Source organism: Carassius gibelio, chromosome A4, assembly GCF_023724105.1.
Source record: "Carassius gibelio isolate Cgi1373 ecotype wild population from Czech Republic chromosome A4, carGib1.2-hapl.c, whole genome shotgun sequence".
Lineage (NCBI taxonomy): Eukaryota > Metazoa > Chordata > Actinopteri > Cypriniformes > Cyprinidae > Carassius > Carassius gibelio.
In genome coordinates, this window is record NC_068374.1 from 1,616,139 (window position 1) to 1,734,196 (window position 118,058).

The 118,058-nt window shown below is 39.4% G+C and overlaps 1 protein-coding gene across 32 annotated transcripts; it reads left to right on the top strand.

Moving 5' to 3' along the window:
• The first annotated feature begins 1,658 nt into the window (after window positions 1-1,658).
• LOC127966783 (NACHT, LRR and PYD domains-containing protein 12-like) lies at window positions 1,659-112,338 on the top strand. Of its 32 annotated transcripts, XM_052568030.1 has the most exons (22): window positions 1,659-1,932; window positions 4,474-4,565; window positions 4,652-4,765; window positions 18,209-18,322; window positions 18,514-18,627; window positions 18,806-18,919; window positions 24,045-24,158; window positions 29,281-29,394; window positions 29,586-29,699; window positions 31,419-31,502; window positions 65,252-65,365; window positions 65,570-65,683; window positions 69,708-69,821; window positions 75,988-76,101; window positions 76,770-78,548; window positions 88,278-88,451; window positions 88,553-88,726; window positions 88,828-89,001; window positions 89,099-89,272; window positions 98,519-98,692; window positions 111,518-111,564; window positions 111,653-112,338. In XM_052568030.1, exons 2-22 carry the CDS (start codon window positions 4,516-4,518, stop codon window positions 112,183-112,185), a joined length of 4,617 nt encoding a protein of 1,538 aa, XP_052423990.1. In that variant the 5' UTR covers window positions 1,659-1,932; window positions 4,474-4,515; the 3' UTR covers window positions 112,186-112,338. The 32 variants fall into 32 exon arrangements, with proteins under 32 accessions (XP_052423990.1, XP_052424053.1, XP_052423998.1 ...); XM_052568093.1 differs by lacking the exon at window positions 89,099-89,272; XM_052568038.1 differs by lacking the exon at window positions 75,988-76,101.
• The last annotated feature ends 5,720 nt before the right edge of the window (window positions 112,339-118,058 follow it).

The following is a 118,058-nucleotide window of genomic DNA, read 5'->3' on the forward strand; positions in this document are numbered from 1 at the left end:
GTACAGTGACAATAAAGTTGAATCTAATCCAATCTAAAAAAACAACATGACATAGGCATGTGCTTGTACTTACATTAATGACAGATAAATAACGTTACAAGTTAGACTAACAGTTACCCTTCTGTCTGTCATGTACGAGCATACATCTTTACGATTATACTGTCACGTACGAGTATAAGTCTTTACCATTATACTGTCACATACGAGTATAAATCTTTACCATTATACTGTCACATACGAGCATAAATCTTTACCATTATACTGTCACATACAAGCATAAATCTTTACGATTATACTGTCACATACGAGAATAAATCTCTACCATTATACTGTCACATACGAGCATAAATCTTTACGATTATATTTAACTAATGACAATTAGTACATTTTTTAAATACACAATTACTTATACGAGCATAAATCTTTATGATTATATTTAACTAATGACAATTAGTGCATTTTTAAAAAACATAATTACTTAGCAAAATATCTCTCATGAAGCATAAACATAATTAACAGAAAAAAAAAACTTACTGTGTACGTCTGTTCTTCACTTGACATTGGAAGCACATTGAAGCAGCCTACGTTTCTGCTGAATCCTGCAGCTCATCTGGCAACCTTGAGTCAGGGGGTAGGGGGAGGGGATACACCGCTCTACAGTATTTTTACAGTGATTGCAGTACCAGTTTAGGCCACAATCCTACATACGGCTCCTTTAAAAGAGATGACCGCATTTCCTTTTAGAGGGGAGGTCATTTTGTGAACCGTGCTCTTTGTGCTGTTCGTGTGTTGAGTTACCCCATTTGTACATATATTAGATAGAGATTGTTTGGATATTTGTTGATTTGTAATATCCTCTGGCTTACTTGAACCTTTGCCCGTTGTACGATTTTGATTTTGGATATTCCTCTGAACCTTATGTTTCTTTGTAAAAATGTATTGTGATTATTGTAAAAAGTTTTGGGAAAGTAAGTAATCAGTCGCCATCTTTCTGTTTTTGGATCAGGTTAGAGAATAGTGTTTTTTGTTTGTTTCTTTATTTTGGATAGGTAATTTAGAGGGTTTAATATTTAGAACATTTTGTTTATTATTTTGGCACTGTCAGCTCCTGAAAGTGGACTCCCAAATAAAGATTCAAAAGAAGTTGATTGTTCACACTTGTTTTTTCCATGTTACACTCTACCCCTAGACGCGGCGTATCACATGAATTTCCCCAAGAAATCAATCAACCAGTCCTAATTTTACATTTTATCATTAAAAATGCTAAAAGTTAAAATGAAAGGAAGGGTAAAAGAAAAGACAAAAAAATTATAATCTATATAATAAACTAATGAAATACTCAATAACTTCTCAGTAACACACTGTAACGTCACCAATTTCAGTTCACACATCCTGCTGAATTTGTTGAAAGTACAGAGTTGTTACAGTAAAGTTATTTACTATTTTTCATAATAAATAAAAAATCATACAAATTGAGCAAAAGCAACTATTTTCAATATGAGAGTGAACTGAATTTGGTGACACTACTGTGTGTTACTTTGAAGCTGTTTAGTATTTTATTAGTAGCCTAAGCTTTTTCTCGTTTCGCACTTTGCAGACGGTCCCTTGGGACTAGACTCTCAGACAAGTATAGGTCTCTCTCTTCTCAGACGCCAGCGCATTGAAATCAGCGTATTTGTACAGAGCGGAGGAAAGCTTGTTTTTAGGCAAGAGCTCGTTTACTACATCAATGCGAGTAATTCGTATACTAAAAAAGTTTTGCTCGCGAGTTCATCCGCAAGAGTCGAATCTGTGAATTTCCTGCCAACTTTACCGAACTGCGTTAAGTTCTGATGTTGTTATTAATAGTGCAAGACGGACCAGGAGATAATAATGTGATTTCATCTGCGATACTTTGAGTAATCGCACGTGTGTGTGAAGCTACACCAAAGAGTAAGTTCATTTATTTCGTTATACTCTGTGTGTTTCGTGAATGTGTCTTTGTATGCTGTAAAACACTCACTGTATAAACATATTTCGCCGTTTGTTACTGACATCCGAAATGCATTGCCTATTAATGTCATAATACTGTTATAATATCTCATCTGTTCTGATTGATTACAGGCACACATCAGAGCAAACAAGTGAATAACCTGCACTAACCCAGACTAACAGAGCTCTTATTTTATTTCATGTGTGAGACTATTTTTGGGTCGAGTACTGCAGTGTTGAAATAAACCTCGAGGTCTACACCAACCTTTGGCCTGATTAAATGTATTCAAGTTAGTCTGTTGGAGTATCCTATTATAATGTTCTGTATAGCCAGTGTTTCTGTTATATATATATATATATATATATATATATATATATATATATATATATATATATATATATATATATATATATATATATATATATATATAAGATACATACCTACTGAGAAGAACATGTTTTCTTGGAGTTAAAATGTTAATCATTTTGCATTGTTTTGAAAGTTGTCTTTTCAGTTTGAGTTATTCATAAAGAAATTACTTATGTACTTGTCATAGTAATGTTTAATGAATGTAACTAATATTTATATAATCTACAATTGAATTTTTATGTTTTTAATTTGTTCAGAAGTGTCAAAATAAAAGACTAGAAGTTATTGACCTGGATTTCATGTTACTATTAACCGCGTCAGAGAACTGGGAACATGAAAGTGTGTTCTTAAATTACTGAAATATTAATCTCAGGAGGAGTCGGGAGAACTGGGTTTAGCCAAACCAAAGTGTTTGGGAATCGCAGTCCAACAATGTTGAAGATCAGAAATGGACTCAATTGTACAGTATGTATTCTTGTAAAATAAGAAAAACACGTTCGAAAAAGATTTTCAAATGTTAAACATGAGTAACACAACACTGTGGATCATGACATTTTGGATGCTTTCACACACCATTCTTAAAGGGATAGTTCACCCAAATATAAAAATTATGTCATTAATAACTCACCCTCATGTCGTTCCAAACCAGTAAGACCTCAGTTTATCTTCTGAACACAGTTTAAGATATTTTAGATTTAGTCCGAGAGCTCTCAGTGCCTCCACTGAAGCTGTGTGTACGGTCTACTGTCCATGTCCAGAAAGGGAAGAAAAACCTTTAAGCCCAATAAAGAGAAGACAATGCTAAGTAAAGTCGTAGTTTTTGCTTTTTTTGGACCAAGATGTATTTTTGATGCTTCAACAAATTCTAACTGACCCTCTGATGTCACATGGAATACTTTGATGATGTTTTTCTTACCTTTTATCTTTACTTAGCATTGTCTTCACTTTATTGGGCTTAAAGGTTTTTCTTACCTTTCTGGACATGGACAGTAGACCATACACACATCTTCAGTGGAGGGACTGAGAGCTCTCGGACTAAATCTAAAATATCTTAAACTGTGTTCTGAAGATAAACAGAGGTCTTACTGGTTTGGAATGACATGAGGGAGAGTTATTAATGACATCATAATAATTTTTTGGTGAACCAACCCTTTAACCAAATGCATGCATAAAATAAACACAATATTACAATGTATAGTTGCACAAAAGGCTTCAAATGCAGAAGCGAACTTAACTGTGCTGGTCGTGAAGGTGCAGCTCCGTTGTGAATGCACTCTTCCGGTAACAAGGCGCTGAAACACGGAACACAAAGATTCCATACCATTATTTAACAGTAATGTTCTTGATATATCATGACAGAATTGCCCTGCTCATGTTGCATTTCACTGTATTTAAAATTTTCAAAAAGATTCCAAATAAAATTTCAAGCAATTAGAAACTATCTTGGCAAACGTGTCTCTGTAGGAAATACTGCATTATTTATTGGCTTTAATATATCAACAACATTTTATAATCACTTCAATAGCGATAATATTAAAATTAACATTTATCGGCTGATTACCAATATGGTGGCTGATCTATTATGCATCCCTACAGAATATCTTTAAATCTTTTAATAGAATCACTTATAAATGCTAAAGCAGGAGTTTGTGTGTAGTTGTCTGATGGGAAAGTGATTCGGTACATATTAGATATTTTTTCTTCTGACAACAATTGAACAAAGTTTCTTGTGTGTTTAATGCTGACTGTGATACTTCACAACTCTAAACAGCGTTTGTGTTAACGTGACTAACTTTATGTTTTTGAGTGAAGACAGCTTGTGATCTTTTTCTTCAATTATTACTCATTCGAAAATATTGTGCCTTATTATTTAATGCAATAATGCACAAAGCTTGTCAGTTGCTTTCAGTTATTTAGCTGAACAAAAACACTACGTAATGCTGCTTGATATCTGTTATCTACTTAATTCATTATTGTAAGCACAAACATGTTTTCCTGTCTACTGTTATTTTTCTAGTTATGTATCTGCTGATTAATCTAAAGTCTCACTCATTCACAGATATTGACTAACTTCCAAAATAAGCTTCCAAGTATAATGTCTGTTTGATTATCTCAGTTTTTGTGATTGTCAGTTTCATCTAGAGTCAGTGGACATCAAACTGTTCATATCCATCATGGATCAAACTCAGACATCTGGAGATAAAGATTTGTTTCCAGGAATCAGGTACTATGAGTAACACATTTAATGCTATAGAAAAACGTATGTTAAAATTATTCTCATAATGAAGAATTAAATATATCCTGTTTTAGTTCAGTTTATCAGAAGAGATCAGAACCAGTGTCCAGCTGTGTGTCTATGAAGAGTGACGCATCTATGATTGAGCCAATGAAGTTTAACAGTGGAGATTCACAACCTAAACTCAGGTGAAGCATCTGTATAAATATATGGTTATAGCATGGTATTTTATATTAGCATACAGTATTGTTCAAAATAATAGCAGTACAATGTGACTAACCAGAATAATCAAGGTTTTTCGTATATTTTTTTATTTTCTACGTGGCAAACAAGTTACCAGTAGGTTCAGTAGATTCTCAGAAAACAAATGAGACCCAGCATTCATGATATGCACGCTCTTAAGGCTGTGCAATTGGGCAATTAGTTGAATTAGTTGAAAGGGGTGTGTTCAAAAAAATAGCAGTGTGGCATTCAATCACTGAGGTCTTCAATTTTGTGAAGAAACAGGTGTGAATCAGGTGGCCCCTATTTAAGGATGAAGCCAACACTTGTTGAACATGCATTTGAAAGCTGAGGAAAATGGGTCGTTCAAGACATTGTTCAGAAGAACAGCGTACTTTGATTAAAAAGTTGATTAGAGAGGGGAAAACCTATAAAGAGGTGCAAAAAATGATAGGCTGTTCAGCTAAAATGATCTCCAATGCCTTAAAATGGAGAGCAAAACCAGAGAGACGTGGAAGAAAACGGAAGACAACCATCAAAATGGATAGAAGAATAACCAGAATGGCAAAGGCTCAGCCAATGATCACCTCCAGGATGATCAAAGACATTCTGGAGTTACCTGTAAGTACTGTGACAGTTAGAAGACGTCTGTGTGAAGCTAATCTATTTTCAAGAATCCCCCGCAAAGTCCCTCTGTTAAAAAAAAGGCATGTGCAGAAGAGGTTACAATTTGCCAAAGAACACATCAACTGGCCTAAAGAGAAATGGAGGAACATTTTGTGGACTGATGAGAGTAAAATTGTTCTTTTTGGGTCCAAGGGCCACAGGCAGTTTGTGAGACGACCCCCAAACTCTGAATTCAAGCCACAGTACACAGTGAAGACAGTGAAGCATAGAGGTGCAAGCATCATGATATGGGCATGTTTCTCCTACTATGGTGTTGGGCCTATTTATCGCATACCAGGGATCATGGATCAGTTTGCATATGTTAAAATACTTGAAGAGGTCATGTTGCCCTATGCTGAAGAGGACATGCCCTTGAAATGGTTGTTTCAACAAGACAATGACCCAAAACACACTAGTAAACGGGCAAAGTCTTGGTTCCAAACCAACAAAATTAATGTTATGGAGTGGCCAGCCCAATCTCCAGACCTTAATCCAATTGAGAACTTGTGGGGTGATATCAAAAATGCTGTTTCTGAAGCAAAACCAAGAAATGTGAATGAATTGTGGAATGTTGTTAAAGAATCATGGAGTGGAATAACAGCTGAGAGGTGCCACAAGTTGGTTGACTCCATGCCACACAGATGTCAAGCAGTTTTAAAAAACTGTGGTCATACAACTAAATATTAGTTTAGTGATTCACAGGATTGCTAAATCCCAGAAAAAAAATGTTTGTACAAAATAGTTTTGAGTTTGTACAGTCAAAGGTAGACACTGCTATTTTTTTGAACACACCCCTTTCAACTAATTGCCCAATTGCACAGCCTTAAGAGCGTGCATATCATGAATGCTGGGTCTTGTTTGTTTTCTGACAATCTACTGAACCTACTGGTAACTTGTTTGCCACGTAGCAATAAAAAATATACTAAAAACCTTGATTATTCTGGTTAGTCACATTGTACTGCTATTATTTTGAACAATACTGTATATTATCACAGTTAATTTCACTATTTTTGTATGAACACAGTGTATGACTTGATTCTAAAATCTTATTTAAAGTGAATTTAAAATAATTAATAATGATAGACGAATATATTTACATTTAATCATTTGGCAGATGCTTTTATCCAAAGTGACTTACAAAGGAGAACAATAGAAGCAATCAGAATCAGAATCAGAATGAGCTTTATTGCCAGGTATGTTTACACATACAAGGAATTTGTTTTCGTGACAGAAGCTCCGCAGTACAACAGAATGACAGCGACAGAACATAAAACACATAATAAAAGAATAAAAAATACAAATATGTAGACAGTGAATGACAATATACAAATGACAATTGTAGGCAGGTATATTACAAAGTGAAGTTATGTATGTACATATATATTGTGTGCAAAATTTAAGTGTATACTAAGTATGTGTGTTAGATAAATAAAGTGTGTGTGTATATAAATATAAAGTGTAGTGTGTTCGCCATTATTGTCAGCTGTTCATAAGATGAATTGCCTGAGGGAAGAAACTGGTCCTGTGTCTGGTCGTTCTAGTGCTCAGTGCTCTGTAGCGTCGACCAGATGGACACAGTTCAGAGAGGGAGTGTGCTGGATGTGAGGGGTCCAGAGTGATTTTGACAGCCCTTTTTCTCACTCTGGATAAGTACAGTTCTTGAATAGATGGGAGAGTTGAACCGATGATTCGCTCAGCAGTCCGGACTACCCTCTGTAGTCTTCTGAGGTCAGATTTAGAAGCTGAGCTGAACCAGACAGTTACTGAAGTGCAGAGGATGGATTCAATGATGGTGGAGTAGAACTGTTTCAGCAGCTCCTGTGGCAGGTTAAACTTCCTCAGCTGGCGGAGAAAGTACAACCTCTGCTGGGCCTTTTTTACGATGGAGTCAATGTGAATGTCCCACTTCAGGTCCTGAGAGATGGTGGTTCCCAGGAACCTGAATGACTCCACTGCGGTCACAGGGCTGTTCATGATGGTGAGTGGGGGGAGTGCAGAGGGGTTTCTCCTGAAGTCCACGATCATCTCCACTGTTTTGAGCGTGTTCAGCTCCAGGTTGTTGAGACTGCACCAGACAGCCAGCTCTTTTACCTCCTGTCTGTAAGCAGACTCGTCACCGTCCTGAATGAGGCCGATGAGTGTGGTGTCGTCTGCAAACTTCAGGAGCTTGGCAGAGGGGTCCTTAGATGTGCAATCGTTGGTGTACAGGGAGAAGAGCAGTGGGGAGAGAACGCAGCCCTGGGGAGCTCTGGTGCTGATTGTACGGGTGCTGGATGTGTATTTTCCCAGCCTCACTAGCTGCTGCCTGTCTGTCAGGAAGCTGTTGATCCACTGACAGATGGAGGTGGGCACGGAGAGCTGAGTTAGTTTGGGCAGGAGGAGGTTTGGGATGATCGTGTTGAAGGCCGAGCTGAAGTCCACAAACAGGATCCTCACATAAGTCCCCGGTCTGTCTAGGTGTTGCAGAACATAATGCAGTCCAATGTTTACTGCATCGTCCACAGACCTGTTTGCTCTGTAGGCAAACTGAAGAGGATCCAGCAAGGGCCCAGTGATGTCCTTCAAGTGGGCCAGCACCAGTTTTTCAAATGACTTCATGACTACAGACGTTAGAGCCACAGGCCTGTAGTCATTTAGTCCTGTAATTTTGGGTTTCTTAGGGATGGGGATGATGGTGGAACGTTTGAGGCATGAAGGGACTTCGCACAGCTCCAGCGATCTGTTGAAGATCTGTGTGAATATGGGGGCCAGCTGGTCAGCACAGGATTTCAGACAGGCTGGTGTAACACAATCTGGGCCTGGTGCTTTTTTCCTTTTCTGCTTCCGGAAGACCTGGCGCACCGCATCCTCGCTGATCTGAATTGCAGGTGTGGGGGAGAGGGGGGATGCAGGAGGTGAGAATGGTGAGAGTGCTTGATTGGAGAGGTGTTCAGGATGGGTTGCAGGAGCTGTTAATGGTGTGAACGGTTGTTTGGAGAGGCATTTGGGGCTGGTTGCAGGAGTTGTGAAGGGTGTGAATGGTTGTGTGGGGAGGCGTTCAGGGCTGGTGATGGGTGTTCTTTCAAACCTGCAGTAAAACTCGTTCAGATCGTCTGCCAGTCGTTGATTCTCTACAGTGCTGGGGGGTGGTGTCTTGTAATTGGTGATCTTCTTTAGACTTTTCCACACTGATGCGGAGTCGTTGGAAGTGAACTGAGTCCTTATCTTTTCAGAATAATTCTTCTTTGCCACTTTGATCTCCTTTTCCAATGTGTATTTAGCCTGTTTATACAAGACATTGTCCCCCTTCACGTAAGCATCTTCTTTAGCCTGACGGAGCTGTCTGAGTTTTGCAGTGAACCACGGTTTGTCATTATTGTAAATTAGTTGAGTCTTTGTAGGAATACACATATCCTCACAGAAACTGATATATGATGTACGGTCTCTGTGAGTTCATCCAGATCGGTGGCAGCAGCTTCAAAAACACTCCAATCAGTGAGGTCAAAACAAGATTGTAAATCCTGCTCTGCTTCATTAGTCCATCTTTTTACAGTCCTTGATACAGGTTTAGCTGATTTTAGTTTCTGCCTGTAGGACGGTATAAGATGAACCAGAAGGTGATCAGAACCAATAAGAGAACAACAACAGTATACAACTGCCATGACAAGTCTCAGTTAGTCTAGTACAGAACACCTAGCCTGAGTTTTTTTATTTAAGAATATGATAAGAAAAGGTAAGTACTAGTATTAGTTGGTTAAGTGTTGGTGAAATAGATTCTATTCACAGAATTTAGATGTTTTTTTGAAAATTATTAAACACTCAGTTGTTCAAATTGAGTTCGGGAGGTCATTCCACCAGCTGGGCAGAGTCCAGGAAATGGTCTGTGAGAGTGATTTTGAACATCTTTGGGATGGCACCCTAAGGCGTCGTTCACTTGCAGAGCGCAAACTTCTGGAGGGCACATAAACTAGTGAGTTTATGTATGTTGGTGCCATGTTAGTGGTCGTCGTGTAGGCAAGCATCAGTACCTTGAATTTGATTCAAGCGTCTACTGGTAGCAACTGTAACCATGATGAGGAGAGTAGTAACGTGAGCTTCTTTTGGCTCATATAAGACAACCCTCGCTGCTGCATTCTGGATCAGTTGCAGAGGCTTAAGTTGGGTGGCTTGTTCTGACAGGGTCTAAAAGGGTCTGGAAGGGTCTAATCTTCCTAATGTTGTATAAGGCAAATCTGCAGGACCGGGTCGTTGTAGCAATGTGGTCAGTGAAGCTTAACTGATGATCCATCACAACTCCTAGAATTCTGGCTGTCCTGGAAGGAGTTATGGTGGACGAGCCCAGCTGTATAGAGAAGTTGTGATGAAACAAAGGGTTAGCTGGAACCACCAGCAGTTCTGTCTTAGTAAGGTTGAGCTGAAGGTGGTGGTCATTCATCCAGCTAAAAATGTCACTCAGACAGGCTGAAATGCAAGCAATTACCTTCGGGTCATTTGGTTGGAATGAGAAGTAGAGTTGAATGTCCTCAGCGTAGCAGTGATAAGAAAAGCCATTCTTCTGAATGACAGATCCTAATGAAGTCACGTAGATGAAGAAGAGAAGTGGTCCCAGTATGGAGCCTTGAGGAACCCCAGTAGCAAGTTGTTGTGACTTAGACACTTCACCCCTCCAAGACACCCTGTAGGATCTATCAGAAAGTTAGTAAAACCACAGGAGTGTGGTTCCAGAGATTCCATTCTTTCTGAGGGTGGACAGGAGAATCTGGTGATTAACGATGTCTAAAGCAGCAGACAGGTCCAGTGAGATGAGTACTGGGGATTTTGAAGCTGCTCTTGCCAGTCGCAGGGCTTCAGTAACCGAGAGCAGGGCCAGTGTGACAGTTAGAAGACGTCTGTGTGAAGCTAATCTATTTTCAAGAATCCCCCGCAAAGTCCCTCTGTTAAAAAAAAGGCATGTGCAGAAGAGGTTACAATTTGCCAAAGAACACATCAACTGGCCTAAAGAGAAATGGAGGAACATTTTGTGGACTGATGAGAGTAAAATTGTTCTTTTTGGGTCCAAGGGCCACAGGCAGTTTGTGAGACGACCCCCAAACTCTGAATTCAAGCCACAGTACACAGTGAAGACAGTGAAGCATAGAGGTGCAAGCATCATGATATGGGCATGTTTCTCCTACTATGGTGTTGGGCCTATTTATCGCATACCAGGGATCATGGATCAGTTTGCATATGTTAAAATACTTGAAGAGGTCATGTTGCCCTATGCTGAAGAGGACATGCCCTTGAAATGGTTGTTTCAACAAGACAATGACCCAAAACACACTAGTAAACGGGCAAAGTCTTGGTTCCAAACCAACAAAATTAATGTTATGGAGTGGCCAGCCCAATCTCCAGACCTTAATCCAATTGAGAACTTGTGGGGTGATATCAAAAATGCTGTTTCTGAAGCAAAACCAAGAAATGTGAATGAATTGTGGAATGTTGTTAAAGAATCATGGAGTGGAATAACAGCTGAGAGGTGCCACAAGTTGGTTGACTCCATGCCACACAGATGTCAAGCAGTTTTAAAAAACTGTGGTCATACAACTAAATATTAGTTTAGTGATTCACAGGATTGCTAAATCCCAGAAAAAAAATGTTTGTACAAAATAGTTTTGAGTTTGTACAGTCAAAGGTAGACACTGCTATTTTTTTGAACACACCCCTTTCAACTAATTGCCCAATTGCACAGCCTTAAGAGCGTGCATATCATGAATGCTGGGTCTTGTTTGTTTTCTGACAATCTACTGAACCTACTGGTAACTTGTTTGCCACGTAGCAATAAAAAATATACTAAAAACCTTGATTATTCTGGTTAGTCACATTGTACTGCTATTATTTTGAACAATACTGTATATTATCACAGTTAATTTCACTATTTTTGTATGAACACAGTGTATGACTTGATTCTAAAATCTTATTTAAAGTGAATTTAAAATAATTAATAATGATAGACGAATATATTTACATTTAATCATTTGGCAGATGCTTTTATCCAAAGTGACTTACAAAGGAGAACAATAGAAGCAATCAGAATCAGAATCAGAATGAGCTTTATTGCCAGGTATGTTTACACATACAAGGAATTTGTTTTCGTGACAGAAGCTCCGCAGTACAACAGAATGACAGCGACAGAACATAAAACACATAATAAAAGAATAAAAAATACAAATATGTAGACAGTGAATGACAATATACAAATGACAATTGTAGGCAGGTATATTACAAAGTGAAGTTATGTATGTACATATATATTGTGTGCAAAATTTAAGTGTATACTAAGTATGTGTGTTAGATAAATAAAGTGTGTGTGTATATAAATATAAAGTGTAGTGTGTTCGCCATTATTGTCAGCTGTTCATAAGATGAATTGCCTGAGGGAAGAAACTGGTCCTGTGTCTGGTCGTTCTAGTGCTCAGTGCTCTGTAGCGTCGACCAGATGGACACAGTTCAGAGAGGGAGTGTGCTGGATGTGAGGGGTCCAGAGTGATTTTGACAGCCCTTTTTCTCACTCTGGATAAGTACAGTTCTTGAATAGATGGGAGAGTTGAACCGATGATTCGCTCAGCAGTCCGGACTACCCTCTGTAGTCTTCTGAGGTCAGATTTAGAAGCTGAGCTGAACCAGACAGTTACTGAAGTGCAGAGGATGGATTCAATGATGGTGGAGTAGAACTGTTTCAGCAGCTCCTGTGGCAGGTTAAACTTCCTCAGCTGGCGGAGAAAGTACAACCTCTGCTGGGCCTTTTTTACGATGGAGTCAATGTGAATGTCCCACTTCAGGTCCTGAGAGATGGTGGTTCCCAGGAACCTGAATGACTCCACTGCGGTCACAGGGCTGTTCATGATGGTGAGTGGGGGGAGTGCAGAGGGGTTTCTCCTGAAGTCCACGATCATCTCCACTGTTTTGAGCGTGTTCAGCTCCAGGTTGTTGAGACTGCACCAGACAGCCAGCTCTTTTACCTCCTGTCTGTAAGCAGACTCGTCACCGTCCTGAATGAGGCCGATGAGTGTGGTGTCGTCTGCAAACTTCAGGAGCTTGGCAGAGGGGTCCTTAGATGTGCAATCGTTGGTGTACAGGGAGAAGAGCAGTGGGGAGAGAACGCAGCCCTGGGGAGCTCCGGTGCTGATTGTACGGGTGCTGGATGTGTATTTTCCCAGCCTCACTAGCTGCTGCCTGTCTGTCAGGAAGCTGTTGATCCACTGACAGATGGAGGTGGGCACGGAGAGCTGAGTTAGTTTGGGCAGGAGGAGGTTTGGGATGATCGTGTTGAAGGCCGAGCTGAAGTCCACAAACAGGATCCTCACATAAGTCCCCGGTCTGTCTAGGTGTTGCAGAACATAATGCAGTCCAATGTTTACTGCATCGTCCACAGACCTGTTTGCTCTGTAGGCAAACTGAAGAGGATCCAGCAAGGGCCCAGTGATGTCCTTCAAGTGGGCCAGCACCAGTTTTTCAAATGACTTCATGACTACAGACGTTAGAGCCACAGGCCTGTAGTCATTTAGTCCTGTAATTTTGGGTTTCTTAGGGATGGGGATGATGGTGGAACGTTTGAGGCATGAAGGGACTTCGCACAGCTCCAGCGATCTGTTGAAGATCTGTGTGAATATGGGGGCCAGCTGGTCAGCACAGGATTTCAGACAGGCTGGTGTAACACAATCTGGGCCTGGTGCTTTTTTCCTTTTCTGCTTCCGGAAGACCTGGCGCACCGCATCCTCGCTGATCTGAATTGCAGGTGTGGGGGAGAGGGGGGATGCAGGAGGTGAGAATGGTGAGAGTGCTTGATTGGAGAGGTGTTCAGGATGGGTTGCAGGAGCTGTTAATGGTGTGAACGGTTGTTTGGAGAGGCATTTGGGGCTGGTTGCAGGAGTTGTGAAGGGTGTGAATGGTTGTGTGGGGAGGCGTTCAGGGCTGGTGATGGGTGTTCTTTCAAACCTGCAGTAAAACTCGTTCAGATCGTCTGCCAGTCGTTGATTCTCTACAGTGCTGGGGGGTGGTGTCTTGTAATTGGTGATCTTCTTTAGACTTTTCCACACTGATGCGGAGTCGTTGGAAGTGAACTGAGTCCTTATCTTTTCAGAATAATTCTTCTTTGCCACTTTGATCTCCTTTTCCAATGTGTATTTAGCCTGTTTATACAAGACATTGTCCCCCTTCACGTAAGCATCTTCTTTAGCCTGACGGAGCTGTCTGAGTTTTGCAGTGAACCACGGTTTGTCATTATTGTAAATTAGTTGAGTCTTTGTAGGAATACACATATCCTCACAGAAACTGATATATGATGTACGGTCTCTGTGAGTTCATCCAGATCGGTGGCAGCAGCTTCAAAAACACTCCAATCAGTGAGGTCAAAACAAGATTGTAAATCCTGCTCTGCTTCATTAGTCCATCTTTTTACAGTCCTTGATACAGGTTTAGCTGATTTTAGTTTCTGCCTGTAGGACGGTATAAGATGAACCAGAAGGTGATCAGAACCAATAAGAGAACAACAACAGTATACAACTGCCATGACAAGTCTCAGTTAGTCTAGTACAGAACACCTAGCCTGAGTTTTTTTATTTAAGAATATGATAAGAAAAGGTAAGTACTAGTATTAGTTGGTTAAGTGTTGGTGAAATAGATTCTATTCACAGAATTTAGATGTTTTTTTGAAAATTATTAAACACTCAGTTGTTCAAATTGAGTTCGGGAGGTCATTCCACCAGCTGGGCAGAGTCCAGGAAATGGTCTGTGAGAGTGATTTTGAACATCTTTGGGATGGCACCCTAAGGCGTCGTTCACTTGCAGAGCGCAAACTTCTGGAGGGCACATAAACTAGTGAGTTTATGTATGTTGGTGCCATGTTAGTGGTCGTCGTGTAGGCAAGCATCAGTACCTTGAATTTGATTCAAGCGTCTACTGGTAGCAACTGTAACCATGATGAGGAGAGTAGTAACGTGAGCTTCTTTTGGCTCATATAAGACAACCCTCGCTGCTGCATTCTGGATCAGTTGCAGAGGCTTAAGTTGGGTGGCTTGTTCTGACAGGGTCTAAAAGGGTCTGGAAGGGTCTAATCTTCCTAATGTTGTATAAGGCAAATCTGCAGGACCGGGTCGTTGTAGCAATGTGGTCAGTGAAGCTTAACTGATGATCCATCACAACTCCTAGAATTCTGGCTGTCCTGGAAGGAGTTATGGTGGACGAGCCCAGCTGTATAGAGAAGTTGTGATGAAACAAAGGGTTAGCTGGAACCACCAGCAGTTCTGTCTTAGTAAGGTTGAGCTGAAGGTGGTGGTCATTCATCCAGCTAAAAATGTCACTCAGACAGGCTGAAATGCAAGCAATTACCTTCGGGTCATTTGGTTGGAATGAGAAGTAGAGTTGAATGTCCTCAGCGTAGCAGTGATAAGAAAAGCCATTCTTCTGAATGACAGATCCTAATGAAGTCACGTAGATGAAGAAGAGAAGTGGTCCCAGTATGGAGCCTTGAGGAACCCCAGTAGCAAGTTGTTGTGACTTAGACACTTCACCCCTCCAAGACACCCTGTAGGATCTATCAGAAAGTTAGTAAAACCACAGGAGTGTGGTTCCAGAGATTCCATTCTTTCTGAGGGTGGACAGGAGAATCTGGTGATTAACGATGTCTAAAGCAGCAGACAGGTCCAGTGAGATGAGTACTGGGGATTTTGAAGCTGCTCTTGCCAGTCGCAGGGCTTCAGTAACCGAGAGCAGGGCCATCTCAGTTGAGTGGCCACTTTTGAAGCCAGATTGGTTGCTGTCCAGGAGGTTGTTCTGTACAAGGAACATAGAGAACTGGTTGAACACAACTCACTCAAGCGTCTTTGCAATGAATTTAAGAAGGGATATTGGTCTGTAGTTTTCTAGGAGTGCTGGATTTAGAGATGGTTTCTTAAGCAGTGGGCTTAACTGAGCCTGCTTAAATGCTGAGAGAAATGTTCCAGAGTGAAGAGAGAAGTTGATAATGTGAGTAAGTGAAGGTATGACTGAACAAGAAATCGCTTGAAGGAGATGAGTGGGGATCGAATCAAGTGGACAAGTAGTAGGATGACTGGACAGGATGAGTTTAGAAACTTCCATCAACTGAAGAGTTGTCTATGGAGCAACAGCATGTGTAGATGAGGTCCATTTGGTTGCCTGATTTGTGAGTCCCTGTAGTAGACACTCACTTGAGATCAAGAGGCGTGCAGAGTTTTGTAGTCAGCAGCTTAGGGTTTATCTAGGTGGATGTTGAAGTCACCAAGCAGTACCAGAGGAGTATCATCTTCAGGAAATTTTGATAGCAGCACATCCAACTCCTCCAAGACGTTTCCCAGTTGACCATGGGGACGATAAATGACCACAAACTGGATTTTAACAGGATGGGTTACAGTAATTGCATGTGATTCAAATGAACCGTTACCTGTAGGTGATGGCTGAAGATCAAATTTCCATTTTTTTGATATAAGGAGATCAGTACCTAATTTTTTACCTCATTTTTTTAGTCTCCAACAGACTAACTCTCACAGTCGTAAGAGGTGTTTGGGAACAAGTGAACTTAGTGGAGAGGGCTGTGGAAGTGGCAGTGTCTTCAGGTTTGATCCAAGTCTCAGTTAGTTCCATGAGGTTAAGTCCGGCAGGAGTGGCAATAGAAAAAACTAAATCTGCTTTGTTAACAGCAGACTGGCAGTTCCATCGACCAACTGAAATAGAGACTGTAATAGTAGAGGTCAAAGGGACAGGCCGTACATTTGTCGGTTAGGCCTTCCTTCGACATACATAGCGTGCTCTCAGAGTGTTAGTAGTGCTAGTAAAGGTCTGAAAGCACATAGTGACTACAAGTGACCTAAATAAGTACTTAATAACAAGCTATACAAAAATTTAAGAAAGTAGTGTAATGAGAAAACAAGGTAAAACGCTTACTAACTAATGTCCTTATCTGTTCTTTATCTTCTGACAAGGGCTTCCAAAACAGCTAATTAACCCTCTATGGTACGCAATATGATATCAGTGAGGAAAAAAATATTTGTTATGTTTTTCCTGCTTAAAATTGGACACTATAACAGTATCAATAAACGTAATAATTCTTTTAAAATTAATTTATTAATTAAAAGTTTGTTGCCTCAAGGCAACATTGTACCACAATGGACAAATTGAAACAATTGACATTTTCATGAAGAAATATATATATTTACTGAAATCATAATTTTCTTAAACTAAACACTTGAACAAACAGATTTATCAAGTTTTTAATGAATTACAGATTTCATATTTAATAAAAAGTAACATTTATAATCCAGCTCTTATCCTCAGGCAACATTGTACCATCTGGGACACAAAACCATCATATCATCAAATTATGATATCAAAACATTACAATGGGTGTTGTTTCAAGTTAAAACATTAACAATCACCATAACATTATCCTAATATGAGCCTTATCCTAACAAGCATGCACATGTACACACACAAGGACCTACATGTACACAAGCACATACACACAAAATCTCCTTCCTCACTAATGGCACCTCACTGCTTGTGAAAGCTGAGGAAACAATTCCTCTCAACACATTTTGAGCACTGCACTTTTACAATGCCTGAACAACCTGGGTATTTGCATCTCCCCTTTCTTTCAACCCAAACAGGCCAATGACCAGTCTGAACAATGCGAACCAGCGTTGATGGTCGTGGTTCTACAGGGGTTTTTGGATGCTTTTCAGGCGGTTCTTCCTCAGTGTGCTGTGATGGTCTCCCTCTTCTCTTCAAGGTCTTCTTCTCCATACAGAGACATCCTGCAACTTCAGCTTTGAATTTTGCAAGGCTGCTCACATCCTTTGGGGGGATGCCACGGTCTCTGCTGTCTCTCCGGTAGAGGAGCCACTAAGAGTACTCCCTAAGAGTAACCCCATTATAAATGGTCTCCTTTTCCTAAAAAGCCCCCCTTCCTTTCCTTTTCCTGTCCTATGTTACCACTAGCGCCTATGTCAGGCTGCATATTGCAAGGAGAGATACACCCAGTGTACACCTCAAAGTTGTAGACCATGCCACTGCTATCAGCAAGAACAAAGACTTTATATCCCCAGGGTTTTGGTTACTGTTTCATGGCGTGTTTCCCCATGAATGGGACAATTTGTTCATCCACACAAAGATTTTCATCAATTGGGATCCCTTGGAACTTCTCCAAGAGGGATGTCAGCAGTGGGTGCACCTTATACAGCTTGTCATAAGCTGGTTCTCCAATATACTTGTATTCAAACCTAGTATGCCTGGTATGGCCTTATGTGATTCCATTATGGTACAATGTTGCCTCAAGGCAACATGCAGTTTTATGTAATTTCCTTTGATATATTTGATGATATATAATGTAAAGTTTTTGAAAATACTTCTTTACTTACAAATGAAGGTGATTCAGATTTTTTGTAGCTGATTATCTGGACAGAATTTAGTGAAAAATGCCTTTTTCTTTGGAGAAAATATGGAGCCATGTGACGTGCACGTGTGCTGAAAGAGGGAACAAAATGGACCCATGTGGGTCATGTGACTACTCTTTTGCATTTTCAGTGGTTAAATACGAGTTCCCCTCCCCTTAGAGAGCACTGACCATTAACATTTTATTAAGTTTTTATATGAAAAAAGCTAAAATAGACTTTGTTGCCTGGAGGCAACACCGTACCATAGAGGGTGAAGTATATGTATATTTTTTAATATCCAGCAATTTAATGGATTATCTTTAATCTGCTCATTTTTAGTTCAGTTTATCAGAAGAGATCAGAACCAGTGTCCAGCTGTGTGTCTATGAAGAGTGACGCATCTATGATTGAGCCAATGAAGTTTAACAGTGGAGATTCACAACCTGAACTCAGGTGAAGCATCTGTATAAATATATGATTATAGCATGGTATTTTATATCATCATATATTATCACAGTTCATTTCACTATTTTTGTATGAACACAGTGTATGAACTAATTATAAAATCAAATAATTATCATAAAACTAATAGTTTTGTTATATGCAGTAATTTAATGGATTATCTTTAATCTGCTCTGTTTTAGTTCAGTTTATCAGAAGAGATCAGAACCAGTGTCCAGCTGTGTGTCTATGAAGAGTGACGCATCTATGATTGAGCCAATGAAGTTTAACAGTGGAGATTCACAACCTAAACTGAGGTGAAGCATCTGTATAAATATATGATTATAGCATGGTATTTTATATCATCATATATTATCACAGTTCATTTCACTATTTTTGTATGAACACATTATAAAATCAAATAATTATCATAAAACTAATAGTTTTGTTATATGCAGCAATTTAATGGATTATCTTTAATCTGCTCTGTTTTAGCTCAGTTTGTCAGAAGAGATCAGAAGTAGAGTCCAGCTGTGTGTCTATGAAGAGTGACGCGTCTATGATTGAGCCAATGAAGTTTAACAGTGGAGATTCACAACCTAAACTCAGGTGAAGCATCTGTATAAATATATGGTTATAGCATGGTATTTTATATTAGCATATATTATCACAGTTAAGTTCACTATTTTTGTATGAACACAGTGTATGACTTGATTCTAAATTCTTATTTAAAGTGAATTTAAAATAATTAATAATGATAGACGAATATATTTACATTTAATCATTTGGCAGATGCTTTTATCCAAAGTGACTTACAAAGGAGAACAATAGAAGCAATCAGACCAATAAGAGAACAACAACAGTATACAACTGCCATGACAAGTCTCAGTTAGTCTAGTACAGAACACCTAGCCTGAGTTTTTTTATTTAAGAATATGATAAGAAAATGTAAGTACTAGTATTAGTTGGTTAAGTGCTGGTGAAATAGATTCTATTCACAGAATTTAGATGTTTTTTGAAAATTATTAAACACTCAGTTGTTCAAATTGAGTTCGGGAGGTCATTCCACCAGCTGGGCAGAGTCCAGGAAATGGTCTGTGAGAGTGATTTTGAACATCTTTGGGATGGCACCCTAAGGCGTCGTTCACTTGCAGAGCGCAAACTTCTGGAGGGCACATAAACTAGTGAGTTTATGTATGTTGGTGCCATGTTAGTGGTCGTCGTGTAGGCAAGCATCAGTACCTTGAATTTGATTCAAGCGTCTACTGGTAGCAACTGTAACCATGATGAGGAGAGTAGTAACGTGAGCTTCTTTTGGCTCATATAAGACAACCCTCGCTGCTGCATTCTGGATCAGTTGCAGAGGCTTAAGTTGGGTGGCTTGTTCTGACAGGGTCTAAAAGGGTCTGGAAGGGTCTAATCTTCCTAATGTTGTATAAGGCAAATCTGCAGGACCGGGTCGTTGTAGCAATGTGGTCAGTGAAGCTTAACTGATGATCCATCACAAGTCCTAGAATTCTGTCTGTCCTGGAAGGAGTTATGGTGGACGAACCCAGCTGTATAGAGAAGTTGTGATGAAACAAAGGGTTAGCTGGAACCACCAGCAGTTCTGTCTTAGTAAGGTTGAGCTGAAGGTGGTGGTCATTCATCCAGCTAAAAATGTCACTCAGACAGGCTGAAATGCAAGCAATTACCTTCGGGTCATTTGGTTGGAATGAGAAGTAGAGTTGAATGTCCTCAGCGTAGCAGTGATAAGAAAAGCCATTCTTCTGAATGACAGATCCTAATGAAGTCATGTAGATAAAGAAGAGAAGTGGTCCCAGTATGGAGCCTTGAGGAACCCCAGTAGCAAGTTGTTGTGACTTAGACACTTCACCCCTCCAAGACACCCTGTAGGATCTATCAGAAAGTTAGGACGTAAACCACAGGAGTGTGGTTCCAGAAATTCCATTCTTTCTGAGGGTGGACAGGAGAATCTGGTGATTAACGATGTCTAAAGCAGCAGACAGGTCCAGTGAGATGAGTACTGGGGATTTTGAAGCTGCTCTTGCCAGTCGCAGGGCTTCAGTAACCGAGAGCAGGGCAGTCTCAGTTGAGTGGCCACTTTTGAAGCCAGATTGGTTGCTGTCCAGGAGGTTGTTCTGTACAAGGAACATAGAGAACTGGTTGAACACAACTCACTCAAGCGTCTTTGCAATGAATTTAAGAAGGGATATTTGTCTGTAGTTTTCTAGAAGTGCTGGATTTAGAGATGGTTTCTTAAGCAGTGGGCTTAACTGAGCCTGCTTAAATGCTGAGAGAAATGTTCCAGAGTGAAGAGAGAAGTTGATAATGTGAGTAAGTGAAGGTATGACTGAACAAGAAATCGCTTGAAGGAGATGAGTGGGGATCGAATCAAGTGGACAAGTAGAAGGATGACTGGACAGGATAAGTTTAGAAACTTCCATCTCTGAGAGTGGAGAGAGGGAGGAGAGAGGGTGTGCATTAGTCGTTGTAAAGTTATCCTCCGTCTGTAGTGTGTAGAACTGGTCACTGATGGTTTTTGTCTTATTTGTGTAGAAAACTGCAAAGTTGCCAGCTGAGTCGATGGAGGAGGTGGTGGAGGAGGATTAAAAAGAGAAGAGAAAGCTTTGAAGAGTGTCCAATCATCACAACAGTTGATAAATTAATTGTGGTTGTATGATGTTTTTGCACTGAAGACATTTGCAGAGAAGAAAAAGAGGAGAGACTGATACACATTGAGGTGCCATTTTCTCTCTGCAGCCCTGAGTTTAGAGCCATGTTCATGGAGAACATCGGACAGCGAGGGGGCAGATGGGGTGGTGCATGCTGGTCTACACAACAGTGGGCAAAAGTTGTCCAAGCAAGAGTTTAGAGTGGATCAAAGAGTGTCTGTAGCACTGCTCCATGTCCAGAGATGAAAAATGAGAGAGTGAAGGAAGTGAGGATGAAACCAAAGAAGATAGGCGAGATGGAGAGGGTGAGCATAGGTTCCATCGAAAGGTGACCTGCGTTGGAGTGTGTGCCGCTTCAGGAGTAAGTGTTAGGTTAGCAGTAATGAGGAAGTGGTCTCAGGTTTGCAGTGGAGCAACTGAAGAGTTGTCTATGGAGCAACAGCATGTGTAGATGAGGTCCAGTTGGTTGCCTGATTTGTGAGTCCCTGTAGTAGACACTCACTTGAGATCAAGAGGCGAGCAGAGTTTTGTAGTCAGCAGCTTAGGGTTTATCTAGGTGGATGTTGAAGTCACCAAGCAATACCAGAGGAGTATCATCTTCAGGAAATTTTGATAGCAGCACATCCAACTCCTCCAAGACGTTTCCCAGTTGACCATGGGGACGATAAATGACCACAAACTGGATTTTAACAGGATGGGTTACAGTAATTGCATGTGATTCAAATGAACCTTTACCTGTAGGTGATGGTTGAAGATCAAATTTCCATTTTTTTGATATAAGGAGATCAGTACCTAATTTTTTACCTCATTTTTTTAGTCTCCAACAGACTAACTCTCACAGTCGTAAGAGGTGTTTGGGAACAAGTGAACTTAGTGGAGAGGGCTGTGGAAGTGGCAGTGTCTTCAGGTTTGATCCAAGTCTCAGTTAGTTCCATGAGGTTAAGTCCGGCAGGAGTGGCAATAGAAAAAACTAAATCTGCTTTGTTAACAGCAGACTGGCAGTTCCATCGACCAACTGAAATAGAGACTGTAATAGTAGAGGTCAAAGGGACAGGCCGTACATTTGTCGGTTAGGCCTTCCTTCGACATACATAGCGTGCTCTCAGAGTGTTAGTAGTGCTAGTAAAGGTCTGAAAGCACATAGTGACTACAAGTGACCTAAATAAGTACTTAATAACAAGCTATACAAAAATGTAAGAAAGTAGTGTAATGAGAAAACAAGGTAAAACGCTTACTAACTAATGTCCTTATCTGTTCTTTATCTTCTGACAAGGGCTTCCAAAACAGCTAATTAACCCTCTATGGTACGCAATATGATATCAGTGAGGAAAAAAATATTTGTTATGTTTTTCCTGCTTAAAATTGGACACTATAACAGTATCAATAAACATAATAATTATTTTTAAATTAATTTATTAATTAAAAGTTTGTTGCCTCAAGGCAACATTGTACCACAATGGACAAATTGAAACAATTGACATTCTCATGAAGAAATATATATATTTACTGAAATCATAATTTTCTTAAACTAAACACTTGAACAAACAGATTTATCAAGTTTTTAATGAATTACAGATTTCATATTTAATAAAAAGTAACATTTATAATCCAGCTATTATCCTCAGGCAACATTGTACCATCTGGGACACAAAACCATCATATCATCAAATTATGATATCAAAACATTACAATGGGTGTTGTTTCAAGTTAAAACATTAACAATCACCACAACATTATCCTAATATGAGCCTTATCCTAACAAGCATGCACATGTACACACACAAGGACCTACATGTACACAAGCACATACACACAAAATCTCCTTCCTCACTAATGGCACCTCACTGCTTGTGAAAGCTGAGGAAACAATTCCTCTCAACACATTTTGAGCACTGCACTTTTACAATGCCTGAACAACCTGGGTATTTGCATCTCCCCTTTCTTTCAACCCAAACAGGCCAATGACCAGTCTGAACAATGCGAACCAGCGTTGATGGTCGTGGTTCTACAGGGGTTTTTGGATGCTTTTCAGGCGGTTCTTCCTCAGTGTGCTGTGATGGTCTCCCTCTTCTCTTCAAGGTCTTCTTCTCCATACAGAGACATTCTGCAACTTCAGCTTTGAATTTTGCAAGGCTGCTCACATCCTTTGGGGGGATGCCACGGTCTCTGCTGTCTCTCCAGGAGGGGCCACTAAGAGTACTCCCTAAGAGTAACCCCACTATAAATGGTCTCCTTTTCCTAAAAAGCCCCCCTTCCTTTCCTTTTCCTGTCCTATGTTACCACTAGCGCCTATGTCAGGCTGCATATTGCAAGGAGAGATACACCCAGTGTACACCTCAAAGTTGTAGACCATGCCACTGCTATCAGCAAGAACAAAGACTTTATATCCCCAGGGTTTTGGTTACTGTTTCATGGCGTGTTTCCCCATGAATGGGACAATTTGTTCATCCACACAAAGATTTTCATCAATTGGGATCCCTTGGAACTTCTCCAAGAGGGATGTCAGCAGTGGGTGCACCTTATACAGCTTGTCATAAGCTGGTTCTCCAATATACTTGTATTCAAACCTAGTATGCCTGGTATGGCCTTATGTGATTCCATTATGGTACAATGTTGCCTCAAGGCAACATGCAGTTTTATGTAATTTCCTTTGATATATTTGATGATATATAATGTAAAGTTTTTGAAAATACTTCTTTACTTACAAATGAAGGTGATTCAGATTTTTTGTAGCTGATTATCTGGACAGAATTTAGTGAAAAATGCCTTTTTCTTTGGAGAAAATATGGAGCCATGTGACGTGCACGTGTGCTGAAAGAGGGAACAAAATGGACCCATGTGGGTCATGTGACTATTCTTTTGCATTTTCAGTGGTTAAATACGAGTTCCCCTCCCCTTAGAGAGCACTGACCATTAACATTTTATTAAGTTTTTATATGAAAAGAGCTAAAATAGACTTCGTTGCCTGGAGGCAACACCGTACCATAGAGGGTTAAGTATATGTATATTTTTTAATATCCAGCAATTTAATGGATTATCTTTAATCTGCTCATTTTTAGTTCAGTTTATCAGAAGAGATCAGAACCAGTGTCCAGCTGTGTGTCTATGAAGAGTGACGCATCTATGATTGAGCCAATGAAGTTTAACAGTGGAGATTCACAACCTAAACTCAGGTGAAGCATCTGTATAAATATATGGTTATAGCATGGTATTTTATATTAGCATATATTATCACAGTTAATTTCACTATTTTTGTATGAACACAGTGTATGACTTGATTCTAAATTCTTATTTAAAGTGAATTTAAAATAAGTAATAATGATAGACGAATATATTTACATTTAATCATTTGGCAGATGCTTTTATCCAAAGTGACTTACAAAGGAGAACAATAGAAGCAATCAGACCAATAAGAGAACAACAACAGTATACAACTGCCATGACAAGTCTCAGTTAGTCTAGTACAGAACACCTAGCCTGAGTTTTTTTATTTAAGAATATGATAAGAAAATGTAAGTACTAGTATTAGTTGGTTAAGTGCTGGTGAAATAGATTCTATTCACAGAATTTAGATGTTTTTTGAAAATTATTAAACACTCAGTTGTTCAAATTGAGTTTGGGAGGTCATTCCACCAGCTGGGCAGAGTCCAGGAAATGGTCTGTGAGAGTGATTTTGAACATCTTTGGGATGGCACCCTAAGGCGTCGTTCACTTGCAGAGCGCAAACTTCTGGAGGGCACATAAACTAGTGAGTTTATGTATGTTGGTGCCATGTTAGTGGTCGTCGTGTAGGCAAGCATCAGTACCTTGAATTTGATTCAAGCGTCTACTGGTAGCAACTGTAACCATGATGAGGAGAGTAGTAACGTGAGCTTCTTTTGGCTCATATAAGACAACCCTCGCTGCTGCATTCTGGATCAGTTGCAGAGGCTTAAGTTGGGTGGCTTGTTCTGACAGGGTCTTAAAGGGTCTGGAAGGGTCTAATCTTCCTAATGTTGTATAAGGCAAATCTGCAGGACCGGGTCGTTGTAGCAATGTGGTCAGTGAAGCTTAACTGATGATCCATCACAAGTCCTAGAATTCTGTCTGTCCTGGAAGGAGTTATGGTGGACGAACCCAGCTGTATAGAGAAGTTGTGATGAAACAAAGGGTTAGCTGGAACCACCAGCAGTTCTGTCTTAGTAAGGTTGAGCTGAAGGTGGTGGTCATTCATCCAGCTAAAAATGTCACTCAGACAGGCTGAAATGCAAGCAATTACCTTCGGGTCATTTGGTTGGAATGAGAAGTAGAGTTGAATGTCCTCAGCGTAGCAGTGATAAGAAAAGCCATTCTTCTGAATGACAGATCCTAATGAAGTCATGTAGATGGAGAAGAGAAGTGGTCCCAGTATGGAGCCTTGAGGAACCCCAGTAGCAAGTTGTTGTGACTTAGACACTTCACCCCTCCAAGACACCCCGTAGGATCTATCAGAAAGTTAGTAAAACCACAGGAGTGTGGTTCCAGAGATTCCATTCTTTCTGAGTGTGGACAGGAGAATCTGGTGATTAACGATGTCTAAAGCAGCAGACAGGTCCAGTGAGATGAGTACTGGGGATTTTGAAGCTGCTCTTGCCAGTCGCAGGGCTTCAGTAACCGAGAGCAGGGCAGTCTCAGTTGAGTGGCCACTTTTGAAGCCAGATTGGTTGCTGTCCAGGAGGTTGTTCTGTACAAGGAACATAGAGAACTGGTTGAACACAACTCACTCAAGCGTCTTTGCAATGAATTTAAGAAGGGATATTTGTCTGTAGTTTTCTAGGAGTGCTGGATTTAGAGATGGTTTCTTAAGCAGTGGGCTTAACTGAGCCTGCTTAAATGCTGAGAGAAATGTTCCAGAGTGAAGAGAGAAGTTGATAATGTGAGTAAGTGAAGGTATGACTGAACAAGAAATCGCTTGAAGGAGATGAGTGGGGATCGAATCAAGTGGACAAGTAGAAGGATGACTGGACAGGATAAGTTTAGAAACTTCCATCTCTGAGAGTGGAGAGAGGGAGGAGAGAGGGTGTGCATTAGTCATTGTAAAGTTATCCTCCGTCTGTAGTGTGTAGAACTGGTCACTGATGGTTTTTGTCTTATTTGTGTAGAAAACTGCAAAGTTGCCAGCTGAGTCGATGGAGGAGGTGGTGGAGGAGGATTAAAAAGAGAAGAGAAAGCTTTGAAGAATGTCCAAGCATCACAACAGTTGATAAATTAATTGTGGTTGTATGATGTTTTTGCACTGAAGACATTTGCAGAGAAGAAAAAGAGGAGAAACTGATACACATTGAGGTGCCATTTTCTCTCTGCAGCCCTGAGTTTAGAGCCATGTTCATGGAGAACATCGGACAGCGAGGGGGCAGATGGGGTGGTGCATGCTGGTCTACACAACAGTGGGCAAAAGTTGTCCAAGCAAGAGGTTAGAGTGGATCAAAGAGTGTCCGTAGCACCGTTCATGTCCAGAGATGAAAATGAGAGAGTGAAGGAAGTGAGGATGAAACCAAAGAAGATAGGCGAGATGGAGAGGGTGAGCATAGGTTCCATCGAAAGGTGACCTGCGTTGGAGTGTGTGCCGCTTCAGGAGTAAGTGTTAGGTTAGCAATAATGAGGAAGTGGTCTCAGGTTTGCAGTGGAGCAACTGAAGAGTTGTCTATGGAGCAACAGCATGTGTAGATGAGGTCCAGTTGGTTGCCTGATTTGTGAGTCCCTGTAGTAGACACTCACTTGAGATCAAGAGGCGAGCAGAGTTTTGTAGTCAGCAGCTTAGGGTTTATCTAGGTGGATGTTGAAGTCACCAAGCAATACCAGAGGAGTATCATCTTCAGGAAATTTTGATAGCAGCACATCCAACTCCTCCAAGACGTTTCCCAGTTGACCATGGGGACGATAAATGACCACAAACTGGATTTTAACAGGATGGGTTACAGTAATTGCATGTGATTCAAATGAACCGTTACCTGTAGGTGATGGTTGAAGATCAAATTTCCATTTTTTTGATATAAGGAGATCAGTACCTAATTTTTTACCTCATTTTTTTAGTCTCCAACAGACTAACTCTCACAGTCGTAAGAGGTGTTTGGGAACAAGTGAACTTAGTGGAGAGGGCTGTGGAAGTGGCAGTGTCTTCAGGTTTGATCCAAGTCTCAGTTAGTTCCATGAGGTTAAGTCCGGCAGGAGTGGCAATAGAAAAAACTAAATCTGCTTTGTTAACAGCAGACTGGCAGTTCCATCGACCAACTGAAATAGAGACTGTAATAGTAGAGGTCAAAGGGACAGGCCGTACATTTGTCGGTTAGGCCTTCCTTCGACATACATAGCGTGCTCTCCAAATGTTAGTAGTGCTAGTAGAGGTCTGAAAGCACATAGTGACTACAAGTGACCTAAATAAGTACTTAATAACAAGCTATACAAAAATTTAAGAAAGTAGTGTAATGAGAAAACAAGGTAAAACGCTTACTAACTAATGTCCTTATCTGTTCTTTATCTTCTGACAAGGGCTTCCAAAACAGCTAATTAACCCTCTATGGTACGCAATATGATATCAGTGAGGAAAAAAAAATATTTGTTATGTTTTTCCTGCTTAAAATTGGACACTATAACAGTATCAATAAACATCATAATTATTTTTAAATTAATTTATTAATTAAAAGTTTGTTGCCTCAAGGCAACATTGTACCACAATGGACAAATTGAAACAATTGACATTCTCATGAAGAAATATATATATTTACTGAAATCATAATTTTCTTAAACTAAACACTTGAACAAACAGATTTATCAAGTTTTTAATGAATTACAGATTTCATATTTAATAAAAAGTAACATTTATAATCCAGCTATTATCCTCAGGCAACATTGTACCATCTGGGACACAAAACCATCATATCATCAAATTATGATATCAAAACATTACAATGGGTGTTGTTTCAAGTTAAAACATTAACAATCACCACAACATTATCCTAATATGAGCCTTATCCTAACAAGCATGCACATGTACACACACAAGGACCTACATGTACACAAGCACATACACACAAAATCTCCTTCCTCACTAATGGCACCTCACTGCTTGTGAAAGCTGAGGAAACAATTCCTCTCAACACATTTTGAGCATTGCACTTTTACAATGCCTGAACAACCTGGGTATTTGCATCTCCCCTTTCTTTCAACCCAAACAGGCCAATGACCAGTCTGAACAATGCGAACCAGCGTTGATGGTCGTGGTTCTACAGGGGTTTTTGGATGCTTTTCAGGCGGTTCTTCCTCAGTGTGCTGTGATGGTCTCCCTCTTCTCTTCAAGGTCTTCTTCTCCATACAGAGACATCCTGCAACTTCAGCTTTGAATTTTGCAAGGCTGCTCACATCCTTTGGGGGGATGCCACGGTCTCTGCTGTCTCTCCAGGAGGGGCCACTAAGAGTACTCCCTAAGAGTAACCCCACTATAAATGGTCTCCTTTTCCTAAAAAGCCCCCCTTCCTTTCCTTTTCCTGTCCTATGTTACCACTAGCGCCTATGTCAGGCTGCATATTGCAAGGAGAGATACACCCAGTGTACACCTCAAAGTTGTAGACCATGCCACTGCTATCAGCAAGAACAAAGACTTTATATCCCCAGGGTTTTGGTTACTGTTTCATGGCGTGTTTCCCCATGAATGGGACAATTTGTTCATCCACACAAAGATTTTCATCAATTGGGATCCCTTGGAACTTCTCCAAGAGGGATGTCAGCAGTGGGTGCACCTTATACAGCTTGTCATAAGCTGGTTCTCCAATATACTTGTATTCAAACCTAGTATGCCTGGTATGGCCTTATGTGATTCCATTATGGTACAATGTTGCCTCAAGGCAACATGCAGTTTTATGTAATTTCCTTTGATATATTTGATGATATATAATGTAAAGTTTTTGAAAATACTTCTTTACTTACAAATGAAGGTGATTCAGATTTTTTGTAGCTGATTATCTGGACAGAATTTAGTGAAAAATGCCTTTTTCTTTGGAGAAAATATGGAGCCATGTGACGTGCACGTGTGCTGAAAGAGGGAACAAAATGGACCCATGTGGGTCATGTGACTATTCTTTTGCATTTTCAGTGGTTAAATACGAGTTCCCCTCCCCTTAGAGAGCACTGACCATTAACATTTTATTAAGTTTTTATATGAAAAGAGCTAAAATAGACTTCGTTGCCTGGAGGCAACACCGTACCATAGAGGGTTAAGTATATGTATATTTTTTAATATCCAGCAATTTAATGGATTATCTTTAATCTGCTCATTTTTAGTTCAGTTTATCAGAAGAGATCAGAACCAGTGTCCAGCTGTGTGTCTATGAAGAGTGACGCATCTATGATTGAGCCAATGAAGTTTAACAGTGGAGATTCACAACCTGAACTCAGGTGAAGCATCTGTATAAATATATGATTATAGCATGGTATTTTATATCATCATATATTATCACAGTTCATTTCACTATTTTTGTATGAACACAGTGTATGAACTAATTATAAAATCAAATAATTATCATAAAACTAATAGTTTTGTTATATGCAGTAATTTAATGGATTATCTTTAATCTGCTCTGTTTTAGTTCAGTTTATCAGAAGAGATCAGAACCAGTGTCCAGCTGTGTGTCTATGAAGAGTGACGCATCTATGATTGAGCCAATGAAGTTTAACAGTGGAGATTCACAACCTAAACTGAGGTGAAGCATCTGTATAAATATATGATTATAGCATGGTATTTTATATTATCACATATCATCACAATTCAGTCAAGTTTTTTTGGATACAGACATAATAACAAAAAACCTTTGTGCACTTATAAAATAAAGATAAGAAACAAGGTGTGCTGTTTGCAGCCTGTCTCCGCTGATCTTCATTTACAAACACGTCATTAAAATGAAGTGTAACTCAGTGAATACTCAACGAAGAGACATGAGAGAGATATCTATAGAAAGCGTGAAATGTCTACTTTTAAACTAAACAAGTGCTGCCAAAAACAGATATTCTGTGATAAAGTAATCCATATGAAAACAACGCGATATCTGTTTTTCATGTCTCCCTTCATGACCACGCCCCCGCACTGAACGCGCTATTCAGATTCAAACTGAAGCGCGCGGCTTGAATACACCCACACAGAAGAAAGAGCAGCGAGACTGTTCTTCGAGTTTTTATTTTATTTTACTGTTTGCTTCGCAATGAGATGAATAACACATAATTCACCCCAAAAAGATGTGATGTGGTTGAGGATTTAAGAAATGGATTTCCTCAGAAAAAAGAATGAAGCACTTTATCCAGCAGAGATCATAAACATGAGTAAGTCTCTTTTTATTTATTTACTTGTACTAGTTTTCACATAACGTTTAAACATTTTACTTGTTAGACTTTTTCCAAATACTTTTTCCAAACTATAATTCCTGACTAAATGTATAATCAAGTGAAACATTATGAAGTCTCAATAACAATATACAATAGCCTTCTATACCATTCAAAAGCTTGATGTAAATAATATAAATGTAACAAATAGAGAGAACTCTAACAAATGTAAAAACAATGCAGTTCTTTCAATTTATTCCCCCTAAAAAATATTCTGAGCTCTTTTCAACATTAATGATAAAAAATAATAACCATGATAACAAATGGGTTTTTTTGGGTAGAAAATAAGATTGTTAAAAGGATTTCTGAAGAATTGTGTTACTGGAGTAAGGATGGCAAAACATTTTTTTGATTTGATTGAGCTTTGAAAATAAACGGTTTAACTGCTCCCCCAAGTGGATATTAAATTATGTTGTGGGATAATTAAATATATTCTTAATAAACTACAAACAAAATTATATACTTTTATTTTGTTCTCACATTCTTTCTTATAACTCCTCACCTACAGTTGCTCAGCTGAATGAGAGGCTCATTATGCAGCTCATTATGCAGGCCTTTGTCTTCTCAGGTGTAAATAACAATGATATTCATGATAGTTGACATCTACTCCCATATGACTTTTACCAACAAAAAGTGTCTTAGAAATTTAAAATCAATATAATTGTTTTCTGTGAGTGAGTAAACAAGATTATTTTCACATAATTTAGAAAGAAAAATTCTAGGCTACAAGCTCCAGTTCTCAACAATCCCGGGAAACAATGTTATGTATGTGTTTTATGGCCTTATTCAAGTGACTTAACATTTTTAGTTTTTCACTAACCACGCATAACATTTTTCTCAAAAATACAATCATGTACATGCATGCATTTCACATATTATTATAGCCCAGTTTGTGCTGATTACAGTGATATTAGACTTTACCCATTTAAAATATAAGAAACTGAAAAAAGCACAAATATCAGGACATGACAAAACTTCTCCAGGCCCCAAAAATACCCTTAGACTCCAGAGGGTTAATGGATTATCTTTATTCTGCTCTGTTTTAGCTCAGTTCATCAGAAGAGATCAGAAGTAGAGCCCAGCTGTGTGTCAATGAAGTTTAACAGTGGAGATTCACAACCTAAACTCAGGTGAAGCATCTGTATAAATATATGATTATAGCATGGTATTTTATATTATCATATATTAATCACAGTTCATTTCACTATTTTTGTATGAACACAATGTATGACATTGTTACGACCATGTTTAGGGACCAACATAAGAAAGCCATTCTAAAGGCAACAAACACCACAGCGGCCAGGGCAAAAGTTTAAGTTTTATAACACAGGTAAAATTAATAACAAAAACAGGAAAACAGCAAAAGTGTATAACAAACGAATCCTAAATAAGGACTGGTGAGCTAACTAATTTAAGTTACCACTAACACAAGAATCAAGGAAACGTCCTATTTCCCGAGGAAGAAATCAAACAGCAAAAGTCTTCCGGGTCAGCTCACTTACCCATGCTTTCTATGTACTCTGTGGTAACTAAACAGTCAGTCTCTCGCCATCCTTAAACAAAAGAGAACGCGAAACAAGACTAAACACAAAATGGAGTTTCCTGGGCAAGTCTCCATTGAAGTGCAGCCGCTCTTAGATAGGTAGAGGCTTCAGGTGTTTGTAATGGTCTCCGCCCACATCCAATTAGCAGCTGGACTCAGGAAAGAAAAAAGAAAAAGAGCAGGGCCTCGTAACATCCCCACCCTTAAAACATTAAATATAATTTAATAAAATTATTTTTTATGAATTGAATACTCCAACTATAAAATGGAAAAATCCAACACAGTCAAATAAAATGGAAGTTGTGTATTGGGACATTTGGTCTAAGATGTGTCAAATCTTCGAAGTCATACTCACTTGGCAGTTGCTTGGACAGCTCAAATAATGGTGCAGGCAGGAAATGTGTCTGGACAGTTCATAGACCTCTCATCAGTACTGTAACAGAAATGAGTCGAACCAGACAAATTAAAGAGTCCATCAAAGCTGTGCTTTGAAACACGAGCCGAATTCCTCAGGAAGTCATAAATCAGTTCTACTGCCACAAGAACCAAGCAAGATGACCAACCAACTGGTTCACACAACAGCTTTCAACATTAACACCACTAGAACAATTATTTACAATTTCAATTCGAAGAAGAGAAATTTGGTGTCAAATTTGTTGTTCGTAATTGAAATGCAACGCTGGACATCACATGGAAACCCATGAGTTAAACACTTCCATTGACTTCCCCCACCTAGCAGAACCAGACTGAAATTCCTGGTGGGGGGCTTTAAACCTCTGTCTCTACAGAACATCCCTATGTCATGAGAATGGCAAAGAAACTGCTTTTTGTACATGGACCAGAATAAACTCAAAAAGACTTATAAATCAATCATTCCATCGCTTAACTCCATATTCATTTATATGTAACCAACACATTCGACTATCATGTATAATCACTTATTGTGTATGTCTTTTGATAACTAATAGGATACATAGTCATGTCTAGTATTGATATAATCGAATGTGCTTGCTTGATATTATCCAGACAATAATTTATTTGTCCCATGTATCATATTCGTGTAATAGGAATCATGTCCAAAATTAAACCCTGCAAGGCAGGAAAATTCGGACCACATGCTTGGTAAGATAAACAAATGATTTATGATACCCCCGAGCCAAGACAATATCTGATTGGTCAAGACAACATTTGAGGTGTGGCCAACAGGCCACTTTAAATACCTAGGACACCATGAAATCTGGCTTTTAGTCTGCTTTTAGTCTCTAGCTATGTTTCTGCTATCATATTGAAAAGAGAAGTATCTTGTGTTTTGTGCTTACAAGTTAATGTCTTAAACTGCCCATCTTGTTACTGTGCTAATTGATAGTGTTTCACTATAGTTTGGATATTAGTATCCAGCGCAGATTTGATGTTAAACGGCTCGTTCACTGAATCGCAGGGCGTCTTGGTGACCAGCCGTGAAACAGCGATTCTGTTCAAATTCCCTTTAAAATCTTAAATTATTCCCTTTGAGCTAAATTGACCCGTTTCCGTTACAGTACTCTTAGCAGACAAGGGAGTATATTAAGACTCGGGTTTAGCCAGAACCTTACCTCCTGCTAAAAATAAGACACGCTCTCAACAAGTTGTTCAGGCCTGACCCAGCAACTCCAGACACCAAAAAGGACTTAATCTCATAAAATCTTAACAAGGACTTTGAGTGTCAGAGCCCTTTTTACTTTCAAACTCAAAAAGATGGCGGTCTAGGTAAGAAGCTACACACTAGAACTAAGGTTTAGAATGGTGCTTCCTAAACCTGCCGTTCACTCAAGAACATTGCCAGGAAAGCAATTCTTAAATTCCTCAAGAATTACCTTCTCTCCTAGAGGAGCAAAATCTGTAGGACTCATGGTATCTTCGAACTGCAGTTTTAACAGCCTCAATCCAAAATCTGGTCAGAAGGGAAAGAAAAACTTGAGCCACCGGTTAAAATGCATTGAAGCAGTAAGGTCCATACACACTTAGCCCAACAAAGTTACAACTACACGTTCAAAATGAGTATAGTTTTTCTAATATTCTTCTATGAAGGGAAGGACCAAACAAATGTTTACAGACAGCGAAGTCCTCACTAGCTCAATTGTTACAGGCGGTTTGACTATTACTGCTCAAAGTTGTAATTTTTTAAAAGCAGGAGTTATCCCGCTCTCCTGCTCCAATTTTCCTGACTCCAGTTCTAACCTTCTCAGCTCAGTCAATTGCAATTTGTTTTTCCTTTAACCTCCATTTCTTCGAGTTAAAGTTCCTTCACGTCGAGACTTCAACAAAGGAGTCTTTATGCAAATCAAACTGCAAAACATTTTTGAAGCAGCATCACCCGAAGATTCCTTTTAATCCAATATAGATCAACTTTGTCTCATGGTAGCCTTAACTACCAAAAATACAGTTTTATCAGAATCAGCAATTTGCTTAAGTTCTGCTTTCCAACGTCTATTACTGTACTAATGAAGGAGACTGCAAAAAAAAAAAAAAAAACTTCTCCAAATCCTCCATAAAACTTGTCTCTACAAAAGGTAGTAAGAACCTAGTGTAAAATACAGATAAGCAAATACAAGAACTTTACCCCATGAAACACCTACAACCCATGGCCACTCAAAAGTAGTTTCCACAAAAAGAACGGCTAAAATTGGTCAAAACCCACCTTTCAAACTACTAAATGCAACCAAAGAACATGCCCAAAGTACTGTAGCCATGCATCAAATACAAAAGCATGAAACAGTACAAAAACAAAAGTAGAAATGCAATACACAGAAGCATGCTACAAACAAGCAAAAATAGCAATGCATCAACTTACAAAGCAAGCGACACGACACAAGTAGAATTGCCTCAATCTCTTAAAGAAAACTACAAAACACAAAAGTAGCATTGCATAAATATAAATATCACAAAGCATTCTACAAAACTATAGCAATTTATGTTATGACCCTGTTTAGGGACCAACATAAGAAAGCCATTCTAAAGGCAACAAACACAACAGTGGCCAGGGCAAAAGTTTAAGTTTTATTACACAGGTAAAATTAATAACAAAAACAGGAAAACAGCAAAAGTGTATAAAAAATGAATCCTAAATAAGGACTGGTTTAACTAATTTAAACTACCACTAACTCAAGAGTCAAGGAAGCTTCCCATCTCCCGAGGAAGAAATCAAACAGCAAAAGTCTTCCAGGTCAGCTCACTTACCCATGCTTTCTATGTACTCTGTGGTAACTAAACAGTCAGTCTCTCACCATCCTTAAACAAAAGAGACCGCGAAACAAGATTAAACACAAGAGTTCCCAGGGCAAATCTCCATTGAAGTCCCAGCCGCTCTTAAATAGGTAAAGGCTTCAGGTGTTTGTAATGGTCTCCGCCCACATCCAATTAGCAGCTGGACTCAGGAAAGGAAAAAGAAAAAGAGCAGGGGCTCACAACAGACATGATTATACAATCTTATTTAAAGTGAATTTAAAATAATGAATAATGATAGATGAATATATTTACATTTAATCATTTGGCAGATGCTTTTATCCAAAGCGACTTACAAATGAGAACAATAGAAGCAATCAGACCAATAAGAGAACAACAACAAAGTTAAAGTCACCTTTAACAAAATGCATTGCGTCAAAGAAACTGAACAACATTCTTTTAGAAAACAGTGCCTCAATAATGCATAATGATTTTAAAGGGAGTTTATCATTGAATTCAGTTATGTCATCTCTGTTCAGTTTAAATAGTGTCTGTGCATTCATTTGCAAACAAGTCAATGATATCGCTGTAGATGAAGTTACCCCATCGAAGCAAGCCAGAGTCGACAGCGGCAAGTACCCGAAACTCCATCGGTGACAGAATGGAGAAAAAAACTGGGGGCCAGTTCTCCTCTGACCAGACGAAACCAGTAGTTCAATTCCAGGCTGCAGCAAAGTCAGATTGTGCAGATTGTCATCTGTTTCCTGTGGTCTTGTTCTGGTGCTCCTCTGAGACAAGGTCTTTACAGGGGATCTGTATCTGGGGCTCTAGTTGTCCTGGTCTCCGCTGTCTTTCAGGGCAGTAGAGGTCCTTTCTAGGTGCTGATCCACCATCTGGTCTGGATACGTACTGGATCCGGGTGACTGCAGTGATCCTCTGATCTGGATACAGACTGGATCTGGTGGCTACGGTGACCTCGGAATAAGAGAGAAACAGACAAATATTAGCGTAGATGCCATTCTTCTAATGATGTAGCAAGTACATAGGGTGTTATGTGAAGTGTTTCCGGTTCCGGTTTACCTAATTAATACAGCCTAAAAATCCTTTAACGGATTTGGATATTAAAAGCATATTAGTATGTTATGTGTATGCCAGGTTAAAGAGATGGGTCTTTAATCTAGATTTAAACTGCAAGAGTGTGTCTGCCTCCCGAACAATGTTAGGTAGGTTATTCCAGAGTTTAGGCGCCAAATGAACAACAGTATTCAACTGCCATGACAAGTCTCAGTTAGTCTAGTACAGAACACCTAGCCAGAGTTTTTTTGTTTTGTTCACCTAGCCAGAGATTTTGTTTTTAAGAATATGATAAGAAAAGGTAAGTACTAGTTGGTTAAGTGCTGGTAAAAAAAAAATATTTAGATGTTTTTTAAAAACACTCAGTTGTTCAAATTGAGGTCATTCCACCAGATGGGCAGAGTCCTGGAAATGGTCCGTGAGAGTTATTTTGAACATCTTTGGGATGGCACCCTAAGGCGTCGTTCACTTGCAGAGCGTAAACTTCTGGAGGGCACATAAACTAGTGAGTTTATGTATGTTGGTGCCGTGTCAGTGCTCATCTTGTAGGCAAGCATCAGTACCTTGAATTTGATTTGAGCGGCTACTGGTAGCCATTGTAACCTGATAAGGGTGGGAAGTAACGTGAGCTGTTTTGGCTCATTGAAGACAACCCCTTGCTGCTGCATTCTGGATCAGTTGCATAGGCTTAAGTTGTGTGGCTTGCTCTGACAGGAAGGGTCTAATCTTCCTAATGTTGTATGAGGCAAATCTGCAGGACCGGGTCATTGTAGCTATGTGGTCTGTGAAGCTTAACTGAGCTGAAGGTGGTGGTCATTCATCCAGCTAAAAATGTCACTCAGGCAGGCGGAAATTCAAGCAATTACCTTCGGGTCATTTGGTTGTAATGAGAAGTAGAGTTGAGTGTCATCAGCGTAGCAGTGATAAGAAAAGCCATTCTTCTGAATGACAGATCCTAATGAAGTCATGTAGATGGAGAAGAGAAGTGGTCCCAGTATGGAGCCTTGAGGAACCCCAGTAGCAAGTTGTTGTGACTTAGACACTTCACCCCTCCAAGACACCCTGTAGGATCTATCAGAAAGTTAGTAAAACCACAGGAGTGTGGTTCCAGAGATTCCATTCTTTCTGAGGGTGGACAGGAGAATCTGGTGATTAACGATGTCTAAAGCAGCAGACAGGTCCAGTGAGATGAGTACTGGGGATTTTGAAGCTGCTCTTGCCAGTCGCAGGGCTTCAGTAACTGAGAGCAGGGCAGTCTCAGTTGAGTGGCTGCTTTTGAAGCCAGATTGGTTGCTGTCCAGGAGGTTGTTCTGTACAAGGAACATAGAGAACTGGTTGAACACAACTCACTCAAGCGTCTTTGCAATGAATTTAAGAAGGGATATTGGTCTGTAGTTTTCTAGAAGTGCTGGATTTAGAGATGGTTTCTTAAGCAGTGGGCTTAACTGAGCCTGCTTAAATGCTGAGAGAAATGTTCCAGAGTGAAGAGAGAAGTTGATAATGTGAGTAAGTGAAGGTATGACTGAACAAGAAATCGCTTGAAGGAGATGAGTGGGGATCGAATCAAGTGAACAAGTAGTAGGATGACTGGACAGGATGAGTTTAGAAACTTCCATCTCTGAGAGTAGAGAGAGGAAGGAGAGAGGGTGTGCATTAGTCGTTGTAAAGTTATCCTCCGTCTGTAGTGTGTAGAACTGGTCACTGATGGTTCTTGTCTTATTTGTGAAGAAAACTGCAAAGTTGCCAGCTGTAAGAGTCAACTGAGGAGGAGGTAGAGGCAGATTAAGAAGAGAAGAGAAGAGAAAGCTTTGAAGAATGTCCAGGCATCACAACAGTTGTTAATTTAGTTGTGGTCATATGATGTTTTTGCAGTGAAGACATTTGCAGAGAAGAAAAAGAGGAGAGACTGATACCCATTGAGGTGCCATTTTCTCTCTGCAGCCCTGAGTTTAGAGCGATGTTCATGGAGAACATCGGACAGCGAGGGGGCAGATGGGGTGGTGCATGCTGGTCTACACAACAGTGGGCAAAATTTGTCCAAGCAAGAGTTTAGAGTGGATCAAAGAGTGTCCGTAGCACTGTTCCATGTCCAGAGATGAAAATGAGAGAGCGAAGGAAGTGAGGATGAAACCAAAGAAGATAGGCGAGATGGAGAGGGTGAGCATAGGTTCCATCGAAAGGTGACCTGCGTTGGAGTGCGTGCCGCTTCAGGAGTAAGTGTTAGGTTAGCAGTAATCAGGAAGTGGTCTCAGGTGTGCAGTGGAGCAACTGAAGAGTTGTCTATGGAGCAACAGCATGTGTAGATGAGGTCCATTTGGTTGCCTGATTTGTGAGTCCCTGTAGTAGACACTCACTTGAGATCAAGAGGCGAACAGAGTTTTGTAGTCAGCAGCTTAGGGTTTATCTAGGTGGATGTTGAAGTCACCAAGCAATACCAGAGGAGTATCATCTTCAGGAAATTTTGATAGCAGCACATCCAACTCCTAACCAAGAAGTTTCCCAGTTGACCATGGGGACGATAAATGACCACAAAGTGGATTTTAACACTGCAAGTAACAAGTAATTGCATGTGATTCAAATGAACCGTTACCTGTAGGTGATGGTTAAAGATTCAATTCAAGTTTATTTGTATAGTGCTTTTTAAAAAAACAAATCGTTACAAAGCAACTTTACAGAAAATTATGTTTCTACAATATTTAGTAGTAGCTAGTTGTTTGTGCACATTTGACATAATTTCAGAAAAAAAAAAAATAATAATACAAGACGTAGTCAGCTAGACGATGAACTATCAATATTATTAATTAAGTTATTACATGATTCAGTCACACATTTAGCAATAATTGTTAGTTCTGTTTGTTGATTCAGGGTTAGCATCATCTGGGGTCCTCTGAGGGGTCAGCATCATCTCTTCTCAGGTTTTCTGGATCCAGACTTGAGCTTGTGTAAATCCTAGTTACCACGGGATGTGAATCCCGTGGCGAAACATAGAAACAAAATACAGACATCATTAGCATAGCTGCTGATCCAACAAATTAAAATTAGTTTAACCCAAGCTAATGAATAAAAATGCACCTTTGATCAGATGCAACTACATTTACAATTAAAAAGATACATTATTCGAATGCTTGGCGAAAGAGATGTGTTTTTAATCTCGATTTAAACAGAGAGAGTGTGTCTGAACCCCGAACATTATCAGGAAGGCTATTCCAGAGTTTGGGAGCCAAATGTGAGAAAGCTCTACCTCCTTTAGTGGACTTTGCTATCCTAGGAACGAAAAGCGTTTTTTGAACTTAGGGAGCGTGATGGGTTGTAGCGTGGTAGAAGGCTAGTTAGGTATGCAGGAGCTAAACCATTTAGGGCCTTATAGGTAAGTAATGATAAATTGTAACTGATACGGAACTTAATAGGTGGCCAGTGCAGAGACTGTAAAGTCGGGGTAATATGATCATATTTTCTTGACCTCGTAAGGACTCTAGCTGCTGCATTTTGGACGACCTGTAGCTTGTTTATTGATGAAGCAGGACAACCACCTAGAAGTGCATTACAATAGTCCAGTCTAGAGGTCATAAATGCATGAACTAGCTTTTCTGCATCAGAAACAGATAACATGTTTCGTAGCTTGGCAATGTTTCTAAGATGGAAGAATGCAGTTTTTGTAACATTGGAAATATGATTTTCAAAAGACAAATTGCTGTCTAATATAACACCCAGATTTCTGACTGTAGAGGAAGTAACAGTACATCCGTCTAGTTGCAAATTGTAATCTACAAGATTCTGTGTAGTGTTTTTTGGTCCAATAATTAGTATCTCTGTCTTATCTGAATTTAATTAGAGAAAATTATTTGTCATCCAATCTTTTACATTTTTAAAACACTCTGTTAGCTTAGATAATTGGGAAGTTTCATCTGGTCTCGTTGGGATATATAGCTGAGTGTCATCAGCATAACAGTGGAAGCTAATTCCGTATTTTCTAATAATATTACCAAGGGGCAACATGTATATTGAAAATAGAAGGGGACCTAGGATGGATCCTTGTGGCACTCCATATTTTACTGATGATAAATGAGATGACTCCCCATTTAAGTAAACAAAATGGTAGCGATCGGACAGGTAGGATCTAAACCATCTTAGAGCCTGCCCTTGAATACCTGTATAGTTTTGTAATCGATCTATGAGTATGTCATGATCTATGGTGTCGAACGCAGCACTAAGATCAAGTAAGACTAGAAATGAGATACAGCCTTGGTCTGAAATTCTTCATACAGATCATTTTTATGCAGGAAGGTGCTCAATTGAGCAGACACAACTTTTTCTAAAATTTTAGACATAAATGGAAGATTTGAAATAGGCCTATAATTTGCCAGTACACTAGGATCTAGTTTTGGTTTCTTAATAAGAGGCTTGATAACCGCCAGCTTGAATGGTTTTGGGACGTGACCTAAAGATAACGACGAGTTAATAATATTGAGAAGCGGTTCTTCGGCTACAGGTAACAGCTCTTTCAGTAATTTAGTGGGTACAGGATCTAATAAACATGTTGTTGGTTTAGATACAGTGATAAGTTAATTTAGCTCTTCCTGTCCTATGGTTGTAAAGCACTGCAGTTTATCTTTGGGTGCGATGGATGAAACTGAAGTGTTAGATGATGTAGAATCTACATTCGCTATTGTATTTCTAATGATATCTATTTTATCAGTGAAGAAATTCATAAAGTCATTGCTATTTAACATTGGTGGAATATTTGAATCAGGTGGCGTTTGGTAATTTGTTAACTTAGCCACTGTGCTAAATAAAAACCTTGGATGGTTTTGGTTATTTTCAATGAGTTTGTGGATATGCTCTGCCCTAGCAGTTTTTAGAGCCTGTCTATAGCTGGACATACTCTTTTTCCATGCAATTCTAAAAACTTCTAAGTTAATTTTTCTCCATTTGCGTTCAAGACTACGAGTTACTTTCTTGAGAGAGTGAGTATTACTGTTATACCATGGTACAGTACGTTTTTCTCTAACTTTTTTCAATTTGATCGGGGCAACAGCTTCTAATGTATTAGAGAAAATAGTGCCCATGTTATCAGTAATTTCGTCTAATTCATGTGTATTTTTGGGTACACATAGCAGTTGGGATAGATCAGGCAGGTTATTTGCGAATCTTTCTTTGGTGGCTGGAACAATAGTTCTGCCCAGACGGTATCGCTGCGACATATAGTTAATATCAGTTATACGCAGCATGCACGATACAAGGAAATGGTCTGTAATATCATCACTTTGAGGTACAATATCTATAGCAGTAAGATTGATTCCATGCAATATAATTAAGTCTAGTGTATGATTAAAACGATGAGTGGGCTCGGTGACATTTTGCTTGACTCCAAAGGAGTTTATTAGGTCAGTAAATGCAAGTCCTAATGTATAATTTGCATTATCAATGTGGATATTAAAATCTCCCATGATTAGCACCTTATCAACTGTAACTAGAAGGTCTGAGAGGAAATCTGCAAATTCTTTTAGGAATTCTGTATACGGCCCTGGTGGTCTATACACAGTAGCCAGAGCAAGAGATACATTAGATTTCTTTTGCATGTCTGACAGAGTAACATTTAGCAGAAGTATTTCAAAAGAGTTAAACCTGTATCCTGTTTTCTGGGTAACATTGAGAATATCACTATATATTGTTGACCAGTCTGACGGAGCTCATGCTTATAACAGTAGTTTGGTGGAGTAGACTCATTTAGACCAAAATAATCATTTGGTTTTAGCCAGGTTTCAGTCAAGCAGAGTAAATCAAAACTATTATCTGTGATCATTTCATTTACAATAACTGCTTTTGGTGTGAGTGATCTAATATTTATGAGCCCAAACTTTAAAAAAAAAAAAATTCTGGTTTAATTACGATAAGATTTTTTCTAGATCCTATATTATATTTATATTTTGACCTCACTATTCGGGGAACAGACACAGTCTTGATAGTTTTTACAGCGCAAGTACTTTTAGCATTTAAGCGGGTGGAACAAAACTCATCATAATGGTTATTTGAGAATTGTCTTACTAGTCACATGGAGCGAAGTGTCCTGGAGATGTTGTCAGAAAGAAGCTCCGCTCCGATTTTGCTGGGGTGTAATCCATCAGCGCGAAACAGTCTAGGACGCTCCCAGAAAAGATTCCAGTTATTAACAAATAGCAGTTTCTGTTCTTTACACCATGACAACAACCATTCATTTAAAGCAAAAAGTCTACTGAACCTTTCGTGTCCTCGTCAAAACGTGGGCAGTGGTCCTGACACGACGATCGTCGCCGCGGGCGTCGTGCTGCGAACCGTCTCGATCAGGCTCCTGAAGTCCCTCTTCAGCGTCTCCGTCTGCCGCAGCATGGTGTCGTTAACCCCAGCGTGAAGCACGACCGCTCTGGGGCTCTCGTCGTCCTTCAGGATCACGGGTATCTGCACAGAAACATCGAGAACACGAGCACCAGGCAAACAATGAGTGTGCACTTTACCTTCGGCTAACATAGCACTTACGTGTCGGACGATGGAATCTCCGATGATCACAGCGTCGCGTCCTGTCTCGCGGAGGGGAGCGAAGCGGTTCTGGAGGGAGATCTCGAAGGCAGGAGGGGGAGAGGTCGTCGCCCGGGACCCGGCTCGTGTCCTCCGCTGTGGATGCACCCAGGGTCCGTGGTGTCCCGGCGTCGCAGTGAAGGACATCTGGGAAGATCGCGTCCTGGGTGCACCGGGCCTGCGCAGAGAAACACACGGAGTAGACGTGGTGGGACTGTTAACAGCACGCAGTATACTTACTATACTATACTATACTATACTTACTAAAGATCAAATTTCAATTTTTTTTATGTATGTGTGGGAACAAGTGAACTTAGTGGAGAGGGCTGTGGAAGTGGCAGTGTCTTCAGGTTTGATCCAAGTCTCAGTTAGTTCCATGAGGTTAAGTCCGGCATGAGTGGCAATAGAAAAAACAAAATCTGCTTTGTTAACAGCAGACTGGCAGTTCCATCGACCAACTGAAATAGAGACTGTAATAGTAGAGGTCAAAGGGACAGGCCGTACATTTGTCGGTTAGGCCTTCCTTCGACATACATAGCGTGCTCTCAGAGTGTTAGTAGTGCTAGTAAAGGTCTGAAAGCACATAGTGACTACAAGTGACCTAAATAAGTACTTAACAAGCGATACAAAAAGTAAAGAAAGTAGTCGAATGAGAAAAAAAGGCAAAACGCTTACAAACTAATGTCCTTATCTGTTCTTTATCTTCTGAAAATGGCTTCCAAAACAGCTAATAAATTATATGTATATTTTTTAATATACAACAGTATAATTAATTATCTTTAATCTGCTAATTTTTAGTTCAGTTCATCAGAAGAGATCAGAACCAGTGTCCAGCTGTGTGTCTATGAAGAGTGACACGTCTATGATTGAGCCAATGAAGTTTAACAGTGGAGATTCACAACCTGAACTCAGGTGAAGCATCTGTATAATATATATATATATATACAGATGCTATATATGCTATAATATATGATTATAGCATGGTATTTTATATTATCATATATTATCACAGTTCATTTCACAATTTTTATAAGAACACAGTGTATGACTTGATTATAAAATCTTATTTAAAGTTAATTTGATAATGATGAACTAATAGTTTTGTTATATCAATCAATCACCTTTATTTATATAGTGCTTTAAACAAAATACATTGCGTCAAAGCACTGAACAACATTCATTTGGAAAACAGTGTCTCAATAATGCAAAATGATAGTTAAAGGCAGTTCATCATTGAATTCAGTTATGTCATCTCTGTTCAGTTGAAATAGTGTCTGTTTTTATTTGCAATCAAGTCAATGATATCGCTGTAGATGAAATGACCCCAACTAAGCAAGCCAGAGGCGACAGCGGCAAGGAACCGAAACTCCATCGGTGACAGAATGTGATCCTCTCTGATCTGGATACAGACTGGATCTGGTGGCCACGGTGACCTCGGAATAAAAGAGAAACAGACAAATATTAGCGTAGATGCCATTCTTCTAATGATGTAGAAAGTACGGTGTTATGTGAAGTGTTCCGGTTCCAGTTTACCTAATTAATACAGCCTAAAAATCCTTTAACGGATTTGGATATTAAAAGCACATTATTATGTTATGTGTATGCCAGGTTAAAGAGATGGGTCTTTAATCTAGATTTAAACTGCAAGAGTGTGTCTGCCTCCCGAACAATGTTAGGTAGGTTATTCCAGAGTTTATGGGGGCCAAATAGGAAAAGGATCTGCCGCCCGCAGTTGATTTTGATATTCTGGGTATTATCAAATTGCCTGAGTTTTGAGAACGTAGCGGACGTAGAGGAGTATAATGTAAAAGGAGCTCATTCAAATACTGAGGTGCTAAACCATTCAGGGCTTTATAAGTAATAAGCAATATTTTAAAATCTATACGATGTTTGATAGGGAGCCAGTGCAGTGTGGACAGGACCGGGCTAATATGGTCATACTTCCTGGTTCTAGTAAGAACTCTTGCTGCTGCATTTTGGACTAGCTGTAGTTTGTTTACCAAGCGTGCAGAACAACCACCCAATAAGGCATTACAATAGTCTAACCTTGAAGTCATAAATGCATGGATTAACATTTCTGCATTTGACATTGAGAGCATAAGCCGTAATTTAGATATATTTTTGAGATGGAAAAATGCAGTTTTACAAATGCTAGAAACGTGGCTTTCTAAGGAAAGATTGCGATCAAGTAGCACACCTAGGTTCCTAACTGATGACGAAGAATTCACAGAGCAACCATCAAGTCTTAGACAGTGTTCTAGGTTATTACAAGCAAAGTTTTTAGGCCCTATGATTAAAACCTCTGTTTTTTCTGAATTTAGCAGTAAGAAAGTCTTGTAGTTTGTGATGGCTCTTAGACCTATCCACACTGAAGTTGAGTCATTGGAAGTAAACTGGTCTTCCAACTTTTTAGCGAAAAAAAAGTAAGACATTAGACAACACAGAAGACATTTATTTGCACTAACTCAACATGTCATGCTCACACACCTCTGTTGATGGCAGCTGTTGTTTATCCCCTTCCATTCCCATAAATGGTGGTTTACCAAAGAGATTTTCAAAAGGGCTCAGGTTTACCCTGGATTGGTTTCTCATCATCATGTACACGAGAACGAATGGGAGTGCCTTGACCCATGTGAGTCGTTTTTCTCACAACACTTAGCCAATTTATTTTTATTGTAGCATTTTCCCATTCAATATCGCCTCTGCTGGTGGTGTGATAGGTGCAATGTGTTCACATATCAATTCCCAGAAACTTACCCTCTTGTTTTATTGCCTCATTGACAAAAGGTGTTCCATTATCTGAACTGATTTTTCATGGGATTCCCCATCTCGGGACTATTTCAGTCAGCAGAGCCTTTGCTACTTCTGCTGCATCCTGTTTGGATGTTGGGAAGACCTCTACCTATTTGACCACATGTCCACAAATACCAAACAATATTTCTTCCCTTCACATGGGGACATTCAATGAACTCCATTTGTAGATATTCAAAAGGCCTTGTCGGGGCTGGCTGGGATACCTGAGACATTTTTGTGCCTCTTTAGCAGACTTCAAGTTGTAACCACAGGACACCATGGAAACACGATCACTCAACGACTAAAGTGATGATACTCTGTTATTTATTCACCTTAAACAGAGAAGTGAAGCACAATTAGGGACATTCGAGAAGGCCTAACGTTACTCTCTAATTCCTCCGCTTCCCTGTCTGCATACACCATGCGCCTGAGCATGAACCCTTAAAGGAGAAGTGATATAGTTTACATAGGTGTCCCACTAATTAAAGCCCCACATAGAACAATTGATAGGAACTCTTGATCGGAACCATTGAAACAGTACATTGAAAACAAGTTTTGCTGAAGTTAACAGTATATACTACATTTCTTATTACACAAAAAAAAAATAAAAAAAAAAAAAAAATAAATAAATTAAATGCCTAAATTAACTTGCTACACCTCTTGCTACATTATGTGTGGTACAAATGACACATCTTTTACAAAAATGTTCTGCATAAATTGTGAATTGTAAAACACGATTCTTTCATTTGCACTGAATCATTCCCCCTTTCGATGCGTGGTCTTCCCCATGCATTGACTTTGCATAGTGAGGAAAGAAGTGTTTTGGTAAACTAGCTTGCCATCTTTGCTCATCCATACTCCATTCACCACCTCACAGCCACACTGCTTCCATTTATCTCTGTCTTGCCCCGAGGCAAATGTTTGCATGTCCTGTAAAGATGGAGAAATGTCAGGGTTATTTTCAGATAACAGAGTACACCCTGTAGCTACAGAATCTTTGTTGTTATGCGCTGCGCATTTACAAATGGCTATTTTTTTGGGCAGCAAAATAGCATCTAGGAAATCTACTCTAATGAGTAACCCCAAATGCATACCGTGAATCTTTGTAAATTGCGACGCATTTTTCTGTCATTAGTTTGCATGCTTCTGATAATGCCACAAGCTCAACTGCTTGTACCGAATAATTTGATCGCAGTGATTTAGAAGCCCCGGCATCAAATTCAGTTGTTATCGCATAACCAACCTTATTCAGGCCTGGTTGTGGATCTTAAAAAGCTGAGCCATCCACAAAAAGGATATTTTCACAGTTTCAAGTGGCACGTCAGAAAGGTCTGGATGTGGCGTACACATTTGTTCAAGTGCTGTTAAACAACAATGATGCTCTTCCCCATCCTCTTATGTTGGAAGGAGAGTAGCAAGGTTGTGCATTGCTTAACAGTGATATTAGACATATCAAGCAAGATAGTGTGATATCTTAACCAGCGAGCTGTTGATAAGTGTGATGTTTTTTGTTCTTGCAAATCATGGACACTGCGTGAGGCACCATCAATGTCAAGTCAGAGTAACATACAAATTCTCTAGACGCCATACCAGCCCGTTTAGCAGCTGCCACCGCCTTCAGACAGTGTGGCAGGCCTGCTGCAACTGGGTCTAATTTACTGGAAAAATATGCCACAGGTCTCAGTTTGTCTCCATGATGTTGCAACAATACAGAAGTCATGAACACATTTTTCTCATCTACCATCTGAACAAAAGGTTTTGTTGATGTTGACAAACCCAGAGTTGGCGCAACTGACAGCTGAACTTTCATGTTCAAAAATGCCTCTTCCGCTTTCTCTGTCCACTTCAACCCCTTCGCTGTTGTTAGGACTCTCAGAGGCTGCTCAAAAATCGCATGATTTGGAATAAATGTTCTATAGACTCTTGGAGAACTACAATATCCCTGACTCATTCTAGTGAAACTAGAAAGCAGTACCCTTTGCCCTCAAATTCAGGAAAAATCAGAGTGCGTACTGGGGAATAATTGCATGGCACTATTATTCCCTCTCTTAATAGAGACTCAAACACAGATTTTATACCAAGAATAGCCTCTGGTTTTAGAGACATTAACACGGTCTGTAATCTTGGAGAGTGATAAGTGAGGCACAGAATCTTCTGCCATTGAGTAAAACTGATGCTGTTTTTCCTTCAGACAAACTGAAACTGCACACATATTTTCTGTCCAAAAAATTTTCTCAAAACTCAAAGTTTCTTCTTTTTTCTCCCCCAAACCAGTCTTTTTCATACTGGTCACCTCATTCCACTACAACATGTGACATGTAATGCAATTTGTCAGGCAACATAATTTCTTTGTCAAATGGTTTGGTTAGATTTTTTTGTCAGTTCACACATCATTTCAACCCAATCAGAATGTATAATTTGCCATTCATATGCCCATTTTGGTTCTGCTTGCAGGCAGCAAACCTGCTCCCGCTCTGCCACTCGGACACCCCAAAAGTCTGCAACCAGTATCAAATTTAGTTTGCACAATTAATCTCTCCCCATCATAGGCACTGGACATGCTGGAGTGTAAAGAAAAGCATGTCTCAGCACCTCACCCCCTTCTGTTTTACAATTCAGAGGCACTGTGAATCTTACACAAATTACATGCCCTGATGCAGAAATTGACTCATTAGTTTTGCCTTTTAATTGTGGTTGGCACGGCAAGTCACATGGTCGTGTAGCTGACCTTGAAGCCCCAGAAACAATTAAAAACTCAATCACTATCCCCTCTACTAGCATAGGATATTTAGGCATTTTCATAAAGGCCTAAGTACATTTTACATTATCGTTTTACATTTTAAATTTATCAGAATGTGCAACAAAAATGTTCATTGCTGAGAATTGCAGGAAACTGCTGCCACATCAAGACATAACACATATAACATACAACATATAACATTAAATAAGAGTAAAACATATTAAAATACCAAAAACCTACATCATAAAAATGTACATATATCATATTCTTGATTTTTCTGGTTCTCCGGACAACCCTTTGCCCAATGACAATCCCTTTTACACAGTCTGCATCTGGTGCACTTGTATGTTGCATGTTCAATAGTCTCGCAGATCCAACAACCCCATCTCTCAGATTTTCTTTCATTTTCACTCGGAGATTTTACTCCTGGTCTTTTTCCTCTTCCCCCTTTCGTTTGCTGGTTTCGCTGCGCAGAATACCTCCAGGCTTTGACACTGCATGCAATATCGCAAGCTGCCACTCTTTGTCAGTGTTGGCTTTAACTCTTTTCTTCTTCGCTGTCTGAATCTCTTGTACATGCAAAGCATGTGCTACAACAGCAGATAGCTATCCACTTTTCCATTGACTGGTCTTTACCGCTTGCGCAATTTCAGGTCTCAGTCCATTCAAAAACCAGCTCTGCAGATGACACTCCGATGTGTCAGGCTGATTTCCTCGCTCATCTGGTTCCTCTAACCCGCTGTGTTTGTTGAAAATCAGATACAGGCAGTTGTAATAGTTCTGAACAAACTCATCTCTGCTCTGGCAGCAGTTGCCAATCTTCGCTGTGTCCACACGTGCTGGGAATGCTATTTTTATACCGTCAGCCAGCTCTTCAACAGCTTTCTTTGCAGTGTACATTATCATGATGTCCCCATTCACAGTGTTCTCTCCGACATTCTCCTTTCTGAAGCTTTCCACCCACTTTATGCCCGCTCGTAGCCCCCAGTTTCAATGCCAGCAGCCTTCTCAGTTTGTGGACAGTAGGGCTGAATTCTTGGCAGAAGGTGACTAATTCAGTAGAAAATATATCACCTGTGATATCACAAGTGAGCCATCGCATCACAGTTTGTTCGCATTTCTCACACATATGTTTCACGCAACACCCTTTTTGCCTCTCGCTTCCATCTTCTACTGATTCCTTCACAGCTTTTAATCTCTTAACACTCAACATTCCCTCTTTTGTAAAAGCATGGTATTTAATTAATTTCATCATATCTTGCATGCATTTCTGGCCATATACCTTTTTCATTTGCCAATATACTGGTGTATCATATTCAACGAGCTTGCTCTGAGACTTTCCCATATTTGCTGTTTCCTTCTATGTGGATACCTTTTTGTGCACCTATAATCTGTCAGACATCTCTAACAGATCTAACTTTTCTGCCTAAGCCGGCGAGGCAGAGCGCTTCCTGCACTTGAACTAATACCTGCACAGTCTCAATTACCCTCTAGAAATATGTTAACCGCTTGCATGTGATCTCAACTTCTTGCTTCGAAATATCTGGATCGTCTTGATCTCAATTTCTAACTCAATTTCAATGCCAAATTCATGCCAGTTGCAGCAGTTTCAATTCCCCCCTAGAAATTTATTAACTATGTCGTAGTATTCTCACAGTCACATTCCCCTGGAATCTTGATTGTGCTTCCCACAGAGAAGGACCCACCATTATGGTTTGTCCCTTTCTAATTTAATTCCAATCCCAAATTTCAAAAGATTATGATCTGTCTCTTACCTGAGAGTCCTTTTGACACCCAGGTTCTTTTATGATTCCAGTCATGTCCCCTACGAGCCTTGGCGGTCGGTCCCTCTCTCCCTCAAATCTAATTGGGGTTAGGGCTGAACTTCTATTGTCCAGGATTATCAGTCACCATCCGCTCACAGGTCCAGAAGACACATCCAATGAATCCCACATTCTGACACCAAATTGTTGGGGCAAAATCAGGATATAAATTCTTAAAGGGTTAGTTCAGCCCAAAAAAATCTGTCATTAATAACTCACCTTCATGTCGTTCATATCTGTGTTGACTTCATGGTCATATCATCGTATTATTTACTACCATGCGACCTACAAAAGTTTACCTCTAACCTCTAACTAAAAAACCTCTAACTAGCTTGCTCTATTCTTTTTTTATTCTATCTGTTTTCTTTTTATTTATTATAGTATTTAAAATCCCATGCTACATGTACTGTGTTAACCTAACTGAGACTTGTTATAGCACTTAAATATCTTTGCTCTTTTTGGTGTTTTTGATTACTTCCACTGTCTTCTGTAAATCGCTTTGGATAAAAGCGTCTGCTAAATGAATAAATGTAAATGTAATCTAGATTAAAGCTGCAATAGTGTGTTTGACTCCTGAACTATGTTAGGTAGGTTATTCCAGAGTTTAGGTGCCAAATAAGAACTCTTGCTGCTGCATTTTGGACTAGCTGTAGTTTGTTTACTAAGCGTGCAGAACAATTACCCAATAAAGCATTACAATAATCTAACCTTGAAGTCATAAATGCATGGATTAACATTCCTGCATTTGACATTGAGAGCATAGGCCGTAATTTAGATAAATTTTTGAGATGGAAAAATGCAGTTTTACAAATGCTAGAAACGTGGCTTTCTAAGGAAAGATTGCGATCAAACAGCACACCTAGGTTCCTAACTGATGACGAAGAATTGACAGAGCAGCCATCAAGTCTTAGTGTTAAAATGAATCTAGATTAAAATGGCTCATTCTAATTCTGCTGACGGCATTCAGAATATGTGTGTTACCCAAATAAAATTTACAAACAGTAAGTCTTTGAGAAGGGGTTTATCAAGCTCGGTGGTGCATTGGAAAAGGGGCTCATCTCCTGTTTCCAAAATGCATCACAAAGTGCTTGAAAAAGCTGTAAACTAATTCCACATTGCACAAGGTGCAAACAACTTTACGCCTGTTTCACACATACTCCGTCTGCAGTGCATATGCGTTGCATATTTTTTTACGCACCCATGTTAACGGATTCCAGTTGCGTTCCAGGAGCGTTGTGTATGCAGCAGTGCAGAGATCATTTACCTACCGAGTAGCGAACTGCAAACGCGTCCTGTGTGAAAGCACATCGAGTCCGTGCTGCACCACATACGTAACACACACGGACTGCATACGCACTGCAGATGGAGTATGTGTGAAACAGGCGTGAGCAGGTCTGTAGCTGGGGTCAGAGGGGACCCGGTGAAGGTTGTACCAGTGAGCCCTGTTTGAAATTGTTTAATTTGTACGTTCATTTATTTTTATTTATTTGTGCTATTTACACAATGTTTATGTTTTTTTCAAGTTTGTACGTGTCAAGGTACAGAAACCAAATAATTAAATGTAAAATAGCACTGGATAGTCTTCAATGAAAGAAATTAAATATACAATCAAACCTACATTTATTCAGACACCTTCAACATTTCTCACATTATTACAGTTTTGCTATATATATATATATATATATATATATATATATATATATATATATATATATATATATATATATATATATATCAAAAATTATATCTGGTGTCTGTAGTAATTCAAGTAATTCAGTAAAGAGCAGTGAGTGATTTTCTTTCATTTTCTTGGATTAACATTACAGCAGCTAGTAGCTAACCTAGGCACGGTCCCTTTAAGAGATGATGAACGCATCCAATATAATAAACATCCCATTTTTTTCCTCAACTGTTTACTTTCACTTAAGAAAAAACTGACTGCATAATTTCCAAGGTGGATATTTTGACATATTTGTTATGTATTTGTCGGCACAAGAGCAAAAATAAGGAAATTCGATGTTCAAGTGTTTTGAGACGCCTTTTTCTGCATGAGCCTGAACGTGTGACGATTGTGCATTATAGAAACACAAGGAGAGGGAGAGATCCAATTGCTGGTAGTTTATTTAACAGTCCAAGGAGACAAACAAAACAAAAGAGGAAACCGGAAGGAACGGAATGGGAACTCGGAGGACGAGAAGGCAAGGGTAAGTCTCGGGAGACGAGAACATTAGTAACACGAAGGGTAAGGACTCCATACAAACAACAGGGAAAGACAGGTATTTATAAGGAGACTAATGATAATAGATTGCCTGCACCTGTGTGATTAACTGGAGTGCAATTACTGTGAAGACAGGACCAGACTAGAGGAATTATAGTGCCTATGGTGAAGTGCCTAAGGAGAAGTGAGCTCACTAGTGGACAACCCAGGAAAACAGAGACTGACAGCTTGAAATTACCCCCTCCTCCACGGAGCAGCTGCCAGATGCTCCACCTGAAACCAAGGGAAAACCAACAGATATAGAAGCTAGGAGGGAGGTGGAGCGGCGGAGGACTAGGAGGAGGGACGGAAGGCCAGGTCCGAAGAAGAAAACAGACAGAAAAACAAAAGAAAACTTGACTAGACTCTGAAAGGTCAACGGTGACTAGCCATGTCTCTGGAAAGTCCATGGTAGCTAATCCTGACTCTGGAAGGTCAAAGGTGACTAACCCTGACTCTGGAAGTTCAATGGTGACTAACCCTGACTCCGGAAGGTCAACAGTGATTAACCCTGACTCTGGAGGGTCCATGAACACCTGACTCGACTCTGGAGGGGGTCAACCAGAAACTGACTCAACTCTGGAAAGTAAACGGGCACCTGACTCGACTCTGGAAGGTCAACAGGAATCTGACTCAACTCAGAAAAGCCCACTGTAACTGCCTTCCTCTGCACTGGCTCCAGGCTGGCGGCCATCTTGTGCAGTGGTGCTGGCTCCCAGACGTGACGTGAACAGTCCTGGGAATCTCTAGGATTTTTGACAGCCTGGAGAAATAATCCAAAAGTCTTTTTGCTGCCATCTTGGGCGTTGGCGCTGAGCTGGCGGCCGTCTTGCACTGTGGCGCTGGACTGGTGGCCACTTTGTGCTCTGGCTCTGTGCTGGTGTCCATCTTGCCTCCTGGCATTGGGTTGGCAGCCATCTTGTGCTGTGGCGCTGGACTAGAGGCCATCTTGAGCTTTGGCGCCGAGCTGGCGGAATCCTGCACGGTGGCGCTGGACTGGTGGCCACCCTGTGCTTTGGTGCTGTGCTGGCATCCATCTTGCCCCTTGGCGCTGGGTTGGAAGCCATCTTGTGCTGTGGCGCTGGACTGGCGGCCATCTTGTGCATTGGCGCTGAGCTAGCAGCCATCCTGCACTGTGGCGCTGGGTTGGCGGCCATTTTGTGCAGCGGCACTGGACTGGCGGCCATCTTGCACAGCAGCGCTGACTCAGCCGATTTGCGTCTCCTCTCTCCTCTCTGTTCATAATGGGGAAATGGCGGCTCTCAACCGAACCCCGGGTCAACGGGAGCCCACAGTGACCTCCTCTCGACTGCTTACTCCGGAGTGACCTCCCCTGGTTCCACGGAACACAACCTGGGGAGTACCCTCAAAACCATTTCTCTCCCGCTTGATGGCTGGGGAGGAAATTGGAGCAGACATACCTCTGGATCTCAATGATGGAGTCCTTCTGTGACGATTGTGCACTATAGAAACACAAGGAGAGGGAGAGATCCAATTGATGGTAGTTTATTTAAGAAAAAGGGTAATTCAAAATAAACAGTCCAAGGTGACAAACAAAACAAAAGAGAAAACCGGAAGGAACGGAATGGGAACTCAATGGGAATGGGAAGGCAAGGGTAAGTATCGGGAGATGAGAACATTAGTAACACGAAGGGTAAGGACTCCATACAAACAACGGGTAAAGACAGGTATTTATAAGGAGACTAATGACAATAGAATGCCTGACTCTAGTCAGTACCAGACTAGAGGAATTATAGTGCCTATGGTGAAGTTTCTAAGGAGAAGTGAGCTCACTAGTGGACACCCAGGAAAACAGAGACTGACAGCGTGACAGAACACCAGAACCCAGCAGTGCTGAATTGGGCTCTTTCACATCTTTTTTTTTTTTATTCAAACTGTGATTTGTATTTGTTCGTTCAGGTGCAGGAGGGACTTCGAGGAGAACTTCGCAGAAGAGAGCTTGGTTCAGTGTAGCTGTCTGTAATATGCGGCTCTCTCTCGTGCGCACAGAACACAGTGGGCGAGTAACCAGCTACTTTGTTCAGCTTTTCCTCGTCTTGTGTTTGGATGCTTTAATGTTTAACCCTTTCGAGTCGATTAACGCATATATGCGTTTTGAGTCATTTTCTCCTGATAACCCCGAAAAGAACTTAAATTACACTCTCAGTTTTAATCGTACAAATAAGAGCAATACATCAATTGAATCTGTAAAGGGTCTAGTTTTTTTTGGATACAGACATAATAACAAAGAACCTTTGTGCACTTATAAATTAAAGATAACAAACAAAGTGCGCTGTCTGTAGTCTTTGTCTCCGCTGATCGTCATGTACAAACACGTCATTAAAATGAACTGTAACTCCGTGAATACTCAACGAAGAGACATGAGAGAGATATCTATAGAAAGCCTGAAATGTCTACTTTTAAACTAAACAAGTGCTGCCGAAAACAAATATTCTGAGATAAAGTAATCCATATGAAAACAACGCAATGTCTATTTTTCATATCTCCGCTCATTATATCTAATGTGACCACGCCCCCGCGCTGAACGCGCTATTCAGATTCAAACTGAAGCACGCGGCTTGAATACGCCCACACAGAAGAAAGAGCAGCCAGACTGTTCTTCGAGTTTTTATTTTATTTTACTGTTTGCTTCGCGATGAGAGGAATAAGACATAATTCACCCCAAAAAGATGTGATGTGGTTGAGGATTTGAGAAATGGATTTCCTCAGAAAAAAGAATGAAGCACTTTATTCAGCAGAGATCATAAACAGAGTAAATCTCTCTTTATTTATTTGTACTAGTTTTCACATAAAGTGTAAACATTTTACTAGTCAGACTTTTTCCAAATACTTTTTCCAAACTATAATTCCTGACTAAATGTATAATCAAGTGAAACACCATGAAGTTTCAATAACAGTATACAATACTATACCATTCAAAAGCTTGATGTAAATAATATAAATGTGACAAATAGAGATAACTCTAACAAATGTAAAAACAATGCAGTTCTTTCGATTTATTCCCCCTAAAAAAACCTGATAAATATTCTCAGCTGTTTTCAACATTAATAATAATAATAATGATGAAGATAATAAAAAATGGGGTTTATTTGCTAGAAAATAAGATTGTTAAAAGGATTTCTGAAGGATTGTGTGACTGGAGTAAGGATGCCAAAAAATTAGTTTGAAAGTAAGCTTTGATTGTTCCTAATAAACTGTTTAACTGCTCCCCCAAGTGGATATTAAATTATGTTGTGGGATAATTAAATATATTCTTAATAAACTACAAACATAAAATTCTATACATTTATTTTGTTCTCACATTCTTTTTTTGTAAGTCCTCCCTCAGAGTGGCGCAGTTGAATGGGAGGCTCATTATGCAGCTCATTATGCAGGCCTTTGTCTTCTCAGGTGTAAATCACAATGATATTCATGATAGTTGACGCCTACTCGCATATGACTTTTACCAACAAAAAGTGTCTTAGAAAATTTTAATCAATATATTGTTTTCTGTGAATGAGTAAACAAGATGATTTTCACATAATTTAGAAATAAAAATTCTAGGCTACAAGCTCCAGTTCTCAACTTTTCCGGCAACCAATTTTATGTATGTGTTTTATTGCCTTATTCAAGTGACTTAACATTTTTAGTTTTTCACTAACCATGAATAACATTTTTTTTCTCAAAAATACAATCATGTACATGCATGCATTTCACATATTATTATAGCCCAGTTTGTGCTTATTACAGTGATATTAGACTTTACCCATTTAGATATTTATAAGAAACTGAAAAAAGCACAAATATCAGGGCATGACAAAACTTCTCCAGGCCCCAAAAATACCCTTAGACTCCAGAGGGTTAAATCGCCAAGCGGTAAGATTAGCTTTCATGACAGTGCACAGCAGTGGCCCTTTAACTGTCCTGAGCATCTTTTTAGGCTGGCCTCAGCCAGTCGGTTATATAAAATATCAAGGTGAAAGTCATCATAGCTTGCTTAGTATAGACCCAGCTCCCAACCCAACTTTGAGAATAGATTAACGGCGTTTTTTTTTTTTTTTCGCCCGATAAAAGTCGCACGTTAACGCCGATAACTGCCCAGCACTAATATATATATATATATATATATATATATATATATATATATATATATACAACACGTATGTTAGGATGTTTGTTGACTTCAGTTCAGCATTTAACACCGTCATTCCCTCCAAGCTGACCACAAAACTTGGAGACCTGGACATCAACACCTCCCTCTGCAACTGGATTATGGACTTTCTGACCAACAGGCCTCAGCATGTTCGGTCAGGTCACACCCACTCCACCACCATCACACTTAACACTGGCGTACCACAGGGCTGTGTACTGAGCCCATTCCTCTACTCCCTTTACACCCACGACTGCAAGCCTGTGCATGGATCCAACTCCATCATTAAGTTTGCAGATGATACCACGGTGTTTGGCCTCATCAGTGACAACGATGAGACTGCCTACAGGGAAGAGATACAGCACTTGGCCACATGGTGCGCTGACAATAACCTGCTCCTTAACACCAATAAGACCAAGGAGCTCATTGTGGACTTCAGGAAGAAGAAAGGAAGCACGCATGACCCCATCCATATTATCGGGATGGCTGTTGAACGTGTCTCCAGCTTAAAGTTCCTGGGAACCACCATCTCGGAGGAACTGTCCTGGGCCACAAACACCTCCAGCCTGGTCAAGAAGGCTCACCAGCGCCTTTTCTTCCTCAGGACACTGAAGAAGAACCAGCTGTCTTCATCCATCCTGGTGAACTTCTACCGGTGTGCGATCGAGAGCATCCTGACAAGTTGCATCACAGTCTGGTATGGGAACTGCTCAGTGGCTGACCGCAAGGCACTGCAGAGGGTGGTGAAAACTGCCCAGCGCATCACAGGGACACCACTTCCTGCTCTTGTGGACATCCAGAGGAAACGCTGTTTACGTCGAGCTCGCAGCATTCTCAAGGACTCCTCTCACCCTGACCACGAAGTGTTTAACCTCCTCCCCTCCGGAAGGCGTTTCAGGAGCCTCCGAACAAGGACCACAAGATTCAGGAACAGCTTTTTCCCTAAAGCTGTCTACTTGCTGAACTCTGCCCTCTGACACCCCTCAACACCCCCCACACCACACATAGACTCCTCCCCCTCTTCAACACTCTGATTTATTTATTTATTCACAACAAGCAAAAAACAGTAACTTGTTATTACTTGCACTACTGTCTGTTCATCCAGGAACACTGTATAATCCATTTGCACATTGTAATATTTTCTATGCACTTTACTGTCCATTGCAATACTGTAAATTATGTTCATAATTCTGCCTATAGTGTACATACACTTTTACATAGCCCATCTGTATAGTATGTTCATAGTACACCTATCTGTATGTCGTGCTTATAGTATTTAATATCTGTAAATTATGTCCATAATACTTACCTGTATAGTTATTGTACATATTATAGACCTTTATTCTGTACTTACTGCTTATTGCACTTCTGGTTAGATGCTAACTGCATTTCGTTGCCTTGTACCTACATGTGCAGTGACAATAAAGTTGAATCTAATCTAATCTAATCTAATATGCCTTATTCTTATTTACTGTTTAATAACAATAACATTCATATGATCCTTTGTGTAATGGTCTTCTTAACATTTTTGATGAGTAGATTGTAGCCTAAGACTATCCTACATTTTGAAATTAACTCACTGTAAATGTCCCAGTCTAATTAATTTACTCAAACAGTACAGTAGGTGGACAACCAAAATGGGGATTACAGCCGCACATACTGCCGCCACCGGCCGTGGCGGTAACTGTAATTCAGTTGCATGTTTAAATAATTTGGGAAACTACCGCCAGGTGGCGCAAAGGGACGGATTGCATCCCACTGCCACCAGCTTACATTCCGGAGATGGGATGGAATGTAGATGCCTACATTCAAACAGAAAAGAGAGAAAATTCCTCCTGTTGGATCTACTTGTTGAATAAAATGCTGCAAACTTCTACAAACGATTGTGATTCTTGGAACAAAGTTACTTGCTAGACTTCCAAAACAGACGGAACACACAGCAGACCGTCGTCAAGGACCTTCTCAGCATACAGCCGGTGAGTCCCTTGAATCTTCTGAATCTCAACAGTTTATACCAAGTGTAGAGGAACAACCCGAAACCGATCGCCACACTAATCGATGGCACAAACAGAGCAAGACCCAAAGGAACACTGCTGCTGTATCTTCCTGTACCCCAGATACGACTATGACAAGGCTTGTAAATACTGGTATTCTACCTCCCCCTATACATCTTGAGAACAGATTTGAAGCATTAATGAATGTGGGTGAGGAATCCCAAATTTGATTAAACATGGATCGGATCAGCCAGCAGCTAACACAGCAACTAACAGGCACTCAAGGTCGAGCTGACAGCAGCATACAGCTCAGCGCACAGCCGAGCCAAGGACTCTGATAGTGTGTGACTCTATTATCAGAAATATCAGTAGCAGGACTACAACAACATGCTGCCTTCCTCAAGCAACGGTCTCTGATGTGAACAAGGAACTTAAGAACATTCTGATGAAGCACAAGACTGCAAATCAAATCATCATCCACGTGGGAAAGAATGATATTAGGAAAGAGCAGTCAGAACTCCTTAAGAAGGACTTCAGTGAACTCATTGAAACACTTTGAAAAAGTTAATCAGTCGTTCATCAGTGGACCACTCCCAGCAAGGGGAACAAATATGTTTTCACGGATGCTTGGGCTGAACACATGGTGTGATGGGAGGAGCACACGACAGACACAGTGGCCGTGGCGTCAGGCCTCAGAGAGGCTTTTATTAACAGAAAATCAAAATAACGGGATAAAGATGGCCAAAGGGGAAGAGTGTCCAAAACAACAGGGAATCTGGTGTCCTTGTCGTGCTGCAGGGTTCGTGTGGGTCGGCAGTGTTCATGGAGGAAGGGTCTAGGTAAGGGGTGGAGTCCAGTGGCCGCACACACTCCCCTCTTCGGTCTTGGGCACGAGGGGCGGCCGCTTCCATCACTCTCGTTGTCCGCGGTGCTGGCAGGGGATGGACAGCCCGGCATGACTTGTCCAGCGCCCCTCCTCTCACACACCCACTCCAGTTGGGAGCCTGGTGAAGGGCGGCGATTTAGGACGGGGTGCCGATGACAATCAGGGAGGAGGCAGCTGACTCGTTACACATGGCTACAAAGATCTTGTAATATAAAAGGAGTGAATTTCATCGACAACTTCAATCTTTTCTGGGGCCATAGACAATTTTTTTAACTGGATTGCCTCCACCCAGACAAACTTGGTGCTAGAGTGTTTAAGAACAATATCTGCTTCTCCCTCCGACATCCTTCAGCAGAGTTTGTCAATCTCGGGTCCGAGTCATCATGTGGTTGACATATCCCACAAGGACCCCGATAACTTGATAACGATGCAGCCAAAACAAGCACTGCTGATGGACACTATCCCGGCTGAGCCCTTCCCACAGAGCTCCGCACAGACATACTTTGATGTATCAAAAGAGCTAGATTCAGCACCTATGGATGACTTTTTGGAAAAAAGCCAGGGAAGCCAAGACAACATATCACAGCCACCGGAAACACCAGAGTCACAGCCCATCTCACCAGACACATTATAACTCTCTCCGGCATCTCCACTTCTGTGCTTTTCACAGAAAATGGAGGAACTGGTGTATGCTGGGACTGAACTCTCTCTCTCATTTGCTGCAAGCCCCCAGATATAAAAAAAAAACGGCGGGCCCCCAACCACCAAAGCCTGTGGGCCCTGCTCCTGTGAGAGCTCTCTGATGGCTGCCACAACGCCAGGGCCAGACCCTCAATCTGCTGAAGGTGAACCAAAAACTGATATGAGCTCTCAATGATACGTGTCTGGTATCCGCTATAATAGCAGCAACATTTACAAATGTTTACAGAACAAGTGGGAACCCAGTGTGCCTGTAGCTTTCTCTATTTCAGTTTTATCACGTAATAGAAAGTCTAAGGCCATCTCAAGCCGAAGGGCAAACTCATCTAATCTGCGGCCTATTATGCATCAAACTAAGATTGATGTAAAGACACAAAGCACAGCCATCAAGTTAACATCTTTAACCCCTTTACGTGCAAACATCGCAGACGGCCCCAGTTTATTATTGTTTCACTTTCACAGCAAGTTAAACATCACTGTCTTACTTCATCTGGACAAACTGTGCATCAGTTGAAAGTTTAAAGACTCTAGCTTCGATATTTGACCAATATTTTGATAAAACATTGTTGCAGTGACAGATATTTAGTGATTTATGTCAGGAGTGCAAAATAATAAATCCGTATTATGCCATATTTTGAATAGAAATTCACCACTCATTCATATTCAGTCACGTCAGCAACGGTTTATTTGTGTTCACATAGACTCACTGAACAGCGTCAATAAGGATTTATAGACCAAAGATGCATATCTGCGGAGATATATGGATATATTTACTGATGTTTACTTCATATTTCTTCAGACAGAATCGTCATTTCTATTCATTTTCCACGGATTTACGCGATCTGATGATAAACAGCCTCTCCCAGCGATCTGTGTTTGCGTGCAGTGATCACAGCTCGTGCGGTGTGTGACTCAGACTCTGATTGGGCCTTCCCAATGTCAATATGAGAGTGTCATATCTGGACACCGCCCCATCATGTCACATGCTTCCTGCACACTTCCTGGTAGTTATCTGGCCAAAACAACACTGAAACACCTCTGTACACACAAAATATCCAAATAATAAACCCGCGATTACGATAGTAAAGCTTGGTATGAGAATTTCTTGAGATCTGGGGCGTTTTTATAAAAAAAATCGAAAATGTACATCGGAAATGCTAACTTGTGCAGCGATGAAAAAGGCTACAAATAACATATTTTTACAACAGTAAACGACCAAATTCCACCCCTGATCGCTAAAGGAAGTTATTATAAACACTCGATCGGGGTTTAAAGTGAGTTTTGAGTAAAAGTGTACTAATAATTTCATAAATTGTCTGATGTAGCTTGATGCTAACGTTAGCACCAATGCTACTAATAGCAGGTGCTTTTCTTCTTCATAATGCATTTTTGTCTCAATAATTCACGTAAGGTCGTAAGAAAATGTTTTGTTGTATTTTTATAGTAAGACTTTTGATAAATAAGGGCTAAATGCAAAGAGAGACTGAAGTGAGATCGCTGCTTTGTTGCTTTGTAAAGCCTGAAAAACCACAATCAAGGCTAATAAAGGTGGAATAAAAACAAAAGAATAATAATAAAAGAATAATGCGGATAATGTGTCATACCTGGCGGAGGTGTGAAAGACTCATTTGGTGAGAACAATACAATCATGAATGGGGAGTCTTTCAAAGCCAACACACACACAAAATACACAGAAGAGTTTACATGTGAGATCTTACAGAGATGACAAGGGCCATAAATCAATCTGATTAGCCTTCTCTAAAAACACACATGACATGGCCTTAGAAAATATTTAATAAAATTCACAGTTTTACAGATTAGATTAAGAAATTTTTAAAGAAGTTTTGGAAGACTTGTGGCCTTAGCTACACTGTTTTTTCAAACTCATTTCCTACATCAACACTTTTTTAAATACATTTAAAACATATGTTTTTTATATTTTTATTTTTGTTTTTATGTTTGAGCTTATATATCTCTATTATCATAACAGTCTGAGTGATTCTGATTCCTGAACAGTAAACTTTAAAGTGTCAGCTTTGTGAACAAATGTTGATTATGTATCTAGTCAGAAAGAATCATGAGCAGAAACCTTTTTATTTTGGGTATGTAATTTTGGTCTCCATGCCAAAAAAGGGGGGTTACTAGTTAGGGGTTAAACATTCATTCATTAAAAAAGAAATAATTTCTAATCAATGGCTTTATAACCACAAACAATCTGGATTTTATGTTTCTAAACGAAACATGGCTTGAAGACAGCTGCAATGCAACAATCCTCAATGAAGCAGCCCCTCCTAACTTTACTTACATGAGTGTCTGCAGGACTGTTAGGAGAGGTGGAGGTGTAGCTGCTCTATTTAAAGATGTCTCTCAATGCTAGCAAGTGTCATTTGGTCAGTACTTGTCTTTTGAATATCTATGGATTGTGCTGAAAGGTGCTCCATGCATTCTGTTTATTATTGTAGCCCCCTTAACACTTTACCGCTGAACCTGATAAGGGCCTGAGTTCAAGATTACAATTGATCCTTTGTCTAGCTATTTCTGAGGGAAATTATATTATGAAATGAAAGGTATTATGACATTAATTAGGGCTGTGCAAAAAATTTAATGCGATTTTCATGCGCATCTCATCAGTAAAGATGCTCCTGTAATTAGAATTAATGCGATTTTCATGCGCATTTCATCAGTAAAGATGCTCCTGTAAATAGAAGTATATCTCCAGCACATGCGTTCAGATCAGGGTTGCCAGGTTTTCACAACACACTTGCCAAAACTAGTTCAAAACTAGCCCAATTGTGTTTCCAGGATAAAAATTGCTTCCCGGGGTTAAAATATAATATATTTGGCAGGGTTGCCTTGGTAAAATTTGCATTTTAGTGGCTAAATATCACGTTATTGGTATTGGGGTTACATGAACCGCGGACATGAAAAACAATCGCAGACTTGGCAACATTGGTTCAGGTGGAGCGGCAGTTACTACACAGAGCCGTAGTCTACCGACAACTAACACAAAATCTTTTTAAAAATCGACAAAGAATCGCCTGCGATTTTAACATCGATTTTGTAGATTGTAAGTGAATTACGGCTCTGTGTAGTGAATGCCAATCAGTGTTGCCAAGTCTGAGGTTGTTTTTTCATGTCAGCTGGTCAAAGCGACCCCAATACAAATAACGTGATATTTAGCCCCTTAAATGCGAAATTTCCCAAGGCAACCCTATCAAAAAACTTATATTTTAACCCCGGGAAGCAATTTTTATCGGTGAACCTCCTGGAAACGTTTTCGACTTGTACATTACATGTCACGCCCTGACGTCAAATGTCGTTACAGGATCTTTACGGGTTTTGTGTGTGACAGCACGCACATATCCCGGGTAATCACTGGCAGTGTGAATGTGCAAAATCTAGCAACCCGGGAACAATTGCCGGAACACTTTACCCATGTATTTGCCGGAATGGCAGTGTGAAAGGGGCTTCTGATTACTTCTGTATTTTCTTTGATATTTTGATCTCTGCTACAACTGAATCTAGATCTGTCTCTGTCAGAAGGAGATGCATTAATGAGAACACAAGTGTGCTGTTTATGGAGGCTATATCTTTAACACCAAGCATTTCTGCAGACTCTCCTTGATTCCTTTAACTCAAAAGTTAAGAATGTTATTGATGATATTGCTCCAATAATAGTCAGAAAACAAACAGACAGAAATCAGTTTGGAGAAGATCAACAGCAGTTCAGGCTATGAAAAGACAATGCAGAAAAACCGAGCGGATGTTGCGGAAGACAAAGCTTGAAATTCACTATAGCATCTATAAAGACAGCCTTTATGTTTTTAATGTGAAACTAGCCACAGCTAGACAAAAGCTCTTCTCAAACCTAATAAACAATAACTTAACACTCCAAGTGAAATGCTCTCAGACAGCAAATGCAATGAGTTTGCTTCCTTCTTTTCTGAGAAGATCATCAATATCAGGAAGGCAATTAGCACACCCTCAAGTAATGCAGAGGTCAGACAGATTAGGCAACAATATCAAAAAGATACTATGTCTATTTTTGAAGCAATTGATAGTGGTGAACGCCTCACTTCTTTCTGGGACATTTCCAAACTCCTTAAAAACTGCTTTTGTTATGCCCCTCTTGAAAAAGAGCAATCTTGATAACACCATTTTGAGCAATTTTAGACCAATATCTAATCTTCGTTATCAATATCAGATCTCAGTGCTGCATTTGACACTGTCGATCATAACATACTACTAGAGAGACTGGAAAACTGGGTCGGGCTTTCTGGGATGGTACTCAAATGGTTCAGGTCATACTTAGAAGGGAGAGGTTATTATGTGAGTCTAGGACTAAGTCTAAGTGGACATCCATGACATGCGGAGTCCCACAAGGGTCAATTCTTGCACTGCTCTTGTTTAGCCTGTATATGCTTCCAATAAGTCAAATAATGAGAAAGAACCAAATTGCCTATCACAGCAATGCTGATGATACCCAGATCTACCTAGCCTTAATGACTACAAATGACTGCAGCCCTATTGACTTCCTCTGCCAATGCATTGATGAAATTAATAGTTGGATGTGCCAGAACGTTCTTCAGTTAAACAAGTCATTGCATTTGTAAACAAAGATGAAGTGTTCAAGGTGAATGCATACCTTGACTCTAGGGGTCAAACAACTAAAAATCAAGTCAGGAATCTTGGTGTGATTCTGGAGACAGACCTTAGTTTCAGTAGTTATGTCAAAGCAGTAACTTATTTTAAAGGTTGTAAATATTTGCAGTAAGGTATTGGGTGTGATATTGCCTGAGTTGTCAGATTTGTTTGATATTCAGGTGATAAAGAAAGTGCAACACATTATATCTGATGCTTCTCATCCCTCTTTATGATTCATTTCAGACCCTCCCTTCATGATCTTTGTACAGGGTCCATTTAGCCAAGACTAATAGGTTCAAATTTTTGTTTGTTCCATATGCGATTAAGGTGTTTGATTTAAATAGGAAGAGGTAGAAAAATGTATACATTTTTATATTTTCCCAATGTGCTATTAATGTTGTGTATGTGTTTGTCTTGTATGTGGTGTTATCATGCTGCAGAACAAATTTCCCCATGGGGGACAATAAAGTTTTTACTATTACAATTACAGTTTAATGGATTATCTTCATCTGTCCTGTTCTAGTTCAGTTTATCAGAACAGATCAAAAGTAGAGCCCAGCTGTGTGTCTATGAAGAGTGACGCATCTATGATTGAGCCAATGAAATTTAACAGTGGAGATTTACAACCTAAACTCAGGTGAAGCATCTGTATAAATATATGATTATAGCATGGTATTTTATATTGTCATATAATCACAATTCAGATCACTATTTTTGTATGAACACAGTGTATTAACTAATAATTAAATCATATTTAAAGTGATTTTTTTTATAATGATAAACTAATAGTTTTGTTATATCCAGTTATTAAATGGATTATCTTTAATCTGCTCTGTTTTAGCTCAGTTCATCAGAACAGATCAGAAGTATGGCCCAGATCTGTGTCAATGAAGAGTGACGCATCTATGATTGAGCCAATGAAGTTGAACAGTGGAGATTCACAACCTAAACTCAGGTGAAGCATCTGTATAAATATATGATTATAGCATGGTATTTTATATTGACATATTATCACAATTCATTTCACTATTTTTGGATAATGATGTCACAGTTATGTACTTCTGTTCTTAGTGATTTTCAGTATTTGGTCATGTTCCTTTTCTTGTTTTGTAAATTAATTACCCCTACACCTGTTTCTCTTTCCCACTGATTACATTCCCAATATTTAAAAATCTGTGTTATCCATTTTTGCTTTGTCTGCTATTGATGTTTATTAGGATTATTAGGGGCCAAGCACCGAAGGTTACCTATTGTAATCGTTTGCGTTATTATTCTTCTTCTTCCGCCGCACGTCTATGGCAGCCCATAGAACCAATTGCGGAAAAGTTGTATAATTTGGCACACTGATAGAGGACAGTCCCAACATTAACTGTAGCAAATTTGAAGTCTCTAACTCCTACTCTCTAGCGCCACCACTTGTCCAAACTTTCAATGTTTGTATGCTAATAACTTTTGATCCGTAAGCCAGAAAATGGACATTCTTTTTTCCTCTGAATCCGTGGCTCATGGCAAGTCGAATGAAACCTAAATTCAAAAATCACAAGGTTTAATTTTTTAGCTATTTTCGATTGTTCGAAAAACTTACTTTTTCGAACTCGTCCTAGACGGTTAGTCCGATTTTCACGAAAATTGGCTCAGACCATCTTCAGATAATGCTGGCTAAAAGTTATGTAATTCAAGTTGATTCGTCTAACCGTTCTCGAATGACACGTGAAAAAATATGACGAAAAGCACGCAAAAATACACGTGAGGCTATATCTCGGCAACGGTTTGGCATATTGAGACCAAACTTGGTGTGTGTTATAATTAGCATGACCTGAGACTACCTGCAGTGTTTCGACACAGCGCCACCTAGTGGTCAGGAGATATGAAAAATGCATATTTTCACTTATAACTTCTGAATGGTTTGGCCAAAAATCACACAACTTGTCTCTTTAGATTCAGTGAGTCATGTCGAGTCGAATGATATCAAATTTTCCGGTGTCGGTGAACGCAGCATCGTATCGTTTCGCAAATAATTACAAAAATATTCGGCTCCATGCCCTGAAGGTACTCAAAAAGTTTGGTGGCAGTGCCTCCTTGTGGTCAATAGTTATAATGAAATATCACATAAATGCTAATAACTTTTGAATAAATTAGACTATTAAAATTAAAATAGTCTCCATACACTCTTTGGGTCATGCCGAGAGCATTGATACCAATTATGCGAAAATTTGACATACTTCCTGTCCGCCATTTTGATTAATGTTGAAAACCTACTTTTTCGAACTCCTCCTAGTCCATTTGTACGATTTTCACCAAATATAACGTGGATCATCATCAGACCATGCTGACAAAAAGTTATGGATTTCGTATCGATATACGAAACGGTTCTCATTTAGCGCATCAACGAATTTGCTGGAAGGGTGCCAAAATGCATTTGAGGCTGTCTCTCTGCAACGCTCGACACCTCACTCTGACCATGCCACATAAATTTGGTAACAGCGCCACCTATTGGTCAAGAGTAATAAACCATTAATTACCCATGAATAATTACACATAAAAATGCTAATAACTGTTTAAAGCATTAGCCTATTTCAACGAAACTGGTCTCAAAATATTCCCTGGCTTATGCCGAAAATATAGATACCAAATATGTCAGGTTAAGCTGAACTTCCTGTCCGCCATTTTGATTTATGTTGAAAACATACTTTTTCGAACTCCTCATCAGCCATTAGTCCAATTTTCACCAAAATTTAATCAGATGATCTTCAGACTATGCTGACTCAAAGTTATGGATTTTGAGTCGATAGACAAAACCGTTTTCACATACCACATCGACGAATTTGAGGCACAATGAGAAAATGACACTTGAGGCTGTATCCCTGGAATTCTTTGGCATATTGACACCAAACTTTGTGTGTGTCATTGAAAAGTCACACAGAGTACACCAAATTGATTTTATAACAGTGCCACCTATTGGTTAAGCTTGATAAGCCAAGTAATCATGTTACTAGAGGTGATATTATGATTTTTTTTAGCCATTTCAATTACAATAATTTCTGTTATTGCTCATTAATGTATTTGGTGTGATTCTTCATGCGATGCTTAGCTCCTATATTTGCTGTTGGAGTGCTTGGCCCCGTAATTGCTGCTTGCAGCTATATTTTGTATTTGTGTTTGGATGTGCCCTTTTTTCTCCTGTGGTTCATTAAAAAAACTATTTTGATATCTCCTTTGTCATGCGTTTGCCTTATATACCAACACGTGTGACAAAATGGCAGATCTAAAAAGTGAGTCACTCTGTGTTTTTTATTACACCAGCGTGAGCAGGCAGTGTAAGGCACACTTACAAGCGAACGGTCCCAAAGAGGATTTTGCCGCTTTCGTGGAGTGGGTGCTAGAGAATAACAGATCACCGTTTCACCATCTGCCCCACTGAGGACGATATCTCCAGCCCCAATCCCGAACCAGAGACCAGCAAGCCGTCATCCCACTGCGCGGAAGTCCTGTCTGAGCTCACTGCAGATGGAGAGCCTGAGCCTGCCGCCACTGAGCTGATCATCGCCATGGAGCCTGAGCCTTCAGCATTGTCTGACCAAGTGCATGAGCTGGCAGCATTGTCCGTCCATTGGTTCTGCCCACTCCTGATTCTCCTGTGCCTCTGCTGGTTCCACCCAGCCCTGGATCTCCTGCATCTGGTGGCCTGGTGGTTAGAGAGTTTGACTCCTAACCCTAGGGTTGTGGGTTCGAGTCTTGGGCTGGCAATATCACTGAACCCCCAACTGCTCCCCGGGCACCGCAGCATAAATGGCTGCCCACTGCTCCAGGTGTGTGTCCATGGTTTGTGTGTGTTCACTGCTGTGTGTGTGCACTTTGGATGGGTTAAATGCAGAGCACAAATTCTGAGTATGGGTCATTAAACTTGGCTGTATGTCATGTCATTGGTTCCACCCAGCCCAAGTCCTTTTGTGTTCCCTCCCAGCCTCCCTAGCCCACCTCCTCTTAAACCAGCCAGTTCCTTAACCATATCTCCACTGGTGCCTGTCAGTCCCTCAGCTCACCCTTAGTCAGTGCCATCTGCGCTCTTTTATCTGCCTCGGGACTTCCAGTCTCCAGCTCCACCTTGGAGTGAGGATCTCCTGTATCCACCTCCAGCCTCAGAGCCCTGGACTCTACCTCGGTCCGTTGACCCATCGGCTCTGCCTTGGCACTTAGCTCCTTCATCTCCACTGTGGCCTTTCACCCCACCAGCTCCACCGGGCTCCCTCATCCCTCTAGCTCCACCTTGGTCAGTCATCAACCATCTGCTGCCTCGGGACTCCACTCCTCTTGTTTCACCTCATTACTCCATTCCTCTGTCTCTGTCAGGCTCCTCCTTCCCTCCAGCTCCACCTACAATCCTCAGCTCCTCTGGCTCCGCAGCGGTCTTCCGGAGCATCGCCTCCACCTTGGTTGCCTGTGCCTTCTTCACCAACTTGGCCCTTCTGGATCCTCAGTGTCACCCAATATTCTCCATCTGTTCAGCTCCATCCTGGGCTCCTTATCGATCAGTGCAGTCTCCATCAGTTGGCCCTCTGGTGTGGTCTGCTCTTACTCCACCATGGCTCCTCCCGCCATTGACTCCACCGTTGGCCACCATTCTGGCTGGCCTCTGGAGATCCATCTGGCTCCACCTGCTCTGGGCTCCTCCCTCCATCCACTCCAACCTGGAACTATGGTCAATGCTCCCTCTCCATTGCCTGCCCTACGCCCGCCTCCAGAACCCCCACCCTCCCTCCTCTGGACTATTTCTGTCGGGGGAGGGACACACCATTCTGGGAGGGGTCACAGTTATGGACTTCTGTTTTCACAATTTCAATTCAGTCCACTATTTTTGTATGAACACAGTGTATGAAATGATTATAAAATATGATTTAAATTTATTTTGACAATGATAAACTAATAGTTTTGTAATATGCAGTAATTTAATGGATTATCTTTAATCTGCTCTGTTTTAGTTCAGTTCATCAGAGGAGATCAGAAGTATGGCCCAGCTGTGTGTCTATGAAGAGTGACGCATCTATGATTGAGCCAATGAAGTTTAACAGTGGAGATTTACAACCTAAACTCAGGTGAAGCATCTGTATAAATATATGATTATAGCATGGTATTTTATACTATCTTATATTATCGCAGTTCAGTTTACTATTTTTGTTTTGTAACACAGTGTACGAAATGATTATAAAATCTTATTTAAAATGAATTTGATAATAAACAAGTAGTTTTGTTTTATCCAATAATTTAATGTATGATATTTAATCTGCTGTGTTTTAGTTCAGTTCAGTTCAAAAATAGCGTAGGAAACGCATGATATGTAGCGGCAGATTTATGTGATCCAAGCTGCCCAAAATATGAGAATTCTTTAATTTTATGCTCTAAGCTAATGCATTAGCATTATGGCTTGGCCTGTCAGTGGCTTTAACAGATGATGCGTGTGTGTCCTCAGCGCAAAAACTTTCAGTTTACGGCATATCCTTATGTATTAATGTAACTTATTACCGCGAGGATTCCCATTTTTGCACATAGTCCCATCCTGACAGTCTGTGTTGAGTTTTAAACTTTACTGAATGAGTGTCGGTCACGGCGGGCACATCAACCATGTGGAAAACAGACTAATAATAATCATTGCGAAAACATTCACTATGTTGAACAATATCTGTTTTTGAAAGTTAAATTTAGTGCCTGAATATAAATATCAGGCACTTCATATCCATATTTTTACAATTACAATATGTGACTGTGGTCAAAGGGAACGTGTTTTCCTGTAGAACTTTACTCTTATCTATTGGTTACCACTGAGTTTGTGATTTTTTAAATTTTTTAATCATATTTATTAGATTTACTCATTCTCATTTTTTCCAAAAGAAATCAAAAGAATTTCTACGTAGGGGTTAGCAAACCAGGGAGATTTTACATTTATTTTAAATGACGTGAACAAAGTTGATTCAACATGATTTTAGCATACATACCTGACGTAGATGGAGCAACAACCAGAGACGAGCTAGCTAGGCAGTCGATACACATAATGCACTTTTGAAAGATGCTTTGACAGATTCCTTATGTTTGCACCCTTACATTTAAATATTGTTTTGCACTTATGACAACGAGGGTTGTCAGCATTAACTCTAGTGAAGTATAACCACACTTTGGAACATTTTGCTCTCTTCGCCATCGTCACTCTTTGTATTAAGCGGGAGTTTTCGTACTGCTATGCGTGTACCGCGCTCGCTCTTGTTGTGTGAGTGTGTGTGTTTGTGTGTATGTGTGACTTACAGACAGCCTCCGTGGCGCGCATGTGAAAAAAAGAAAAAAAGTCTTAATAATATCGCAAATTAGAAATGTTTGGTGAGATAAAATGTGCACCATAACATTAAGCAAAACTCTTCGCCATCGTCACTCTTTATTATTAAGCAGGAGTTTACGTACAGTTAATGCATGTGCGTGCGCTCGTTGTGGTGTGTGTGTGTGTGTGTGACTGACAGACAGCCTCCGCGGCGCGCATGAGAGTTCACGCAGATCTCACTGACAAACGTCTTTATATGATCGCACATTAGATATGTTTGGCGAGATTAAATGTGCACGACAAATCATTTCAAATTTGTTTCTTGAACATGACAATTAGTTCACTGTACTAAAATGGCCTCCACAGTCACCAGATCTCAACCCAATAGAGCATCTTTGGGATGTGGTGGAACCTGTTGAGATTTTTCAGCTAACCAATTATTCCTCTAATAAACAAAGCTTTTATACCACACTTGTCATAATCAGAGCTTATTTTGTAAATAAATAAATTCAAAACAAATAGATTCAAAACAGCATTTAAAAGGTGCTGTGACCAAAACAGACAATACGTTTTCCCAGAGCATTCAGTGATGTCACTAAACGGTGACGCCAAGCATCGTTCACTATCTATCATATGTCTATCATAATCTTTAAAAAAAAGAACCTGGCTATGTGTTCTGTACTAGACTAACTGAGACTTTTCATAGCACTTGTATACTCTTGTTGGTCTAATTGCTTCTATTGTTCTCATTTGTAAGTCGCTTTGGATAAAAGCATCTGCTAAATGATTAAATGTAAATGTAAATGTTCAGAAGTTTCTGCATGGACCTAACTAGCTTAGGGCACAGGTTTTCAAGCCCTGGGACAAAACTGGGTGCTTTTAAGGAAAATGAATAGCCTATATAATGGGCCTAACAAAAATAACAATTTGTTTTCAATAAGGCAAAATATTGTCTTTCGTTGTCTTCTTTCTGTTGGTTTGCTTTATTTTACAAGAGCAAAAATCTTCTATTTTTATTGTTAGTGTGCACAAATTAAAGTTAATACTTTTGTGGATTATATCTTACTCCAAAATTTTTCTTTCTTTTTTTTTTTATGTGTCAGCTGTTTCGATCGCGCTGGCACCTGCCGTTCATGTATTCTAGCAATTCAAACTTACATTGCAGTTCATTATCAAAATTAAATACATTCAACCAAACATATAAAAGGTTACACTGGGCAGTTTAAATTTGGATTTGGATCACATAAGAGAGATTGGTGTTAACTCTTTAATAACAAAAGATAGACATGAGTAATTAACAACTATTAATGAGTACCATAAATTAAATGGGAATAAAGTTCATAAGATGTATAAAATGCAAGATATTATTTTGGGTGTTGCAATGTCAGAGCTACATTATCTGGAAAGCCTATTATGCATCAAACAAATACATAAAAGATTTGCTTTAAAATGTGATCAGCTATATAATATCAAATGTAAATGAGAATAATCATATACTGATAATATCTAACAATGCCAAGGTCTCTGGAAGAGGTTTGGATAAGTGTGATCCAGTGAGCAGTCCGGCAGCAGAGACTTCATCCGCTGGTTGTGCTGGTATCATTGCAGGGGAAAAGAGCAGGAATCTGTTTTTACAGCCTTGAACATGGGACTCAGACTCAGTACAAGGGGTGTCTTTTGGGAAGGTACATTTATCTCTTTTCGATGGGGAGGAGATTGCAATCTGATGGCATTGGACAGTTTGCTTATGTTAGTCCACCAAGATCCAAGTGCTCTACACTACATATGGATACTGTAAGAACATGCCTGTTTGTACCCACTTGTCCATAATTACTACATATTTACCATATATATTCACATTAGTAAGCACAGTAAATTATCTAATTTGTTACCATGTATGGGCACTACCTGTAAGTGACTGCTCTTACCCACACTTGTCTGTATGTACAAATTAATTACCATGCATGTACGACTTTTAAGTACAGCCAGTCTTATTTGTTACCATTTACATACACTTCAGCTAAGTACCTTGTTACCACTCATTTGCCTGTAGGTAAAATATATTTCCCATATATGTACCAGGGAAATACAAGTACTGTAAAACTCAATGCTACCACTATATTTATGCAGCTCTGCAAGTGACACCTGCTGGCAGAGAAGGAATTAGATTTTTCAGTAAAAACCCATCTATAAACCCGACACTGTACAAATTGTGAGTAAAAAAAGGAAGGGAATAATTTACAAATATCATAAACTTGTATTCCTGTAGCTCAAGTGGCATTGCGCTATGAAGCGCAAGGTTGGGGGTTTGATTCCCCGGGAACACATGACCAAAAATTTGTAGCCCGAATGCACTGTAAGTCGCTTTGGATAAAAGAGTCTGCTAAATGCATACTTATACAAACTTAGATTTTATTCAAAATAAATGCAGGTTGCATGAGTGTGTGTGCATGGGCAGTTTACACATCTGGAAAGGCACCATCAATTCTGAAAGGTATATCCCAGTTCTAGAACAACATATGCTCCCATCCAGACGTTGTCTCTTTCAGGGAATAGCTTCCATTTTCCAACATGACAATGCTAGTGCGACCTCCTGTGGGGGCTGCTCCGGGAGTATGGGGTACGGGGCCGTCTGTTAAGGGCTGTCAGGTCCCTGTATGACTGGAGCAGGAGCTTGGTTCACATTGTCGGCTGTAAGTCAGACTTGTTCCTAGTGCATGTTGGACTCCAGCAGGGCTGCCCTTTATCACCTGTCCTGTTCATTACTTTTATGGACAAGATTTCTAGTCATAGCCAGGGGACGGAGGGTGTCCGGTTTGGGACCACAGGATTTCATCTCTGCTTTTTGCAGATGATGTTGTAATTTTGGCTTCATCGGGCCAGGACCTTCAGCATGCACTGGGATGTTTGCATTCGAGTGTGAAGCGGCTAGGATGAGAATCAGCACCTCAAAGTCCAAGGCCATGGTTCTCAGCTGGAAAAGGGTGGCATGTCCTCTTCAGGTTGGTGAAGAGCTCCTGCCTCAAGTGGAGGAGTTCAAGTATCTTGGGGTCTTGTTCACAAGTTAGGGAAGGATGGAGCAGGAGATTGACAGGCAGATAGGTGCAGCTTCTGCAGTGATGTGTTCGATGTACATGTCTGTCATGGTAAAGAAGGAGCTGAGATGCAAGGGGAAGATCTCCATTTTCCGGGCAATCTACGTTCCTACTCTCACCTATGGTCATGAGCTGTGGGTCATGGCCGAAAAGACAAGAACCCGGATACAGGCAGCCTAAATGAGCTTTCTCTGCAGGGTGGAGGAGCTCAGAGTAGAGCCGCTGCTCTTCCACATCGAGAGGAGCCAGCTGAGGTTGATCTGTTCTGTTCTGGATGCCTCCTGCATGCCTTCCTGGGAAAATTGTTAAACAAAAAAAATTTTATATGTGAAGTGCTGTTCTTAAAATCTAATTAAAGACCTTTAAAAACCATTTTAAGCAGAATTATTTACAATTATTTAAACTAGTGGTGGACCGTTATTGCCGTTATCGTGCTGCGTTAACGCAAGACTCTTATCGGGCGGGAAAAAAAATATCGCCGTTAATCTATTCTCAAAGTTGGGTTGGGAACTGGGTCTATAATAAGCAAGCTATGATGACTTTCACCTTGATATTTTATATAATCGACTGACTGAGGCCAGCCCAACGGACAGCAACACTGAACTGAGCTCTCTTCTGCGAAGTTCTCCTCAAAGTCCCTCCTGCACCGGAACGAACAAATACAAATCGCAGTTTGAAACAAACAACAAGATGTGAAAAAGCCCGATTCAGTACTCGCGGTGTTCTGGTGTTCAGGGCTCACGCAGAGAAGGCTCCTCGAGACGCTAAAAATAAGCATTTTCAAGTGTTTAGATCAATACACTTGACCATCGAATTTGCTTATTTTTGCTCTAGTGCTGACAAATACATACGAAATATGTCAAAATAACCAACCTGAAAATTAAGTTGGAAAAACTGTCAGTTACTTCTTAAGTGAACAGTTGAGGGGAAAAAATGGGATGTGTATTATATTGGATGCGTTCATCGTCTCTTAAAGGGGCCGCGCCTAATTTAGCTACTGGCTGCTGTAATGTTAATCCAAGAAAATCAAAATGAAAATCACTCACTGCTCTTGACTACTTTGTAGTTTTAACAGTCAAACCAAAAATTATTCAGACACCAGATATATTTTTTGATATATATATATATAGCAAAACTGTAATAATGTGAGAAATGTTGAAGGTGTCTGAATAAATGTAGGTTTCATTGTATATTTCATTTTTACATTGAAGACTATCCAGTGCTTTTTTACATTGAATTATTTAGTTTCTGTACCTTGACACCTACAAACTTGAAAAAACCTTAAACTTTGTGTAAATAGCACAAATAAATAAAAATAAATGAACATACAAATTAGACAACTTCAAACAGGGCCCACTGGTACAACCTTCGCCGGGTCCCCACTTGTGCAATGTGGAATTAGTTTACAGCTTTTTCAAGCAGTTTGTGATGCATTTATGAAACAGGAGATGTACATTTCGAATGCACCATCTAGCTTGATAAACCCCTTCTCAAAGACTTACTGTTTGTCAATTTTATTTGGGTAACACACATATTCTGAATGCCGTCGGCACAATTCGAATGAGCCATTTTAATCTAGATTAATCTAGATTAATTTAAAGATAACAGTGAGATTAATCTAGGTTAAAAAAATTAATCTATGCCCACCTCTAATTTAAACCTGTATCCTGTTTTCTGGGTAACATTGAGAATATCACTATATATTGTTGAAACACCTCCCCCACGACCAGTTTGATGGTGCTCATGTTTATAATAGTAGTTTGGTGTACTTGGTATACTTACCCTGGATTTGTTTCTCATCACTGTCAAAGTTGCTCATCCCTAGCATGGACTTTACGGTTTAATCTCTCTCTGTTTTAGATCACTTAATCAGAAGAGATCAGAAGCAGAGTCCAGCTGTGTGTCTATGAAGAGTGATGTGTTTATGATTGATCCAATAAAGTTTAACAGTGGAAATTCACAACTTGGTCTCAGGTGTAGCATTTCTGTAAGAAATATGATCTGGGCCCGTATTCAAAAAACTTTATCTTAGGGAAACTCTTATCTAAGAGTTTTTACTAAATCGCAGTAAAGGTTTTTAGCTAGGAGTTTTCTCTTAAAACCTATTCACAAAGCTCCTGAGACAAACTTGTTGTAAGGAATTGAGAGAAGTCTTAAACTCTTAAGAGGGCGTGACCCAGATGGGAGTGAGCTTTAGTGGGGTGGTGTAACGGAGACCAGCGTGTAGGTGCTGGACAGGTAAACTTCACTCCCCTGATCTCAAGAGACGTACTAGTGACTGACACTAGAGGCTGCAAAAAAAAAAAAAAAAATGCTGTTTCTTCTGAGGGAGATTGCCAGTAACTGCCATTTTAGTTTGTGGCTTGATCTTAGCTATTAGTTTTCTTCACTGCTACTAACCTTTCACAGGTTTAGGAGCTAGTTTTAGAGCTAAAATGCTGAAATACTCTTAGAGCCCAAATTTAGGAGTCATAAATTTAGGATTTCCGCGCCCATTATTTTTTATATTTTCTCTTAAATCGATGAGTTATGAGCCACTTAAAATGTTTTGTGAATATGAGCCATGAACATATTAAACAGCATATATACAACATTTTGCTCATTAACACATGTCGATGTAATATGTCATTTTTATTTTACAGGCATGAAATCTTCAACACATTTAGATCAAATCTGTTAAAGAAGTTTGCGTGTCTGTATGAGGGAACAGCAATGCAGGGAAACCCAACACTGCTGAATGAGATCTACACAGAGCTCTACATCACAGAGAGTGAGAGTGGAGAGATCAGTAATGAGCATGAGCTGAGACAGATTGAGACACAATCCAGGAGAGCAGCAACAGAGGACACAGCCATCAAATGCAGTGACATCTTTACACCTTTACCTGGACAAGACAAAGCCATCAGAACTGTGCTGACAAAGGGAGTCGCTGGCATTGGAAAAACAGTCTCTGTGCAGAAGTTCATCCTGGACTGGGCTGAAGGGAAAGAGAATCAGGACGTCCAGCTCATATTTCCACTTCCTTTCAGAGAAATCAATCTGATGAAGCACAAAACACTCAGTCTTTCAGATCTTCTTCATGTCTTCTTCCCTGAAACTAAAGAAATGGAAATATCCAGTGATGATTATAAAGTGTTGTTCATCTTTGATGGTCTGGATGAGTGTCGACTGTCTCTGGACTTTAAAAACAAAGTGAAACTGTGTAATATATCTGAATCAGCCTCAGTGGACGAGCTGCTGATGAACCTCATTGTGGGGAATCTGCTTCCCTCTGCTCTCATCTGGATCACCTCCAGACCAGCAGCAGCTGATCTCATCCCCTCTAGGTGTATACATCGAGTGACAGAGGTACGAGGCTTCAATCAGCCACAGAAGGAGGAATACTTCAGGAAGAGAATCAGTGATCAGAGTCTGGCCGACAGGATCATCTCACACCTGAAGTCATCGAGGAGCCTCTACATCATGTGCCACATCCCAGTGTTCTGCTGGATCTCAGCCGCTGTTCTGGAGAAGATGTTGAGTCCAGCAGAGAGTGGAGAGATTCCCAAGACTCTCACTCAGATGTACACACACTTCCTGATCCTTCAGACCAACATTAAACATGAGAAGGACTATGAGAAGAATGTGACAAGTAACGACATGATCCTCAAACTGGGGAAACTGGCTTTCCAGCAGCTTGTGAAAGGAAACCTGATCTTCTACGAGGAAGACCTGAGAGAGTGTGGCATTGATGTGACAGAAGCAGCAGTGTACTCAGGATTGTGCACTCAGATCTTCAGAGAGGAATTAGGCTTGTATCAGGGGAAAGTCTTCTGCTTTGTTCATCTGAGCCTTCAGGAACATCTAGCAGCTCTGTATGTGCACCTATCCTTTACAATGAAGAAAATCAATGTGTTTGACCAAACCAAACAAAGTTTGTTGTCTAAATTCTTAAACTGGATGAAGTCATTATCCGAGTTGCATCAGAGAGCTGTGGATGAGGCTTTACAGAGTAAGAACGGACATCTGGATCTTTTCCTGCGTTTTCTTCTGGGTCTTTCGGTGGAGTCCAATCAGACTCTCTTACAAAAACTACTGAAACAGACAGGAAGCTGCTCATACAACAAGGAGAAAACACTTGAGTACATCAAACAGAAGATCGGAGAGAATTGCATTCCAGAGAAATCCATCAATCTGTTTCACTGTCTGAATGAACTGGGTGACGATTCACTGATGCAGGAGATCCAAGATTATCTGAAATCTGGAAAAATAAGAAAAGCCCAACTCTCCACTTCACAGTGGTCAGCTCTGGTTTATGTGTTGCTGACATCAGAGCAGAAGATGGATGTGTTTGATGTGAAAAAGTTTAGTGGAACAAAACATATAGCTGATGAAGTTCTTCAGAATCTGTTACCTGTGGTTAAAGAATCCACATCCGTTCAGTAAGTAACACTGAAAACAATCACTCCACTGTCAAAGCATGACCACATTTATGATTCTAGCATATGCTTTCTTACCAAAGTAACACAATGGTTAAAATCTCAGAGAACCACACTTCTGGCCTTGAGCAGGAGAAGTGTGTGAGATATTCTTACTAAAGCATCTGAGGTGGTTTTTGTGTGTCTGTGTGAGAGCTGATGATTGTAGAGCTCAGTGTGGAAGATGAAGGATTGAGTGTGAGGGAAGTCAAAACTAACAGCTTATAGATCTGAACTCTTTGTCCTATGTTTAAATTAATGTTTTACTGTCTGAATGAATATTTTCATTTTTTTTTATATTATTAAATTAGTTTATTCTTTAATAACTTTATATAACAGACAATGGACAGTGAAAGACTGACCCAGATTTACCCAAAGAGCTAAATTTCATCTGCTATCCCTGAGCAGGAGGTAATCAAAACACATTATGTAGCAAAAACACCAAAGTATTACCATATGTTATGTTCCCCTTTTTAATTTAGGGGCCGGGAAGAAGAAACTGAGGGTTTGTGAAAGTACCTTACCTAGCATTAAAATAAATTAAGCAAGACAAACATTTCCCTTAATCCCTCTCTTGTCAAACACATAGATTTTTAGATTAAAGGGCATCCTCCTCCCTACAATTGGTCTCACAATAAAAATAGGTGACAATAGACTCATTTTTTACCATATTTCAAATGTAGCTTAAACTGTTGTAGGTAGGTAGGACACTGTCTAATATCAATTGATAAATTATTCCAATTAATAAAATCTAACAGAAAAAATGAATGACCAAAATCAGGGACTCTAAACCGTGCTGCACAATCACCTCTCAATGAAGCTCTTGTTTGTCTTATATTTTCTGTACATGAAGAAACAAATTCTTTCAGGGGTGAAGGTACAAGGCAATTCCAAATCTTCATTATTAAGAGTGTGCAAAAATTAGAATAAACACTTTTGTGAATTGTATCATACACCAAAAAGGATTTTATGTCTCACAAATCATGCATCACACAATGTAGGCAGCACAATCTTAACAACCTGCACACTTTGCTTATGTCTGCTAATACACTACTTTCTTTTTCTATTGGTCTCCTGTAAATAAAGCCGATTTTATCACTTCTATTATTAGTTATTCTAAGCTTAATCTCATGGCCCTGACAAGAGACTTGGATCAAACCAGAAGACAGTGCTATGCCTGCAGCACTCTCCAATAATTTAATTTAACTGGAAGAGATGGAGGTACTGGTCTGCTTATCTCAAATGATTGAAAATGTAATCCTTTAACATCTTTGGGTATCAAAAGCTCCTTTGAATCCCATTCAGTTACTGTTATAAACCCTCTTAAAATACATTTTGTAGTTGTCTATCAACCCCAAGGACCACTAGGTAACTTTTTGGATGAATTAGATGTGCTGCTCTCAACCTTTCCTGAGGATGGTACTCCCCTAGTTATGCTTGGAGATTTCAACATACACCTAGATATACCTCTGTCTTCTGATTTCCAGCCTATGCTTGCTTCTTTAGATCTCAACCGAGTACCAATTACTGCTACCCACAAATCAGACAATACACGACACTGCTCTACTGATCATGTATAGGTTACTCCACTGCACTCGGATCACTTCCTCCTCCCTCTTAACCTCAACATGGTCCCTGGCACATCACTCACCCCTCCACATGTCATATTTTGAAGTAACCTACACTCACTCTTACCCTCCCGGCTATCTGCAATGTTTTTTATCTTCACTTCTTTCCCCTTAACTGTTTGCATCTTTGGATAACAACAACATTACACACTAACTAAAGTTTAAAACATGGGATCACGAAGAAGGGGACCTTTAACACATCCCTCCACACTGGTCTTTTCCCTCATCATTTAGACGGGCTTGTATAACTCCACTACTTAAGAAACCCACTCTCAACCCATCTCTTTTAGAGAACTACAGACCAGTTTCCCTTCTTCTTTCATTGGAAAAACACTTTAACGAGCTGTGTTCAAGTCTCTGCATTTCTCACAAAGAACAAGATCCTTGACCGCAACCAGTCTGGCTTCAGAAGTGGACATTCAACTGAGACTGCCTTGCTCTAAATTGTTAAAGCTCTAAGACTGGCAAGAGCAGAATCCAAATCTTCAATACTTATCCTGCCTGATCTATCCGTTGCTTTAGACATGGTTAAACTCCGGATTCTCCTGTCAACCCTACTGGCAAAGGGCATCTCAGGAACCACACTCCAGTGATTTTAGTCTTACCTGTCAGATAGGTCATTTTAAAGTAACTTGGAGAGGTGAGGTGTCCAAGTCACAACATCTAACTACTAGGGTGCCTCAGGGCTCAGTTCTTGGACCACTTCTCTTCTCTGTCTACATGACATCATAAGGTTCTGTCATTCAGAAACATGGCATTTCATACCACTGCTCTGCTGATGACACTCAACTCTACCTCTCATTCCATCCTGATGATCCGATGGTAGCTATTCGTATCTCAGCTTGTCTAACAGACATTTCTTACTGGATGATGGACCATCACCTTCAATTCAACCTTGACAAGACAGAACTGCTTGTGATTCCAGCAAACCCATCGTTTCATCACAATTTCAACATCAAGTTAGGCACATCAACCGTAACTCATCAATCATTACTGATCATCAACGAGTAATGATTGATGATCAGCTGACTTTCGCAGACCACATTGCTAAAACTGTCCTGCAGATTTGCGTAATTGAACATCAGGAAGATCAGGCCCTTTCTTTTGGAAAATGCTGCACAACTCCTTGTTCAAGCTCTTGTTCTGTCCAGGCTGGACTATTGCAATGCTTTCTTGGCAGGTCTTCCAGGTCTAATTTTTAATGAGCCGATAAGAATACACGTCACACTTCTGTTTATTAATTTGCACTGGCTACCAGTAGCTGTTTGCAAATAAATTCAAGGTATTGATGTTTGCCTACAAAACTACCACTGGCTCTGCACCTATTTACCTAAATGCATTACTTCAGACTTAAGTGTCCTCTAGAAGCTTGCGTTCTCCAAGTAAACGTTGCTTGATTGTGCCATCCCAAAAAAGCACAAAGTCACTTTTATGGACTTTTAAATTAAATGTTCCCTCCTGGTTGAATGACAACTCAATCCAAGCAGCTTAGTCCTTAGCCATCTTCAAGAATCGGTTTAAAACACATCTCTTCCATTTTTATTTGACCCTCTTATTTGAACTTTAGCACTCACTATTCTAATTTTATTCATAAAAAATACATAAAAAAATCTTTCTACCTTTCTAATCTTTTTGCATTCTATTTTCTTTTCATTTATTATACTATTATTTAAAAAAGGACCTCTAACTCTAGCTTTCTCCATTCTTTTTCTATTCTATCGGTTTTCTTTTTATTTATAATATTATTTAAAATCTCTCGTGTATTGCGTTTAAGCTAACTGAGACTTGTTATAGCACTTATATATCATTGCTCTTTTGTTGTTTTGATTGCTTATATTGTCCTCATTTCTAAGACATTTTGGGTATAAAGCAGAGCTTTTCAGTTAAAGTTCCAAGATGTCTGTGGCCTCATTTATAACTATAATTATTTGTGTATTTTTCCATTTCCAATCTGTAAGAATGCGAGGAAGAGAGCTCAGTCTAATGTTTGCGAATATACAGTAGAGGCAGCTTTTGTGCGTGTGTGTGTATGTGTACGCGTGCAGCACATGAAAACAGTTATTTTTTGTCTTCTTGCAGATTAATCTTTTGAAATCCTAATAAATGTACGGGATTCGAAGCAGAATCAAAATGTAAATTTATTACAAGTTATTTGATTCCTGACCTTACACATCTGATCTGATTTCTGAATATCCCAACCCTCCTACTAAATTATTACATTCTTGCAAACAAAAAAACCTATATGATGATCTGGGCACCAGGAATGCTTTGTTAAAAAATTATAAAATATACAAAGAGTTAAAATAGTCATCAGAGACAAAATACAGTGGCTTCTGATAATATTTTTTATCAAAAGAAAGGAAGAAATCATCAATTGAGGCCAATTTGATATGAACATATGATGATCAGATCAGATGTTTTATCAAACCACAGAAGGTGGCCAACCAAAATCTGTCTAACTTTGTTTGCCAATTACAGAAAATCCTGAGATTGCTAGAAATGCAGTATTTACAATGAATTACGATGCGAATAAGTGCTGATGGCCCCTTATACAGATTGTAATAACTCAAATGTGCCAAAGGAAATAATCCACTCTTTCTATTCATATAGACGCGTTCAATCAATCAATCAATCACCTTTATTTATATAGTGCTTTAAACAAAATACATTGCGCCAAAGCATTGAACAACATTAATTTGGAAGACAGTGTCTCAATAATGCAATAATGCTTTCACTTTGATAGCCGTGATCATAAAGTAATAACGAGCTGATTTGGGCTGATTTGCACTCAAACAGATGGTAATCATGCAGATACATTCACATTGAAAATAAAACACACACTCACATATATAAATTTTTTTGAAAAATAAAGCAAACAAAGAAAAAGGCGATCGTTATAAGTTCCGCATCCATCAGCTGAAAGGCGCATCAGAGCGCGCCACGAGGGAGTGCCAAATTCTGTTTGGGACACTGTATGCTGCAAAACCATGCCATTTTTTTACTACCAAGACGCAGTTTCCGACCGTGAGTTATTCCATAACGGACGCAAACAGTTCTGTCGCTGAAGAAATGAAACGTAAACAAAGGAATTATGATCCATATTACAACGTTATTGCTTCGTTGGACTAAACGTGCTTCATGAGATGTCGTTCAGTGCCCCCTTACCTTCCAAACTAAACCAGAATTTACAGCTGTGGATGTGTTTATGACTCGTTATTACGACGAATCTGGTATGTACAGCGCTTCCATTGCATGTGTACTGCTTAAACAAATGTAGCAAATACAGTCTTCATAAGCTTTCCATTGAAAAACAGCTATCTGTCGTCGATGCTTGAGGCTTAGATCTTTATAATGATGCATAGTTTGTCATGATTAAATTTGTCCAGTTTCATTTAATTTATTGATAAACACTGACACGTGCGAGTTGAAAGGCTTTCAAAAATGAGGGCGTCGGGGTGCTGGCTAAGAGGTTAAGTTCCACAACAAATCTTTTACATTGATCATCAATCAATCAATCACCTTTATTTATATAGTGCTTTAAACAAAATACATTGCGCCAAAGCACTGAACAACATTCATTTGGAAAACAGTGTCTCAATAATGCAAAATGATAGTTAAAGGCAGTTCATCATTGAATTCAGTTATGTCATCTCTGTTCAGTTGAAATAGTGTCTGTTTTTATTTGCAATCAAGTCAATGATATCGCTGTAGATGAAGTGACCCCAACTAAGCAAGCCAGAGGCGACAGCGGCAAGGAACCGAAACTCCATCGGTGACAGAATGGAGAAAAAAACCTTGAGAGAAACCAGGCTCAGTTGGGGGCCAGTTCTCCTCTGACCAGATGAAACCAGTAGTTCAATTCCAGGCTGCAGCAAAGTCAGATTGTGCAGAAGAATCATCTGTTTCCTGTGGTCTTGTCCTGGTGCTCCTCTGAGACAAGGTCTTTACAGGGGATCTGTATCTGGGCTCTAGTTGTCCTGGTCTCCATTGTCTTTCAGGGCAGTAGAGGCCCTTCCTAGGTGCTGATCCACCATCTGGTCTGGATACGTACTGGATCCGGGTGACTGCAGTGACCCTCTGATCTGGACAACAGACTGGATCTGGTGGCCACGGTGACCTCGGAACAAGAGAGAAACAGACAAATATTAGCGTAGATGCCATTCTTCTAATAATGTAGAAAGTACGGTGTTATGTGAAGTGTTCCGGTTCCAGTTTACCTAATTAATGCAGCCTAAAAATCCTTTAACGGATTTGGATATTAAAATCATATTAGTATGTTATGTGTATGCCAGGTTAAAGAGATGGGTCTTTAATCTAGATTTAAATCTAGAGTTTTGAGAACGTAGCGGATGTAGAGGAGTATAATGTAAAAGGAGCTCATTCAAATACTGAGGTGCTAAACCATTCAGGGCTTTATAAGTAATAAGCAATATTTTAAAATCTATACGATGTTTGATAGGGAGCCAGTGCAGTGTGGACAGGACCGGGCTAATATGGTCATACTTCCTGGTTCTAGTAAGAGCTCTTGCTGCTGCATTTTGGACTAGCTGTAGTTTGTTTACCAAGCGTGCAGAACAACCACCCAATAAAGCATTACAATAGTCTAACCTTGAAGTCATAAATGCATGGATTAACATTTCTGCATTTGAAATTGAGAGCATAGGCCGTAATTTAGATATATTTTTGAGATGGAAAAATGCAGTTTTACAAATGCTAGAAACGTGGCTTTCTAAGGAAAGATTGTGATCAAGTAGCACACCTAGGTTCCTAACTGATGACGAAGAATTGACAGAGCAACCATCAAGTCTTAGACAGTGTTCTAGGTTATTACAAGTAGAGTTTTTAGGCCCTATGATTAACACCTCTGTTTTTTCTGAATTTAGCAGTAAGAAATTACTTGTCATCCAATTTTTTATATCGACTATGCATTCCATTAGTTTTTCAAATTGGTGTGTTTCACCGGGCTGCGAGGAAATATAGAGCTGCGTATCATCAGCATAACAGTGAAAGCTAACACCATCGTTCCTGATGATATCTCCCAAGGGTAACATATAAAGCGTGAAGAGTAGCGGCCCTAGAACTGAGCCTTGAGGTACTCCATACTGCACTTGTGATCGATATGATACATCTTCATTCACTGCTACGAACTGATGGCGGTCATATAAGTACGATTTAAACCATGCTAATGCACTTCCACTGATGCCAACAAAGTGTTCAAGTCTATGCAAAAGAATGTTGTGGTCAATTGTGTCAAACGCAGCACTAAGATCCAATAAAACTAATAGAGAATACACCCAAGATCAGATGATAAGAGCAGATCATTTGTAACTCTAAGGAGAGCAGTTTCAGTACTATGATACGGTCTAAATCCTGACTGGAAATCCTCGAATATACCCTTTTTCTCTAAGAAGGAATATAATTGAGACAGATCTAGCAGTTTTTAATGCTTTTCTGTAGGATATGCTACTTTCCCGCCAAGCAATTCAAAATACCTCTAGTTTTGTTTTCCTCCAGCTGCACTCCATTTTTCGGGCTGCTCTCTTTAGGGTGCGAGTATGCTCATTATACCATGGTGTCAAACTGTTTTCCTTAACCTTCCTTAAGCGTAAAGGAGCAACTGTATTTAAAGTGCTAGAAAAGAGAGAGTCCATAGTTTCTGTTACATCATCAAGTTGTTCTGAGGATTTGGATATGCTAAGGAATTCGGATACATCAGGAAGATAACTTAAAAAGCAGTCTTTTGTGGTAGAAGTGATGGTTCTTTGATACTTGTAACAAGAAGTAGAATTTACAATTTTGGCTATATGAAGTTTACACAGAACTAAATAATGATCTGAGATATCTGAGATCACTTGGCTGAATAATTTCAACACTATCAACATCAATTCCATGTGACAGTATTAAATCTAGAGTATGATTTCGACAATGAGTAGGTCCTGAAACATGTTGTCTAACACCAATAGAGTTCAGAATGTCTATAAATGCTGATCCCAATGCATCTTTTTCATTATCGACATGGATATTAAAATCACCAACTATTAAGACTTTATCTGCAGCCAGAACTAACTCGGATGTAAAATCACCAAACTCTTTAATAAAGTCTGTATGGTGGCCTGGTGGCCTGTATACAGTAGCCAGTACAAACATAACAGGGGATTTATCATTAACATTGGTTTCTCTGGATAATGTTATATGAAGCACCATTACTTCAAACAAGTTATACTTGAAGCCTGTCCTCTGAGAAATCCTGAAAACGTTGTTATAAATTGAAGCAACTCCTCCCCCTTTGCCTTATAGACGCGGCTCATGTTTATAACAATAATCTTGGGGGGTGGACTCATTTAAAATAATGTATTCATCAGGTTTTAGCCAGGTTTCTGTCAAGCAAAACACATCTATATTATGATCAGTTATATTATTTACAAAAAGTGTTTTCGTAGAAATGGATCTGATATTCAATAATCTTTATCATTTGTTTATCCATATTGCATTTGTTTTTTATTTGTTGAACCTCAATTAAATTGTTAACCTTAACTTGGTTTGGACGTTTTTTGTATTTTCTAGTTCGTGGAACAGACACAGTCTCTATAGTGTGATATCTAGGTGAAAGAGTCTCTATGTGCTGAGAATTAACTGACCTCTGTGACGGGAGGCAGCTAGCAGACGGTGGGTTTAGCCAGTCTGTCTGCTTCCTGACCTGGGCCCCAGTTAGTCAAGTATAAACACTAAGACTATGTGCCATATTTCTAGACAGGTCTGCCCCAAAAGCTCGTCCAATTGTCTATATAACCTATGTTATTCTGTGGGCACCACTTAGACATCCAGCCATTGAGTGATGACAATCTGCTATGCATCTCGTCACCACGGTAAGCAGGGAGGGGACCAGAGCATATTACAGTGTCTGACATCGTGCTTGCAAGTTCACACACCTCTTTAAAGTTATTTTTAGTGATCTCCGACTGGCGAAGTCAAACATCATTAGCGCCGGCATGAATAACAATCTTACTGCATTTACGTTTAGCATTAGCCAGCACTTTTAAATTTGCCAAGATGTCAGGCGCTCTGGCTCCCGGTAAACATTTGACTATGGTGGCTGGTGTCTCTATAATCACGTTCCGTACAATAGAATCACCAATAACTAGAGCACTTTCATCAGGTTTCTCAGTGGGTGCATCACTGAGTGGGGAGAACCTGTTTAATGTTTTGATCGGAACAGAAGAGCGGTGTTTTGACCCACAACTACGCTGCCTCATCGTCACCCAGTTGCCCTTCTGCAGGGGCTCTGCTGGGACTGGACAATGTACAGGAGTCCCTGAGCTAGACGCATCCAAAGCCATATCTAGAGCCCTAACATTCTTACTGTCCTCAATTAAAGTTTGGATGCGTGTCTCTAATTCTGAAATCTTCTCTGTCAGCCTAACTATTTCCCTGCATTTATCACATGTGAATCCCTCATCAGCGACAGAGATAGATAAACTGTACATGTGGCAAGAGGTGCAAATAACAATTGTAGGAGAAGCCATTACTCACCGTGCTTGATGAAATATTCTTACTGCGGTTGTTTGATGAACTTGTGGAAAACTGCAGCATGAGAGAGGAGAGGAGAGGAGAAAAGAAAACGCTAATGGCAAGCTAACGGGTGCTAACGCTTTGCAGGTGTACTGCAGTCACGGAAGAGTGAACGATCAAAGTTAATCTGATAAGATTGATCGGTAATATCAGAAATATGGTGTGAATTAAGTTATATTTTACAATTTAAAAAACAAACAAGCAGACAGTGATAGTAAGAAAGATTATAGAGAAAAAAATATAAAATAAAAACAGCTACACGGAGCTATGATTAGCTACAGAAGGCCAACAGGAAGTAGAGAAAACACTGTCCAACAGCGACACCAACAGGCACCAGCCCCAACAGGCACCATTTATCAGATGTATTCGGTGATTACTGAATTTACTTCAACTGTTTTACTATAGTGAAAGGTTTTTACAAGTCAACTGTGCTCCAGATCATAAACCCTACCAGATAAACACATTAATATCATTGATTGTTTTCTTCTCCATACAGGGTATGTGTATGTAATCTTACACCTCAATCCTGTGAAAGATTGTTTTCAGCTTTACAATCCTCAAACTCTGTCATGAGAGAGCTGGACCTGCGTGACAGTTACCTGGGTGATTCAAAAATGAAGCTGCTTTCTGATGGACTGAAGAGTCCAAACTGTCAGCTGCAGATACTGAGGTTTAAGTTTGAAAAACTTGATTTATTTTTGTATTACATTAATTGCTGAAAATCCCACAAAGATTTATTTTTTATCCAATCACTTTGTTTTTCTTTTTCAGACTTTCCTTATGTGATCTTACTGCTCAGTCTTGTGAGGGTTTGTCTTCAGCTCTACAATCCTCAAACTCTGTCATGAGAGAGCTGGACCTGAGTAACAATGACCTGCAGGATTCTGGAGTGGAGCTGCTTTCTCATGGACTGAAGAGTCCAAACTGTCATCTGCAGATACTGAGGTTTGAGTTTTAAATATTTGATACATTTTTTGTATCTAATTATTAAAATTCACTTTGCTAAGATTTATTTTGTAACTTATTACTTTTTCTTTATTTTTCAGACTTCCCATTTGTAATCTCAATGCTCAGTCTTGTGAGAGTTTGTCTTCAGCTCTACAATCCTCAAACTCTCTCCTGAGAGAGCTCGACCTAAGTAACAATGACTTGAGGGATTCAGGAGTGGAGCTGCTTTCTCTTGGACTGAAGAGTCCAAACTGTCAGCTGCAGATACTGAGGTTTGAGTTTGAAATGTTCAATTTTTTTTATTACATTACTAAAATTCACACTTTTAAGAATTATTTTGTATCCAATTATTTTCTTTTTCTTTTTCAGACTTTCCTTATGTAATCTCACTGATCAGTCTTGTGAGAGTCTGTCTTCAGCTCTACAATCTTCAAACTCTGTTCTGAGAGAGCTGGACCTGAGTAACAATGAGCTGAAAGATTCAGGAGTGAAGCTGCTTTCTCAAGGACTGAAGAGTCCAAACTGTCAGCTGCAGATTCTGAGGTAAATTGTTTTTGATTAAATCAATAAAACTGCTTAGTGTGATCATCATATTATAAAGCTTGTGATGTAATTTTATGAACATACAGCACAACACCATGTTTATTTGCATGCAAGCGCCTCATAATCAGGTGTTTTCGGTGTTTCTGAGTGTCTCATTTGACAGTAAATGTTGCTCCACATGAACTCCATTTCATGGATGTGAAAATGCAACAAGCATCTAATATATTTCCAACCTTGTTTTATTTTAATTGCTTGTCAGGGTCAGAATGATTGGGTTGACTATTAGACAATTGAGGAAGACCAGGCTTAAAAAAAATGAACTTTTTAAACATTTTGTCATCTAAACTAACTAATGGGTACATTATGAAGGTCAGCAGAGCAGCACGAAGAACATCATATTTTGAGGGGTCACTTTGTTTGTACAGTTGGAGGGGAACATGTCCTGGATCAAAGTGATAAAATAAACGTAGTTTTGAGTTAATCGCATAGATTACATCAAATCATTATCCAGAAGATTGAAATTTGTGTATTTAAGCTGTAAATAAATATGTCAGCTATACGCATTATGAGTCATTTTCTCCTGATAACCCCGAAAAGAACTTAAATTACACTTCCAGTTTTGATCATACAGATAAGAGCAATACATCAATCAAATCTGTAAAGGGTCTACTTTTTTTTGGATACAGACATAATAACAACAAAACGTTGTGCACTTAAAAAATAAAGATAACAAACAAGGTGTGCTGTCTGCAGCCTTTGTCTGCGCTGATCTTCATTTACAAACAAGTCATTAAAATGAACTGTAACTCCGTGAATACTCAACGAAGAGACATGAGAGAGATATCTACAGAAAGCGTGACATGTCTACTTTTATGTAATGTGGTTGAGGATTTGAGAAATGGATTTCCTCAGAAAAAAAAGAATGAAGCAGAAATCATAAACATGAGTCATTCTATTTTTATTTATTTATATACTTGTACTAGTTTTCACATAACGTGTATACATTTTACTAGTTAGACTTTTTCCAAACTATAATTCCTGACTAAGTGTATAATCAAGTGAAATATTGTGAAGTTTCAATAACATTATACAATACTATCCCATTCAAAAGCTTGATGTAAATAATATAAATGTAACAAATAAATTTAACTGTAACAAATGTAACAAAAAATTGTGTTCTTTAATTTATCCCCCTAAAAAAACTGAAAAATATTCTCAGCTCTTTTCAACATTAATAAATAATAATGATAAAAATAATGATAATAATAACAATAAATATTTGTTTCTTTTTGTAGAAAATAAGATTATAAAAGGATTTCTGAATGACTGTGTGACAGGAGTAATGATCCAAATCTGTTTGAAAATTATGCAAAAAGCTAGTTTGAAAGTCAGCTTTGATTGTTCTAAAAAAATGTTTAACTGCCCCCCCCCCAAATGGATATTAAATTATGTTGTGGGATAATTATATAGATTTGTTTTGTCCTCACATTCTTTCTTGTAACTCCTCCCTCACAGTGGAACAGCTGACTGAAAGGCATATTATGCAGCTCATTATGCAGCTCATTATGCAGGGCTTTGTCTTCTCAGGTGTAAATCACAATGATATTCATGATAGTTGACGCCTACTCGCATATGACTTTTACCAACCAAAAGTGTCTTAGAAAATTTGAATCAATATATTTTTTTTTCTGTGAGTAAACAAGATGATTTCCACATAATTTAGAAAGACAAATTCTAGGCTACAAGCTCCAGTTCTCAAAAATCCCGGGATCCATTGTTCTTTATGTGTTTTATGGCCTTATTCAAGTGTTTTAACTTTTTTAGTTTTTCACTAACCACTCATAATAATTTTTTTTTTCTCAAAAACACAATCATGTACATACATGCTGCTCACATATTATTATAGCCCAGTTTGTGCTGATTACAGTGAGATTAGAATTTACCCATTTATATATTTATAAGAAACTGAAAAAAGCACAAATGTCAGGGCATGACAAAACTTCTTCATGCCCCAAAAATACCTTTAGACTCCAGAGGGTTAAACTACACATTGCAGACAATATTTTTTTTTTTTTTTTTGATTATTCAAATGTTTTGTTGTACTTTCTAGTTAAAGGCTCAGCGGTTTTGTTTAAATGTGCATACATTAATGAAAACACATACAAAATGAGCCTATTAATAGAACGGTCTTTCTCCATTCTCAGACAATATAAGTGCTCATGGCTATAAATACACTGTAAATGTTTCCAGTGATTACTGATTGTTTGCTGGGTTGGTAATATTATATAGGTCTACTAATAAGTAAGGGGGGCCCAAAAATAGTTTTGCCTATGTCAGGATAAGATTAATAGATTAATAAAATAAATTCAGCCCTGGTAACAACTCTGAAAAAGATATTATCTCCTATCTTGTAAACCGTAAACATTTCTACTCACCGTGGGAGTTTTCCTTGTTCATTTTTGTCAATGTTTACATCCCTCTGGATGCCTGTGTGAGCCCAGCACTGCAAGCTAGCTTAACAAATAACTGTAATGGCGCAATAGTACCCAGACTCTATGTTAATCATTCTTGGAGATTTTAACAAAACTAAATCTTTCCCGTGAACTGCCAAAATACAAACAGCACATTACATGTCCCACCAGAGAGAGTAATATATTGGATCACTGTTAAATCACAATATAAGATGCATATCATTCCGTCCTATGGGCAGCTTTGGGACTCTGATCACCGTCTAGTTTATCTTATACCAACCTGCAGCTTCCTCATACCAAAGATGATGCTTACAGAAGGATACAATTTGGTATAACCAGGCCAGAAACAGACTGACAAAGATCAGTGGCTAAAATAACTATTCTGAAAAGCTAGGACCCGCCGAAGTCTAGGAAAGCTTCTGGTCCAGGTGGTGTTTTACCTGCCTGTCTAAAGCTTTGCACTGACCAACTGCACAGATCTTCAACAGGTCACTGGAGCTGTGTGAAGTTCCATGCTTCTTCAAACTCAACACCATCATTCCAGTCACCAAAATCACTGGACTTAACTTTACTCTCACGTCTGTGGTCATGAAGTTATTTGAGAGACTGGTCTTGGCTTTACTGAAGGACATCACTAGACCCTTGCTTGATGATGCAGTCGACATGAGACTGCATTACATCCTGCAACACCTCGTCAGACTTGGGAATTATGATAGGATCTTATTTGTGACTTATTTATTTGTGATTTATGACTTCAGTTCTGCCTTCAATACTATCATACATAACCTTCTCTCAGACAAACTGACCCAGATCTCGGAGCCCACCTCAATCTGTCCGTGGATAACCAGCTTGTTGTGTGCTCTCGCCACTGCTCTTCTGAAGTGGGACAATCATATAGACTTTATTGCTAAAAAGGCCCAGCAGAAGTTGTACTTCCTTTACCAGCTGTAACCTGTAACAGAAGCTGCTGAAACAGTTATACTCGGCTATCACTGAGTCTGTCCTGTGTACATTGATAACTGTCTGGTTTAATTCAGCCCCCAAATCAGACATCAAGAGACTACAGTTGGCAGTCCAGACTTCTGAGAGGATTATTGGTTTCCCCCGCCCAATCTCAAAGATTGAGGAAAATGGCTGGTAAACACACTTTGGAACCCATTCACCCTGCACACTCTCTCTTCAAACTGTTGCCTTCTGGTTGGCACTACAGAGCACTGACCACTAGTAAGGCATAAGAACAGTTTTTGGTAACACTTTATAGCAAAGTTCAGAAATTAGTTCATCAACTAATAATTTAGAAATGACTTATCATTTACAAAAGATTACTATAGATTCATAAATGATTAATAAGTAATTAGATAACATTTTAGTGATGTTTTATTAATTCAGTTGTAAGTCATTAGTTAATGATGAACGTATCATTTACAAACCATGACTATACATAAATACATAACAAGTGGTATGCTAACGATTTAAAAATATGTTGTAAGTTATCTTAAAAAAGTTATAATTAAATTAATCAAACAGATAATTAGTAGATTGTTTATGTTATTAGTTGATGAATAAATGATACAAATGATGAATAAACGATTAATTAAATCCATTAGTAAGTTATATACAGACAGACCAAAAGTTTGGACACCCGTTCTCATTCAAAGAGTTTCCACACATGTGGAATTATATATGGAATTATATACATAACAAAAAAAGTGTGGAACAACGAAAAATCATATTCTAGGTTCTTCAAAGTAGTCACCTTTTGCTTTGATTACTGCTTTGCACACTCTTGCCATTCTCTTGATGAGCTTCAAGAGGTAGTCACCTGAAATGGTCTTCCAACAGTCTTGAAGAAGTTCCCCGAGAGATGCTTAGCACTTGTTGGCCCTTTTGCCTTCTGTCTACGGTCCAGCGCACCCCTAAACCAACACAATTGGGTTCAGGTCTGGTGACTGTGGAGGACAGGTCATCTGGAGCAGCACCACATCACTCTCCTTCTTGGTCAAACAGCCCTTGATGCCTTCAGTGTGACTCTACAATTTTCATAGTCATGAAAATAAAGAAAACTTTGAAAAAGAAGGTGTGTCCAAACTTTTGGTCTGTACTGTATATGATTTATTTATGAAGTTGTAAGTTGGTCTGTGATCAAAAGCATAAACATGCAGGTATACTAAAGCACTATACTGTGTGGAGTGTGTGGAATCTAGTGATAAAGTGAACCTCTCAACCACTTTTACCTTCCACTGCAGCTCACATATCATGTAAATCATTAGCATACCACTTATTAATAATTTATGAACATATAGTCATGTTTTGTAAATGATTTGTTCATCATTACCTAATAACTTGTAAGTGACTTATAACTGAACTAATAAATTATTACTAAATAATATTGACTTATTACTTATAAATAATTTATGAATGTATAGTCATGTTTTGTAAATGATAAGTTCATCATTATCTAATAATTTATAACTGACTTATAAATAACTCATAATGGAACGTTATTATAAAGTTTTACCCATTTTTCCCAGCAGGCCATATTCAGCTGTGCAAGGTAACCTACTTTATATTATGCAATCCTTCTGACCCATTGTCTTCTCTTCTGGGTCTGTTGTGAGTGCGTTCACAACACTGTAGTGATGCTGTTAACGTATTAGGCCGGGAGCAGAAGCAGCGCGTATTTTTTTCGGTGCCTATGTTAACAGATGAGAGCGTTCACACCGCATGCAGAGGCTGTGCGGCAGAGCGTTGCAGAAGCAGAGCAGAAGCAGCAGTGCCGCGATCGTTTCGGCGCTGGGTCTATTTTTGCACCCACTGCTGACGCTCAGTTAAAGTGTAAGTATACCTTTGATGGACAAAATAAATATGATTTCACACAAAAAGTTCTCTAAATGCACAAAATAAGCACATCTAGGGTGTTTTAACAAGAACTGGAGTATGTTAGGAAAGAAAATTAATATAAAAAAATATGTATAGAAGATAAAGTGACAATGATCATGGCCAAAATACACATGTACTGAAACGAAAAAGGAATTTTGCCCAAAATTTGCATTAATGATATCTACTGTGTTTTTAGCGAATTACATAAAAAATGTATGATATTTTTTTAAAAAATTATTATATGTATATGTATATATATATATATATATATATATATATATATATATATATATATATATATATATATATATATATATATATATATATATATATATATAATTTTTTTTTTTTTTACAAAATCTGTCAAAGTACTACAGTTCTATCCAAAAATAAACTTTTTTTGCCGAAATACAAAAACAACTTTAAATAATTTATATTGCTAGTTTATCCTTAGAGATATATTTATTATTAGTAGTAGTAGGCGTATTCTTATAAATAGGCCAATATATTGGCAGAAGAACGGATGTCGTGCTGACATGCTGATAATCATAAACAACAGCACATGGTGTCACAGGCGGTGGTCTTCAGAATGCCCCTGGAAAGACAATAATGGACTATACTCGTCTCATCGTGGAAGTTGAGAAATATCAAGTTCTTTATGATCCACACAATGTACTTTACAAAGACTTGCAGGAGAAGGAAAAAGCATGAAGTTGCAACGGCTCATATTACAGATGGTAAGTAATTGTATAGTGTTTTTGACGCTTTCGCTGGCACACGAGCAAACAACTCAATATTTGATTCAAAACTGATTCAACTGGAACCATTTATTTACAATTTCTAAATTACACATAAGCACACAAATAACAAAAGCAGGTGATATGCATATATAATAAACAAGATGAGCAGGAAGTCAAGGCTGTGAACCATTTACAATACACAGAATTTAAAACCGTATATTAAATTGGTTTTCAGGTTGTCCTTTGCTAAACGTGCTTGCAAACAAACCCAGTGACAAGATGGTAATATGCACCAAGTTCTCTCTTACGTTGGTTAATGGGATGAACCCAAAGTCTGCGTCTTTTTCATAATCTCCTTAACCCCTTTGCGTGCAAACATCGCTGACGGCCCCAGTTTATTATTGTTTCACTTTCACAGCACATTAAACATCACTGTCTTACTTCATCTGGACAAACTGTGCATCAATGGAAAGTTTAAAGACTCAAGCTTCGATATTTGACCAATATTTTGATAAAACATTGTTGCAGTGACAGATATTTAGTGATTTATGTCAGGAGTGCAAAATAATAAATCCGTATTATGCCACATTTTGAATAGAAATTCACAACTCACTCATATTCAGTCACGTCAAGAGCGGTTTATTTGTGTTCACATAGACTCACTGAACAGCGTCAATAAGGATTTACAGACCAAAGATGCATATCTGCGGAGATATATGGATATATTTACTGATGTTTACTTCATATTTCTTCAGACAGAATCGTCATTTCTATTCATTTTCCACGGATTTACGCGATCAGATGATAAACAGCCTCTCCCAGCGATCTCTGTGTGCGTGCAGTAGTCACAGCTCGTGCGGTGTGTGACTCAGACTCTGATTGGGTCTTTCAAACATCAATCTTAGAGTTTCATATCTGGACACCGCCCCATCGTGTCACATGCTTCCTGCACACTTCCTGGTAGTTATCTTGCCAAAACAACACTGAAACACCTCTGTACACACAAAATATCCGAATAATAAACCCGCGATTACGATAGTAAAGCTTGGTATGAGAATTTCTTGAGATCTGGGGCGTTTTTATAAAAAAAATCGAAAATGTACATCGGAAATGCTAACTTGTGCAGCGATGAAAAAGGCAACAAATAACATATTTTTACAACAGTAAACGACCAAATTCCACCCCTGATCGCTAAAGGAAGTTATTATAAACACTCGATCGGGGTTTAAAGTGAGTTTTGAGTAAAAGTGTAACTAATAATTTCATAAATTGTCAGATGTAGCTTGATGCTAACGTTAGCACCAATGCTACTAATAGCAGGTGCTTTTCTTCTTCATAATGCATTTTTGTCTCAATAATTCACGTAAGGTCGTAAGAAAATGTTTTGTTGTATTTTTATAGTAAGACTTTTGATAAATAAGGGCTAAATGCAAAGAGAGACTGAAGTGAGATCGCTGCTTTGTTGCTTTGTAAAGCCTGAAAAACCACAATCAAGGCTAATAAAGGTGGAATAAAAACAAAAGAATAATGATAAAAGAATAATGCGGATAATGTGTCATACTTGGCGGAGGTGTGAAAGAACCGTTTGGTGAGAACAATACAATCATGATTCGGGCAGTTTTCAACAGTGAAACATACACAAAGAGCACAGGAAAGTTTACATGTGAGATCTTACAGAGATGACAAGGGCCATAAATCAATCTGATTAGCCTTCTCTAAAAACACACATGACATGGCCTTAGAAAATATTTCATAAAATTCACAGTTTTACAGATTCGATTATGAAATTTTTTATGAAGTCTTGGAAGACTTGTGGCCTTAGCTACACTGTGTTTTCAAACTCATTTCCTACATCAACATTTTTTTAAATACATTTAAAACATATGTTTTTAATATTTTTATTTTTGTTTTTATGTTTGAGCTTATATATCTCTATTATCATAACAGTCTGAGTGATTCTGATTCCTGAACAGTAAACTTTAAAGTGTCAGCTTTGTGAACATATGTTGAATATGTATCTAGTCAGAAAGAATCATGAGCAGAAACCTTTTTATTTTGGGTATGTAATTTCGGTCTCCATGCCAAAAAAGGGGGGTTACTAGTAAGGGGTTAATAACAAATATAGCGCAATGGCCTTTCTTCTATTAACAACACATACTGCACGGAAAATAAAGACAGCAAAACAAAGATGCAACAAAAGTTACAATTAAATTATTAATTAAAATATTTAAATGTATTTTAAATGGAAATAAAGCAATGCGAACATTATAGAGTACTACCATTATAGAGTACTCTGTCCAAAATCCGCTGTTCAGTTGCGCGCTGCCTCCGCTGCCGGTGTGAAAGCAAAATAGGCCCGCGCTGCTTCTACTCTGCCTACCTGCTGCTAACGCGCTGCTGCAGCTTGCGGTGTGAACCCGGCCTTATGCTGCTGATGTGTTATCTTTGTTATTGGGAAAAAACACCAGGAAATATGTCAGAAGCGTCGTATATCAGCAGCGTCATGAACGCGCTCACAAAAGACCGAGAAGACAATACTGAATAAAGTCATAATTTTAGTTATTTTTGGACCAAAATGTATTTTTGATTCTTCAACAAATTCTAACTGACCTTCTGATGTCACATGGACTACTTTGATGATGTTTTTCTTACCTTTCTGGACATGGACAGTATACCGTACATACATTTTCAATGGAGGAACAGAAAGCTCTCGCACTAAATCTAAAATATCTTAACTGCTCTGAATGCTCTGAAGATGAACTGAGGTCTTACAGGTTTGGAATGACATGAGGTTGAGTCATTATTGAAAATTTTCATTTTTGGCTGAACTATCCCATTAACTTATTCACACAAGGTCATCACACATGGTGTTCACGTGAATAGAAACACCAGTGACAGTTTTTATTACAAAATGCATTTTACAAGTACAAAACCCAAATGCTACAAACAAACCACATTGCAAATCATGTTATACCCTCTAAAAAATTATATCAGTGAACTCAACAGAAGTCTTGCATGAAATTATAAGACAAGTAAGAGTATTTCTGATAACTAAAAAGAAACAGCAGACTTTCCATGTGCCTTTCTTGGTGTATCAACAAAACATTGAATTGTCTGAATGTCAAACATCATGCGGACCATTGTTGTGTTTGTAGATTGTCTGGCTGTATGGTGACAGAAGAAGGCTGTGGTTATGTGTCTTCAGCTCTGAGTTCAAACCCCTCACATCTGAGAGAGCTGGATCTGAGCTACAATCACCCAGGAGATTCAGGAGTCAAGCTGCTCTATGAAAAACTTGAGGATCCAAATTGCTCACTGGATAAATTCAAGTATGTTGAGTATGTTATTTCGAGCATAAATTGGGCTCTAGACTCATCTTCCTACTGGTCACACTGCTGTGACTAATTTTCTAAGTTGCTTGCACCAGCACGATTTGGTCACACTTTTTTGCTTCAACATGGGATTAGTCAATGCATGCTGATGTTTTTCAAAGACAACAAGCTTTTCAAAATTATTTTTTTTTTTAAATGAACTTCCCTGTCAGTGACAGTGCTTGCATTTTTTGCCTCTTTTACTTAACATTTACATTTCGTCTGAAAATCTAATCCTTCATCCACCATTGTTTCCTGAGCATTCGCATAATTTTGCCATGTGCACCTTTGCACTTCTGCTGACATGGCAAGTATAAACCAGGCTATACACCCGAAGCACTCACACTCAAAGCACCTCTCTTAGTCTCTTCACGTAATCAGTAAAATCTGATGCTGCACTGTGCTGCGCCTCTGCAGTGTGCACTTTATGGAGCAGAGAAGAATGGACCATACACTCACACAAATGTGACCACGTCAAATTTTAGTTCGCACTTTCTAAAATTGGTCACATATGAAACCATTTTGATCTGCAAGCTTGAACTTTGTGTCAGCTTCACATCAACCTACCTACATCTTCACTGCAGTTGTAGACGTGAGATCTATTCACACTAGAACCGTTTGGAGCATTTGCTCCAAAGCTACATTTTTTTATACATTTTGTTTATAAATTACCAATGTACAACATTTACATGTAAATGGTAAACAGCAAACACAACCAAGAAAACAGCTCCAATCATGTTGTTTCAATCATACTTTGATATAAAACATGCTGTATAATGTTTTGTATGATACATTGTGGATAAAAAGCGTTTCAATATGCAATACATGTAGACTCTTTTGTTATTCTGTAATTTTTTTAACAGGAAAGATAGCTACTCCTATCCATGACATACAAAAAAAATATAGCCCAGTTTATTTTACACATCTAAATGGCTAAAGTCTAATCTCACTGTAATCATCACAAACTTGGCTATAATAATATGTGAGCAGCATGTATGTACATGATTGTGTTTTTGAAAAAAATATATGTTATGCGTGGTTAGTGAAAATCTAAAAATGTTAAAGGTCCCGGTTTTCGTGCTTTTTTGAAGCTTTGTGTTTACAGTGTGCAATATAATGTGTTCATGTTTCGCATGTAAAAAAAAAACAGTATTTTTCAAACAATTCGCAATTCAGTGTTTTTCACTGTTTTGTTTCACTGTCATAAAAATGGGCTGATGACTTCCTTGTTCTATAAAGTTCATCCTTCAGAAATATGTTAAGAGTTCTGATTGCGCCAGCGGTTCCTTTGTTGTGACTCGACACCGCCTAAGAGCACGCTGCCCTCCTGGAAACACGATTGTGCTAGAACGCACATGCTAGAGATGTACTTATGATCACAGGAGCGTTTTTACTGACGAGATGCGCATGAAAATCACGTTTGATTTTTTTGCACAGCCCTAACATCTAGTTAACAAAGCTAAACAGTGTTGCCCTTTGTGTAATAAATTACAGAAACTGTTAAATGCACCAACTTAAATAATACAATACATTTACCGGTTGTGGTCCATAAACAACGCCTTCACCAGACAAAGAGGGAACTGCTCCATCTTTCAAGAATAATCTTTGTGCGAGTTCGGCATTAAACTGATTGAGATCGAGGAAGCTGTCCTCAGCAAAATGAGCTGCACATAGTTTTACATGATGATTATAATTTTCGGGAACCGAGTAAAACATAAATTGTAACCGTTAATCTCCAAATACAGCATCCCTGGGAAGCTTAAACAAAGGTGATTGGACTCCGAGATGAAAAAAACAGCAACAAGACCTCGTCCTCTTTTTTGTGTATTCATGTGGGTGGAGGTTAGTCAAAAAACTGGTAACAATTTGGTGATCCGTGGTCCTGAGGGCAGAAATACAAGGGCACAGGTTAGTGTTACACAAGGGTAAGTATAAATTACGTCTGGTAAACAGTGAGGTGTCAGGAGGCAAGTTCCTGTTGGAGGCTTGACGGAGAATTGACGTTATGGTGAGTGTTTCATAGTCCCTTGATTGGATCCTTGGTGCGGGGCAGGTGTGGCTGGTTAGTACTCAGGGTAACGTGAGCATTGTGAATTGGTTGGAATCGGCTTGCCAGATCCCTGACACTACCCCCCCTCCAGGGTCTGCACCAGCAGACCTAGCTCTCCGACGCTTTGGGGGCCTGCTTCTGGGTCGCGGAGCGTTTTTTCCGGATGCTGGGCATGGAACTCTTTGAGCAGAGGTTGTCTTAGTCGGATGTCTGGAGTTGAGAGCCAAACCAGGTTGACCAGGTTGGTAAGTTTAATCCTGTCTTTGATGAGTATTGGCAGAGTGTTGGTCACGATTTACGGCCTGCTGGTGATGATGGTGGGCCTGGTTCCATACCCTCTTACTACTCTGAAACCAGGTGTTAACTGCAAGGACTTCAGATGGCTCACCGGACCAGGGGAACAGAGGAGGTTGATAGCCTATGACACATTGGAAACGGGTAAGGTCGGTGGATGACTGTTGGAGTGAATTTTGTGCATATTCTGCCCAGCTTATGAACCGGTTCCATAGGTTTGGTTTTGATGGAAAAAGGTTCGAAGGAAGCGACCAAAATCTTGAATCTTGCGTTCTGTCTGTCCATTGGTCAGGGGGTGATATCCGGAAGTGAGACTTATAGTGACATTAAGGAGTGAGAAGAATGCCCGCCATACCCTTGAGATGAATTGGGGTCCTCTATCCGACACAATGGGTTTATTTACCCTTGGATGACCTGTTCCTATGGAGGAGTGTGCATGGAAGATAAGGGTTCTACGATGGTCTTTGGATACGTACACCTTCCCAGGTGGGCATGCAGGTGGGATGGGTTGTTGTTATGCTTGTTCGCGGAGCATTTCATCCCACTGGATTAACAAATAACCTGGTGGGCAAAATGGGTTCTGGTTCGTAAGGGATTTCCTCAAGGGCGTGGAGGCGGGACAGTATGTCCGGGACGATAAGCTATCTTGAAGTGGAATTGGGAAAGAATAGGGCCCACCTGGACCAGATGAGGCTTGAGTCTCTTGGCCTCTTTCAGATATTTAAGGTTTTTGTGATCAGTTAGCATGAGAAATGGTTGCCTGGCCCCCTCCAACCAGTGCCTCCACTCTTCAAGTGGCAGTTTTACTGCAAGGAGTTCTCTGTTGTCAATGTCATAGTTTCTCTCTGCTGGAGACAATTTCTTGGAGAAATGAGCACATAGCATAGTTTTGGCTACATTCTTTGAATATTTGGACAGGATTAGCTTGAGGCGGTGGTTGTTGAGGCATCCACTTCCACGATGAACTTCTTCTCTGGGTCTGGGTGTTGAAGTAGTGGGACTGTTGTAAAAGCAGTCTTTAAGGCTTGGAAGGCCTGCTCAGCTTCGTAGTTCCACTAAAGGGTCTTTGGTTTTCCCTTTAGGAGTGAAAAGTGAGAGGTGCGGTAATCATAATATACTGATGAATAAAGCAGCGATAAAAGTTGGCGAAACCCAGGAAACTCTGAAGCTCCTTGATGGACTTGGGAGTTGGCCATGAAGTGATCACTTGGGTTTTATGGTCATACATCTTAAACACTTCTTCTATACATCTTCGTTGATGTTATATACTAGGAATTGTTTTAAGGCTTCTTCTACGTATTCCTTCATGGTCTTTTGTTCAGGGATGGACAGGGAGTAAATTTGCCCCTTTGGAATGGTCTCTCCAGGGACTAGATCGATCGCGCAATGTCAAGGGCGATGTGGCGTAAACTTGGAGGCTGCTAGGGGGTTGAAGACATCTGCAAAAGAGGCGTAACAAGATGGAACATTGACAGACAAGTTTTCCTAGGGACTCTCAATTGACGTGGAATTTATTTACATGAAGACAGGATGGTCATCAACAGATGGTGAGGAATGTGTTAATTGATTGATATGGCAGTCACAGCCCCACTTTAGTATTTTCCCTGTGGTCCAATCTATGAAAGGCTGGTGCTAGATCAACCAAGGGTGGCCTATTATCAGTTCAGCGCGGCTATTAGTGAGTATGAATGGTGTGAATTGTTATTGGTGATTATGCTCAACACACAGAGGGTGATTGGTGCTATTTGAGATGTCACGTACCCTTTATTTATCATCTCTCCTGTCACTGCGTAGATGGAGTATGGCTTCGGAGTTCTAGTCCTTTGGAGTTGATGGGTCTTAACTAACTTCCCTGAAATGAAATTTCTAGCTGATCTGGAGTCAACAATGGTGGTAGCCTACATATAGAGACCTTTAAACTTCAGATTCACAGAGATTTTTAGTGGGATTGATACTGAGGGTTGGGGAAGAACCGAACTCACCACTAACCGTGGAGGGCGAGATGGACAGGTGCGTATGAAATGTTCACCACATCCGAAGTACAGACACAGTTTAAGCTCTTGCCAACGATTTCGTTCCCCCTGGGATAAACGTTGGGAATCTACTTGCATCTTTTCTGGCTGTGGCTCAGGAGTTTTCTCAGGTACATTTCGGCGAGGAGCGTTATCCATATGGTTCCCGATAGCAGGACTGGGACCTCAGGTGAACCCGGAAAGCTTGTTGCATGAATTTTTCTAACCCCAGATTGTCATCATATATGGGGAGTTGGAGTCAGAGTATAGGGTTTAAACCTCGTCGATACACTGTAAGAAGAGCCTTTTCATTCCATCCACTCATTGCAACCAAAGTACGAAATTCAAGGGAATAATCTGAGACTGTCTTTTTACCTTGTTGCAGGTTTAAGAGCTGATCACTGACCAAAGAATCCCCCATCAGTCGCCCAAACACTTCCTTGAAATAAGCGATAAAATTCTGTAAGGAAGAGGTGATTGTGGATTCCTGAAACCATAGCGCTTCGGCCTATCTCAGTGCTGGTCCGGACAATTGTGTAGGGTATTGGTGTGCATGCTGCTCAAGTGCAAGTGAACATTGTAGTAAAAACCTATTGCAATCTTCCTCCCGACCGGAGAAGGGTGCTAGTCGTTAGCCTGAACTTGCCATATACACCAACGTGGAAGCGGGATTAGCGGAAGCGCTGTCCTTCGGCTGCGCATAATTCACACTTTCGGTGTTGGTCAAGCCTTCTGTCAGGATATACAAAGGAGACAGAGGTAAGTGAATTCAGTTCAGTGTCTTCATTTAGGTATGCAAGTGCTGAGTGAATACTTCGTCTTGTAGTGCTCCGTGAGTGCTTCGTGTCTTCAAGTGTGAGCAGTATGATAACACAGGGGATCGGAATAGTAGGCAGGTGAGCATGTTTGATTCAGGAGTGTCAAAGCCACAGTCACAGATCGCTCACGTATGTTCTCTTCCTTCACAGAGGCCAAAGACAGTACCAGCTTGGGATATACGCAGGAGACTACAGAGACAGTCGAATCACTGGTAACAATACGGTGATCCGTGGTCCTGAGCGCAGCAAAACAAGGACACAGGTTAGTGTTACACAGGGGTAAGTATACGTTATGACTGGGAAACAGTGAGATGTCAGGAGGCAAGTGCGAAGAGACTGTTCCTGTTGGAGGCTTGACAGAGAACTGATGTTATGGTGAGTGTTTTATAGTGCCTTAATTGGATCCTTAATGCGGGGCAGGTGTGGCTGGTTAGTACTCAGGGGAACGTGAGCATTGTAGATTGGTTGGAACGAGGCTTGCCAGATCCCTGACACTATCATGAATATCATTGTGATTTACACCTGAGAAGACAAAGGCCTGCATAATGAGCCTTTCAGTCAGCTGTGTCACTGAGAGGGAGGAGTTACAAGAAAGAATGTGAGGAAAAAATAAATCTATATAATTTTATGTTTGTAGTTTTAGAATACATTTAATTATACCACAACACAATTTAACATCCACTTGTGAGTGCAGCTAAACAGTTTATTAGGAACAATCAAAGCTTACTTTCAAACTGATTTTTTTGCATCATTACTCCAGTCACCAATCCTTCAGAAATCCTTTTAACAAACGTATTTTCTACAAAAAAAACATTTATTGTTATTATTATTATAATTATTATTAATGTTGAAAAGAGCTGAGAATATTTTTTCAGGTTTTTTAGGGGGGATAAATTGAAAGAACAGCATTGTTTGTTCCTTATTTACAGTTACATTTATTTGTTTCATTTATATTATTTACATCAAGCTTTTGAATTGTATATTATAGTATATTGTTATTGAAACTTTACAATATTTCACTTGATTATACATTTAGTCAGGATTTATAGTTTGGAAAAAGTTTTTTGAAAAAGTATAACTAGTAAAATGTTTACAGGTTATGTGAAAACTAGTACAAGTAAATAATTTTTTGAGGAAATCCAAATCTCAAATCCTCAGCCACTTCAAATTTTTTTGGGGTGAATTATGTCTTATTCCTCTCATCGCGAAGCAAACAGTAAAATAAAAAAACTTGAAGATTTTTTAGAGTCTCATTAGAAGATAATGAAGGGAAACGTGAAAAACTGACATCACTTTGTTTTTATATGAATTACTTTATCACAGAATATCTGTTTTCAGTAGCTTGTTTAGTTTAAAAGGCTTTCTGTAGATATCTCTCTCATGTCTCTCCGTTGAGTATTCACGGAGTTACAGTTCATTTTAAATACGTGTTTGTAAATGAAGATCAGCGCAGACAAAGGCTGCAGACAGCACACCTTGTTTGTTATCTTTATTTTATAAGTGCACAAAGTTTTGTTGTTCTTATATCTGTATACAAAAAAGTAGACCCTTTACAGATTCGATTGATGTATTGCTCTTATCTATACGATCAAAACTGAAAGTGTAATTTAAGTTATTTTCGGGGTTATCAGGAGAAAATGACTCATGATTATCTCCGCGTTAATCGACTCCAGAGGGTTAATATTAGTATTAATAATATCAATAACATAATAATTAATAATATCAACAAAACTATTAATTATATCAAGGTTATTTTATTAATATTATTTTAGTTTAGTTTTTATAATTTTTTCAATTTTAACTAAAATGTGAATACATTTGTATTAATTTATTCCTATTATCTAATTAAAAATAAAAAGTGAATAAATAAAACATAACATTTTACCTAAAACAATGGAAGTAAAATGAAGGGACATATAAATAAAACGTCCTCACATTTTTAAGTCTTTAATCAACAAACTGTACAAATTATGTAAATCAGTGATTCATTGCTAGTGCAGTTAGCATCATTAAACTTCTTATTTATAATAGCAAAGATAAAATAAAAAATAGCTGTATTGTGATTATTAATATAGTAATTAATAAGTAAAAATTGAGGACTTCACTCTATTGACTTCAAATGGATGTGGGTAATTTTTTTTCCGATGCCAACAAATCATAAATCATTTTGAAGGTATTTTAATGGAGAATGCCTTTTTTATATTGTTCTTTGTGACTTGTTTTGTCAGCATAGGTCACAGTATTCTCAAAAGTAAGCACATGTGCGGGCATCAATGTTTCAGGTAGTATGGCAAGTCTAAACAGATGAACTGGATATGGGTCACAAATGAAAGAACATGTAATGGACAACCAAAAATCGGATGTAGGCAACAAATCAGAATTGGGCATCAAGACCTGCAGTGTAAATGAGGTCTTAGTGCCATTATAAAAAGTAGGTCTATGTGTTGTCTTTTGATTCTTCTCCTGTATGCATGTTTTACATGCAGAAAATGTATTTGGGCTTATATGTCCTGATGCTTTCCCCTGGTGAGTTCCCTGATTTATTGTTTTTTTTTTTTTCACAGTTGCAGATTAGTCTAAATACATGTCTGTTATTAGGGATGTGTATGCATAAATAACGAGCACAGGTAGCATAAAGTTACAATAGTCTAAGAATCTTGCTTAATAAGTAAGGAACTTTATTGTGGGTTCTTTTTAATTATATTTGTATTTCTAGCTAGCTGCCTTTTTGTTGAACTGTTATAATGACCAATTTTTTTGTCTTTTACGTGTTTTTGCACATAATTTTTTTTTGCATTAGCACTAATGAGAACATTCTTTGTTCGACCGGTTGTGAAGCATGTGTGTCAAACACGCCAAGAATTGGCTAAAATAACCTCTGCAGGTAACGTCACTGATAAAGTGCACCTGCAGGTTATAAATAGACATGAAATGGAAACATCCTCAGGTTACCCCTTTGTCTGAAGAGACGTCAGGACACGTCGACAGTGCGGCATTGAGGCGCAGCATCTCGTTCCCGCTTCTTCAGGGAACATGGTTACAGCAGGGCCGTCGCCAGAACAAACCAAATGGGGGGGCATTTAATTTTCATAGGGGGGCACACTTTTTTTAATGATCTGAGACGGACCATAACATAAACCCATATTAGGCTATAACTAAAATAGACCACAATAGTCTTGTTTTGTTCAATTATTCAAATAAAATACTTCACCGTTTGATCTCAACGTATCTGTTTATTGTCTCTTAACATTTCCAAAACCGCCAAACATTTATTCTGAGATCACATGCAACGCGCAGCTCAGCTGCGCAAAGGAATTGCGTATAAACAATACAATACTGTATGCTTAACTAAATGAATTGCATGATTTATATATACATATACATATACTTACACACAAACTGCATATTGTAATTTGAATTAATAAAACTACTAACACAAAAATAACATATTGAAAGGTCTGCTGCTGGAGACTTGCCATTGGTTGTTGTATTTGAATAATTAATGAGGTAGGTCTTTGCAAGGTTTGGGTGCTGTTTTGGGATGTTTTAACAGTCATTTATGAATATAATTATATTTAAAATTATGTTCTGTGTAATAATGCGTTGAATAATGAATCATCTGAATCATTTCTGAAGGTAATGTGTTATGCATTTCTAGTGTTACCGTTGTAGTGATTACTGTTCATGTGAGCCAAGTTCTGCTGAAACAACGTTATTAATGCAATAATCTAAATCAATATCAAACGTCTAACTGCGCGTTCACACCAGCGGCGTCGGGAGGGTCAAAAATTGCTCTTGCCGCTCTGCTCATGACACTGCCGAAAGATGCGTGAGCACTCTGACGTTTACCGACTGCTTAATTTGTATTGAAAGTGGCCGCAAAGTAAACAGACTTGTTGATCTTATGCAGACTAACCACAAGGAGGTTAACGTTATAAATTAATCTCATTAAATGTTGTTGTGGACGAAATATTAAGATCCTTTACTTAAAATGAACGATCTCAGACACCTTGGTCCACGTGTCACTTTTAATTATTTTTTTATGTCCCGGTATGCAAACAGGGACACATCATAGATTACTGCAAGCGCGAAACAGCAATAATCAACCTGTCTTCTATTTTGCTTGGGAACTAATGTGATCGGAGCTGCGTCCTCTGGAATCCTCTCAAGCGGTTGACTTCTACGTTACGATTGGTTGCTGCCCAACCGCGTCATAGCTCATTACCATAAAGTTGCCTTGATTTCAACTCTGCTCGACGCTCTCAAAGGCCAAGCCGCGCCACTCCTCGCAGCTGCTCGACGCTGGTTTACATTGAAAATGAATGACTTCCGGCCACTTTGACGCTCTCGACGCCGGCGGTGTGAATGCACAGTAATGCAAGTTTGGATAATTGTTCTGTGCGTTACGTTTAGGGGGGCACAAAAAGTAATTTGGGGGGGCACTGCCCCCCGATGCCCCCCTTGACGACGGGCCTGGGTTACAGTCAAATAACCCGAGACATTCCCTATCAAAAGCTACTCTCGATGCTGCACTCAATAGCGCTAATGGTAACGAGAATACCAACGCCGCCGCACTGTAAGTGTCTGGAACCGGACGACATGCTGATGTCGAAGCGCAAACTCTTGAGACTGGGTCAGATTCAGCCAGTCGTTTATATTCATTTAAAATGTGGATGCCCTGGAGTCGTAGAGGAGCCAGAGCTGCATCCATGAATTTCGTTTAAGTGTGGGATAACCAAGTTAGGCTGAATGGAAGAACCTGATACTGGTAAGCTTCGCCCCCGAAAGCGAACCTCAGGAACCTCCTGAGTTGTGGCAATATTTCAAAATGAAAATACACGTCCATTAGATCCATCTTTCTTGGGAATCAAGAAATACCGACAGTAATAGCCTGACTCTCTGTCTGGCAGGGGAACACATTCTATGGCCCCTTTGACCAGCAGAGTCTGTGATTCCTGTGTCAACAGATATGCACATGCCGGTTTCACAGAGGTGGAGACCACGCTGTTGAAACGCAAAAGACGATGTGCAACCTGAATCCTGTAGCCCTTCACTACAGTTCTTTCGAATCATGGGGAGATTTTTGGCAGTAGCTTCCATGCTGCCAGCTTCTCCAAAAAGGGCACTAATTGTGACACTTTGGTTGTTGAGGTCTGGTGTCCTGAAACGTGGCAGGAAGCAACAGACCATGTATCATTTCACTGGAGGCCACTGCAACCCCCAAAACACTGGTGGTGACGGAGGTTGTTCAGTGATCCGCTAAGGGTGCCAGGAAGGAGCCTTACACTTCTGATGGAATTTTCCAGGGCCCTCCCTGAGGGGACACACCTTTGTCATGGGCACAGCTTAAGGCCCTTGATTTGGTCATGATGACCGTACTTTAGTCCAGCTCTATCTGCAGCTGCCATGTGTTACAAGCTGCTCCCCAGTCTCATGAGGGGCTGCACAACTTGCCACACTCTATATTTGAAGGAGCTGGATCTGGTCGGGACTGTTTATTTATTTATTTATTTTTGACAGCCCTGACACTTGAGCAAAGTGAGTGAGAAACATATTAAAAGTCTCCTCCTGGCACTCAGATTTTTTAGATCAGCCTGATACGCCTGCAGAACCCATGGTGTGCAGGGCAGCACTAGTCTGACCCACAGCATGAAATACGTTCCATCCAAGTGTAGATGTTGCTACAGTATATATATATATATATATATATATATATATATATATATATATATATATATAATTTGTTATTCATCATCATCATCATTATTTCATCATCAGTTTTTGATTTATATTTTTATTTAAATTATGTTGCTCCAATGGGGAGAGATAGCAGCTAGCATCTCTCTCACCAATGAAGTCATAATGTACAAAATCTAACTTTAAGGCTTTAATCTGTTCACTGCACGAGTCACTACCTAGTAACTCCTCATGTGCTTATAATTACGAGAGGAGCGCTAGGAGAGAGCACTCTCAATGTCCATTTCAACAGGAGCTAGAGCTACAGCAGCCCCTTTCCAATCTGAAGAAGTGCCTGGGAACATTTCGTAGGTGGGTACAAGAACCGTCCTATCTTCTAGATCGGAGCGCGATCTTAATGAGCGGGAAGCAGCTCGTTCCTCGTGAGAGCAAAGAGCCTAGCGCGGATAGGAAGTGAACCGCGGTGCTTACAACTGCCACTCTAGAACGCGAAGGCAGCCTCTTTTTTTTTCAAACAATAAACATGCGATTTCTCTTCAGAGATCGGCCATGGAGAGCGAGGCATGCATCAAAGTTAGAACTTTCTGTTTCCTTTTTTAATTCTCAACATACTTCCTTTTAAACTAATACTTTCATCAGCGTGACACACACACACAATGCAGTCTCTGAAGACAAAGAAACCTGAGGATGTTTCCGTTTCACGTCTATTTATAACCTGCAGGTGCACGTTATCAGTGACGTCACCTGCCGAGGTTATTTAAGCCAATTCTTGCCGTGTTTGACACACATGCGTCAAAACCGGTCGAACAAAGAATGTTCTCATTAGCACTATTGAGCACAGCATCGAGAGTAGCTTTTGATAGGGAACTTAGTACTACGCCCAAACAAAATCACAATTTTTTCGATATTAACCGCAAATTTTGAACATTACTTGTTCAGAATTTTGGCTTTGATTTTCCAGCAGCTTTAAAGTAAAACATGTTTTGTAAAATATATATTTTATATAAAATATAAATATTCCAATTCGTATGTATCATATTTTCATAAAATTAAACTTCTATAATTTTTTGTTATATAATCTTTATAACTGAAATCTGTGGACCAAAAAATTCAAAATTTATAACAGTTTAAGTTGGAAATTTAATTTTCATGTCTTTGCTCAAAAAGTGGAACCGACAGTTAACAGGTTAAGAAAATCTAAAACTCAGTCCAACGTTCTGCAGAAACACAGTATAATCTTTCTGTCAGTGTTTTTCCTGTAAACTATTTATCAAGAGTTTAAGTTTCTTAAGTAAATTTTATGATGCATGAATATGTGTCACGGATCCCATCAGCCCAACAATATCCACACCTCTCCAATCTCAATCAGCAGAATGATGAGCACATCACCAGTTACCTGATTGAACTGCTATTTACCTGTTCCCTCATGTCAAGGATGGACAAAATGTTTATAAGATAAAAAAAAATGTATGCGTATACAGCTCAAAATTTCTCTGTATAAACGGGCCTAAAAAACGCACCTCACTGCTGGAGTTTCTTCAAGCTCTTGTGAAGTGCAGGATGAAATGTTACTGGTGCAGAATCTCTGTGCTTTAGAGCAGTCCAGTCTCTGAGAAATCAAAGAAGTGAGAAAATGCTGAGCAGATTCAGAGATTTATTTTCTGTTCTCTTGTTATTTGCTGTGAAATTTAGTTATCAGTGAGAGATTGAGTCTGAAAGAGTATGAGCTGTCAACCCTGTTGCTAGTGCTGTTCTAGCATCTTTAGCAATTTGCTTGCATTAGAATATTGCTAGCGTGTTTACAACATGGGTTAACTTGTTGCTTTATCTTAATCTCTTCACAATCATCAGAATATGATTTGATCAAACACTCTGTGAATGTTTACTGACTGAATGTGACTTTGTTTTCTAGTGTGGATCATGGAGGAGAATCCAGGATTATAGCAGGACTAAAGAAATGTACGTTTAGACACACTCAAACATACACACACACACACCGAGCTGTAGTGATTGTTGTTGTTATTAATGTCTCTGTCTTTGTGTTCAGATGCCTGTATTTTCACACTGGATCCAAACACCACACACACTCAACTCATTCTGTCTGAGGAGAACAGAAATGTGACGCGTGTGGATGAGGATCAGCCATATCCCGATCATCCAGACAGATTTGATTGTTTGTATCAGGTGTTGTGTAGAGAGAGTGTGTGTGGACGCTGTTACTGGGAGATTGAGTGGAGTGGAGACAGAAGTGTGTCTATATCAGTATCATATAAGAGTATCAGCAGGAAGGGAGATGGTGATGCATGTTGGTTTGGATACAATGATCATTCCTGGAGTTTGATCTGTTCCCGCTCCAAATACTCATTCAGACACAATAACATACAGAATGATCTCTCTGTGAAGCCCATCATCAGCAGTAGAATAGGAGTGTATGTGGATCACGGAGCAGGAATTCTGTCCTTCTACAGCGTCTCTGACACAATGAGCCTCATCCACACAGTCCAGACCACATTCACTCAGCCGCTCTATCCTGGGTTTAGGATTACTTATACTGCATCATCAGTGAAACTGTGTTCATGAATCAGAAGAGACTGACAAGAGATTCTACCCATAATGCTTTGAAATGCATGATAAATCAGTATCAATGAGAGGTTATAGAGTCTCTTCATGACATTAATTCTGCAACTGAACTTCTGTGACAGAAATAAAACTCAGAATAAATGTCATGAGTCATATCTGTGATTTTCTCATTTGTGTTGATGCAGATGAGTTTTTACTGTAGAGTCCACATCATTTGTATTATTACTGTGAAAATAACCTTTCATTTAAAAGTACCTTTCACAAACAAGATCCTCAATAAACAAGTTACAGGTAGTCCAAAATGCAAGATTCAAGATTTTATACAAGTTATTTGGCATAAAGCAAGCAGCGAAATGTAGGACTAGCAGTGAAATATAGGAAAACATTAACCACCCTGAATTCGAAGAGGCTTAGCCAAATGTACAACTCAGTTAGTGCACAATAAGAGTCAATGCAGTGGCTAGAGTCGTTACCAGGTCAAGAAAATATGACCTTATTACCCCAATTCTAAAGTCTCTGCCGCCTGTATAGTGTCTTATCTGAATTGGTGCAGAGATACAGATTTTCCAACTTGCTCAATCTTCCCAGTTACGGTGGTGACTGCTTTCAGATCTAGAATCTGAGGCGTCAGCACATCATCTAAAGCAAATTTGATAACGACGGTGACAATTTTGTCTAAATCAGTATTTTGTTCGCTCAAGGCTCGTTTCACTCCAGACAAAATGGCCCCATCCAGATCAGCTCAGGAGATAGCATTGGAAGACTCTTAATGGGAGAGGTAGCATCCTCCCAAGTATGAACAAGTGTGGCCAGAGTAAACATTTTCGATGATTTCACGTAATGTAGCATTTAGTTTTCCTTAGAAGTCCTGAAAAATTTGAGTGGTGTGGAGAGCGCCATTTCAAAGCCGCACCACCATTAAAGGGATAGTTCACCCAAATAGCAAAACTATGTCATTAATAACTTACCCTCATGTTTTTCCAAACCAGTGAGACCTCAGTTTATCTTCAGAACACAGTTTAAGATATTTTAGATTTAGTCCGAGAGCTCTCAGTCCCTCCATTGAAGCTGTGTGTACGGTCTACTGTCCATGTCCAGAAAGGTAAGAAAAACATCAGAGGGTCCGTTAGAATTAGTTGAAGCATCAAAAATGCATTTTGGTCCAAAAATAGCAAAAACTATGACTTTATTCAGCATTGTCTTCTCTTCCGTGTCTGTTGTGAGAGAGAGAGTTCAAAACAAAGCAGTTTGTGATATCCGGTTCGGGAACCAATCATTCGATGTAACCGGATCTTTTTGAACCAGTTCACCAAATCGAACTGAATCGTTTTAAACGGTTCATGTCTCCAATATGCATCAATCCACAAATTACTTAAGCTGTTTTAATGTGGCTGAGATTCCCTCTGAGTTCAAACAAACCAGTATTCCCGGAGTAATTAATTTACTCAAACAGTACACTGACTGAACTGCTGTGAAGAGAGAACTGAAGATGAACACCGAGCCGAGCCAGATAATGACTACTTTGATGATGTCTTTCTTTCCTTTCTGGATATATATATATATATATATATAATATATATTATTGTTCACTAGGTCCCACCTAGTGGACAATTGTAGAAATAACAAATGTTACCTCTTACCAACAGGGAAAACCACCAACAATCAAGAATCTCTCTCACACACACAAATCTATGATTTGCTGTTATTCTCCATATAACTCCATATACAAGCCAGAAACCAAGCCTTTTTTGCACAGGCCTATCTAAAGGGTTAATGTTCCCACCTAGTGAGCAACTGTAAGAATAGGGGGAAAGGGAAAACCACAAACAATGAAGAATGCATGATTATATGGTGTCATGGCTTTGCAATCAAAAAATGTCATTATAACGGAAGTCAATGGGGCAAAAACAGCCATGAACAGTAAATGATGGAGAAAAAATTTAAACCTAATGCTGCACAAAAACTAACAATGCATCAAAGCCAATCTTGTTACTAATCTTTGACATGCCCAAGACTGTGATAAAAAGTAAAAAAAATAAAAAAATATATATATATATCCAACCACAATTTTATATTGAAAATAAGTCATTTTGTTAGTTTTTGTCCCCCAAATCATTGACATCATTTATGAACTTTGTTAATTAAAGATTTAAAATCTTGGATTTAAAAAAAAACAATTGGTAGTTTCGATCAGGAATGAGGTTGATTAATATATTTATGCAAAGAAAATTGAAAAAAAAATAATCTGATACATTTTTACAGCAGTTTAATTGAGTTGATGTTTTCATCCACGAACATAACGAAAGGGTAGTGAATTTAAACAATGCACAAGGGTTAAAGGGATGGTTCACTTTCAAATTAAATTTTGGTATGTTTTAGCTTACCTCAAGGGCATCCAAGATGTAGGTTTCTTTGTTTCCGCAGTATTTCCCATCTTGATATTTTTAGGTCAAACCATTCTGGTCTGTGACTTATATAACGCAGGTCTATGGTCACCACCTCAAAGAGCATGCACAGAGGAGTCCAAATTAAACAATTCCCCATCGTAAATACACATTGATGACCTAAGACACGAAACGAGTGGTTTGTGTAAGAAAACGAATAGTATTTATATAATTTTTACCTCTTGTACACAACCACATCCAACTGATCTGAGGACACGAGTGCTTTCTGATGTGACGTGAGCGCGCGCTCTGGCTTAGTCTGCACAGTGCGCAAGCGCGGAAAGTGCCGGAAGTGATCTCTCGCGTGTGTACATCACTCATTGTTTACACTTACGGTCTATGGTTTACACAGAGATTTCGGAAGTGTTACCTTTCACTGTGAAGATCTAAACATATTTAGACGTACAGGAAATTGCAATGGAAGAAGATTTCGATATATCAACAGACAACGTTTAATTTTTTTCACAACCATATTTATTTGAACCAGAATACACAGATCAAGTACTCAGGAGCGATCCGCTGCAGCATCTTGTCTTCAAGCCTCAGAGAGACAGAGATCTCTTCAAAATTGGTGTAGTTTTAGTAGCAAGTGTTGTGAGATGCCAACACAAGTGGAGAGCATATGTTGTCAAGAATGGAACACAGCTACAAGACGATGACATTGACAGTATCGCATCGCACACCTGCCTGACTGAAGATCCTGAGTTTTCTCCGCTGTTGAGACGCAGTGTTTTGCACGTTGTGTTTAGTTTGCCACATATAAACTGGAGGCGACGTCCAATGCTAGAGGGACCCAATGGCACGCTGTCAATAGAGTGAGTAATGTGTTGTGTTTATTATAATCTCAATGATTATAGGGTGCATTATAAACAAATTAATTAACTACAATTACTGCATTACATTTCAGACAGTGCAGTTTGGTGGGGTATCGTGTGGTAAACAGTAAACAACGAGTGACGTTCATGTGTGAGAGATAACTCCCGGGGCTTTCCGCGCTTGCGCTGACTAAGCCAGACATAAAAAGTGTGAGAACCATTGGGTTAAAGAAATGGTATAAAATGAAATCCTGCTTTTTATGAACTTTTCAGTAAACCATTTCTTCTTTCCCCTTGTAGAGTCATCGAGGATCCAGTTTATTCTTGAAACATTGGTAAGTGGAGGAGATGGCGTCAGAAAGGACCTGGAGCTCAGACTGTTTCAAGGATCACCCGAAACACAACCACACTATTTGCATGAGGCTGTTGGTTCTAACATTTATGGTCCCATTCGGTAGAGAAAACATTCCCCGCATTCCTTGCTGTCAGTCTGGGGGGTTCCCGTTAGAAAATACACGCCACCCACCTCCCACCCCCCCAAACCTTCGGGGTGCCCTCTCTAACGCTGGGCCCTTGGGATTGTCCTAACATTCCTTGCCCTTACAGCGGTCCTGGTTGAAGGTCCCTTCTCTAACTGTTCAACACATTTTCACTGCACAAATGTACACATCTCTTGTCATGAGACACATTACTAAAACATGTTTTTTACAACAACAAAAAAAGGTTTTCCACCAAAATAAAAGATCAGCTGGTATCAGTCATATCGCTACAAGGGATTCTCTTGTAAGTGCAGCACAAAATATCCAAAAATCTGCTAAATCATTTTACAAAAACCTTTAAATATTATTGTATTTGGATTGTTGTTCTACATTTTTTTAACAATACCTCCATGCACAAACAGTGCAGGATAAATTTTGGGATTATTTTCATCTGTTTTATACAGTATGTTTCTAAAATAAAACTGTTGTTTTACGATCTTGAGCATGTGGTAGTTTATTGACGTTTATTGTAATGCCATTGCTTATAGCTGCCAGTCATTTGATTTTTAGCCTTTGTCACTTACAGTGTTGATCTAAATGCAAACTAGGCTCTAATTGAACGTAAAATTGTGCATTTCTAAATGGTGCAAGGTACGAAGGAGAAACAAGGTCTCCAGAACGACCATGATTCACCCACCCTTCATCCTGGTTGAATCATGGTCATTCTGGAGACCTTGGATTAAAGTTGAACTAGGTGTTGATTTTGAAAAGTGTACGATAACACGTGTTTCGTCGACAGTGAAACAGCGTCGCGATTTCAATGGTGAATCAATGTCACAATATCAACGTTGATCCAATTTGCAAAATCAAATGGTAATTCAACATTGATTCAACCACGGTTAGGGTTGCCACCTTCAATACAGAGAAATAAGGGACGCCAGGGGACGGTGGGTGGGACGGGGGGGGGGGGGACCCCTTGGGGCCTCGACAACCACAGGTCCGATGACGAGCCAGTGGTGGTAAATCACAACTTAAAACATGTTTTCATAAAAATATTAATTACTAATGAACTTTAGTAATTGTATAAGGTTACGTGAACACTGATTTAGGATAAAATATTTGTCATTGTTTGCAAACAGTAACACCATCCAAACAGTGAAACCACATAATAAATAACCGATCTATAAACATTTCTAATTTCATGTAAAACACAATTTTTTTTATTATTATTATTGGTAAATTAATCTATTTTATATAGTCTATTGTTAATTCTACAGTAGCCTATTGAATAATGCAATCATTTAAATTAGTTAAGTTGTTTATTTGCTTCACTTAGGCACTATATTTTTATAGTTAAATATCTCTCTCTTATATCTTATTAAAATAATGCTTATGTGTCTGACTGTACACCTTTACTGTAATAAATCGCTAACACTTTAAAATAAGGTTCATTAGTTAACTACATTAATTAACATTAACTAATAATGAACTGCACTTATACAGCAATTGTTCATCTTTGTTCATGTTAATTTCCACATTTAATAATACTTGTAATGCGCTGTGAACTAACATGAACAAACAATGAACAGTTTTTTTTTCTATTGACTAACATTAACAAAGATGAATAAATGCTGTAACAAATGTATTTCTTACTCATTGTTAGTTGATACACTAATGTTTAAAAAATGAACTTTATTATAAAGTGTATGAATGTTGTTCTCCCGAGCATCTGAAAAGCCACCGTGTGCAACAGAGAACACACGCCGACAAATTGTGCTTGATACTCATTTCCGCTCACACTTTCCAGCCAAGTATTTTGAATCTTCCCACTTTCATTGGTACTTTTGCATCTGCTTTTGTTTCAGCGCAGGACGGGGTGGGGGCTTGGGGGGGGTTACTGGAGCAGCTGGCAAGAGACCCGCCCTCCTCTGACTCTGATTGGCCGTGAACCTGAAACAAACCAATCAATCCACCGATGGCAGAGAGTATTACCCAATCAGAATAGGACGAGCCTTCACAGAACGCCGGTGGGATGATCTGCATGAGATGCTGCATTGAAGACAACTCCGAGAATGCCGTATTGATTCAAAATGGGACGCGCTATTTTATTCTCAAATACGGGACGATTCCGTATT

Bases quoted from the DNA above. Each gene is read 5' to 3' on its own strand.
- LOC127966783 (XM_052568030.1), top strand. From the start codon at position 4,516: ATGGATCAAACTCAGACATCTGGAGATAAAGATTTGTTTCCAGGAATC. The intron at 78,549-88,277 runs GTAAGTAACACT...TTCTCCATACAG, and splicing joins AAAGAATCCACATCCGTTCA to GGTATGTGTATGTAATCTTA. The intron at 89,002-89,098 runs GTTTGAGTTTGA...TTTCTTTTTCAG, and splicing joins TGTCAGCTGCAGATACTGAG to ACTTTCCTTATGTAATCTCA.